The following is a 126,675-nucleotide window of genomic DNA, read 5'->3' on the forward strand; positions in this document are numbered from 1 at the left end:
GTGTATATATAGATATATACACACACATATATATTCACACACACAAGACACAAACATATATGCCCTCACATAAGACACTTTGCTCCATAATCTATACATAGGAATGAATAGGTGGTGCTCAATAAATATTTCGAATGAATGAATTCAGCAGATTTTACCCATGAATCATAAAGGAAGATTTGAGAGCAGGGCTGGGTCATTCCAATGATTCAACTGCATTCCAAATTGAAAGCAGAGAAACTTTTCAACTCACGGCTTATCCTGTTGTCTTACCACCCCTAGGAGACATCAATTGCGTTTTTGGAACAACAACACCCCAAACAGTGCTTGTACAGGTCATATTCCCAATCTGTATCTGCAAGGAATGAACAAGCAGTATATTGTGTAGCTCATCAAGAGGAAAGGCAGGCCATGCATGGTGGCTCATGCCTGTAATCCCAGCACTTTGGGTGGCTGAGGCAGGCAGATCACCTGAGGTCAGGAGTTCAAGACCAACCTGGCCAACATGGTGAAACCTCATCTCTACTAAAACTACAAAAATTAGCCCGGCGTGGCGGTGGGTCCCTATAATCCCAGCTACTTGGGATGCTGCAGCAGGAGAATCACTTGAACCCAGAAGGCAGAGGCTGCAGTGAGCCAAGATCGTGCCACTGTCCTCCAGCCTGGGTGACAGAGTGAGAATCTGTCTCAATAAATAAATAAATAAATAAGGAAAAGGCAGAGGGAAGTGGTAAGAACCCACCTATATCTCTGTGGTTCTCATCCTGTTTTGGTCAGAATATTAACTCACCTGGAAGCATAGTGCTCTTACTCCCCTACTAACAATTATCAGTTCCTAATTAGCAGACCAAATATCTCCTTGTCTCTGTCTCTGTGTCTCTGTGTTGTACTCTCTTTCACTAGCTCTCTTTCTTGGTTTCTCTCTTACTCTCCAGGACATTATAGGTAAAACAGCAATAAGAAGACTCTGAAAGTTGGAGAAAAGAAGTCATACCCAGTTGGAGACCTTGGGATCTGAGCAACAACATAGCAGTAAATTCCCAGGGTTTCCTTTCTGGCTTACGTATCCCAAACTGGGTGCTGGAGAAGCCAGTAACCTAGACACAACAACAGGTACAGACAAAAAAAACAAAAGCCCCAGCAAATGCCACTCTCTACACCCAAAGAACCAGGAAATGTGCAGTCTTCCAAGACAATACCACTTTATTGCAGCCAAAATGGCAGAAAAAACTGTGGCCCCACCCCAACTAGCAAAATCCAAAGGGGAGCCTAGACTTTTCTCTTTGCCAAGTTGTAAGGAAATAGCTCAAACCCCCTACCCAGACGATGTCAGAGAAGGATGAGTAGGGAGCTGGGACTTTCATCATCACTGAGCAGTAACTGGGGCTCTCCTCTCCCACCGTGTCAGTGGAGACCACATGGGGACATGGAAGCAGTGACAAGGCACCTCTACCCTCTCTCAGAAGTAACAGGAGCCCCTCCCCATCCCAGGTGTCAACAGAGGCTGAGTGGGAACCTGGACTTCTACCCCCACCTGGTAGTAACAAAGCGTGTTCCACCCCTTTCTTTGCTGGAGTGGTGTTGGAGGAAGTCAATAAAAACAAAAGGTGTAAATAAGACTAGCGTCTCATAACATAATATCCAAAATGTCTAGGTTTCCATCACTCATCATATCAAGAGCCAGGGAAATCTCAACTTGAATGGAAAAAGACAATCAATAGATGCCAACATCAAAATGACAGAGATGGCAGAATTATCTGACAAATATTTTAAAGACAGCCATTATATAAATGTTTGAAATAAACTGTTACAAACATACTTGAAACAAACAAAAAATAGTCTCAACAGAAGTATAGAAGATATAAAGAAGAACCAGATAAAATTTTTAGAACTGAAAAATACAAAAGCCAAAACAAAAGACAACAGCAGAATAAATGAGACAGGAAGAAAATCAATGAACTTGAAGATAGAGCAGCAGAGATTAAGCAGTATGAATAACAGAGAGAAAATAGACTAAAAAAATGAAAAGGACCTCAGGGACTTATGAAACTATAACAAAAGATCTAACATTCCTGTCACTGGAGTCTTGCAAGGAGAGAAGAAAACGGGCAGGGCTAAGAAAAGGACACAGAAATCACAGCTAAAAACTTCCCAGGAAAAAGTGATGTAACCTTATTGGTAATTAAGAACGCAAATTGAATAATAAAATGACATTTTTATCCTTTGCTCCTCTAATCGGCAAAACATATTTATGATTGACAACATTGCATATTGGTAGGTATATAAGAAATGAGGATTCTTACAGTTAGTGGCAGTTTCAATTGATGATATGTTTTTCATTAAGTTTTTCTGAGTTGTCTATTGTTATCAAAATTGTAAATGCGCACATTCCCCGATGCTGAAATTACACTTCCAGAAATAAATCCATCCCATGAAATAGCCACATATGTTCAGGAATCCTAAAGAATATGTATTGCAATAGCATGTGTGTGTAATCATGGAAAATTACAAATAAAAACATCCATTAAAACAGAAATAGTTAATGAATTGTGACTTATTTGTACTATAGATGTGACAGAGTTGTTTAATAAATCTATGAGATTGACTTGCACACTTTGATATGGAAATAACTCCAAGTTTTAAAATGCTAGTAAAGGAACACTATGTATAATATGGTCCCAAATACAAGCACACCAAGAAAGGTGTATGTTTGTGAATACAATGCATAGAAAGTGGATGTAGAGATTAGACATTTTAAGAATATCCTCAGTTCCAAGCTGTGTTTGCTTGAGCCTTTGAATAAACTGAAAAACAAAACAAAACAAAACAAAAACAGAAAATGTCATTGTTAAAGAATGGTGTGGAAGGACTGATTATGAGGTGACCAAAAACTCCCTAAAGCAAAGGTTGACAGTTAATTGGGTTTAACAGAGGTGGGTGACAAAGGGAAATGTTCACACTTCATTCTCCACTCTTGTATGTCTTTGGCTCATGTCCAATGTATTGACATATTAATTGTATGAAAAAAGAAAAGTTATGAAGATATAACCATATGATTAAAAATGAACAATGGATAAAATAATAATAGCTCACATTTATTGGGTGTCTACAAATGTCATGTGTCAAGCGTTGGGCCAAACGCTTTCCGTATATTATTCTATTCACAAAAACTCTGTGAGATGGGTGGTAGGTGCCATTCTGAGTGCTTTAAATGTATCATCTCATTTAGTATTCACAGCCACTCTATAATATCAGTACCATTATTAGTTCTCATTTCACAGGAAAAAAAATGAGCATTTAGGCCAATTACCCCTGTTAGTAGCAGAATTGAGTACTCAATTGTGTTCTTTAACCCCAGGATCTACATTCTTAGCCCCAATTTCACAGAGAAAAAAAAAATCCACATATCTGCTAAGCCTAAGCAAACCTGTTTCTTCATCAATACTGGAAGAATACTGACTGATAAGCTTTAAATATGATTCAGGAAGAAGAAAAAGAAAATTATTCTATAAACTAAAAGAGAGACATTGGTTAATTGTATGTGTGTGTGCCTCTGAAATATAGGACAACATGATGTCTTCAGACAAATCCACTGTTACATTCTCTTTGGTGCCATTTTATATGTAGCAATTATACTAAAAATAATGGATATTAAACTAATCTTGACAAAACAAGCTAATTAATATTAGTGTGCAGTTATCTAATTTTCTCTGGATTGAGATAGGTAATTCTAAATGATAAACTATGATTAGTTAGTGAAACACTTTAACTCATTTAAAAAAAATACTACACATTGCAAAAAAGAGAGAGGAAAGCTATAAATATCTTTACAACTCAAGTGTGGTCATTTGAAGCCAACATTTTTAGTACAGGTAGAAGCTTCAACTCTGAAGCATTGAGTGAAGTTAATGAGTCAATTTCTTTCTAAGATTAAAGAAGACATTTGACACTGTGTAGACCTCTTAAACTTCAGCCTCTGCCCTCATTTTTCTAGGTTATACAGCACAAACCATCATAACCACAAGGTCACAGTATACAAAGGAAAAAGGTTTTGGAAAAGTTTAAGACAGAGAAAATAAGCAGGACCAAATTTTCCCACAGTAGGTACCACAAACCTTTCACATATGTGACATCTAGCTAGTCAAATGAGATTTAGATCTGTTGTGTCAGCCTATTTTTTCTGATAGTATCTTGATAGAAACCAGGCTGCAATAAAATCTACCTACTTCTTAAAAACAAGAAAAAGATCACTCCCAGAGTAAGGCAAGAATCTCTGTAGGAACACACACTCCACAAACATGGAACTTGTCCAGCTTTGCTCATCATTATGCCCAGTGCCCACGGTCTCCACCAACACCTCTGGAGAGACCATAGTCTCAGTTTTGCACAGTCCATAGTTCCTTAACCTTTGTTTAAAGTCCTTCTCCTCAGGCTGCTGGGACCACACTTTGCTAAGCCTCCTATCTCTCTTGATGCTCCTTCTGTTTGCATCATTCCTCCTCTTCAGCCACCAATTTAACGTAAGAGTCCCCCCAGAAGCCTTTCCAGCCTGCATTTCAGATGACATCAGGGAAAGGGAGAGGAAAAGGGAGAAGGAAAGAATGGATGGGCTAAAGGTGGTTTACCTGTAGTATAAGTTCACTTTACCCATTCTAAAAACTAGAATATTTGGATGAAGAGCCAGCAAATCCAAAAGGGGTTCATAAATTGAACCCCTTTAGTCCGATCATTTAGGACCCAAGGACAAGCTCTTTTAGGCATGGTGATTTCCAAAAGGGACAATGGTTGTAGTCTGGACTCTAAAGATCTATTCAGATTTCTGCCCAGCCCATCTGCTTCCAGGAAAGCCTCCCTACCCGCAGGTGAGGGTCTCTGCAGTCATATCTAAGTCACTTTACCCTTCTATGCTGGCCATAGTCAACTGGACCAGGAATGGACAGCTGACCCATACTGGATCTATCAGATTCCCTTTCCCAAGATTTTGGAATTTGAAATCAGAAGCAATGAGTCTGTCTTTTTCTAAAACTATAACCTGTAACTCAGAAGTTATAAAGTCACCATATTCCATCATGTATATGGGTAAGTAAAAAATCCCATCTGCAGAGAAAAAAGAAGAGAAGAAAGTCACAGACAGTAGAATGAAACACATGTGCAGAGAAGGCATAGTAGAGGCAGAGAAAAAATTCTGAAATCTTCTCAGTTCCCAGGTCTCATTCCTTTTGAAGGCCACCATATCCCTGCTCTTGGATTCCGTTAGCCACATACAATAAAGCTCCCTTTAGTTTGCCAAGCAAACCCAAATTATACAGATGATACAAAAATAACAGTCAACAAAATAAATGTAGGAAATGGAAAATGAAGCTAAGACTGAACCAGTCTTTAATTATAAACCCTACTGAAATGAGGTAGACTGTCATATGTCAGCTCTCCCAAGGCCTACCCTAGTTCCCCATGTACAGGCAAGCCACAAGCGTAATTGCTCTGTGTCTAGGCTGATGGTTAGAATTAGTGCTCCTTTCAATGTTGTTTACAACAAAGATAAAATGGAGACAAAAATAAAGCTCAAAGAGAAAATGAACCCAACCATTGTTCCCCTTCCCATATTAGGATATTTTTCTAAAAGTGAATTCTCCAGCAAAGAGGACATCACAAAGGAAACAGATGGTTACTTTAAGGAAAGTAGGAGACTTTCCATATTGCCTTTCCCTTGTTCCTTTTTTTAACAGGAAGGACTTAAGCAGTTATGGGTATTCCTCACATACATTTGAGCCATTCTGTTTATGCAATGCAAAAGATGGATAATTGCACTACTGCACTACAAAACAAGCAGCTGAATGTGGAATGGTACTCAGAAATGGAAACCTTGTCAGTTAGTATTAGCAAATCATCACATGAAACAAATTGTTCACTTTTGCTCAGCCCATTAGCTGCAAGGATGAAAGGAATTGCTCTCTCAACACATAATATTCCAATTTCCTGTTTTTACTTAGCATTTCTCTTTCCTGCTCTGCAAATAACATACATTTATATTCTGGACCTAATTTGTTCCCTCTGACCAGGAGTTTATTTTAGTCAGAGACAACTTAAGCAATTGCTTTGTGAAATGAAGCCTTGGGAACGCAGTACCTCTCATATAGAGGGGATTGATTTGGCCTTCCTTTTAGTAGATGGTCTGGTGACTAGAACATAACACCCACCAACCACTATGCCCTGTATTTCAGTTTTTCCAAGAAAGACAATTGTGGAATGGCTCAGAGCCCACTTACCACAGTTTAATTATATGTATAATAATCATGATAAGTCTATAAATGAGGTATTTTCATTCCTACTTTTCAGACAACTAAAATGAAACCCCAAAAGTGTCAATAATTCTGTAGTGATCACCTAGTAAGTAGAGATACCAGAATTCGTACTTTTGTTTACATGATATCAATGCCCATGTTCTCTCTCCTATGCTCTGGGAAACAAGTTTTATTTAAAGGTGCCCTAATGAAAACCAGATCATCCTGATGAAAACCAGATCATCCTAAGAGTTACAGTGAAAAACTGAGACAGCAAAAGTCTTATCCAGTTATCTAAGCTGCCTCTCATCGTAAGTTGAATTCACTTTGGTTTTCTTTTTCCATAGAACAAACCAGTGAGTGACCTACAGAATGAATCTCAAGTTGTCACCTGAAATATAATTAAATACTTCCGTTGAGCAATTTTGCTGGCCACATCTCACTGGAATCAAGTCCCACCACTTCCAACATTAGAGGAGTATAAACAAGTCAGATAACCCATATTTCTGTAGCATAGGAAGGACGAAAAGACACAAATAGTACAGACACACCATATTTCATTGCACTTCACTGTATTACACTTCACAAATAGTACATTTTTTACAAATTGAAGGTTTGTGGCAACCCTACATCGAGCAAGCCTATCATCAGCACCATTTTTCCAACAATATGTCTTCACTTCCTGTCTCTGTGGCACATCTTGGTGATTCTTGCAATCTTTCAAACCTTTTTATTATTATTATATGTTATGGTAATCTCTGATCAGTGATCTTTGGTGTTAACATTGTGATTGTTTGGGGACACCATGAATCAAACCCACATAAGACAAATTAAATCAATAAATGTTATATGTGCTCTGACTGCCCTACCAATCAGCCATTCTCCCATCTCTCTCCCTACTCTCAAACCTACTATTTGCTGAGACAAAACAATATTGAAATTAGGTCAATTAATATCCCTACAATAACCTCTAAGTGTTCAAGTGAAAGGAAGAGTCATACATCTCTCACTTTCAATCCAAAGCTAGAAATGATTATGCTTAGTGAGGAAGGCATATCAAAAACCAAGATAACCCAAAAGCTGAACTTCTTGTACCAATTAACCAAGTACTGAATGCAAAGAAAATATTCTTGAAGGAAATTAAAAGTTCTACTCTAGTGAACACACAAATGATAGGAAAGTTAAACAGCATTATTGCTGGTATGCAGAAAGTTTGAGTGGTCTGGATAGAAGATCAAACCAGCCACAACATTCCCTTAAGCCAGAGCCTAATCCAGAGCAAGGTCCTAACTCTGCTCAATTCTTTTGAGGCTGAATGAAGTAAGGAAGGTGCAAAAGAAAAGTATGAAGCTAGAAGTTGGTTCATGAGATATAAGGAAAGGAGCCATCACCATCATATTAAAGTGCAAAGTGAAGCAACAAGTGCTGAGGGGGAAGCTGCAGCAAAGTTATACAGATCTAGCCAGGATTGTGGATGAAGGTAGCTACACCAACCACAGGTTTTTCATGTAGACAAAATAGCCTTCTATCAGAAGACAATTCCATGTAGGACTTTCACAGCTAGAGAGGAGAAGTCAAAGCTTCAAAAGACAAGCTGACTCTTTTGTTATACAGCTGGTGACAGTTAAGGTGAAGCTAATGCTCATTAACCACTGCAAAAAATCCTAGGGCCCTTAAGACTTATGCTAATTCTACTCCACCTGTGCTCTAGAAATGTAACAAAACCTAGATGAAAGAGCATTTATTTATAGCATCATTTACTGACTATTTTAAGCCTATTGTTGAGACCTACTGCTCAGAAGAAGAGACTCCTTTCAAAATACTACTGCTCATTGACAATGTACCTGGTTACCCAAGAGCTCTGATGAAAATATACAAGGGAATAATATTGCCTTCAGGCTGGCTAATACAATGTTCATTCTGCAGCCCATGTATCAAGTAGTAATTTTGACTTTTAAGTCTTATTATTTAAGGCACATGTTTCATAAGACTATTGCTGCCATAGATTGTGATTTATCAGATAGATCTGGGCAAAGTAAATGAAAACTTTCTGGAAAGGATTTAGTATTCTAGATGTCATTAAGTATATTTGTGATTTATGGGAGGAGGTCAAAATATCAACATTAAGAGAAGTATTGAAGAAGTTGATTCCAGCCCTCATGGATGACTTTTTAGGGGTTCAAGACTCCAGTGGAGGAAGCAACTTCAGATGTGGTGGAAATAACAAGAGAATTAGAATTAGAAGTGGAGTCTTAGGATGTAACTACATTGCTGCAAAGTCATGATAAAATTTGAACAGATGAGGAACTGCATTTTATGGATGAGCAAAGCAAGTGTTTTCTTGAGATGTAACTGACTCTTGGTGAATATGCTATGAGCTCTTGAAATGACAACAAAGGATTTAGAATATTTCATAAACATAATTCTTAAATCACGAGCAAGGTTTAAGAGGATTGACTCCAATTCTAAAAGAAGTTCTACCGTGGGTAAAATGCTATAAACAGCATAGTATGCTACAGAGAAATATTTCATAACAGGAAAAGTCAATCAATATGGCAAACTTTACAGTTGTCTTATTTTAAGAACATGCTACAACCACCCCAGCCTTCAGCAACCACCACCCTGATCAGTCAGTAGCCATCAACATCAAGGCAAGACCTTCCACCAGCAAAAAGATTATGATTCACTGAAGGCTTAGATGACTGTTAGCATCTGTTAGCAATAAAGCATTTTTAATTATTATATCTACATTTTTAGACATAATGCTATTGCATACTTACTAGACTACAGTGTAGTATAAATATAACTTTTACGTACATTGAAAAAACAAAAACAAAATAATTTGTGTGACTCACTTTATTGCTGTATTTGTTTGATTGCAGTGGTCTAGAAGCAAACACACAATATATCTGAGGTTTGCCTGTACTTCTTCAGGAAGTTATGATTCCCAGAACCAACAGGAAAAGTGTGAAGAAAGCAAATCTAAAATCCTCTACCCCTTCTCTCTTGCTTTCATCATGGATGTTAGCACTTTTTTGATGCCAGTGATAGCATGCAGGAAAATGAGAGCAGAGAGGAGGGGTCATTTATTAGCTCATGGACCTAGAAAGTCTAAAGGTACATCTAGCTACATGCACAGCTAAATCTGTGAGCTTGACAATGTCACTAAGACATCATTTCTATCTTTTACTCTTGGCCTTCCATTCTCTATTTGGTGATCCATGGAAGTTCCAGACTCACTTTCTACCACCTTAAATTACAGGAGAAAGCAGCACACCTCTTTCTCAACGGTTTCAGAGAAGTCCAGGGTTTGGCTTTAGTTGGCCCAACCCAGGTCCGGCCTACCTATGAACCAGTCATTGTGACCAGAAGAATATAATAGCTCACTGATTAAACATTGGTCATAAGCCCACCCCTAGAACTGAGAAGTGGAATCAGCCCCACCCAAGGTAAGGAATAAGAGCAAGGGACAGGATTCACAAAAGGAAAACTATGGTGCAGTCATAGGACAACAAAGGTATGGATACTGGGCTAACAACAGCTGGTTGGTGTGATCAGAGAGACAATCATCCTAAAAGACATATTTCCAATATGGAAAAATAGCTTCTGTCCAGGTTAGGAGTTTGTAGGAGCTATGGGGCTTTCTCCCTCTGTTCTCAGGCAGAAGCTCAAGAGGCAGACTCAGTCTGGCAATTAGCTGTCAGCTCATCACCAATTCAAATGTCCTGGAGTGGGCCATGCTGATGATCTGTACTTGCAGTAATCATTTGGCTGGGTGAATCAAATTATACTTTCCAATGCCACTTCAAATCAGAATTGCTATGTCTGCACTCATTTTCAGCAGTAATACCGTGCAAGTTATTTTCTTGGATATTGACTCTACGTGGGCAAGGGAGAAATTTAGGCTTCTTTTAAGTTCTGCTCAACAGGAAAGACCAAAAAGTTTTAGAGATTTGCAAGGAGACTAATTAGGATCCATTCCAATTTAATGGCTAGGCTTTCACACTGAAATGGATAGGAAAACATGTTCTGCCCTTGCAAGGTAGAGATTTTTCCTACAAGTAGCTATCTAACTTGGAAACTTCATTCTTTCATAATGCCATGTGCAGTGATCAATCAGATGTAATGATCAAAAGAAAGTGTGCCTCAATCAATCCTGATAAACAAATAACTGCTATAGTGGCAAATCTAATGTGTTCTTCACTTCAAATTCACTTGCCAATAATTGGCCTCATTAGCGTCTGTGAAGTTAGCTGTTCGCTAAAATTGGGCAAGCTGTACATTAGATGTGTTCAGTGGTTTGCAAACCTTTGGGAATAATAGACCTACTGAATCAGCAATCTTGCTAGTTCCATGGAAATGAACAAGCTAAAAAGCAAGGAGACTGCAAGAGATCTAGGAGTGAAGGAGGGACCAGGAACTTCCTCCCACCTACCTATAATTAATATTGCCTTTCGCAACCTGTAAACTAAGGACTAGTTCTGTACCGTTTTTTTAAAGATTTGATTTTGACAGAAAATGAACTTGATTTCTTTGTGCCATCGAGCTTTCAAATTACCCTGCCCACATCTGTCAGATGTTTTTGTTGTTCAACTATAAAAAACTGTATCGACTGGATTATGAGAATGCTGTTTGCAGGCACCATAACCACAGATGCCCCTGGGTTGAACATCAGGCTCACTGCAATCTTCCCAAAGAAGGAAATATACTTCCAGCTGCTGCACCAGACCCATCCTTCTTGGAAAGAGGACAAAATCACAGCAGGTGAACCTTTTCTGGAATACTGAACTATGCATTTGGGGAGATGGGAGGCAGAGAGAAGAGTGGAAATAGACTTAACTAATCCACTAACATTTATATGGCTTATTCCTACAGAAATAGCAGAGTGAACAGTGAACACAACTATTCAGTTTGCCTAGAGGTAAGAGAGGTTTTTTTTTCCCCCGAATTACCCTATATGTCAGCACCACCAACATTCAGCAATAATACCTCATTTTCTGTGTCATTTTTGCTTCTGTTGTCAATATCTGTGAGTCACAAGAAAACAAAAATGCATTTGCTTTTCATTCTAGCTTTTTCTCCCTTAAAAACTGGCCAGAAAAAGTTTCACATGATGTTTGTCAAAGGAAGGTTTAAGTATTTGTGAAAGACACAGGGTATGTTTGGATGCCTTCTTTTCCAGCCAAATGCGAATCAACCCAGATACAGTTCATTCCAGTTTCTGTTTTTCATCTGATGACACCCACCCTCTTAACTTTGTAACTTATTTAATTACCACTATTTTTAACAACATCCAACATGATCAAGTAAGATATTGATTTTGCAGACCCCAATATTGCAATGGCCTCCTAATTGGTTTCACTACTTCTACTCTTATTCCCACACTCACCCTTTAACCCCACTATACTCCCTTTCCACAGAGCAGCCTAAGCAAGCTCTTAAAAATGTAAATCAACTAATGGCTAGCCAATTTTCCCAGCACCATTTATTAAGTAAGGAATCCTTTCCCCATTTCTTGTTTTTGTCAAGTTAATGGATGCAGCACACCAACATGGCACATGTATACATGTGTAACAAACCTGCACGTTGTGCACATGTAACCTAGAACTTAAAGTATAATAAAAAAAGAAAAAAAATGTAAATCAGATCTTGTTACTGTCTTCCTCACATTCCTCTAGTGACCTTCCGCTGCACGGAGAGTGCACCTGAGCTCTTGTGGAACCCTGTATTATTACCTCATCCTTGTCTTTCATGCTGCCCTTATATAATTCCATTCCACCCACTGACAATCTGTCTCTTCCTCAAACACATAAACCCAATTTCTGCTTTGGAGCCTTCAGTCCTTCCTGTTTCCTCTTCCGATAGCACTCTAACCATGGCCCTCTTCAGGCCTGACTCCATCTCATCCCTGGTTCTTGGTCAAATGCCACCTGCTCAGAAAGGCCTTTCCAGACCCCCTGACACCATCTCCCCATTTCTCTTTATCAAATAATCCTGATTATTTTCTTCATAGAACTTGCTGTGATTTCAACTAATCTGTTTTGTTTTGTTTTATTTTGCCTGTATCTCCCTCTAAAAGGTAGATTCAAAGTGAGTATAAACTTTCCTCTACTTTATTCATCACTACATCCTCAGTGTCTAAAACAATGCTGATATTGTTGTGCCTGACATGTTCCAAGAAACTGGATGAATGATTTGAAACTCCAAGTCGCATTATAAAGAATCACCGTTTTATGTTCTAGAACTGGTTTTATTTCAAACATTTGCAAATCTAATATTACAAGAAGCAGTCTCCCATTGTTAATTCCCTTGACTCTCCCCAGAACATGACAATTTGCATAACAATCATTTTCCAAAAAGAAAAAAAAAAAAAAAACTCAGACACACCAGAAAACTCTGGACTGCTTTCTTCTTCATTGTAAGTAATACAAGTTTGTGAGAATAAACATCAGGGCTTGATTCTTTAGAAGTTGAAAATTAGATCAAATGAATTGGAGGACAACTACATCTTGTGTTAATGTTTTCCTTCTCGAATGAAGAAAATGAGGTGATGCCAGCCATGACTCCATTTGAAAATGAAACTCTGTATTTCTATTCGATTTCACGTTAAAGCACACTGTTTTACATTGCAGACTTTTCATGTTGGTAAATGTTGCAATACTTCACAATCATTAGGCTCAGGCCCATTTACTATAAGCAAGCAAGACAAGCACAGATATATCATGCCCATAAAGCATCGTTTGTAAATTACACAGTAAATAAATGAGACTAAGTCAGAAACCCGAGTCTCACAACTTTCACCACTAATGTGGAAAAAAAAAAAAAAGAAGAAGAAATTTCAGGTCAAATTTTCCCACTCTTACAAGGTATAATTTATAAATAGTCTATTATACTTTTATTATGCCAAATAAAATGAACATTCAAGAATATACCATATGCCTTATTCTAACTCATAATAGACTAAAATGCTTCAAGAATAAAACTGGACTAATCAGATTTTGGCTATCTTTTGCAAAGTGTGACGCATAAGCACCCTGGTCCTGCCAGGAATTTTGTGTTGATTTCTGATTAGTTGATTACAGAAGTCAGCAGCAAAGCCATAATAAAGTAACAACTCACCGTGAGATGACAGTGAGCAAGTGTCTTTAAATTTATAATTGCCCTTGGATCTATTTAATTTAGCTTTAGGTTATGAAGCGTAATTGAGATAAATGGTTACACTGAGCAGGTATCAAATATGACAAGAAGCTGGCTGTGATTATTTTGTTACACTATTTCCTTACAGGGAATTTTTCTGCCAACACTTTTCCTATGACGGCTTTTAAATTTTATAGGATTTTTCCCACCATTAGCTGTAATGGCATTTGCATGTTAAATGCTCACAACAAATGAAAACCGTGATTCCATTGTTTCACAGGGGGAAAACCACGGTTACTGCTATTCCAAATGGAGAACAAATCTACAAAGAATCAAGTAATTCCACTTCCTTGTATGATATCTATATAAGCTCTGTGGGAAAGCCCATTTACTTTATAATGCTTCTATTTTTGAAACAAGATAGATTTTGCACATATTAGAAAACTGGATTCCACTACAAGCCAAGCAGAAGACACCTCAAATGCTATTTTTGTTGAGGGAATTTGTTTACAATTAAATATAATTCTCTCTCAAGTATATTTAATTAAGAAGCTCTAATCTCATGCGACTAGAGGGGGAAGCTTCATGGCTACTTGTAGGGGTTTCTTAATGAATATATATATATGACAGGACTCTAGGACTTGTGTCTAAAGCAATACCAAATTATGAAAATAACACCAAAGGCAGACATTGAGCATTTCTTAGGCAATTTTCTTCTCTGAGAAAATTCAGCAACCAGTTCTGAAAATTTGTGGATATGCTATTCTGGATTATGATTCTGGATTCTAATTTATAAGTCATTTATTCAGGGTCATCTAAAGTTAGCAAAGCAAGATATAAGAAGCTATATATTTACGGATCTATGAAACTATCAAAATTTATGACTGCTTGATCAATCTAGATCTTTTAAATTTGGTTTAGCTTGTTCCTCATTTCTCCACCACCAATTTTTCAAGGCACTATTCCCTTCACCCCGAATAGCGTCTATATTTTGTGACTCTCACATTCTATCCACCAAATTATTTCTCAAAATTCAGTTGTTCTGAGAATGCTTCAGAGATAAAAGATCCTCAATCGTTAAGACAACCAACACTCAAACATCTGGCTTTTCATTTTAGTTTGATCTCTCCCTGATGTGTCTTTTAGCTCTTTCTCATGTTCTTCCTGAATATATTTAGTTCAAAGATTTCTGACCCTTAGTGGGCTCCATATAAGAGTATGAATTAGTTTAAAATTGTATGTAACTTCTTACTAAAAGAACATCTTTGGAAATTGCTCAAGTAAATATTTTAAATTGCTAAAAGTTATTTTGTCATTTTTTTTTCTCTAGTTTTTCTTGCCCCCTCCTTCCCCAGTCCAGTGTTCGTTACTACCAAATGCAGAATCAGAAGAACAGTAGTTATGTTCGGTGAGGAAATCCAAAGAAATTCGTTCACTCTCAGCAGTTTTCTATTTGTTCACTTAACCACTTAATGTCATCTTTTACTGCAAAGACCACCAAAAATTTGTGCTGCGTCACTACTGTTTACCCAAAGTTGCCCAAACTTTGGGAAAGTGGAAAACCTTCCATAGATCTGGACTGATGTGCAGCTGCGAGGGGAAACCACAAATATACTGTTGGCAACCCTTGACCACAAACCAAGTTCTATTTACTGATAAACATTAGTTTGGATAGGCATTATTTCCCATCTCCAATAACATATTCACACATGCACACACCAGGACGAATTTATCAGGAAAACGAAAGGAAAGTGCAATGGACTATGAATGCTAGTGCACAACTAACTGTGCTGCTTCAGGCAAATCACAACTTCTCTGTGACTCAATTTCCATATCTCTGAAATCAGAGATGATCTTTATAGCTCTGTGATTTTATTCTCCTCTGACCAGAAAAAAAATTGTTTAAACTCCTAAGCATGATAATTTACTTTATTTCAGCAAAAAATTCATAGTCCCAAGACTGGTTGCCCACTGTTTGGTCTTTCCTAATGTCCTTTCTGGAAGTACTATCTTCCAAAATGCTTCAGGAAGCTTTTCCTAACTCAGGTTCTACAAGGTCAATGCAACCTACATATTCCATTTGTAAAAAGGTCTTTTCTTGCATTGTGTAAATACTCAACCTAAAAATCATTCCAATGCTGTATTACCTCAACAATTTTTGAAACAGAATATTGAATCTTTTGTTATTGTGATAAGAAGTTTCCTACAATTCTGGGTTTATATCAAATAACACTGTGAAAACACTGATACTGTTGAAAATGGAAATAGCTTCACTGCTTTTTTCATTTTAGCTAATGAACACAGAGGAAAAGCTTAGATCTAAAAAAGAAAAGGGCTTAAGTTAGACTCGTAAGAGGGCTATTTGTTTACAAATTTTAAGCAGATGCAGTTTGGTTAAGGACACTAAGCAGGAATGTCAAATCTTTTTAAGACATTTAAACATATTACATTCTTTCATACAATGAGTGGTTATCTGCCATTGGGTTTCTTATGGTGTTTTAGATATTAACACAAGTGAGTTACAAGATGGTATAGATGTACAGAATTGCATGCTTATTAGCCAAGCCATGACACAGAAGGTTATTTGTGCTATATGACACTGACGGAATTGCTGCTAAGCCGCAAAAAGATCATGCTGGCAACAACATTGGTTCCAGGCATCAAATCCCCAGATATTGGTTCATTTTGTTTAAGGCATCACACACTGTGTTCAAGTCGCTGCGAAGGTCCTGCACCACATTTTCAATACTTCTAGTGTCTTTCAGAATTTCAATACTCTGTGTGTAGGGATTGAAGTATACTGAGAAGGGACGGGTAATTGACTTTGCAAAGTCCCTGCAGAATAAACAGAAATAGAAAGAGATGTGATCAACCCTCACTGGTACAAGAGATAGACAAAAGGAAGGAATAGAGACAGAAAAATAAAGAGTTATTTTCTCTAGGTAGGAGAAAAAAAAAGTTTACCTCATCTTTTCTTTGGCTTCTTCAAAACTTTCTGAAACAAAGTAGGCTTCCTGGAAGGTGGTGATAAGGCATTCCTGTAAGCAAGTTGTCTTTGGGTCAAAGGCTTTCACACATGCCTTGTCAGAAAGGGCATGCTGCAAAATATACCACAAAACCCGTTAAACTCTGTAATGAGACTTCCAAAGTGCCATGACATCACATTTTTACAACACATTTGATAGCTCGGTAATCCTACAGAGCTGCTCAGTTACTAGTCTGTCATGAAATATAGAACTCTCCTGTGTGCAGGGTAAATGGGACACTAGGATTTTGTTTGTTTGTTTGCTTTGTTTTTTTAAGTGTACTAGGTACTATGGGAGAAAATGAGATTATGGTATTATTTAATTTATTACCAGCCAAATTCATACTTAAGGACAGTTCAGAGTTATACCCCCACAGAAATGGGATTTTTAAATCTATGCTATGAATAGAAGCCGGGACAGCATAAATATGCTCCTAAATTTATTGCTATAAGCAATGTACTAAAATTTCACTTAAATGGCAGAAGTAATAATTATCTGCGTGGAGAGGTAATTGGGGCTCTGACTAAACTATTTGTTGACTCATTGCAGGATATTTTGAGGCCAGGTACTGTGTATCTACAGAGTCTGGAGTGGGCCTGTATATTTGAGGATACTTACAAAGCATTCATTCACCTTCCACCAACTACAGCAGAGCAATATACAGCAGATACATATTGCCAGCTGAGGAGAAAAGGAGCTCATACTAATAGTTAGAGTTATGCCAAGAGCAGGTATTAGAAAAACAGGAAAGCTGGTGTAATTACTCTTTGAACCATCATTAGCTCCGTTCAGCTCACTACATGACTGGCACTAAGAACAGCAGGGAACAATGAATGACTATATTCTCAAGATAAATTCAGTGATGTTAAAAGTTAGTGGTCATTTCCTGCCATGTGCCGCCTGGCTATTTATAGACCCTAGATTGATGGTTCTAAAATGCAATGTGCATAAGAATCACTGAGGAGCTTATGAAAATGCAGATATCCAGGGTCTCAATTTCATTTGGCAGGTCTGGATGAAACCCAGAAATCTTCATTTTAAAGGAATCCAAGGTGACTCTGACATAAGTGGTTGTGAACTATATTTTGAGAAATACTCCTTTTGATTCTTTTTCTTAATTTAAGGGGGAAATTAGTTGGGAGAGAGAGGCAGAGAGAAAAAAAATGGAGTAGCAGAAACTGCCGTGAACTGAGAGTTGGAAAACTGGGGCTTTAGTCCAGCTCTGAGTAACTTTAGTCCAGGTCTGGAAGATTTTGAAGACAATCTCTATCCCAGCCTCTGGATTCTACCCATTGTGCTTTTCTACCTTCTTAGTGTCTAACAATTAAAGTTCCCTGGAGAAGTTCTGAAAACCCTTTCCTGTTCAATATTCTTTGTGCATTCCTCCAACAATTTCAAAATGCATGGAATGATTTATAGCCCTCCATGAAGAAGTCTGTGGTTCCCTAAGTTTGAAAATGCAATTGAGAACCAAAAGACTGACATGTAAGAGAAAGGGCACCCTGCATGTGATTTGCTTTCCTGCAAAGTTCCGTTGTCCAGATAAATGCACATATGAATCACAGAATGCAGAGGGCCTCTCAGCGTGAACTCATTTTTTTTGGCCCACAGAACAACTTCATTATAAGCAGAAGGTCACTACACTTGCAAATGCATTTGTGCTAGATTCAACGCAGGGCAGTGAACATCAAGGGATTTTGGTTCCACATGATCAATAATTCTGTCCACAATTTTAGAAACAAATTCGCAGTTTCAAGAAACAAAATGTCCCTTTATGAAAGCTGTTGCTTCTCTGCAAAAATTGGCTTCCTATTGGCTTGCCGTGATTTTCAGAATTCAAATTAGCTTTCTTTGCATCCATACACTCTAGTTACAATTAATGTACTATGTTGTTCTAATAGTCCATTCATCCATCAGTACATATGGAAAGAAGGACAGTGGCTGGCTCAATGTGTTCATCTTTCTACTCTCTCATCCCTGCATTCAGGGGCATGGTCAGAATGGTAGCAGAACAGGCTGTAAGAACATTAAAGCCATGGCTCCCTTGGGACATCTTTGCTAAGCTAAAGACATTTCACTGGGTCAAGGACAAGCACAAGAAAGAAGTGAAACTCATCTGTTTGTGTCTCCATTGCTTCTATAAGACATTAGCAACCTTAGCAGTCACTATATATAGAGGATGCCTCCAGAGGTGTGTATACAACGACAGAGACTGAAATCAGTGTGGTTTTGGAAAAAAAAATCATTTTGTGACAATTCCACTGGATATCCAGATACTTATTTAGTCATTTTAACAGCTAAAAAGGATTAAAGTAGATCAAGAAAAGGCCCAGAGCACAGGACACACTGCCCCCGATTTCAAGAAAAAACAGTGGGTTCACACACGTGTAATTTGAGACAGACCATTAGGCAATATAGATCACACTTGGCCAATGTAATATTTAAAGGAAAAACTGGAAGTTAATTGTCTTAAGTTCTCAAAAATGCAGACTATCCTCAGGAGCCTGCTATGCATGTGATATGCTGGTTACCTGCTGGAGACCTTTCCACCCAGGGAGTATGGGACCAGTGCTGCTGTTTGGCTGTTAATGAATACGGGGGTAATAATGGTACCCGTGGGTTAGCCTGGAGATGACAAGAACCTGGAGTTGCGGGAGCAGCCAGTGAATGAAGCCAACAAATGAAGTGATGATCACCCATATAAATGGCCTCATTTACCTGACCATGAGCTGACTGTGTGCTGAGTTCCAGGAACATCCATGCAGCCCATGAAGTCTCCTATCTCTGAATACTACAGTGTGTCCCAACAGGTATAAAATAGCATCCATGTCTTTGATTCCACCTTCTATTGCCCAATGGAGAAGTCCAACTGAGTTTGCTTCTCAGTTTCTATCCAGGTCTCACTCTAAGCCCCTCATTTTGGGGAGCAGCTATTGTACCCTCTTCTCTATGTCCAGAGTGGATTCTCTGTAAACATTGAACCAAACTACTTGATGTCCCCAGGGAACTCTGCAGTGATTCCATCTTGTAATGTTAGCAGTCTGATATCCTGAAGTTTGTAAGAATTAATCCAACTTCCTGCAGAGAGAAGCTTTATAATGCTGACAGAATCTGGTTGACAATCTTTTACTTTGAAGCCATTTTTAAAGTACAGGAATGCTTGAGAGTCACCTTCTCTCCTCAGAACACTCTCTAAAAGAACTATTTTGGATTTCTCCATCGTGCTAGAGACAAGGGCACAGGGCTGGGAACCAGGGGACCTGGGTTCTAAATGTAGCTGTCTCCAGAGGCTAGACGTATAATATCAAATGAGTGAAACTACCCCATGTTGGGCAGCAGCTTTATCTTTGATAAACTGAAAAGATTGACCTAGATGAATTCTAAGACTCTTCTTGAAATATAATTTTAACAGACTGTAAGTATACAGCACTCATACCACCTTTACCTCCCTCCACACCAGCCACAATAAATTGACCATAGCAGCCCTTCCCACTGGGCCTGGGGATGGACTTCCCACCCTTCACCACAGTGGCGGTTACTACCAATTAATTGACTTTGGTGCACAAGTTAAGACTTATTTGCCATTCCAGTTTTTTTAATATTCCCAGAATCCAACTATTAGTAGACAATACTATAAGGTAGTTAAAAATACAGGTCTTTATGGTTAAGAATACAGGTCTTTATGGTTAAGAATTGAGGTGTAAATCTGACTCCATCTCTACCTAACTACGTGTCCTTGGGCAAATTACTTTACCTCTGTAAGCCTATTTGAGTATTCATCTGGAAAATGGAAATACTAATAATCATATCTATAACCTGGGGTTGTGGTCAAAATTAAAAGAGGTAATGGATGCAAAGTGCCTGGCATGGGAAGTGCTCAGTATATTTAGTTATCATCACTAATTCAGTCCAGCGATGATGCTTTATGTACAAATGTGTTCAGCCAAACCTTCCACCATTTGTGCAGCCCTCCTCCCTCAGGGGTCTGAAACCCATAGAGAATGAAATGGCCCCAGATCTGAGGCTTTCAGGTCCTAAACTATGATAGTGCCTGCCCTGGGTTCATCAGTTTAAAATCTTCCTTCTTCCCAGACACCTGCTTTTGCAATGACAGTTATTATCTCAACTATTCTAGATGCAAACCCTGTGATCCTCACTATCTATATTAGGACTGGTTAAAGTTGAAAAAAAAAAAAAAAAACCTCAAGTGTGAAGTCAGGTTTGTGAATAGTTTGGGCCCTAGATTCTGAATAAGAATTTGCAAACACCCTACACTCACACCACAATCATCTTTTCCCACATCAAAAGAACAACAAATACATACATATATGTATAAATGCATTATGTGTCTATATAATATTTTCGAGCCTCCCTCAAAGCCTTATCCTGCTAAACAAGCACAATGTGACATCTATATCCCCATTACCAAATTAGACAATGATGCATTACACTTTATTAAATTGGCAATTAGGCTACACCAATTTGAATAAGCTGCAGGGCCAAGGGAACAACCTCCATCTTCAAGCAATCGTTCCACAAAAACCAAAGACACGATTTCCAGCTCCCAACATCCAGCATTTACTCTGTCATTACCAACAGCACTACCAACTTCATGAGAAGAAAGAGCAGGAGGAAGGGACTCGAAAGCCATCTGAACAAGGTAAATGTGTGAGAACTCAGGAGCAGCGAGTCCTTACTCTAGTCACACCACTGACCAAACAGATGACACCAGAGAACCTGCAAAGCCCTTGGGCCTCTTCTATACAGACTAGCAGTAATTCTGACCACCTCCCAGAGTTGCTGCAAGTGGTAATAAATACAAATTGCTTGTATTAAATATAAAGCTATTCTGAGAATGCTGATTAATAGCTATATCAAGGCAACACAATAAATTTGCCATGCAAGATATCCTAAAACTAAAGCCAAAAAATCGTAAGTAACTCTGTTTAAACCATCAGCTTTTTCAAAACCCAAAGAGCAAAATAGATGTATTTATATGTAATATGTCAGCAACTACTATGGGGTGGATGTTAAGGCTACTTGCAAAAAAAAAAAAAAAAATCTAATCTCTGGCCTGAAAGATATAAATATCTAGACCTTACCCTTACTCATGAAAAAGTAGAAATTGCCTTTTGCTTTTGAGATGGGTTAACTTTTTGATATAAGACTCAGCCAATTCATTGACTAGCAATCATTTCCTCACCACCTAAAGTGAAAAAACTTTACTGTCACTTCTCTAAGAGAATTGGACTCAACAAAGATCCATATCATCACTTTCTTAGAATTTCCCTACTACATTCCAAGTTCTTGAAATCTTGGACCACCAATTTTGTGTTTGTTGAACAAAATAAATGAATAAGCAAGCAAATAATAAATCAAAAATGATAGACATATAGTTAGATCAACTCAGGATAAAGAGAAAAAGTGTGAAAGACACAAGTTAGACTGTGGGTAAAGCAATTATCCTACTTTCAAACTTTTCTTTAAAGTCAGTGTTCCAGGTGACTCAGCTCATTGTTAATTGTTCTCCACAGTGATGAAAGGTATGGAAAAGCCCCCACCCAAATGCACTTTTTGGTATTCCTGTAAGTACACCACAGAACAGATCATTAGAATAAAAGAGGGGCAACCATTGCTGTGGGGGAAAAGGTGGTGTTTATGGTTATAAGATTTATGCTACCTTTTACAAGCTTTTCCATATTTATTTTGTTTCTATCTTCAAAAAGAATAAGTTTCCATTGTCAAAAAAAAAGAGGAAAAAAGGAAAGTTATCTGAACTATACATATACCACTTGGAAGTACTTGGCCAGCTCTAAAGAGCAACATCTATGCCTCAGGAAAATTTAGCCCCTTATAGCACAAAGTGTAGAATATGTTCTGTTTAAGAAGAGAAGGTGATTGTGGATACTTATGTAAAAGTTATAAAGATGACACCAAAACCTCCGGCAACTCCATCTAAAAAGTTATAAAGATGACACCAAAACCCTCCAGTAGCTGGGACTTACATTTGGGCTGCAGTTGGAACAGCATAAAATATTTTACTGCAAAAGGTAACTGTACTCAAAACTGTACGCTTGTTTACACAGGAATAATGATAATGTTATTAATAAAGTTATCCCTACATGGGTCCAGGACTATCATTTTTTCATTCAAATAAAGATTAAAAGTTCTCAGAAGTGCTTTGAGAGGGCTCTGGGTACCTTCACAAGCAGGGCAAGGAGAATGTGGGGGAAGAGGTGCTAGGGAAAGCATCTTGTGTTACATATTCTCTGTGAAAAATCAGAAGATATTTCACATAGAAAGTATTTCTGAACTGTAAAAATGGTCCAATCATAGCAATCATAGGGATGTTGAGGTATTGAAATTTGAGAATGGAAGAACGATAATGACTGGAAGTAATGGACCAGAGCAAGAAGGTACTCTATGAACAATGCCCTTCTTGGTACGTATTTCTGGCTGATTTCCATTTCCAGATGATTCTGTCCACACTGGTAGGAACAAAAACAACAGATTCATCCTAATGCTGCCCACACATGCCTCATTAACCAGACCAGAAGGCCCTGTGGAAAGTCAGGGCCATGAGAGAGATCTGTTTCCTTCGTTTCTGGTGCAACTTATAAACCGTCTGAGGAGGATGTAAATAGACACAGCTCAAGAGCTACATCATTTTCTGACTCTATTATTCAGGGAAATCAAGAAACACTCTATAGAGTGCATGGTCTTATGGGGATATGACATCACGCTGTTGCTGTGGGCTTTGCCCACTGCACTAAGATTAACACCAAATAGATTCTTTGTTGAGAATTTAGTTTTTAAAAAAATTACCACATTACATCAGGTCATCAAGTTTTTGTTAGGTTGAATGTTACTATCCTGTATTCCAGTGAACCCCAGACAGTTCTTCCAATGGACCAGATTTCAACTAGAATCTTGAGGGTCCACACGTGGCCCTCCAGTGACACATCTGTGTACCCCATCCTTTCCTTGTTTACCCTTTCCATCCCTCAAGAATCACCATGGACAGCAGGGCCCTTGACAGGAAGGCTTCTCAGGAATGGCCTAATATGAGCCAGGCACATTTCTTTCATTGTCACACTTTTTGTATTATGTGGTTGGTTGCTTATCTCTTGCACTAAAGTGTACTGTAAACTCTCCGATGGCAGGGATCCTAGGGAGTGCAGCCTAGTGGTTAGGAGCTCAGATCCTAGAGCCTAGACGGCTGGGATTTGAGCCCAGCTCAACACTTATTAACTGTGTGATCTTAGGCAAGTTCTCTAATGTCTTTATGCCTCCGTTTTCTCATCTGTGATAAAAATATCCCTTATCTCACTGGGTTCTTATGAGCATTACATGGGTTAATATGTCTAAAGCACCAGAAATATTGTATATTTAAATGCTTGTTCTGGCTGTTATCATTATTTTCTTTTTTTTTTTTTTTTTGAGACAGAGTCTCCCCTGTTCCCAGGCTGGAGTGCAGTGGCATGATCTCGGCTCACTGCAACCTCCGCCTCCTGGGTTCAAGTGATTCTCTTGCCTCAGCCTCCTGAGTAGCTGGGATTACAGGTACCCGCCATCATGCCTGGCTAATTGTTGCATTTTTGTAGAGGTGTAGTTTTACCGTGTTGGCCAGGGTAATCTTGACCTCCTGACCTCAGGTAATCGGCCCACCTCAGCCTCCCAAAGTGCTGAGATTACAAGCATGAGCCAATGCACCTGGCCTTTCTTCTCATTCTTCATCATTATTACTTGTCTTTTTATCCCCAGTGACTGCCATAGCACATGCACTAGGTGTTCAACCAAATGTTTGAGGAATGAATGAAGTCATCAAATAACCAGACTCAATAAAACTATAATTACTTTGCATCTCTCAACAATGCAAATGGCCAAAAAGTATCAATAACTATATACTTCCCATTTATATTACATAAGGATAATCATGCTCAAAATAAAAACTCAAGAATGATCCATAATCCTGACCTTAGTCTGAATAGTCAAAGGAAGGTTCAATTGTTTTCAGTACTATTCTAGATTGTATATCACACTGCATTTAAAACTCACCAAAACTTGCTATCCCCCCATGGTATAAATGGCAATTCTTAAATGGCAAGAATATTTAAATTATCAGAATATTCCAGGTCTCAACATTTCTGAAAAAAATGACCATTTTATTGTATTTTAAAACCAAAAAAAATCACATTCTTTAGGCATCATTACACATAATAGATACCTCTCTGATAATATACTTATTTGGTTTATTTTTCCAAATTGTTTATGTCCACACATGTTTTAATGCACATTAACTTTGAAGAAGCTGAAATAACATCAAACTCCCCTTTAGGAAGTAGATGCTGGGGAGTCCAAAGGAGCCAGGGAGGTATTGGAAATCAGAGGAGCCAAGCCACGCTCACGAGTGAACTTCAATCGGTAGGATCACTGCTAGCTCACGGCCCACTTTTCAGCACTAAATTTAGGCCAGCCATTTGTTACCCAAGATTTGGGCATACATTTGTCATGGCTGTTGATTTGTATACATGGCTGCTCATCCATTTGAGTCACACCACAAACCCAGAAAGGCATGACCCATTTTCAGAAGTGCAAAAAGTGAGGTCGGCACCCACATCCGAGGTGCCAAATCCTCTATGTTAAATATTTATGGAGTATCTGTGAGTAGGAATGCTCAGACAAACAAATCAATATTTCCTCTGACTTTGAACCAGTTTGCATGGGAAGGGTATTTTCTTTCACAGCTTCATACCTTTAATTCTCCAATGGAGGAAAGGAGTCCTGCTCCATATGCCCGCAGTTGCCCTTCTTGCTTGCAAAGACCAAACTCAATTGTGAAGAAATAGCACTGAAAAAAAATGAACACATATCCAGTGAACTGGTCAATGAGTTATTTGATAGGATAAAATGGCACCCAAAACTAAATGCTGTGCTGTGCATAATTTCTTCAATATTATCAATTTAGATACATTTAAATTGAGAACACTTATTGAAATCTATTCTCTTGCTTAATATTCTCTCCCTAGGTTGAATGTATATGAAAAAAGTATTAACTACTAAGAGTCTTATGCTCCCTGAATTCAGAAGTCCTGAGTCAAATTATATCCCCTGCAATCATTTTAAAAACAAAAAACACAGATACAGAAATGAATAAATATATCACAATGATACCTCCATAACAATATGCTATATATTTACCAATATTTACCAAATTGTGTTTCAGTGACATAAATCAGTTTATGCAAATGTGGAAAAATAAGTTGGAATCCAGTAATCGCTAACTGCTTTTGGCAGTTTGTTTATCAATTCAACAAACATTTGTTGGTGCCAGTGCTTGGTAAAGAAACAAGAGAGCAACCAAGAAAGCAAGTACCTCTATATGACACCAAATTACCACAACCACAATTTTAGTATAATCTTTTAGTAAAATCTTAAATGTATATGTATGTTTGCATGTGTATATGCATGTGTAGCTTTATATATGTATTTGTGTAGGTACATGCTCCTCGACTTACAATAGGTTTATATTTCAATAAACCCAGTAAGTTGAAAATAATATCCTAAGTTGAAAATGCATTTAATACATCTAACCTGCTGAACAGACTAGCTTAGCCTAGCCTACCTTAACAGTGCTCAGAACACTTACATTAGTCTACAGTTGAGCAAAATCATCCAACACAAAGCCTATTTCATAATAAAGTGTTGAAAACATCAAAATTCCAAATTTGAAGTATGGTTTCTACTGAATGCATGTCACTCTCACATCATCATGAAGTCAGAAAAAACTGTAAGTTGATCTAATATAAATTGGAAAGCAGTGGGTCGGTTGTTACACACACTTTCTTAGCCCAAGTTTTATCAGCATCAACTACTACAACTTCCCCAGGACATTAATATCTTAAATTGTTTCTGTTGGGTTTAGGAAATCAACCTAAACAGACAGAGGAATCTCTACACAAAGAGAAAAAAAAAATCTCGCAGTGCTGTTGAGAGAGGCTGAACTCACACTATTTTTGCTCTGAAAGAAAAGTGCGATGCTGACAACAAGCAATAAAAATTCCATCAAATTAACACTGTCCTGCATTAGTGATGATAGAGCACTGAAGGTGTTAAGAAAGAGAATTTAAACACTCCTGAAAAGGGGCAGAAAATAATTATTATTTCCAGCACATGGCAGTTTTCTCTATTTTTATTTGGAGGCTAAGAGGTCCCTTGGTTCAGGAAGGTTATATATTTTTTTGATGTGAGGGTGATCTCTGAAGTTGAATTATCCAAAGCTCTGCAGCACTGGGCTGAACCCAAAGGACTAATCATTTCCAGGTCATGGAGCTTAACCTCCAGAAGTAAATTTTTTTTTCCTGATTTACCTTCCAAAGAGGCTAAAATTACAGCCCTAGGCCGGGCGTGGTAGCTCACTCCTGTAATCCCAGCACTTTGAGAGGCCGAAGCAATCAGATCACCTGAGGTCAGGAGTTCAAGACCAGCCTGGCCAATATGGTGAAACCCCGTCTCTACTAAAAATACAAAAATTAGCTGGGCATGGTGGTGTGCCTGTAAAAAGCCTTCAAGCATATCCTCCAAAATTTTTGCATAATTCTGGATGCAATTAAGGGAAGTAATCATACAGTCATAGCTTCTCAGGAGACTGAGGCAGGAGAATCACTTGAACCCGAGAGGCAGAAGTTGCAGTGAGCTGAGTTCGTGCCATTGCACTCCAGCCTGGGCAACAAGAGCAAAACTGCATCTCAAAAATAAGATAAAATAACAGCCCTTCCTACCCTCTATCACAACCTATAGCACCTACCAGCACTCCTCCTTACTCTGTTCCACCTTTTCATTCTTTCTATGAACCACTTTTTGACACAGACTGCAATTTCTGTATGCATGATATGTGCTGCTTATCATCTATCCCCCCACACTAGACTACAGACTCCACAAAAGCAGGTATCTCTGTTCATTTAGGACCAGGTTTTCCAAAGTCAGCACTATTGACATTTTAGGCTACCTAATTGTTGTGGGAGTCTGTCCGTCCGGAGCCGTGAGGCCCGGAAATTGCCGCGGCCTCTGTTGCTTAAGCTCCGCATTGCGGAGACAAGATGGCGCACTTCGTGGTTCTTCATCATCAACTTTTCCCGTGCGCGCGAACTTTTCCCGCGCGCGCGTAGATAACTTCCCGCACCTGGGAAAGACTAAGTCTACCAAGCATGCGCCTGGTGACATCTCTCATTATTCTCCCCGCCTGCTCTGCCTCACTTCCTCTTCCCTGCCAGCCTATATAAGGCATTGCACCGCCGCCATTAAACGAGACTTGATCAGGATACTGTCTTGTCTCCATTTCTTGTGTCTCTTGTCTCTCTAAATTCCCACCCCCTCCTCCAAGGTCTGTGTTAACAATCCCGCTGGAGGGGACATCTGTCCTGTACATTGTAGGATGTTTAGCAGCATCTCTGGCCTCTACTAACTAGGTGTCAGTATCATCCCCACCCCCTTTGTAATAACCAAAAATGTCTGCAGACATTGGCAAATGTTCCCAGGAGAGCAACATCATCCTTGGTTGAGAACAACTGATCTAGACTAGTGTGTGAAAGATAACAAGAGCTCAATAAGCACTGGGTTAATAAATAAATGGTGAATGAATTAATGATCTCTAAGTTAAACTGGCATGTGGCAGAATGACCTGGAAGAAAGAAACACAAAGGGATCCAAGTTCTAGTCTGAGTTCTGCTTCTAATTAGCTATGTGACTCTGATCCCAGGGTTGTAGTTTTCCTGCCTGTGACATCAATCCATCCATTCGTTCATCTATTCTGTGACATCCATCCCCCCATTCATTCACCTACCCTACAAATACTTCTTGAGCAACTATTACATGCCAGACTCTGCCCTAGATGCTAAGGATATGCAATGAACAAGGCAACAAATTCTGTGATCCCATGAAGCATATATGCTACTGGGATGAGACAGGCAATAACAAAAACAAAAATCAATAGCCAGATAATGTGAGGTGGAATACATCTTATATATATAACAAAACCATATAATATGTCAAATATTAAGCAGGGAATGTGACTATTTTAGAAAAAGGGTCAGAGATAGTTTCTGTGAAGGGGTAATGTTTAAGCTGCAAACAGCTTTAAAAGCAGCTTTTCATTAAGAAATTAAAAAGGCAGTTGTGCAAGGATATAGAGAAAATGATGTTCCTAGAAGAGAGGACAGCAAGTGTAAAGACCCTGAGGCAGGAATAGGTTTTTATTTCCAAGAGCAATGGGAAGTTGCTGGAGGGTTCTAGGCAGGTGAAAGATATGTACTAACTTAGCTTTCAAAAGGTCATGGAGGTACTGCATGGAAAATAGATTGTAGGGGAGCAACAGTGAGTGGAAACAGACCAGCTAGAAGGCAGTGGCACACAAGAGTGGTGAGTGAACAGGAGTATGACTTGGGCTAAGTATGGCAGGGAGTTGGGAGAAGTAAATATCACAGAGCCCTTAGGAGACGAACCAAGATAAAAAATGTAAATACATGTTGAAAAGCTAAAATGCAGTCTTCAAGTATATCCTCCAAAAAATTTGCATAATTCTGGATGCAATTAAGGGAAGTAATCATACAGTCATAGAATACAGAACAAAGGCTTGGAAGTATCCTGGACGTTCAGCTCTCCTATTTTACCAAAAGGAAAATTCAAGTTGAGGAAGATGAAGTGATTTACCCAGGAGCAGTCTAGACGGTGACATTTAAGAGATCTAGAGCTCAGGATTTTAAGGAGCTTGACATCAACATCTGTCACATTTTAAAGTTTCTAGATAAACAAATTAATAGATGCATAATTTTCCTTCACAACCAAATAATGGAGAAATGAAAGTCTAAAATGGAGGAAATCTAGAATGTCACAGTATCTTCGACATGAAATCCTTGGAGCCTTAACATTGAATATAGAAGAGCTTGTGGAAAAAATGTGCTGTCAAATTCAAAAGCATCCAAAATACACATTCAGAGCCAGCTACAGGAGCATTTGGGTCAGTCTATTAAGCACATGTTTAATTTTTTTATGCTAAATCAATGCATACATAATTCATGGTCACATTCATGATCTAAACCAAAACACACTAAGAGAGCCTCTGAAAAAATCTGGTGTGTCATAGACACCGTCTTCACATAGATTTAGCAAACCATTCTAGTTTAAGGTAGGAATTAAAAGGTAGGTCTGCACCAATTCAACTAAAGATTCAAAGCTAAATCTCTCACCCAGTGTATCTTTGGTTAATGTGCTTCTAGAATCAGAGCAATCTCAGAGGAAAGAGCCCCTGTGCTCTTCCTTCCCATCGCTCAGAATGCTCTCTGGCCCCAGACCTCATCTGGGAGTCCTTCCAGAAACTCTGGCCTTACATACTGCCATCTGCTCATTCCCTATTTACCTTTCCCTTTGGTTTCCTGCTGTCCTCAACCAAGGAAGGCCCCTAAATGCTGTTTCTGCAGCCCATTCTGTTTAGAGAATTAATCCTTTTGGTTTGAGACAGTTTTCTATTTGCAGCTCCATGTGTGGCTAACAGATAAAGAGAAATGGTAAGTTGCATCTGAAATTAGGTTATTAGCAAAATTTGAATCACAAACTTGCTTAGGATAATTTTTCTCTTTCTTTTTCTCTTTCTGTTTTCAATACTGGTGAAGACCTCAGAATGCATAGGGCATGATCACTAATCAGGAGGAGGGGACAACCACACATTGCTACAGTTTTAAATGCAAAGCCTACTTAGAGTTGCACTCAAAGACCCCTGAAGACCCTTCGGAAGTTGAGGATAACGAATTGCTTCATGAAAGTTTAAGAAAATATAATTTGGTTTCCTCAGAGAATTCTCCAGATGTGGCTCTATAATATCATTCCTTAGATTTATCAAATGAATAATCCTACCTATTATCAAGAAAAAAAATAAAAATACACTGAGACTTGTAAGAATATCTGTAAAAGAAAATTGCAGATTCTTGGCGACTAATGTCTTTTAAACAGAAACAAATAATAACACTAAGACTAACACCTCCCAAATGGAAAGGTACCTTTCATCAAAGCTGGTGCTCATGAATTCCAAATTTTACATGCCATTAATGACATGTAATTATTTATAAATATTTTATTTGGATATAATTACATATAATCATTAACTAAAAAACAAAACAGAAATGATAGCTCAGACCTCTTTTACGGAATAATGGCAGAGGCATTTACATACATACAGTCATTAAGCAGAAGAAAGTCTGAGTGACAATCTGAAATCCAAACACGCTGTGGACCCGAGCTGCAGTGAGTGTGCTTAGGAAAATGAGATAGGTCGCCCAATGCTGCCATCTTCAGATCACTACTGGTAGTATACCATTCTCGCAGCACTTCCGGCCTAGCCAAACGGGCAGTGGCAAAAGCTTGAAGGGACCAAGTCCGCAGACACAGAATCACACCAATAAAATATGTAATGGTGTCACCTGGTGATTTATAGAAGCACTCTATGCAAAACCCTTGTTATGTTTGGCATTAGGCACCTGAAGTTCTTGCTAAGGTCACAATTAAAGAGATGTATGACTTTGTCAAGGAACACTTGATGGGAAAGAAATTTACTGTTCCCATTTCCCTACTGAAGGGCCCTTTTGCCTCCCTCCTCTCACTCCCTCTGCATCCCTCCTTGAAATAATTACACAGCCTCTTCCTAAGGGTCTTTGAATATTCACATATTAGATTAAAATGATACATATAAACTTCTAGGAGGAAGCCCGAGTTGCCTACTTCTTTCACTTTCTCCAGGAAATTGGCTTACACACGTCATTTAAGAAATAAATTCCTGAGTAAGCAAGGAAGTGACTGAGTGATATATTTTCTCTATCGCCTTCCCTAAAAATTTGATCTTGCGTATTGGTAGCATATATTTTAAAATAATCACATACATCATTCCACATCTAGAATTCCATTATCTATATATCTAGCACATAGGCAGGAAGCAAGAAGTTATCAAAGAGAACTTAAAAGGACCCTTTTAAGATGGATTTGAGATTGGTTTGAGATATACCAAACATAACAAAAAGTTATACGCTAAATTTGGTGCACTTCACTTATAAGATAATCCCTCAGGTCCTCAGACCCTAGTTATCCTTATCTTGTACACAGTTCTAACAAAGCTTAGTTACGTAGCTTCCAAACCCACACCATCACTTAGGAGGGGAACAAGAAAAATATGTGTAAAAAGCAGCCAAACCCAAAAAGATCAGCAATACAATATTTGCTGTTTGAGTAAATAAATGCTCCATATTGATATTATCACTAAAGAACAGAATTCATCAATTATACAGAAATAACAAAATAATAGGAAAACTTAGCCAGAAGAAGACTTCCTCATTTAATAAAGTGTTCTCACATATGTTACCTTACTGCCCATTGTGAAGTAGATAGAGCACTTATTATTTCCATTTTACAGGTGGGAATACTGAGACTCAAAGTTCAAGTGGTTTGCCCAGTTCCAAAACTAGTGGTTGCCAAAGCTAGGAATCACACACAAGTTTCCCAACTACAAATCCAGCATTCTTTTCTTATCAGTAACTGCACTTATGGATACAGGGCCACTGTCAGCCAGTCACACTGGCACAGCCATTCCTGTTGTTGAAATACTGAAATATTTCCAGGATGAGTGTAAATAGCTACCACCTTATGCTCCCCATGACCCCAGCCACTGACACTGCCCCATCCCTTTCTAGATTTCATCCCCCGCACCCTCCCCACCACTGTCACTTCTTCATGATCTAGCAAATAAAGGCTCAATGTCTATAAAGCTGGGAATTCCAGGATCCTGATCGGATGCTAGTCTAGCAAGCATCTGTGCTATTAGGGGCCCACGTCATAACAAAAAGATAAATCTCAGAAAAGAAGAATATCACTCAAAGATGTTCTAACATCAGCAGCTGTAGCTTTGGTAAGTGCAGATAAAAACACATAAAAGGGCTCTGTGGCTGACAGCCTTCCTTTCACAGTGTTTTTGCTAACATTTTTCCATCTAGTTTTTGAGACAACTAGCATGTCAATGTATACACTTACAAAGTTGTTGAAACGTAAAGGCCCCTCAAGGTCCGCTCGCACTTACCCCTTTACCACCTACCCCAGCTACTAGAGTTGGAATTTTGCTATATCAAAATGTCAGTTTACAAGCAGCAAGTGTTTTCCCACCTTTAACCAAGATTCCTTCATCTTGATTAAATTGCAAATGACAATAGTACTGAAATAAGAATGAGGCTTGATAGCTAAACAGGAAGCTTTGGAATAGAAGTTTTAAGGTGACAAAAATCAACATCGGAAATCAGAAGTGAAAACAGAGTCTGCATTGCTTAAACTATGGAGGTCCCACTGCCTCTGAAATATCTATCCCAACATCATTCATTCAAACCTCCCACCAGACATCAATTTTTGTTGTTTCTTCAATCATTTAAACTCCAAATACTCCTAAGAGTCACACATAAAGCCAAATCACACTAAGGCATCAACGACTACACCAATGCTTTGTTTTGCAGAGCAAGGATTCTTGAGTTAAAAATTTTTCTGTGCTGGGCATGGTGGCTCACGCCTATAATCCCAGCACTTTGGGAGGCCAAGGCTGGTGGATCGCCTGAGGTCAGGAGTTTGAAACCAACATGGCGAAACCCCATCTCTACTGAAAATACAAAAATTAGCTAGACATGGGGATGGGTGCCTGTAATCCCAGATACTCGGGAGGCTGAGGCAGGAGAATCACTTGAAACAGGGAGGCGGAGGTTGCAGTGAGCCGAGATCACTCCACTGCACTCCAGCCTGGGTGAGGGAGTGGGACTCCTCAAAAAAAAAAAAAAAAAAAAAAATTCTGGGACTAGGCTTCAAGAGATAGCAGAAAACAGGTTTTTGCATGCTTTATTATTTTGCCCTTGGCTAGTCCTATGTAAATTAAGACTGTAAAATGCTAGAAACTTCGAGATGGAAGATGTTAGGGCTGGTCCAGAGTTCTAGTCCTCACTAACATGGTTCTGTGCAATCCTGGGGCTGCAGCTGCTCTGTAATCACAAGCCACCCATGTCACATCTTGAAGTCTCCCTTTGGCAATAGGAAGCCCCTAATCAAGCATTCACAGATTTGGGATGTGGTCATTATATAGATTCCAAGTACCACTGGTCCAAATGTCTTTTGTGACTACAGCTACACCTAGATTTCTATTCTCATATTTTACCATATACTCTGTTTGAGCCTCTCAATGAAACCCACCATTTCACTGCTGTTGAAAAGGTGAAGACCCCTCAGGGTCCCCTCCCACTCTCACCCCTTTACCACCTACCCCAGCTAGAGTGTAAAAAATGTTCGAAACTTAGAGCTGGAAGACATTAGGGCTGGTCCATAGCAATCAGTAGGTCACAACTTCATCAAACCACATTTTTTAAATTAAATGTACTAAATTCCGCTGTGCTACGCTCTAGTTGAGACGACAAAAGTAGCTAAAGAGATGGTCTCTCTGCTCAAGAAAGCACGGTATGGATACAGAGGGACTAATGATAATAATAAATCTCTCCTGTTTTTACTCCTACCACAAACATTTCATTCTATCTTGAAATCATCATTGCTTATCTGTCTCAGGATGTGAAGAATATGAAGCTTGTGCCGAATTTTGAAGGAGAAATGGGATCTTAGAAGGATTGCAAGTAGAGAAGTTATTGGAAAAAGTAAATGGTCTAGGACACTGGCCTGAGGTATTGGGAGGGGTGGGGGTGATTTCAGGGAACCCAAAAGGCACGTCATAGGAAGGTGGAGGTCAGTCAAATTACAGAATGTACCAGATCACAGGCTCCCCTGAGACCAGCAGAGATGGCCTCTTTTACCAGTGATTCTCCTCAAAGCAAGAGAGGGAAAAACAAATGGAAAAAAGAGAAGAGTTGGAATTTGAGAAACATCTTGCCAGCTAGAAAAAGATGACCCTGAATTGTGAAAACAGCATACTTTGTCTTAGGTTAAGAACAGTCATCGAATGAATTAAAATGTAAAAACCTAAGCTCTGAGGAAACATTATGGCAAACCTTGTGGAAAATTGATCATCAAATGTAAGAGGGACATCCGTAGGAAGAAAAAAAAAAGCGTCAGCAGAAAACAACTTTTATTGAAGAATACGTTGACATAGGCAATTTTCAGCAGCGCTGTTTTAGTCTGAATTTTTCTGTGTGTTTCTTAACTATTACTTCCTATATCTTTTGGGTTGCTTTCAAGAATAAATGGATGATTGTGTTTAAGTGTTCTCTGGCCATTTCAGTTTTACTGCCCCTTCCTCAGCTTATCCGGGAGCATTTTCAACTGCAAAGAAGGCCACCTGACTTATTATTTAACACTAGTTCCTATACCAGCCTTTAATGGTATTTTCTAAAATAAAAAAAAAAGAAGAAAGAAATATACCCCAATCTCTTCCTTTCACTTAAGGACTAACAGGAATGTCATGCATTCATTTGACATTGGTGCCACCCAAGCAGTTGGCCCACACTTAAAACTCTGGCAAGACCCATCTAAGATACTCCCATCTCCAAGACTCAATGGTAGGTCATGACAACCATCTGGTAGCCCAATGACAACCTTTCATTGTCTCACTGCTCTAGAGTGAAAGTCCAAACTTCTTTAGGTGGCAGAAAAGGCCCTCCATGGTCTAGCCACCACTTTCTCTCAACCTTCATTGCTCAACCCTCTTCCTCCCGATTGTCCACCCCATGGGGAACTAGTGGCAATTGCACAGACTGATCCTGCTCTCTGCAGATTCCACCTGGGCACACTGTGTTCTCTCTGCTTGGAATGCTCTTGTCATTGCCCAGCCCCTTTGTCTTATTCGTGTCCATCTGGCTGGTTAGGTGGCCCTCTTCCTATTCCCAAGGTAGCCCATATGAATCCACAAAGAAACTGCCAGTCTTCCTGCCTGTCCTCTCCACCAGACCCTGAGCTTCCTGGAATCAGGAACAGGGTCTGACTTTTGTTGTTGTTGTTGTTATTGTTGTTGTTCTTGTTCTTGTTGTTGAATTCCTGCTCTCTATCATCCTGCCTGACATGCAGAAGGTACTCAGCAAATAGCCAAGGTAGGAAGAGAGAAAGAGAGGGAGGGAGGAAATAGATAAGCAAGAAGAGTTGCCCTGCAGGGCATGCCAACAGAGCCAATGCCAGCCTTCTAAGTGAGTCATTACTAACCTCAGTCAATTTTCCAGTATTACAGACTGTAAAAGTCTACAGTAGCCATCAAAGTGGTTTTCACTTATAGGTTTAGAAATATATCTGCTCTTTGACCTCTCTCTCTACTCCCTTTAAACAATAGCCAGTGGTCCCCAAGTCAGTGAGGAAGGGTGGAACCAGCCTCCTTGCCACAGTCAGGCCCTAAGACACCACAGGCCTTTTGGAGCATGGATGAATGTTGGTTGGCAGGTAGCTCCTACAGAAGATAGGCAGCAGTTTTGTGGTTAAGCGGTTTCTGGTCTCCTTCATTACAAGCAGCAACTCTGAAGACCCATTGATTCTGACATCTGGATTCTCATCCAAAAATGTCAGGGGGAAAGTTTTTCAGTTTGCTGCTTTTGAACGTTGTAGCCAACTGGAGACTAGCCAGGGAAAATGCTAGGGAATGGAGGAGTTTGTAATAGATCCAAGCTCCAAAGTGCCTCACAGCCCAACCTGCTTAGAATTAGCAGCTATGAGGAATTTCTATCAGCATCACTGCCCAGACCTTCATTTAGCAGATGATGAAACACAAGATCAGACAGATGCTATTTTTTCTTGGAGATGAATCTGTGAGATGTCCATCCATCCAATTCTGTTTTTTACAAAATTCAATGTCTCTTTAAAAATGGGTTTTACGAATACAAACAGGCTTCTTTTATTCCTTCTGGACCTGCAGGTATTTTGAGTTTCACGAATCAAAAGCTAGTTTTATATTCAGCAGTCTCACTCATCGAACCTTAGAAATAGTACATGAGCCTCAGTGTAACATCTCCATAACAAAGCAATTGACAGAATTTGGCTCTTCTTTTAAAGCAAATCCATCTTTTCCCAAATGACCCTTTGTTGAACTTACATAACAGCTACCTTGAAATAGCTAAACTTCACTGTGAGGACACGGACACACACACACACACAGGTACATATCATTTTCATATCAGGTTCATGGATCAGCATTCCATTTATATATGTGCTTCATCTACTTTGCACAGAAGACCTGCTTAAGCAAATTCTATAGCTTTGGCAGTGCCCAGGAACTGACTTTTATAATCTAAGCAATTCTGAGCTCCTTGAAAAAGAAAACTGATGAGCGCATTCTCAGCCACTCATCCTTTGGCATGTCCTAAAATGTTCTGCATCAAATCACACATTCTCCCCAGATGTGGTGATTTTAAAGGTCAGCTCTCGAATGCTACTATGAAAAATGAGGTTTTTACTGACTCCCACGTGAGCTGTGGGTAGTCACCACTGCCTTTTAGAGGGTCATTTTATTTTTATTCCTGCATTACTAAAAGCAACACCCTCCTAGACATTAGGTCTAAGGAGCTTGCACTTTCTCCCCTATTTCTTTCCACGCAAGACAGAGAATCCTGGAAGATGATTTTATGTCTGAAAACTGACGAGAAAGGTATGTTTGGCAGGGAGAGTCATTCTTGCCACTCCATTGCACTGAGCAGTCTTCTATTTTAAGTTTTTATTAATGAAGTCATGTTTCTTTTCTAGTCACTAACCATCACCACTAGCATCATCATCTCTCATACTCAGAGCTGACACCAAGCATCTATATGTGTAAATGGGACTGAAAAGATACACCTGTGAACTGGGGTCCCTGTCACACTGAGGGTCTTTTGGTAATTGAACCTCTAGAAGGCATTTAAGCTCAGTTGAGCTCACCTCTCTCTAATAATAATCACTGCCAGTTACTGAAGCCTGCACTCCACCAGACACAGTGTTAAGCACTTTACATCATATTCACAACAACCCTGAGAGGCAGACACTATGAAAGTAATGTAATGTGGTAGTTTGAGCATTGACTTTGGATTGAGAGACCAAGGTTCAAGGGCTGAGTTTTAGGTTCCCTGTGTGTAAAATGGATAAAATAAAATAACTACTACTTATTGAAGTTATATTATTTGCCAGTGCTAAATCCTCCATTTCACAGATGGGGAAACTGAGATGTAACTTGAGTAACTTCTGCAAATTTAAGGGCAATAGAAGTAGATTGGAATTAAGTGTGCCTAACCCCCGAAGACTATGCTGTTTTTTACCATACCACACTATCCTCCTTCTGTCCCCAGAGTGACTGAACATTACAGACCCCCAGAATTGATGTTTACATCATGTTCTTGATAGCTGAGCTTGGTGTATGCCAGAAAAGACAGGGGTCTGTCTAGCTTTCCTGCAGCCATTCTGCCATGTCCTGCCCTGGGGTAGGTGCCTTCATTTCCTTTGTGACTCCTAGATCTCCTAAGAAACACAACACAGGCCTATTGAAAGTCAATGAGGAACACACACTATAAATAAGTCAGTCACAAAAGGAAGACTAGTCCTCTTAGTCTCACCATTGGAAATGGCACTCCAGTTAGCACTGTTCATGAGAGCTGAGATTACAATCAATGAGGCTAGTTTAGAAATATAATAAGTTGTGTCTCTATTAAAAAGCCATATTACAAAGCACAAAACAAAATACTCTGTAATATTACTTTACAGCATTCTACTTATGTTTGCATTATTTGATGGACACAAAATTAGTTTGGTAAAGGATAGTGAAAATTCATGAGACAATAAAGGATGATGACTTGAAATATTTCTGGTGTCTTATGACAAGTTATTTTGCCAACTTACTTTCTGGCTCTGGCTACCAAGAGAGCTGGTAGCCAGAATGACAATCCCAAGCTTAGAATGACAATCCCTCCCTTCTCTTTCCCTTCCCCTAATCAATCAGTAGAGGCAGGACAGGCAGGTGATTGAAGATGAAGTTCCACTTCCCAGTGGAGGATCATGAACCCAATTTAAGGGGACAACAGCAACTCAACTCTGACCAATTAGTCACTGGTATAAAGCAATCTGACTGCCAGAGAAGCTGGTTTTCTTTTGTTTTTGTTTTTGAGAGAAGCTAAGAATCTGGATGTCATGTGATATCCTCTGATGTGTAAATATAAGCAATTTTTAAGCAAGATGCAGGCATACACATACACACACACACACACACACACACACTCCTCAGATATTAACCAGACCAGAAGATGCTGCTTTGTAATCTCTTTTTTAGAGGATTGCATGATTTAAATCCACTTTGTAGCAATAAATTGCCTCTCCAGGACAATGAACAAGGGCCTCTGCTGCCTCGTCTGGTCACAACTTACCCTAACACCCTAAACTCCTGAGAAGTGGTTTGCTAGACTGTACCACGACACAGAAAACATGTCTCAGCCCCTGCCATTATTCTGTATTACGGTCTTACACACAACATTTAACTTGTCTGAACTTCCCTTTATTCACCTATAAAGTGGGGATTCCTTTCCTCACCAAAATTGTATTAAGCACCAATTGTGTGTGCAGCATCATGTGAATGAATACCAGGACTGTGTTAAGGGATAATATGAGTCCTGCCTCCCTTGAAGTGCCATTGTGAGACTCACATGAATGAACACATGTCAGATGCTAAATAAATGTAAGAACTATAACCCAGTTGAAGATTCCCTGCTCTGGGACAATAAGGAACAACGTTATCTGTGTGGCTAACTCATCCCATCTCAGGGTTCTGATTCTGCAAAGAAATTACATTCTGATTAGGCAAGCATGGGCTTAATTATAGGTCAACAGTTTCTGAATCTCAATCTAAGGAGTTTTCCAATGTAGAGATAACCCATTAGATGCAAACGTTTCCTGAAGTATTAAGATCTATTCTATCAGTAAGTATACGTAACAGCAAATTAAACTTTACCAGTTGGACTGCTGAGAGAAGCCTCCCCTCAGGAAGCCACCTTTGATCAGCCATCTTGCTCCCTGAACCTGATGTGAGTGCCCTTCTTCTTCTATCTTTGCCTTCACAAGCTATAAAGTCCCTGTTCACTTATCTATATCCCTCGGTAGACTGTAAGCTCCCAAAAAGTAGGACTAGCTGTTTAACAGTTGAATTCCTCAGTCCTGGCACATAGTAGTTGCTCAGTAAATATTACTTAATGAATAAATGAATGGGCCATAACTGATTCTATCAGTGCTGTGGAAAATATATTTAATAGGAATACAATAAGAGTATGCCTTTGCTAGAACACCTTTGCAAAGAAGCAAAATCCAATGCCCTTACCTTGCCTATTATAGCCTTGGCTTTTTTCTTGGAAGAACTAAGACTCCTTAATTAGATTTGAAAGAGGAAAAAGTGAACAGCCAAAAAAAAGTTTTTGTGAGAGCTAAACAATTATATGTTTCTAAAGCATGTCATTTTAAGGTACATCCCCTTGTTTTATTACAGAGAACTTTTAAACCTTGCTAGTTAGACACCAACATAGGACCCCTGTGTACAAACATGAAGACATATCCAAAACGCATCAAAACTAGAGCAAACAACATCTTTTGGAACTCTTCCAATGGCTTCTTTGCATACTTGTATGTTAATGAAGCCATCTTACAGCCAAACTGCAAACACCAGGCTGGAGTTCTCAGCAGCTTGAACTCATAAGAAGGAGCAGGCAAGATTTGAAACCCCAAATTTATTGCTTTATTTAGTTATTCAGGGAGGGCTGCATGTATTTATGAACAGCATCACTCCTAATCTGCTTAAGAAGTTTAGTCAGGAATTCATCTTTCACAGGCCCTCACTGGCACAAACAATATTTTCTCATTTGTTTTCCCCAAGCTGCTTCCTGTGACTTGCCTTTCTCTATGCTTGGGGGAGATGTGCTATTAACTCAGGGGAAGCCTCCTCCATCTCCAAGGAGAAGCTCGACATCTCTTAGGGGAGGCCTTACCTCTACTATTTATGGTTAAAACACTTTTCATTGCAAAGTAGCATGCTATCTCCATCTAAAACCATTCTGTAATATAAACTGCATAGTCTGCACTTCAGAAGGGAAAATGTGAGTTGCTGAATGTTAGAGGATTACCCAAGGTCACAGGAGAAAGTAAGAAACTCTCCAGGGGCCTTTCCTGGACATGAGTGCTTTCTGATATGGCCACCTAGAAGTCTGAGAGTACACTCATGTGAAACATGCTAGCTGGCATTTTTTGAACACTTAGCACTGTGCTAAGCAGCTTCGCAATGCATGATCTCGTCAATTTTCACAACAAGATTGGATAGTATCATTAGCCTCATTTTAAAGATGACAAAACTGGGGCACAGAGAGGTTAAGTAACTTGTCCAAGGTTACGGACAAAGATCTTCATCTTAACTAAACTCTAATCAGGTTCCTCTGAGCCATTTTTCCAGTGACACCTTGACTTTGGTGCTTCTGTGCTCATGTCTACATTGTCCAATGTTAGCAAGAATCCTGCTAAATTGTTTAATTTAGCCAGAATCCCTCACCCTTGACATCTGATCGCCCTCAATATCTGCTTGGAATCACCCTTGATATTTGATCATCCTCAGAATCTGATCAGATTCCTCATCCCCTACCTTTCCCCAGATGATGTCTGAATCATCCTGGCCTGTCTTCCACAAGAGTCGTTAGGTCGGTTTAGCCAGAATTCTCCCTTGCCCCTGAGGTTTCCTCTTAGTAACTCTCCATGCACTGACCACCACCTCCACAACCCTGTTCCTTGGCTATAAAGTCTCACTTTTCTTGGTTGTATCAGGATTTGAGCCTTATCTCCCTCCCTTACTGCAAAACTCGATTGCAATGGTTTCTGCACCTATCCTAATAGTCCTGCATAAAGTCTTCCTTACCATTCTTTAACAAGTGTTATGAATAATCTTCTCTTTAACCTCATCCAGCCAGTAAGTGACAGAACCTGGGTATAAACCCGGGTAAGTTAACCCCAAAACTTGCACTATGAATTATCCACTATACTATACTGCCTCACTAGCAGGTCCCTATAGTGCACAGCTCTGGAAAACTGCATAGTGTCATATACAGTAGAGTTCACTCTATTTTGTGGATTCCAGTTTCCCTTTTACACCCTACTAGTTTGAGTGTCTGGGACCAAGTGCAGTGGGAGAGCTGTAGAATACTTTTGCTACTGGCAAGTGTATATTTATGATCTAAACTCAAAATTAGAACAATGAAAGGGGCAAGTATTGATTAGACTGGATGAAAATGGCTCTCACTAATGGGGACAGAACTAAAGGAAAATTTGAAGATTGAGGAAATATGTGTGGAAAACAATTATTTAATTAAAAAGTGGTATCTGCTCAACTTTTTCTGAAAACAAAGAAGGAAAAGCAAACAAAACTCATTAGTCACAGATAATGTTCACTAAAACACTTCGCAACTTAGTTGAGTGGAAGTCACAAACCCCATATTTCTAGAATATACCCAATTTATTCTTTCCTCTGTAGATATAAAAGATAAAGACTCTCCTGACAGCACAAGTGTTTGATAAATGGATGCACACCTCCATGCTCCTTTTTCCAATGACAGAACTTCCATTTACTAAGTTCTTATTTGACTTGGCAAAATGACTTTTCAGAAAAACTAGAAGACTATATGCCAAAATGTTAAGAGTGTTTATTGCTGCTGTGATAGTGTAAGTGATCTTTATTTTCCCTCCTTATCTATGTTTTTAAATGTTCTACAATAAATATATATTACCTTTTTAATAAGAAAGAGGAAAAAAGGTTTTTGTAAAGACTTTAAAGCCCCCTCTGTAAAGAAGTCCCTGAGTCACCCTGCATCAGCCTCCTCTTCGTTGCTGAAGAGATGATTTTTTATGGACAGTCTAAAGGACAGACTTTCAGATCCTGAAAAAAATGATGAGCACCCCCCTCACAAGGTGATTCATTCCTCCCAAACTTAACAGCATTTCTTACTTACCCCTAGTCTGGATTTAAGCCCTCAAATGACAGCATTTCCTTTTTCTAGGAGACATTTCCCCAGTGTGAAATTCACCCATCAGAAATAGTCCAGAAATGCCCATCCTTACTAAAGTGACAAGCCTATAAAACTCTAAGCAAATTGCAATATTTCTAAGAAGAGAGCAAAGAGATTTCTAATCACTGTGTGTTCAATCTCATGTCGTGTTTCTTATTGTGATACCATTCATTGTGGTGGCTCATAATGTACAGTAATACATTTTACATCTACTAAATGTATTCTGGGTTTTTATATCACAGTTCAGAAGAATAGCTTTAGAAATCCTTTTGACTCCTTTATTTGAAAACTACATTTGTGGAATGGGGTAATTAAATCCCTATAGTTTGATATAACATTACCTCTGCTATTCTAGCTCATAAAAAAATCCCAACCATCTTCTTTCTGGTTTTGCTAGAAATGGAATTTTACACCACAGATATTTCTGTTAATACAAGTCTAAGATTTTGAGAGCCTACTCCATTGTAGTTAAACTAGAAAACTCTTTCTTTTGTACATCTTTATGGAAACTGAAATGACTGCAGAAATCTTCTGTGCTTGATGAATGTATTCTAGCTTACTTTGAGAAGAAAAAGAAAGAAGGCCTCAATCAGGACTTTCGAATTATGGGAAGAACTAGAGAATTGGAGGACTTAAAATGACTTTAAAATTATATATCCAATAACACACCTCCTTTGATGCAGTTAGAATTTTTTAGGTAATGGTGAGAAGAAGTATTTCCAGACCTGGGTATGATGTAGATAATGTCATATGTACATCACTAAAGTATGCCATCTTCTTTACTCCTTATTCAACACTGGGCAGTAGAAGAATATCTTCATTTGAAAGATGACATATAATTTGTTGCTTTGTGCCTAAGCTGAGCACAAGGTTAGGAAGTAACAAATCTAACACTTAAACCCAGCTGGGCTAACTTCAAGTTCAGATTCTTTTCACCACATTGCACCACACGACATACTGCACATCAAACATCCCGAATAGCATCTTCATCGAGCTCAGATGAGTGCTGAGAGATCCCAGCTGTTGACCATGGTGTTTCTACACAGGCAAAATGAAGTGTGTGCAGAGAATGGTGGGTTCAGCACCCAACTCAGCACATGAACAGAGAATAAAGAGTTACCAAGGTAGTCCTATCTTTATGAGTTTCCAAATATCTAAAATAGGATTGTGTTGCTTTGTTTCTCATCTGCAGTTATATGATGGCTCTCTGAGAGCCCTAGCATACAGTTCTAAATAACAAAGAAAGACTTGAGTTGCAAAAATATATAACTATTCCAGATTGCAAATGCATTTGTTTCTGAACATAGTGGGCAATGCAGAGCTCCTGTTTGTTTTTCCAATTCCAGATGACTGTGGTGTTCTCATCACAATATAAATAGATTGCAAACACCTCCTAATGGCAACAACAAATATAATAAGGGAAACATGCACATATGAGTAGAACAAAACAGCCTGGGCTACAATATCAAAGTTCTCAGGAGAGAATTAGTCAGCAGGAAGTGTGGTAGAGCACCCAGGTAGAAAAAGACCAAGAAAAGGTAGTGGTGAAAATACTGAAAAAGGACAGAAGTCAAAGTCTATGTGACTAGTTAAAGAATTTGAGTGCTTCTTGCAAGATGCTACTACCCTTCTATATGCACAGCAGACATAAAAGTGAAAGTAATGACTTGGAATAGATATTATTAACTTTTAATTAAGTTACTCTTAGAAATAACACACAAACTGATCATCCACACAAACATCTCAATTAAGAATGTATAAAAGTGCATTCCTCCCAGCCCTTTGTCAGCTTTGTATCAAATGATCCAAACAGCTGAACTAGTTCAAAGCCTGAGGCTTATTTCAAGCTTTCTGTAGAGATACTAAAGTGGTCATTTTTAATGTCATCCATGTTCAGAAAGAACTACAGCTGTGCATAAGTCTTTTAGCATCCAAAGATTCCCCATCCCCAGCCAGGTAGGCAAAGACAAGAGGGACCAGGAAACAAGTTAATATCCTCAGCAGGCAGGAAAATATTAATTAGCAATTTATAAACTAAGGTTACCTTTATAATTACACTCCTAATATAAATTATAGTTGATTATCAGTTTAAGACTGACGGTACATTTCATTACAACTCTCAGCATGAGAAAGTACTGGTTATCCTGAAAATTCAAATACATGTGATTCATGACGACCAAAAGCCCCAATCAATGCAAATTCTTTTACTTGGAACAAACAATTTATTTGTTTTAATCAAGGAAAGTAGAAACAGAACCCTGTATTATTAATTTCCTGACACTTCCTTCCTGCAAAAAATAAAATAAAATAAATTAAAATAGCTGACGGTCTGGTCAGGTTCACAATGAATTTCACCCTTTCAAAATACATTCTAGATTCATACCTCCTAAAATGTGTTTATTGGAATACTAAAAGCTTGGGATGCTAATATGCATTTCATAAAAAGAGACCACCGTGACTATATAATGTATTTTCTTTCTTGTTTGTTTTGTTTTGTTTCTAAGATTTGTATTACTTGTCAAGTGCACTCCATAGCAATCAGTATCTAAATGTTTAGGGTTCTACCCTTGCCATTATCAGAGCTCAATGTACCACGGTTCTTCCACCCTTTTCCTGGTCAGATAAAGAACCAAATTCTAATTTACAATTACAGTGTATTCTCATTTTCTCTGTCTGTCTCTCACTGTCTCTTTCTCTTCCCCTTCTCTCTTTCTCTGTCTCTCTCTCCCCGTCGCTCATCTAGTGACATCTGTGGTTCCGCTTATAACTGTAAGCACTGGCCACCCTTTCTTTGTCAGCTGGGAGTAAAAACAGCCAGACCCTCTTTGCATGGCATTTATCTTTTTCTAATATTATTTTTGACTGACAAATCATGGTTGTATATATTTATGGGATGCAATGTGATGTTTTGATATTTGTATGTGACGTGGCATGATTAAATCAAGTTAATTAACATGTCCATTTATCTCACTTACCTACCTATTATTTTTATGGTGAAACATTTGAAAGTTACTCTCTTAGTTATTTTGAAATATACATTATTATTGACTATAGTCACCCTTCTGTGCAATAGACCTCAAAACCTATTCCTTCTATCTATCTAAAACTTTGTACCCTTTGACCAATGATTCTCAAGTTTACTTTTTTTATACTTTAACATTTCCAAAATGGAGCTTCATCTTACAATATCAAAAATTTTGCTAGCTGAATCTTTTTCCTTCTAAAAAAAAAGCCACTATTAAATTAACACTATGTTTTACAACCAATGGCACCTTCGAATGGAGGAGATATGGTAAGTTTAGAAAAATAAGTTTTTATCACTTTGGGAGATTCACTCCACATATTATGTTATTAAAGGTTCTAAGAAGTTTGTAATCCCAGCACTTTGGGAGGCCAAGGTGGATGGATCACCTGAGGTTAGGAGTTCGAGACCAGCCTGGCCAACATGGCGAAACTCCATCTCTACTACAAATATCAAAATTAGCCGGGCGCGGTGGCACATGCCTGCAATCCCATCTACTTGGGGGGTTGAGGCAGGAAAATCACTTGAACCCGGGGGTGGAGGTTACAGTGAGCTGAGGTCGCGCCATTGCACTTTGGCCTGGGCAAGAAGAGAGAACTCTGTCACAAAAAAAAAAAAAAAAAACACAAAGCTGTTTATTTAAGCTAGTGCTGTCCAAATACATTTGCCCATGGGTCTCTCCTTTTACAGAACTCATAATACCATTTCATAAGGCCATAAGGCTAACATTCCAGGAACTGGTTCTGGGAAAGACTCCTTATTCCCTCATTACCCTTAGCCAAGACTCCTCTCATCAGCATTACCAAGACCCAGTAACAGAAATCCTTCAATCAGAAAGTGAAGGTAAACATGTTTCAGGGTTGACAGAACTGAATGGATCACCTAAAACTTTTGTGGAGGAAAACTTCCAACTGGGCCAGAGGCCGATTTATTCTGCTTTGGAAACATCTGTGGTGTATTCATACTGATTGCTTTCCCCTACAGATGATTCACAGCTTTGTCTGTTTCAAATGCCTTTATGATATGAGAAATGAATAGACTGAATTGAAGCCATCTGCATCATAGGATGGGTTGTACTGTTTGACAAAAGATGCCCCTTTACATTTTCTAACATTTGGGGGAAGGGAAATCAATATATTTCAGGGACTAGTTCCTAAATTCATCTGATCAGTAAATTTCTGTTTGTGTATTTGTATAAAAACAAATAATGTAAGTCATATGGAAAAACAGCAGACAGAAGAGGATGAGAGCAGAGACACAAAACAGAAGCAATGACGTGGCTCTCATAGATGAAAAGGTCTGTTTACAGGGCTTGAATAAGTCATAAATACATTCATTTCATACTTCATGATATTTATCTGGTGATATCCTGTTCATCCAGTTGTTAGAAAATCAGGCAAAATATGGAAATAAGGATGAAAGATTACTATGTGCCTTTTGAAAGACATACTCTCCTATTGTCTAATGGATCCACATGTCTAAAATGTCACTCACATTTCCTGCTACCAAAGTGTGGTCCTTGAACCTGCAGCATCAGCATCATGTGAGATCTGTCAGGTGCCAAGTCTCAGGCCTCACTCCAGACCCACTCTATCAGAATCTGCATTTTAACACGATCCTCAGGTTACTCTGTGTACACCACAGTTTGAGAAGCACTGATCCAAGGGATATAATCTTTGTCTGATTTCCTATTTATTAGGGTCCACAAACTGTAAAGTTCAATGTTAATTTGTGAAGATCGATAAATTGCAAATTATTTTATCCACTAGACATGCAAATAATTTCTGCCCAGTAGAAAAGATAACCTCAAGGTTACAGTTTTATTGCCCTGCAGAACATTAACCATTTTGCATCTTATTTCAAGATTCTTTCCTTCAGTGACTATATATTCTTAGTTCCTCAAATTCTTCTTTGAACTAGATTTACCGTCCTGCTTTTCCCTCATTAATGGGTTTTAAATAAATATTTGACACATGTTCAGTGCATATGTATGAGAGTCATTGTTTGTAACAGGTTTAAAGTTATAACTCAAAAGCAGTTACCTCTCAACTGCAATAAGATACTTACCTCTACTGAACACTGTAATAGCTGTCTTAGGAAAAATATTGTGCTGTCCAGAAAACAGTAATTGAGAATGTACAATGTGATATAAAGAAGAATCTAGCATGGGCTTGTCCCTCAAGGATAGTATAGTCTAAGGTAGAATTTAACTGTAGATACAAGGACAGAGAATTGACAGCCTGTAGTTCTGTTTCAGCTTTTTGCAGACACCACTTGCCGCCAAAGAACATTTTGTCTTGTTTCAGTTTTTGAATTTGAAGCCCTTTAGCATAATATATATTCTCCAGTTGTCCACATGCTCTAATACTCCTTATTTTCTTATATCAGGCTATTTCACACGTGTGTGCTACCTAGCTGGCCACTGAAGTAACATTGAAGTTTACCGCTCCTAACATACACACTAATCTATTAAATTCACTTCCACTAGTGCTACAGTGGTAAATAGCTGGTCTCAAAAGTATCACACACTCTAAGCAGCCTTTATTGGGAATATCTTTGCATTTTTGCATATCTATCACACACAGACCTTGGACAGCTATGATGAGTATGAAAAGAGTAATGCCGCCACAACCAGTGGTCTTATTTATTATCCATCAGAGGGCAATTTATTTACATGTATGACAATGCACTTGAAATATATTTTCTAAGTATTGTCATCAATTTCTTCAGATACAAAAGAGTTAATTTAAATGGTTCTCGGGGCATAGAAACCATTGCCCCTATTAAACAGCAGAGATAGCTTTATTCTCAAAACTGAGCACTATTAAAATGTCAAAATAAATATTCTATAGAAATATAGCAAGGAGATAGAGTACCTATAGGCAATATAGTCTAGTACCTTGGAAAACCAGACCAAGAAGTTCAAAACCTGCTTTGGACAAAGAGTTTGGCGTTGCCGATTAATCCTAGTGGAGGTTGTTTTCCTCTTTAGACGGATTTGTTGATAGTACATCACAGAAAGTTATTATGTGTCTGCTTTCACTAGGCATGACTCTCTTTTTCCTAAGTGCTTAAATTCACTAAACAAAGAAAAACAAGCACTATAGAAACAGAGCCATTAATAATATAAATCTCACCTAGAGTCAAAGAGTAATATGGCCTGTCTCATTGTTCTGCATAAATAGTGATTTCCATGGCTTTCCATTTGTCCTCTCTATAGATTTTTCTCCTTTGGTACATATCATTGCTCATTTTCCTCTACTTCTTCAGAAGACTTAATGTCAACAACTTTGAGAAAATCAGCTAATAATACCTCTATTTCTCCTCTGGCCTTGCTAGCTACCACTATCCCCCTGCCATGGACTTTTTATCCCTGCCAGTAAGACCTGAGCTCTTAAACTTTTTGTTTCTGTAAATGGGTCATTAAATTTGCCTTCTAGTTTCAGTATATGGCTTGAGGTTCATTAATATGCATGGTATCCAACAGGTTATTTATGCCAGGGCTTACTTACTTTGAAATTGCCTGGTTAGAATCTGTGTGTGTGTGTGTGTGTGTGTGTGTGTGTGTGTGTGTGTGATTCCCCAAGACTATCTTCTGGCAATTTTCTATTCACTTTGTTTTTAACTGATGGATGGTATGCGACTCTTGAAGTCAATAGCAGTTTTAGTATCATCTCAGGAACAATCTCCCTTAGCCTCCTCCATACTCTCCACATAATACAGAAAAAGCCTTCCAAATTTCTCTTTGGTCTCCAAAACACTATTTGAAGTAAATGGGCAGTCTATAGAACTGGGAAAATTTGGAACTGAAAGGTTCATGAGAGAGAGAAAGTCAGAGTGAGTTGGGGTGGGAGCTCAAGCAATATCAAGAAAAGAGAAATGAGTGAATCAGGCAAAACCATGGTGAGGCAAATACCCAACCCTATTCCATCCCAAATTCTTCACTGCATTTAAAGTGTTTATGTTAAGTCCTTTGCAAGTTTACACTTTTTTTTAAGCTTTCGAAATCATCATAAGACTGCAGGTAGGTTGGCCTCCTTGGTGGACACTTGATCCTTCCTACCCATGACCTATACAGAGAAGACCATCTCTTCCATCTCCTGCCCCCTATCCTGAAGCCCAGCCTCCAACACTGAACTCAGAACCCACTCACACACGATGAATATTCAGCTAAATCCATTTCTTCTACATAACTACTCATGTATTTAAATAAAAAAGAATACTGACTCTGGGCTTTTTGTATTTTGGAGTACTAGACTGTGAGTTTCTTGAAGAAACTACCAGCTCTTTTTTTTTCCCTGTCCCTACCTCATGGTACCTAGGATCCTTTAGCCATTTAAAGAATACCTGGTAGCTTAAATTGGCTTTTGTAAAAAAGCAGGTACATTTCAGGGAAAGGACAACAAAAGAGAGAGGGAGAGAAAGAGAGATGGTGAAACATGATTAATGGCCTAATGTTCTCTACCAGATGGAAGTGTTTTTAGCTGTTAGAGCTCAAGCAACCCAAGGCCAAGAGTATTGGAATTATCCTAAGGAATGTAAGCTCCTAAAGAAAACTTACTCATCCTACAAATTTGCTGGCCTACTAAAATAGATTTCAAGGTATAAGTATTCGTTTTTTCCAGAAAGTGTAAAAGTAGAAACAAAGAATAATGATCCTATAAAGATTTTGATGCCCTAATCCCCAGAACCTGTGAATTTGTTACCTTTGCAGATGTTGATGATGGCCACACATAGAGAGATGGGAAGATTATCATAAATTATCCAGGTAGGCCCAATCTAATCATAGAAGCCCTTAGAAGCACAGGACCTTTCTCAGTCTTGGTCAGTGAGAGAGAGAGACGACAGAAACAAGATCGAAGAGATGCAGTGTTGCTGGCTTTAAAGAGGAATGAAGAAAGCCATGAGCCAAAGAATGAAGACCACCTCAAGAAGGTGGAAAAAGCAACAAAACAGATCATCCCCCAGAGCCCCCATAAAGGAACATAGCCCTGCCAAACCAGAGAGATTATTCTGACTGAAACTATTCCTCTATTCCCTCTTTCACTCTTCTCCACTTGACTATCTTTTCTCATCTTTAAAGATTCAGTACAGGCCGGGCGCGGTGGCTCAAGCCTGTAATCCCAGCACTTTGGGAGGCCGAGACGGGCGGATCACGAGGTCAGGAGATCGAGACCATCCTGGCTAACACGGTGAAACCCCGTCTCTACTAAAAAAATACAAAAAATTAGCCGGGCGAGATGGCGGGCGCCTGTAGTCCCAGCTACTCGGGAGGCTGAGGCGAGAGAATGGCGTAAACTCGGGAGGCGGAGCTTGCAGTGAGCTGAGATCCGGCCACTGCACTCCAGCCCGGGCGACAGAGCGAGACTCCGTCTCAAAAAAAAAAAAAAAAAAAAGATTCAGTACAAACTTCCTCTTAAAAAATCTGTTTTGTCAATATAAGCTATAATTTTCCAAAAAGTGGGGAGGACAATGTCATATTCCTTATAAATATAATTTGAATGATGGAATTAATTAATCATAATTTGATGGACTGTAAAAATAAAGGACAATAAAACAGTATTCATGTTTCTGCTTTTTAAAAAAAAAAAAGATTAACAGGCTGGGCGCAGTGGCTCACGCCTGTAATCCCAGCACTTTGGGAGGCCGAGGCAGGTCGATCACGAGGTCAGGAGATCGAGACCATCCTGGCTAACATGGTGAAACCCTATCTCTACTAAAAATACAAAAAAAATATTAGGCATGGTAGCGGGCACCTGTAGTCCCAGCTACTCAGTAGGCTGAGACAGGAGAGTGGCATGAACCTGGAGGGTGGAGCTTGCAGTGAGTCGAGATTACACCACTGCACTCCAGCCTGGGCAAAAGAGGGAGACTCTGTCTCAAAAAAAATAATAATAATAAAAATAAAACAATAAAAAGGATTAACAGCACTCACGAGGATCCACCTACATTTACATCCATAAACTCCCGCCTTTCTTCTTCTCCTCTATTTGGATGCACATGTTCACATGCACACATGCACACACACACACACACGCACACAAGTCAGCTCCACACAGCCTGGCCATCGAGTATCAGTTTATGGCTATTCAAAGTCAGACAAGTGAGCAATATATCTTGCTCCGTGATCAAGGGTATAGGTGCAAGGGAGTCAAAGAATGAAACCAGAAAATTCAAGGCAAGTCTGAAAGGCACAGAAAAGGTTCCAAAACAAGGCATTTAAAACCAGAACCAAGGTTTCAGAACTAAACAACTCACGATATGGTGGTTTTAAAATATATCCACAAATACTTTGCCAATCCTTTTTCCAAATGGTGAAAACTAATTCCACTCCAGTTGAGTGTGGGCTGAAATGAGTCCCTTCTAATGAACAGAATATGGTCAATGTGAACAGCATCTGATCAAGCCACAAAAGACATCACAGTTTTCTCCTTGCTCTCACTCTCTCTCATCACTTGTGGAGGATGCCAGTGGCCATGTCATAAGTAGCCTAAGGAGAGGCCCACACAGTGAGGAACTGAGGCCTCCTGCCAATAGCCACATGAGTGAGCCATTTTGGAAGCCAATTCCCAAACCTTCAGACAATTACAGGCCCAGCCAGCATCTTGACTACAACCTCCTAAGAGTCCCTGAGTCAGAACCACTCAGCTAAGCTGCTTTCAAATTTCCAACCATAGAAATTATGATATAACAGATGTTTGTTGTTTTAAGCCACTAAGCTTTGAGATAATTTATTATATCATGATGGATAGCCAATATGCATGAGATACAATCCTTATACCAGAAATTACACATTGGAAGTCAAGATCTAGATTCAGTCTACAAATATATTTTCTTCAACTCATAATAGTGGGATTTTTTTTAATAATCCAACATTTAAAAATCATTACATTTCATTTAGAAATCTAGATTGCCAGTCTCTAAAAAAATGTAGGAGATTTCTAGCAACACAAAGTCCTGCATCCCACCTCTGGCAACAAGCGGTGGAAGCTGAGAACCTACTATACAAGAGACACGCTGTCCCTCGTCCACCACAGCCACCACCAGGGCTTATTCATCTCCATACTGACCCCAGAGGTCCTTGCCATGGCTTTTGCATTGCTATTTAACTTTTAGTTGAGAAATATTTCCCAGTTCCTATATCTTTATCAAAAGTAGGAAACAAAAGATGTACTGAAAGGTCTGTGTGTTTTTAAGAAATCTAGGAGAAAACTTATTTCTGAGCGGAAATGAAGAATATTCCTGCATATCAAATATGCCACTGTTGTGTACCTGTGCTGACTACATACAATTTAAGAATGCATTTTTCATCCTCTGGTGGTTTTGCTCACTAAGCTAATTGACTGGTCCCTGTAGGTAATGGGTTGGCTAAAACTGCTTTTTCTCTTCCTGGGCCCTTAGAAATGGAGCTGGGGTAAGGCATATGAGCATGCTAGATCTGGTCCTTCAGCATCTTAAAGGTAGCAGCCAACATTAGACCTTTCCTCTCATATTGCTTGTTTTCAGAAGAACTTCAGTTTTAGAAAGATACTATAACATCCATTAAATCTTTTTCTGGCTTTGTACTTAGAATAATTGTTGAGCCTGGGTGTCTTACTGGTTGTTGACTCAAATTATGTCTGACTACAACCATCTAGAATAATCAGAGACAGTTTCAGGTGCAACCCCTACTTTATTATAAATGTATGCCTTTTACTGTTACTAATATTTCTGTGAGGGTCAGCAAACCACAGCACACAGGATAAATCTGGCCCACCACCAGCTTTTATAAATAAAGTTTTATTGGGACACAGTCACACTCATTTATTTACTTTTTTGTTGTCTGTGGCTGCTTTCATACCACAGTGGCTGAGCTGAGTAATTCTGACAGAGACTTTACGACTCACAAACCTAATATGTTTACTATCTAGCCCTTTATCTCTAGCTGACTCCTGAACAAGAATGATAAAATACAAATGTTTTGGTGGTCAATAAGCTGAGAACTCATTGTGCTTCAAAAGAATACAACACAGGAAAAGGTAAGTTCACCATGCTTTCTCCAGAAAATTTACCTAAAATTCACAGTCAATAACCCTGAAGCTTTATCTTACAAATGGACATAAATAGAACTGGTTTTAAGTTGAAAATGAACTCACCGTGGCTAGTTTCTGAACATCTTCATCTGATGCTCCCAGAGACGCCAGACCTATTTCTTGTGAAAACTGAGCAAACTTAGGATCCGCAAGCAGTGGAACATGTCCCAAGAGTTCATGGCATGTGTCTCTGACAAAAAAAGACATCACAAAGATATGCTGTATAAGAAGCTTTAAATTACCACTGGTAGAACAAGACTTAAAATCCTAAATAAGACTTTGTCACTATAATTAATTAGTTACTATAGTTTATCAATGCTTGGACTTTTTAATCATTTTAATATGTCTGAAATCCCAGTGCATCTCATAATCAACAGCACTTAAAACATATGATATACAATATTTTAATAACATAAAAGCAACTACCATTTTCAAGCTCTTACTATATGCCAAGTACATGGTAAGTGTTTTGTTGTATGCATTATATCTTTTATTCTCAAAATAACCTTAGAGAATTGAAGTAACTTGTTAGCACAGGATCCTGTAGATCAGGGATAGGAAAACAACAGCCATGGTCCAAATCTGTTCCATTGCCTGTTTTTGTAAAAAAAGTTTTACTTGAATATAGCCATGCCCATTCACTTGTGTATTACCTGTGGCTGCTTTTGACCACACTGCAGAGTTGAGTAGTTGTGACTGAGATCATAGGGCCAAAATAATTAACTAGCTGACCCTTTACAGAAAAAAAAAAAAATTGCTGTTTCTTGCTATAGATAGTGAGGAAGGCAAAATTGGAATCCAATTTGTCATGATTTTTAAACTGTTGCTGTTAACCCTTAAGTTGCACTGCAACTCTGTAACACTTTGCCAGGCAATGGGTAATGGCAGAGGATTCTATTGTCATCATCATCAAAGTAGCTTTTCCAGTAGATGATTTATACCTCTAATATAAGCAACTTTCTTGTGATAACACACTATAAGAATCTCCCAGTTCTCTGCTTTGGTTAGCCTGAACTAGGTAATAATAGAAGCCTGGAACCCCTCTCATTTGTCTGAGCTTTCATTTGGAGCCAGATAAGTGGGCAAAAGACAGGTATCTTTCACAACAATACAAGGCAGATGCCTTCCTGAGTCATTGCCAGGAATAATGAACTGTTCCATGATACCAAGCTGTAATGGGATGAATTCCCCTGTGGTTGTCTGGGAATGGATTGAGATGCAGGAACATTTTAAATTACTGACCGAAAAAAAACACCAATTACCTAGGTAGTAATTAAAAGATATTTTTGATTTCACTTGTACCCCTCTGAAATCTATCACTTCAAATAGGTGCTAGAATACAAATACTAGGTGCTACCATTATTACAATTATAAAGTATGTTGGATGGTCACACAGTTGAAGCAAATGAATAATGGTCAAGGGCCAAGATTGATGCCCACATAAAATAGATAGCATCACTCAATCACTCAATCAAAAAATCTTATTCCCACAACCCAAACCATATCCCCAACCTTGGCCAGTTACTTCATAGAGAGCAGGTTGAAAGGGCAGCCAATTGAGAATAGTGGACAGGATATTGAAACAAACTCCAAATTCATCCCTTGTCAACTGTGTCAATAACTTCCTTTTTTGTACATGAACTGAACTGAATTTGGTTTTTTAAAAAAAAGGAATATGAGGTGGTTATTCTTCAATCGCATTGCTTATGGCAAAGAAGCAGATGCACTGGATTTCAGGGTATAGGGGCATTTAAATGTAATCCAAGCCCTTCGTTTTACATATGAAGAAATGAAAAACAAAGAAGAGAGAGAGAATATACTGAGCTCCTACCATGTACTAGGTAATGTGCTAAATGTTTTCAAGTCACATTGGTAACTGAATCTTTCCTTACATGTTTTATAAAGGAATAACAAATACAAATAAGAGAAGCTTTATTATTTCAATTTAACAAATGAGGAAGCTAAAATTTAGTAAATCTAAGAATCTTTTCCTAAGCTTCCACACTTTTAGCAAAGACAGAGACAATTCTTTTTTTTTTTAATCAGGGTCTCCCTTTGTTGCCCAGGCTAGAGTGCAGTAGTGCAATCACAGCTCATCGCAGCCTGGACCTCATGGGCTCAAGCGATCCTCCCACCTCAGCCCCTCAAGTAGTTGGGACTACAGGCACATGCCACCACATCTGGTTAATTTTTTGTAGAAATGTCAGGGGTGGAGGTGGGGGGTTCCTCACGATGTTGCCCAGGCTGGTCTTGGACTTCTGACCTCAAGCGATCCTCCCACCTTGGCCTCCCAAAGTGCTGGAATTATAGGCATGAGCCACTGCACCCAGCCCAGAGACAAGGTTTGAAATCAAATTTTTTGAACTCCAAACCTACACTCTTTCTGCTCTCTGTTGTTTCAATTTGTAGATATGGTGTAAGCAAGAAAAGGGCTGGGGCATACATAGCTTAGGCCGTAGGAAGAGAGTTTAGCCAAGCTAGCTAGCACAAGTAAGAAATGTAGTCAGTATTTCCTAAGTCTCTTTTCCTCCAACTCAGTGCTTCTCAACTTTCCAAATCACTTGAGGAGCGTTTTAAAGCTACCGAATGACTAGGCCCTGCCTTAGACTAATTCAGTCAGGCCCCCTGAGATAAACCTGAGCATTTTTTTAAAACTCTCACCAGGTGATAATAACACACAGCCAGGGCTGAGATTCACTGTCATAACTGATGACTCTAGGAGCTCTCCTAGCAAGCTTCAAGCAACCAGTACTTAAAACTACAACTGAATGTGATTATGTAATTGAGAGCTGCTCAAGTTTAATCCCACTAAAATTACATCATGATACTGAAGAATAATGGAAGGTGGTGACTGAGAGGTAGATGGGTAACTAATTCCTTCTCCATGTGCATTTGATTCAGTTAGAAGTCCAATACTTCTAAGCCGGGAGTGGACCCTATGGACTCATTCTTCTGATCAATTTTTTTAAAAGGTCATGCCGCCTGCGTCAATATTGGAATTAAGATCAAGTAACCCACCATGGAAAAATCTGAAAACCTCCATTGTGGCTCATGATGTAAATGCTAAAGAGCCCCCACTGATCCAGGCAGAAGATGTGGCAACAATTATTTTAAATTAGTCACTATGTCAACTCCAAGAAAATACTGAAGATGATGAGTATTCTCTCATTGCATAAACAAGGTGAGCAGAAACTAAATTAACAATTATAGTGAATGCTTACTATGAGCCAGGCACTGTGCTAAATGCTTCATAACGTAAAAAGAGAATAGGGTAGGTCAAAGCTACAGTGGTGTTAGATGCTTGGTGCAATATGGAATTTACCTTTGAACTTGTTAAATACTTCAAGAAGGCCAATCCAAAAGACAGTCTTCTGTCTACTTAGATACTAATAGAGTCCGAAAGCTTACTGGTAGAAGGTAAGGTGAAAAGTTAGCAGTTAGGAAAATACTAGAGATCCAAAGACATTCAGGAGTCAGTTCTCCATGGTAGAAAAAGGAGCTATCACCTGAGTGTTAAGATGTCATTATCAGGCCGGGCGCGGTGGCTCAAGCCTGTAATCCCAGCACTTTGGGAGGCCAAGACGGGCGGATCACGAGGTCAGGAAATCGAGATCATCCTGGCTAACACGGTGAAACCCCGTCTCTACTAAAAAAAAAATACAAAAAACTAGCCGGGCGAGGTGGCAGGCGCCTGTAGTCCCAGCTACTCGGGAGGCTGAAGCAGGAGAATGGCGTGAACCTGGGAGGCAGAGCTTGCAGTGAGCTGAGATCCGGCCACTGCACTCCAGCCTGGGCGACAGAGCGAGACTCCATCTCAAAAAAAAAAAAAAGATGTCATTATCAGAAACCTATAACTCACTAGCCGACTTAAGAACCTTTAATACCATCACAATGACAAAGTAATCTAACTACACAAAGAAGAGGATAAAAGAAGTTATAAATTTGGAAGAAAAGAATCATACAATACAGCAGAGTAAGTTATATTGTTTCATTAAGAATGAAAGCCTGAAGCGAGATGTCTAGCAGAATTATTAATGGAACCTCAGAGATACCCTTTGCTCTATTACAAGTAGAAATGATCATGCTGTATTTTGCTAGCTTGTGCCCTCTTCTCAGCTCCATTTCCATGCAGAGACCCTGAGAAAGACCTTCCCTTCAGATTCCTGAACAAAGTGTGGACACAGCATGTCATGGGTCCAAGGCTTTAAGCACCTGGATTTCAAGACCAGGAACAAGGTTATTATATTTTATGTCTTTGGTGAAACATTCTCAGAAATAAACACCATATTGTTCTCTATCCCACTGTCTTTGGCTAAGGTACCTGTAGACAAAGGAAATTGAAGTGCCTGGAAATTCTTCAACCAGAGAGGAAAGATTTTTAACATTACTAATAAAAGTAATTCATTAACTTTGAAAAGTTTACATTTTTTAGATTCTCTGAGACCAGAGGACTTAGAAGCTGAAGTGACCTCCACTCTTTGGGGCAGAAAGGGGTTCCAGGCTATGGGGAGTCTGAAGGAGACTGCAGACCACAAAACCTTCTCTCTAACCTCTGTACCAATTAAGGTCCGCTGGGCTGAAATTATGCTATTAAACTCTATTTTACAAAGTGCAAATGCCACTGCGCTGGGTCCTGCATGTAAAGTAGTTTGAGATCCCTACTTTGGTTGTATCATCCACAGCCGAACCCCTGAGTATCTAATTATGAACAGGTTTCTGATGTGAGTTCACAACTATTGCCTTATCTCACCAGATCTCTCCAAAAAGATTCAATTATTTGGCCATAATTGCACCTGTCAGCACATGCTGCCTCCAATCTCTACATCAGCAAACTTTTCTCTTTTTAACTCCCATCCCTTTGATACATTTTTGCCTGAATAATGCTTTTTAGAGTCCTTTTCACAAACGTGCTCTGTTCACTGGAAATGCAAGACCTTTCAAAGGTGTTAACACTGTAAAACATCATGTCTCCTTTTTATTAAAAAAAAAAAAAGCAAGAGCTGATATCAGACACTAAACTTTTGCTGCTCTAAATTGGAATCTTCTCTGATAAGCCCTGCTAGGGGGATTCTAAAGCCTGCAGAAATAGGTCCACAAAGGAGCCTCGGTGAAATGTCTCTGGGAAATTCTTAACTCAGTCCAAGAAAGTAGCCATCATTTTGCTATGAAGAAACAAGGGTTCTGGTTGTTAAGTTCAAATTCAAAATGAGTCTGGCATTTTTCTCCTCTCATCAGTTTTCAAAGCTGACTCCTTGCACTACGTGTTGAACAACTCCTTTTTATTTTTGCTGTAAATTAAAGCCTTTACGAGGCATTGAGTGAGCGTCCAATGTTTGCTTCCCATCCCAAATCTGCACATCTGTCTTTTAAAACGTATTTCTATAGGTTTTGTTTGCTCTACACGACACAGAAGCCAACACTTTAGCTAAATCATGAAGAGAAGGAAAGGCAGATGAGTGGGAGAAGTGGAAACTTTGCATTAATAAAAGGAAGCAGGAGGATGAGCTGGGAAGCAAAATAGGGTGCGTTTTTCGGCTTTCACACAACATTTGGTGGGTAAATGCAAATAATGTGGGATAACACACTGGGCTGCATTGCAGACAGGTGACTTAGTTTGCTTTCATTGCATAAGATGATAAGGGGAATTAACTTGGTAGTGAGGCAACTTTCTCTCAGGGCTTGTTTTGGAGCCATATACAGAGTTTCTTTTTTTTTTTTTTTTTTTTTGAGGCGGAGTCTTGCTCTGTCGCCTGGATCTCAGCTCACTGCAAGTTCCGCCTCCCGGGTTTACGCCATTCTCCTGCCTCAGCCTCCCGAGTAGCTGGGACTACAGGCGCCCGCCACCTCGCCCGGCTAGTTTTTTTTGTATTTTTAGTAGAGACGGGGTTTCACCGTGTTAGCCAGGATGGTCTCGATCTCCTGACCTCGTGATCCGCCCGTCTCGGCCTCCCAAAGTGCTGGGATTACAGGCTTGAGCCACCGCGCCCGGCCAAGTTTCTTTAGTTTAGATTTAAAAGAGCATACTGTAAAATCTGACCCAGATAAGATTTTAGGCAATTCTTATGATCACTCCTTCTTATATTCCTATCGTAGTATAGCTACAAAGTCACCTTTTTTTTTTTTTTTTTTTTAGTCGGGCACCTGGATGTTGCCCTGGAGAAAATCTTCTTTGCTTTTTCCCTTAGGAATCACATGGACGTGCACTGATGTTTCTCTTCTTTACTACAATTCTTTTAAGACTGACAGATATTCTAGTTGTCTTTCTTAAAACTTAGTTCATTGTGTGCCTATTTATACCAGGTGCTATATTAGGAACTGAGGCTTAAAAGTAAACAAGGCATAATCTTAGAATAATTCCTAGCAAAAGTCACCATCTGGTTTCAGAAAAAGGCAATCAAATAGCAAGTACAAACTTTCCTGATACATCAAAAGAAACAATTTCCAGTTCTTAGAGGGACCACAGAAAGACTGCAATGGAAACTCTGTTTGGTATGTCACTAGCTCCCTACTGATATAGCTTAGATATTTGTACCCAACCAAAATCTCATGTTAAAATGTAATCCCCAATGTTGAAAGTGGGGCCTGGTGGGAGGTGACTGGATCACGGGAGTGGATTTCTCATTAATGATTTAGCACCATCCTCTTGGTGCTGTCCTCAGGATAGTGAGTGAGTTCTCCCGAGATCTGGTCATTTAAAAGTGTGTGGCACACCCCCTCTAACTCTCTCTCATTCCTGCTTTCGCCATGTGAAGTGCCTGTTCCCTTTCTGCCTTCCGTCATGACTGGAAGCTTCCTGAGGTCTCCCCAGAAACAGATGCCACTATGCTTCCTGTGCAGCCTGCAGAACCATGAGCCAATTCAACCTCTTTTCTTTATAAATTACCTAGTCTCGAGTATTTTTTATAGCAATGCAAGCATGACCTAATAAACCCACCATTTCTGAAGTATTTCTTATTTCTTGAAGAAATAAGAGATATTTAACTTTCTCTCCACCTCTCCAAGTTCAGTGTAATTAAGAAAGCAATATAACACAATAGTCAAAATCATATACCCTAGTGTCAGACTTAAGTTCATCTCTCATATTCTTTTGTAGGCAAATTACTTAGAGCAGCACTGTCCAATGGGACTGTCTGCAACAATAAAAATGTTCTGTAGCTGTACCATCCAATATAATAGCCACTTGACACAGGTGTCTACTGAACACTTGAAATGTTGCTAGTGCTACTGAAGAACTAAATGTGTACTTTAATTTTAATTAATAAATGTAGGTACCCACATCTTACCATATTGGACAGCACAGACATAGTGTTTTCTCATCTATAAAATGGAGATTGTAAGATTTCTTCTCTCTTACATTATTTTTTCTCTTATTGAGATGGAGTTTCCCTCATATCACCCAGGTTGGAGTGCAGTAGCCCCATCTCGGCTCACTGCAAGCTCCGCCTCCCGGGTTCAAGTGATTCTCCTGCCTCAGCCTGCCAAGTAACTGGGATTACAGGCACCCGCCACCACACCCAGCTAATTTTTTTGTATTTTTAGTAGAGACGGGGTTTTACCAAGTTGGCCAGGCTGGTCTCAAACTCCTGACCTCAGGTGATCTGCCCGTCTCGGCCTCCCAAAGTGCTGGGATTACAGGCGTGAACCACCGCACCCAGCCATCTCTTACATTATTAAACGATGTAGTAAGAGAATGCATGGAAAATCTTAGTTCCCATCAGTTAGGTATTATTATTCACTACATTAAATTGTATTTATATCTAAGCCTATCATACTTGAATAAGTTTTGCCCTTTGAGAAGGTACTTTATCACTTAAGAAGGAGTAAGTTTCTCTAGGACAGAGATTAGGCCATGCTCATACTTGGGTCTGCAGTGCTTAGAAAAGCCTAGCACATAAGATATGCTCAATAACTGCTTTTTTAACTCACCTGAATAGACCAGGTGATGATGGGGCTCTGTTGCTCCAAATAGAAGTGAATCCAAGTGAAACTCTAGTATGGTTTTCCTAATTTCCAGTGTCACATAAAGGCTTTGGACCAGAACTTGGTTTTGCTATTTTCTAGTTGTGTAACCTTAGGGAAATTACCTGACTTCTTTGAACCTTGGAATTGCCATCTGTAAAATGGTGAAAATCCTGTTGACCTAATAGAGATGAGTAGGATGATGCCAGACAAACAGAATGTGTTTGGGAAATGTCTGTTCCCTCTTTCCTTCTCTCTTGTGGTGGCTTCTGTGCCCATCCATAGATGTAATTCTCTACACGGTAGTAAAGAGGTATGAACAGTGATTACTTCTTTCTTGCATAAAATTCAATCATTTTGGATTTTTTCTTCTGAACTTGCAATTTAAAAATGCAAATACTCCTGGAAAAATTTCTCCCTGGTCATCTCAGTCTTCAATACCTGAAAATATATAATGAACTTCTCCCTGACTACAGAGTGCTGAAGGAATATGAATTTTGATTTGGGCCAGGTACTTCTGAGTGCTAATTTTGGATTATGGGCTCCACACAAGGAAAACAGAACTGGGTGCAGGGGTAGGGGAGAGTGACATAAGGAATCCTGCTTTGAATTGGCAAAAAAAAAAAAAAAAAAAAAAAAAAAAAAAAAAAAAAAAAAAAGGGTGGCTGAAGCATTGAAGCCTTATCCCAAGTCACTACAGAAAACAGCCTAAAAGAACAAAAACAGGGTTCCAGCAGACACTTAGATGCAATTTTGGTTTCACACTGCACATTTTAAATAATGTATAGGATTTCTAAAAAGTAGAATGTATATTGTTAGAATGCTTAAGCTCTTGAGACAAAAGACTCTATAAGAAGCCTCAGGGGTTATTTTTGCTTTTAGGCACTTCACAAAACTAGACACAATATTATGACTGAAAACTTGGGAGTCCAGGTCTAGGAATGTGGCCTTGTAACTAAGGACACACTGGAATTTTATGATGCACATTAGCCCTCCACATGAATTTAAGAGGTGCCGAGTAAGGGTGGACTTATTTGGTATTTTTATAAAGCTTTTTTCTCTCCAAAGATCAAAGTGTTATTTCATCATCGCTCACACAGGGAGGTTAAATGGCTTACTGACAGTCACACTGGGAGCTGAGAGTGGGGCCTACATTTCTGGGCAAGCAGGTCCTTCTGCCTGAGGACACAGCAGTCTCCTATCTGCCCTTTCAGAAGGTACTTTAGCACTTAAGAAGGAGTAAATTTCTCCAGGACAGAGGTGAGGCCATGTTCATATTTGGGTCTGCAGTGCTTAGAAAAGCCTAGCATATAAGATATGCTCAATACTGTAGAGAGGTGCTGTCCCCTTCTTTTTCCCAGTGAGACAGCAGATGCCTTTTCCTCTTGATAAATGGGGCAGACCAACTGTGACCTTGTGAAGATCAAAAGAGAGGGTGGGCCTCCAAGGAGCCGGGAAGTTGGGCTAAGGACTGGATGGAGCAGCACAGAACTAAACTATATAATAGCCATAAACAGTCTTATGGTTCTGGCAAATCAGGGTCACCAAATAAAAGTAAGGAAGTATCCCTTTCAAGGCCAGGCACAGTGGCTCACGCCTGTAATCCCAGCACTTTGAGAGGCCAAGGTGGGTGGATCACAAGGTCAGGAGTTCGAGACAAGCCTGACCAACATGATAAAACCTCATTTATACTAAGAATACAAAAATTAGCCAGTCGTAGTGGCGGCCCCCTATAATCCCAGCTACTCAGGGGGCTGAGGCAGGAGAATCACTTGAATCCAGCAGATGGAGGTTACAGTGAGCCAAGGTCACACCGCTGCGCTCCAGTCCAGGCAACAGAGTGAGACTCTGTCTGGAAAAAAAAAAAAAAAAAAAAAAGGAGTCTTTTCAAATCCCTTCTATAAAATGTGCCATTGGAAAACAACAACAACAACAAAAATGCTATTCACCTTCAGCATAGAAATAAGTTGTGAGTATTTCCGTTTAGTGTTACTGATTAACAAAATAGTGGCTAAGCCCACAGGCGCTGACGTTACTCCAAAATTTCAAACCCTGACTCACGTGCTTACCAGCTATGTTACCTTGGGCAATGTATTTAACCTTTCTGTGCCTCATTCCCTCATCTATAAGCTTAGAATAATAATAATAACAACTAAAAGTGTTGTAGTATTAGGTGAGTTCATCCATACATAACACTTAAAATAGTGTCTAGTGCTATTAACAGGAAACCTGTGTCCGGTTGATATATAGTAGACATGTTTGTTTGCTATTCATAGTAAAAGTATTGTTGCTACTGCTGTTGTGGTTGCTGTCAAGATTATCTATGCTGGAGGATGGAAGGAATTCAAGTATTTTCAGGTCTTGAGGCCACTAACATCTTAACTGGCCCTCGGTATAGCCCAAACCAGACTTAAGTTAGAGGATGGCTACCAAACTGAGGGTATGGGCACCAGTTACAAAGCAGGAAAGGGAGGCCAGATGGGACCGGCTTTCTGGGAACATGCCATTTTCCAAGAATCACCAGTAATAATGCTGCTCTGCAATCCTGAGCAGCAAAAATGGTAATAGTGCTATGGAAGAAGCCAGGTGGATGAGCGGGAAGCTTGGCACCAGGCTCGCATGTCCTATGGGAAAGAACAAGTTTAAGCTAAACACAGCTCGTGGGCATGCAGGTTAAACTCCGTAAAGCTCTGGTTTATCCTCCCAGCTCTGCAGGAAGACCATGCTGAGATGACTTCAGCAAGGCCCGATATTAAAAACACCAACAACAGCCAGGGCCCAAGTCCCAGAACCTCTCAGGTGGGAACAAGGAGGAAAAGTTGGGAAAGAAAACTTCGTATTTTTCCTCTCATTATGGACCTAGTGAGAGGCGTCTGTTCAATCAAGAGAGGAGCAACCAAGCTTTCCTAATAAGCAAGGGTTAAGCAAAACATTCATTTACTTTACTTAGAAACGGATGAAAAATAGTGTCAGAAATAATGCACTTTTATTTTTCTTATAAAATTAAACAGCAGCAATTATAAGAAAAATCACCTGACTACAAAGCCTTTAAACAGTTATATTTAAAAATAACATTAATTGCCTCTAAACTGGTCGACTGCAACAAAAAAGATGTTCCTTAACACAAATGTATTTCATTGTATTATGGCAATATAAGTTGCAGTATTAGTCACTGGTGCCCTGAATTATTCCTCAATGCTGAAAGTTTGCTCTTTGATTTGAAAAGTGATGCCAGCAGAAAAGAAGAGATGTGTGGAATAGGAACAACACAGCAAAGGGTGCTGCCTTGGCATTAGAAATAGAACACCGCACCCATATATGCTAAGCTGGCAGCCAGTGAAAAGAACTGTGAGTTATCATTCCTACCTAGCAGACTGCACCCCCACTTTGCCTTTTAAACAGGCCACTGAGGCATCTGACCATAAACCTTAGGGGCTCACACTCTGCTAGTTGCCAGGGTTTGTGCCATCTCTTTCGCTCTCTCTCTCTCGCTCTCTCTCTCTCTTTCCTCTCTCTGCCTGATTCTCCATTCCTGATCCACAGGACCCAGGGTTGAAGGAGGACTGCTTTCCTGATACACTGCACCCTCTCTGCCTCAGATCTGCAAGTAACCCTGTTCTAAAAGAAGATGAGGTGGCAGGAGGGCATAGCATGAGAGAGCACACAGTGGACTTCCCAGAGAGACAAAAATGAGATCAGGGAGATTTAGAACTTCTCAAGATTTTGTTCTGCCACTGTACACATGCCGGGCGATGCTCACATACCTACATAACTTGAAACTCTGCATCTTTCCCTCTCATTCCAGTGAGTGAGAGGGAAGGTATTAGGTATTATTGGAACAACTTTGAATTTGGCCCAATTGATTTTTTTTAAAGGAAATTATTTGCAAACTTCCTTACCCGATTAGTGAGAACATTGCAATCACAGCTGATCAAAGCATGCAGCCAGGCAATACTGAAATGCAGAATCATTGCCTCAGGCACTGCTCCAAGGGAGAAAAGGCAAGAGTCCATTTCCTCTTCTAGCAGATCTGTGACCTTTCAAACCAGGCATTAATGCATAGAAAACAGCTCCTCCCACCAGGAAAACCAGAAGTCACTAATTCACCAGGGGTTCTCTATTGTTCTTCAGGCCAGAAAACGTTCCCTCAGGAAACCAGTCTAATCTGCCATCACTGTTTTTTTCTTTTGATAGATTCAGGGGGTCCATGTGAAGATTTGTTACAGGAATATATTGTGTAATGGTGAGGTTTGGTTTCCAGTGTACCAGGTTTAGAGAAGTCAGAGCCTTTAAAATTGTAAAATGTAAAAAGAAGTTGAAGATACGTTTAAAATCCAATGTGTGTTGAAAACTGTGATGGCAAAATCCATTCTACCAGACTGAAAGCGAAAATAAAATTCTCTTTTCAGATAATGTCTTTTTTGTTGCTTCATGCTCCTTTCTACCTGGGTCTTCAGGGCTCACCTTTGTCTCATTAGTGCAGCCTCCACTACAACAGTTCAGCAATTGAAAGCAGCTATTTGGAAGCACAGTACAAGCACCAAACACAGTAGCCAAGCTGAACTTCATAAATTGGAGAATCTGCCCTCTAGTTGGTTTTCAATTGAGGAAATGGGATTTCATTACAAAGACAATGCCTGTGAAAGTGCTTGGGCAGGAAATATCCCTCCCAGTATAGTACCCATAGATTCAAACTATGTGGCTGAGAAGGGACTTAGGACTTTGCAATAGACAAGGATTAAAAAGATCTTTACAGAGAATTTTGTCTGCATAGTATATTTCTGGAAGGATGAAATGGAAACTAGTAGCAGTGGTTGCCTCTGGAGAGGATGCAGTGGGTATCAAGGGGACAGAGGATGGAAAGAAACTCACTGTTCACAGTATATACCTTTTAGTGCACTTTAAATTCTGAATTATGCATATGTATTACCTATTCATAAAGTAATAATTTAAAAAACCAAATGAATGGCCTGTAATCCCAGCACTTTGGGAGATCGAGGCAGGTGGATCACCCGAGGTCAGGAGTTCAAGACCAGCATGGCCAACATAGCAAAACCCCATCTCTACTAAAAATACAAAAAATTAGCTGGGTGTGGTGGTGCATGCCTGTAATCCCAGCTATTAAGGAGGCTAAGGCAGGAGAATTGCTTGAACCCGGGAGGCACAGGTTGCAGTGAGCCAAGATTGTATCACTGCACGTGCCAGAGTGAGATTCTGTCAAAAAAAAAATACAAATGATATGAAACCCACAAAAAATAAAGGGCTTATAAAAACAACCCCAAGTTAGTGAATCCCAAGTTTCCACCCTCTGACTTAGTCTCCTCTTATCTGTGTAGTCATAGGAGACTTGGGAGAAAAATGATTACTCAAATCTATTGTGGGTGCTTTGTATTCACTTCTGAGCTTATAATCTTTATTTGTAACTATGAGAAACTTCTCCATCTGGAGGTTCCAGCCATAGGCACCTCACAGACACCATACCCTAAACCCATCCTCCTCTTCCCTCCCTCTTTCCTTTTCTCTTCCCTCCAAGCTTGATCCTCCTCCAGTATTCTCAGTTATTATTAGAAATGACTTTCCACTCAGCGTCCCAAACAAAAACCTTAGCCTTACCTTAGGCTCCCCTCATCTCAACCCTATTGTAGTCACTGGATATTGTTACTTCCATCTCTATGGTGCTAAGAGGGCATCAAATAGGTGCCCTCTTGTACTATACCTCTGACCTCATCTAGCTCCACACCTTATGAACTATATTCCTTCATAGAATGTGAGCTCCCCAGCTGGTTTTCCACGTTGTTCATTCTCAACAATTCCCCAGTCCTTATCCCCAGTCATTTTTCTCCAATACACATACCTGATTATGCCTAAGAACCTTGGATAGCTCCTTATTGCCTACAGAATAAAGTCCAAATGTCCTAGTTTGACAAATGGTCATTTATAACATGGCCTGAAGATACATTTCATCCCCAATACACAAACTGTACCCTGGCTATTCTGGTCTAACAAGCCTTGCACATGTATGCCTCTTGCGTGTCTCCACAACTTTGCACTTGCTGTTTCTTCTGACTTGGAAAGCTTCCCCTTCCCCCCGCCACCCAGCCTTGTACAAAAATGAAATTTCTGCTCATCCTTCCAGACCCCCACACAGGTTATACGTTCTCTGAAAAGTCTTTCAGGACTGTGCCTTCCTCTGTGCTCTCCAGCACTTTGTACACACACTAATTATAACCCTAACCACACTATTTTCTAGTTATTTATGTTTCTATCTCTGCTGCCAGAATGTGAGCTGCTTTAAAAAAAAAAAAAAGAAAAGCTACTATATTTTATTTATCTCTGAATCCACTGCACCGCCCTGCTAGCATTGCACATAAATGTTTGCTGAATGAATTGGCCGAAAGTACTTTGGTAAAAATGCAACACATTATCCTCTGTGGCTAACATCTCATTTCTTTGCCTCTCTCTCTCTCTGCATACCTTTTGGCACGCTATCACAGGTCTCAGGAGGGCCAGTTATTCAATGGGAACTAACAAAGTGCCTTCTATTTGTAAACAGGGCCATTTGTAAACCCTCTGGGCTAGATTTAGAGATTGCCTTTCTAACTCTGACAATGTTTCTTTGAGCACTCACTCCACTGAAAGAAGCATTTCTTTTCCAAATGTCTAGGGTCCTATAAGTAACCTTTGTTTACCCTGAAAACACTTTCAGGGAAGCTGAAAAAAGCTTTAAAAAAAAAAAAAAAAAAGGAGTGACCCGACAGGGACCTACCTGGACAGTGAGCCTTATGCCAGCCTAGGAAGAGGAGGGGTGCTTCAGAGACTTGACTTATCCTTGCTCACTTCCACTACCATCAGCTACTTAACTGCTGGAACCTCAAAAGCTTCTCTGCTCCGCAGTGAAGACCATGGCAACCCATTAACCACAAGTGCATTCAAGCAAAGCAGCATCATAAGCAAAGTGATACCCTGAGTGGCCTGAAGAACAGTGGGGTAAGATTAAAGCAAGGCACTCCTTTTAATGGAGCCCAGGAAGGCAAAAGAACCCCAGAGCTCCCAGCCTCAGGGTCTCTGCTTTTGCTGTTCTCTCAGCCTGAAATTCTCCACCCCATCATATACACATTCAAGTCTTTGCTCAGATGTTGTTTACCAAGAAGCTGTACTGACCCAATCCAAAAAAACAGCACCCAGGACTCTCTGTCTCCTCCCCATGCTCTCTTTGTCTTCACAGCACTTATTAGTGTTTGGACGAACGGAGGCAAGATGGTGCACTTCCGGGTTCTTCCTCACCAACTTTTCCCGCGCGCGCGAAAATGCAGCCAGCGCCCAGGGAAGGTGCAGACCAACCGGGCATGCGCCAGGTGACGTCAATCCGAAGAGACCAAGATTTACCTGGTCGCACCTGCGGAACGCCCCCCCACATGCCCGTGCCCCGCCTATTGCCCTCCCACTCCTAGAAAAGCCGCTCCGGAGGGACGCCACGCGTGGCGTTCCTCAGTCCTCCACTCCTGTCGGGATGTCAGGACTGCAGGAACTCGGTCCGAGAGCCCCATCAGGGGACTCTGTCGGCCTTCTTTGCCGGAGGCCAACAGACCTCTTCCCCACACCTTAGGTGACCAAAATAAACTTGCAGTTTTGCTCCTACACTTGCCTACTCGCTGGTTCTTTTGTGCCCGCTCTGGTGGTCTTAGAAAAACAAATCAATTAGCACTTTATGGAAGCACTTACACCTGACACCATATTACCTATCTGTCTGTCTGTACGCTAACCATTGTCTTCACCATTCACCTGGAAGGGCAGGAATGCTGTCTCATTCCCAGACAATCCAAGCATGTACTTGTCTCCCAGTAAATACTTGTTACATATTTTAAAGCACTCAAAGAAATACGATATAGGGCATTTCACACTTGGAGACTGTGCAATCCCATGTGTGATTAGGCCAAATGATTAACATGTGGGTGTTCCCAGCTTACTCCTGCTTCCTACCCATGTCAGAGCAGTATAGCACCACCTCTTAGCTTCCCCACTTCCAGCTTACCCATTGTCCAGGAGAGAATGGATAAAAAGCCCCAAAGGAAAACTGACAGAACCAGAGAAAAATCACAAACCTCATCTATATCTGGAGGTGATGGGCAGGACTAGAGAAGTGTTCAAGAAACTAAAATGGCAGGCAGAGCAAAGCACAGAGTTCTGAGTTTGGAGGTGATGAAAGAGATGAGACGGGATTAGTAATGAGTTGCTATGGTGTGTGGACATGAACCTCCTTCACATGAAAGAGGCCTCCTAATGAGAGAGCCTCACATGTTCTGACCATGTGTTAGTGTCTACTTTACACTTCTGTGCCTTCTCTTCCCCATCAGAAATGGAGATCTGGCCAAGCAGATGGCTCAGTGTTGGGGTAAAGCTAGAGCAGCGAGCCAGAGCTGGAATATCAGGAGCCCCACGGACCCAGCTGAGGAGTCTGAACCTTCAGTGAGCCCTTTTTTCTTTAGGTGAGTGATGTGACTTTCACTGACTTAAAGAAATTAGTTTGGAAGTAAAACAGGGCCTAAGTCATTTTCAAGTAAAGTGATCATTGACCACTTTGTGGTGTGGTGGTCTCTGTCCGGCCTGGGCTTTAATGTAGGTACTCACGGTTCCGGGGTGTAGAGGGGATCTGAGCCATGCCGGATGTACTGGGTACAGTGGAACACTCTGTAGGCCAGTCCCGCCAGAAAGTCTCGTGGGCTCAGGTATCCAGCCACCGGCCTCACGGTGAAGCCAGACCTTTCTAAAAAGGCAACAGAAAGAGCCTACTAAATATTAACCCAGCAAGACTTGAGGGCCCAAGCAGAAGCTTCTACGATTTATAAGGAAGATCCAGAAACAAAGTAATCAAGGTCATAAACCTCTTGACAACTGAATGACATATACTGTTAACAGCTATCATGTTTGGTGCTTCTGATGACTAAAATCACTCTCAAATGATGGTTTCTAGGAGAACAAGACATTCAAAAAAACGAAAAGAAGGGTGAAAAAAGTATTTAGAGATTTAAATTCAGAAGCCCAATTAGGATAAGAAATCTCAGATAAATTGATTACAATCTAATTGTAATTGTGTGGTAATTGCTTACCACACATTACCTGGTATCTTTCTAAGAGACCTTCCTAGGGATCTCTTCTGTGTGCATGTGTTCAGTGACACACAGCTAAGCACCCCCTTCACTAGCATCTTCAAGTCAGTTCACACTGAGGCTTTCTATTGCCAATACTCACTAACTCCTTCATTCTATATTGTTTTCTGTGATGTTATATTTAATTATCATGATTTAAAGAGGTACACCAAAGCCCTACATGCTCTATTGGTTTATGGTAAGAGGAAACAAAGTAAGAATACAATAAAGTCTATAAAACTGCCCTATATCATTAATTCAATTAGTTGTGAGTGTTCTCAGTCTAAGGGCTACATAATGTTTTCTTCTCAGGAAGGCCCAGAAAACTTACAATAGAAGGGCTATTCTTTTTTTTTTTTTTTCCAAATACACATTTTATTAAGTTGTTGTATAAAGTCGTGCATTGCTTAACAATGGGGATACATTCTAGGAAATGCATTGTTAGGTGATTTTGTTGTTGTGTAAATCTCATAGAGTGTACTTACAGAAACCTAGATGGTACAGCCTACTTCTAGGCTACAAATCTGTTCAACACATTGCTATACTGAATACTGTAGGCAATTGTAACACATTAGTAAGTATTTGTGTCTCTAAACATATCTAAACATAGAAAAGTTACAGTGAAAATACAGTATTATAATCTGATAAGATCACCACTATGCATATGGTCTATTGTTGACTGAAAAGTCTATATGTGGCACATGACTATTTTTAAATAGCTGCTTTATGCTCTGTTCTCTTCTCACAAGAGCAGTTCTATTTTTTTTTTTTTTTTTTGAGGCGGAGTCTTGCTCTGTCGCCCAGGCTGGAGTGCAGTGGCCAGATCTCAGCTCACTGCAAGCTCCGCCTCCTGGGTTCACGCCATTCTCCTGCCTCAGCCTCCCAAGTAGCTGGGACTACAGGCGCCCGCCACCTCGCCCGGCTAGTTTTTTGGATTTTTAGTAGAGACGGGGTTTCACTGTGTTCGCCAGGATGGTCTCGATCTCCTGACCTTGTGATCCGCCCGTCTCGGCAGTTCTATTTTTTAATATAAATTGTATATATTTAAGATGTATAACTTTATGTTTTGATACACACATACAGTAAGTCCTCAACGTCATCGAAAGGTTCTTGGAAATTGCGTCTTTAAGTGAAATGACATAAAGCAGTGCCCAGAATAACATCATTCCTTCAACGTTGTACTGTCATAATGTTGATGAGGGGAAAAATTGGTTTTGTTATACATCGTTTCACTTTAAGCCACAGTTTTCAAGAACCTATCAATGACGTCAAGTGAGGACTTACTGCAATAACGAAATGATTACCACATTCAAGTTCATTAATATATCTTTCTTCTCATATAGTTATATGTGCACGTGTGTGTATGTGTGTCTGTGTCTATGTGTGTGTGTGTGGTAAGAGCACATAAAATTTAGTAACAAATTTCCCTTACGTAATATGGTATTATTAACTATAGTCCTCATGCTGTTCATTAAATCTCTGGATTACTGGGCACTGTGGCTCACACCTGTAATCCCAGCACTTTAGGAGGCCAAGGTGGGTGGATGGTATGGTTTGAAGCCAGGAGTTCAAGACTAACCTGGGCAACATGGCAAAACTTCATCTCTACTAAAAATAAAAAAATTAGCTGGCATAAGCAGCACGCACCTGTAGTCCCAGCTACTCAGGGAACACAGGTGAAACACAAGAATTGCTTGAGCATAGGAGGTGGAGGTTGCAGTGAGGCAAGCTTGCGCAACTGCACCCCAGCCTGGGCAGCAGAACAAGACTCTGTCTAAAAAATAATAATTATAAAAAAAAGATCTCTAGACTTATTCATCCTATCTAACTGCAACTTTGTACTCTTTGACCAGTATCTCCCCACTTACCCCATCTCCTGCCCCTTGTAACCACTGTTCTATTCTTTGCTTCTGTGTATTTAACATTTCCAAATTCCACATATGAGATAATGCAGTATTTTTCTTTCTGTGTCTGGCTTGTTTCACTTAGCATAATGTTCTGGAAGGCTATTCTTATCCCTGATTCTAGCATTGTAAAGGTTCCCATTCTGAAAACTTGAACTCATTAGGAGAGTACCACACAATGGTTGAAAATGATCTTAAGAGGCAAGAACCAACTAAGCTTATAAAACAGGCCCATCCTGGGATTTCTGGTACCTGCTGGAAATAACCTGTTCTCAGGCATCCTCAGACCTATAATTTGAACAGCACTATGCTCATTCCAAAAGCCTTCACTTTGGATTATTCCCTGGTGAATATCAAAAAGATAAGTGTATTTTCTTCTTTTTCCATATTACATCAATTAAGCCAGTATATCCCACATGTGGGACATATATAACAGTACGCAGAGGAACATTTTTTATTTTAATAGTTACGTATTATATTTTTATGTGAATTAAAAAATACATAAAACCATGACATCAAGAACTTTGAATCTGTAGATACCATTGCTTTAAAAGTTTCTGTTTTAAATAAATTAGGTATTTTAAAAGTGAGTCAATGAAATTATATAAGGACACTTATACTTAAATCATACTATCTACATGCTAGTGTGTGATACAAACTAGGCGATATATCCAGTTCACCAAGGGTTGTGGAAAACAATAATGAAAGAAACAGCTAAGACTCTGCTATGCTTAATGTGTGTTAGGCACATTAGGCCTTTAAGGTATATCAATTAATTTCTCCTCCCAACTACCTTGTGAGGTAGATAAAATTACTATCTCCATTGACAGAGACACAGAAAGGTTAGGGTGACTCTTCTAAGGTAACATAGCTAGGAAGGGGCAGAGTGGGGACTCAAGCCCTGACATTCTACATCCAGGGTCTATGGTCCAAGCCACTAGACCATACTGCCTCTCATAAGAATATTAATTTGGGGAGCAAATATGACAATATTTATGAGGTGATATTCTAACTATTGGGGTTTGGGGAATAATGCAGTAAAAAACCATCTCTATATAAGGAGCTCTTGGTAAAGAGGTAACATGCATATTGCTCTGTGGGAAACAAAGAAGAACGAGACAGGAGAATACAGTCTAGTTAAACAACAACGTAAGGCATGATGTAATTAGGTGCTAATTAAGTGATTCTGATCCGTAGTCCTCAATCTCTTTTCCTCAATAACAAACATAGTAGATGATATTCACACATAACACAGAATGAAATCAGAGTGGGAGAAATCATGGTGGCTGCTATGATCAAGATTCATGAAGGAGGCAGGATTTGCTGTGAGTCCTGAAGAACAGGTAAAATTTGAGTAGGTGGAGAAGAGATGAAATTTTCTAGCAAGGAACAGAGTTTCAGCAAAGGTAAAGAGAGCCCACAGCAAGGGCAGAAGGTTTGTACAGGGCAGTTGCAGCAGGAAACTAACTTGGAAACCTGGGTCAGGGCCTCGGATTGAGGCTGAGCTGTTCAAACTTGAGCGTGTAAAACAGAGATCAGGCCGGGCGCGGTGGCTCAAGCCTGTAATCCCAGCACTTTGGGAGGCCGAGGCGGGTGGATCACGAGGTCAGGAGATCGAGACCCTCCTGGCTAACACGGTGAAACCCCGTCTCTACTAAAAATACAAAAAACTAGCCGGGCGCGGTGGCGGGCGCCTGTAGTCCCAGCTACTCGGAGGCTGAGGCGGGAGAATGGCGGGAACCCGGGAGGCGGAGCTTGCAGTGAGCCAAGATCGCGCCACTGCACTCCAGCCTGGGCGACACAGCGAGACTCCGCTCTCAAAAAAAAAAAAAAAAAAACAGAGATCAGCAAACTATCACATGCAGGCCAAATCCAGCCCCCTGCCTGTTTTTGCACACCCCGTAAGTGAGAATAGTTTTGTTTGTTAGTTTTGAGACAGAGTCTCACTCTGTCACCCAGACTGGAGTGCAGTGGCACGATCTTGGCTCACTACAACTTCTGCCTCCCAAGTTCAAGCGATTCTCGTGCCTCAGCCCCACAAGTAGCTGGGACTGCAGGCGTCCTGCAGTCCCAGTAGCTGCGACTGCAGAAAATACAAAAATTTTTATATTTTCAGCAGAGACAGGGTTTCACCATGTTGGCCAGGCTGGTCTCGAACTCCTGACCTCAAGTGATCCACCTGCCTTGGCCTCCCAAAGTGCTGGGATTACAGGCGTGAGCCACCACACCCAGCCAGTTTTTATATTTTTTAATAGACACATTTAAATGGCTATAAAAGTACCTATATAATAGCCTTGATTTTGCCTCTTGGCCCAAAAAGCCTAAAATATTTACCATCTGGCCTTTTACAAAACAAGTTTGCCAGTCCCAGTGAAAACAAGAGGGAGCCGATGATAGTTTCTGAGCAGAGATGTCAGAAAAAAAGTAATGTTTTGGAAAGTAATGTTTATGGGCAGTGGAGAGTTAAGGGTAGAAAATATACGCATCAAGGTTATAAAATGATGAGGACCTCAATTTGGGCGGTAGCAGTAGAATGGAAAGAAAAGGACAGATTTACCACATGTCATGAAGCCGTAAGTGGCAACAGGGGGAGATTGTGGTAGGCTAAATAATGGCCCCCCAAGGATGCCTACATCTTAATCCCCTGAATCTGTGAGTATGTGACCTTACATGGCAAAAGAGACTTTGCAGATGTTATTAACTTAAGGATCTTGAGATGGACAGACTGTCCTAGATTATTTGAGTGGGGCCCATATAATCATAAGAGTCCTTATAAGAGGGAGGCAGGAGGGTCAGAGTCAGAGAAGGAGATGTGACAATGGAAGCAAGAGGTTGGAGTGATGGAAAGGTGAGTCCATGAGCCAAGGAATGCAGGAGGACTCTAGAAGCTGGGAAAGGCCAGGGCACGGAAGCCACCAGAAGGAATGAGCCCTGTCAGCACCCTGATTTTAGACTTCCGAGCTCCAGAACTGCAAGATAACTTGTGTTGTTTTAAGTCACGAAGTTTGTGGTAATGTGTTACAGCTATAATTGGACACTAACACAAGGAAGGACTGAGTATGGGATTGGGGGATCAGGTGGGTAGAAATTCAGAGGAGTCCTTATAGGCAAGCCTGAAGAGTGCAGAGAAAACAGTACTGATAGAAACTGGGAAGACAAGCAAGAAAGCAAGTTCCAGGAAAGAGAGCAGGCAATGAAGTTTTTGCTTTTGGAACTGTAGCACTTGAAAGAAGAGAGAGAAAAGGGCAGAGAATCCAAGGACTTAAGCACAAGGAAAAACAGAGGAGGAAGCGGGACCACCATGAAACTTTGCCTCTCCCCCCAACCCCTCACAAGCCTATTTCCTAGCTGTTGTTCCAAGGAGGTGTTGTCAGTGAAGGGATCCACGTAGAGTGTGAAATGATGTCACTGTATGACTCACTGGGTTCACTAGTGTAACATCCGCAACAAGTACAATCCCTGACACACAAATTATAACGTAAAGTATTGATCAATTGGTTAATTGATTGACTAGTTTTGTTACCAGAAAGGGGTCCCATTCCAGACCCCAAGAGAGGATTCTTGGATCTCATGCAAAGAATTCAAAGTGAGTCCATAGAGTCAAGTGAAAGCAAGTTTATTAAGAAAGTAAAGGAATAAAAGAATGACTACTCCATAGGCAGAGCTGTGGAATGGATCACTGGTTGCCCATTTTTATGGTTATTTCTTGATTATATGCTAAACAAGGAGTGGATTATTCATGAGTTTTCCGGGAAAGGGGTGGGCAATTCCTAGAAAGGAGGGTTCCTCCCCTTTTTAGGTTATATAGGGTAATTTCTCGACATTGCCATGGCATCTGTAAACTGTCATGGCACTGGTGGGAGTGTCTTTTAGCACGCCAATGCCTTGTGATTAGTGTTTAACGAGTAGTGAGAATCACCACAGGTCTCTCTCATCGTCATCTTGGTTTTGGTGGGTTTTGGCTGGCTTCTTCACTGCAACCTGTTTTATCAGCAAGGTCTTTATGACCTGTATCTTGTGCTGACCTCCTGTCTCATCCTGTGACTTAGAATGCCTTAACCTCCTGAGAATGCAGCCCAGTAGGTCTCAGCCTTATTTTACCCAGCCCGTATTCAAGATGGAGTTGCTCTGGTCCAAATGCCTCTGACAGTTGCCTGATTTCCCCCAGAGGAAAGTCACTAATATTCAACATTATCCATAAGATTTCATCATTCAGTACATAATTTTTAACAATGCAAAAAAAAGGCACCTTTGGAGGTCATTTCATACTCATATAGCCCAGCATATCAGCTCCTGGATCAGAACAAGCTCAGAGCTGAACTTGCAAATATCCTTTGGGCCTTAACATTTACAGCAGCCAGCCACAAAGAGGCTTCAGCAAGCCCCCTGAGCTGCAAAAGCAGCTGAGTCCCTGCTCTGCTTCCCACAGGTGGCCACAGCTAATTGTTGGCTCAAAGCCAACTATTTTTTTAAATCACTATTTTTCCTTTTTTGGAAAAAGAGCCATTGCTGCAACCTGTGTCCTTGGAAGGCAATTGAGGATATTGACTAATAAGAGACAGCCTGTGTGAAATCTTACCTTTCAGAAACATGGAGACATCTTCGAGTTGAGGCACATTGTCCTCTCTGTAGCCACAGTATTTAGTCAGCAGAGGGAAGTTTTTCAAATACTCTCGGCAGGCATGAGTGGGATAGAGTTTGGAGAGCTCCCGGAATACAACGCCCCAAGTTTTAGTTTCTTCTTCAGTATACTCCACCCTGGGAATGGGCTGACCACTAGGCAGGAGAGAAGAAAACTAAATTAATCTAGCTTTGAATCACTGAGTTGAGTATTTTCTCACCTCAGTACCTATCGCAAGTCAGACCCTGAAAAGTGGAGCACGTGAGCGTCTGAAAGGATCCCATTAGCTATTATTTTTTAAAGCAAATGCTAACCTTCTAATGTTGTGCATGTGTATTTGAATTTCCATATAAATTATTTTTTAATTAAGTTGTATCTTCACACATCCTTAGAAAAATGTGATAAGATTTACATTCTTAAACTGAGGTCAGTAACAAGTAATAGTTCTGGGTTGGAAGGAACTGGTTTAGGTACAAAACTATTCTCTGAGAGCATTTTCTGCAAACACCTGACAATAGTAATAAATAAATGTTTTGTCTCTTCAAAATAAAATTGCTTTATGGGTTCTCTTTGTCTCTTGCCCAGACTCACCCCAATCTTCAAGTGTAATTTTGAGATAATTTGTTCAATGTCCAAAATGTCTGGGAGATACTGAAAGACTATGCTGAATTTAAAAATGAAAGTTTTGCAAACCAAAAAATAAGGAGCATTCACTGCAGGTCATGCTGAAGGATACATACATTAAGCCCCTCGATTTAGAATGAGGTCAGCAAACTTTTTCTATAAAGAGCCAAAAAGTAAATATTTTAGGCTTGTGAGTCATATGGTCTCTGTCACAACTGTTCGATTCTGCCACTATGTCTCAAAAGCAACCATGCACAATAACAAATGGACGTAGGTGTATTTTAACAAAACTTTTCTTTATTTGGCCCATAAACTGTAGTGTGCTGATGACTGGTTTAGAATATCAAGACATTGTGCTGGACTGAAGTGGTCAGAGAGAGCTTCCTGGAGGAGGCACAACTTGAGCTGACACTTTTTGGCCAGGTAGGACCTGCAGGTTCTGGTAAAAAGAAAGTCAGGAGAAACTGGTGCTCTAATATAATAGCAGCCAGCAGCCACAGGCAAGGAACATACCTTGTGATGCAAGCAGGGATGAGGAGAATACAAACGTGTGCTTTTGTAAGCTATTGCTTGAGGGACTTGAATCTGAATTTAGCCTCTGATTAAGATGCCTATTCTGAAACTCAGTTAGGATTTGAGAAAACCTCTCTTGACATACTCAACAGCCACCTGCAGCACGCCCTCACTTCCCACCCTGGCCATGCATCAGAAATTCTGCCTCCGCAATTAGCAAATATACACGTACAACATATGGAAGCCCAAACATATACACATAAAACTAGGATTTGTGCCCCTGCAATCTACAAATCCAGCCTATAGCAGGCGGTCACCACAGGAACCCATGCACAGACAGCAACTGTCACTCAGGGTTGCTGCAGTGAGGGGGGCATCTTCAATGAGCTGGAATCGTTCAGGAGCACCCCTGAGGTAGAGAAAAATGAGATAGAGGATGATAACAGGAATAGGCTATCAAACAGATCCCTAGCTGCCTTTCTCCTCCCCAACCCTCTACCTATTTCACTGTTCTCAGCAAAATACTTTCTGTTTAAAGTTCAGGTCCAAATGGAGTTTCTCCTGCCCCCAAATTATTTTTGTTTAAAAAAAATTAATTGTAGTACATGAGGGATGAGTGAATAACACATACTGAAGAAAAAAACAGAAATTCACATTTGCTTTCTCTAAATACCAAGACTAGGTCTTCCACAAACCAAATTAGAACAAGATTATCCTTATTTAAATTTGGCTGTTGATAACAAATAAAAAATTACAACCTGGCAAATATTTGCTGGGAAGATCAAGGCTTCTAAGACCTCGCACCTGTGACAAATATAGAATGAAAGCTTGAAATGAAAAGACAAAAATAGAAAAGATGTAAGGAAATAAGTAATAAATGGTCTGCCTCTGGTTCCAGAAAATTCAACTAACTCTATTTGAGTTGGGTAAGCCAGTAAACCTAAAAAGGGCTGTGTATGTATGATCAGAAGGTAGGAAAGCAATGAGGCTGGGATAATAAAGGAAATACCGAAAAGCCATTTGAGAAGAATCGTTAGGTCAAACTTTTCCCTTCAGTATCAATCTGCAAACATGCAGCATTTCAGAGGGGAGCTGTATATTCAAGAGGCAGAAAGAGGTCACGTGTAAATTAGGATAGGAAGAAAGAGTTACACAGGTCTGTTACTTAATAATGAACTTCCAGCCTCGCAGTCTTGGAAATATGAGTGGTCGTGTGTGTGGTCAACTGTTCTGTCTGTCCTGGATAACTTGTCCTGCTCTTTGAGTTAAAAGTCGGTGCAATGTACTGCTGCTACCCTAAACCCAAGTATGAAGTAAGTCTGCCTCTGGTCATATCAACAGATTTCTCGTACTACTCTAACCCCACACCCCAGGTAACTCTTTAAGGTAAATATTTAAAAATCACAAAGTAAATACTAGTTTTATCTACTTCATTTCTATTGAAAATATCCAAAATACAGAAAAAATAAGAAATTTTCCATTTTTCTGTGTAGTTAATATAAGCATATAGTAACCGCTGATATTTGAGAGCTTACTATGTGCCAGGCATATGTTTAAGGAGTTAAGTGTTTTTATATGAATTAACCCATTTGATTCTCACAATTCCCTGAGGTAGATACTGTTATTATCTCCATTTTATGGATGAGGAAAGTGAGGCTCAGAGAAATTAAGCTGCTTGTCTAAAATGGATTCAGGCTTAAAACCTAGTCAGTCTAGCTGAAGACTGGCTGTAATCTTAATGGATTAGTACACACAAATTGAATGAAAAATTGTACTCCAGACTGATGGAGTAAAATTGATTTTTTCACATCCCAACTTATTTTTCACATACCAAACTAAAATAAGGCTTTTGGTGTATATATTCCTATGTAGAAAATTTCATATACAATCATATGTCATCATGGTACTAGGATATATTTGTGGATCACAAAGAGTACTTTCATCTTTATTCACTCATTTAAACTTCTCAGTAAGACTGTGAGGTTTTATCTGGCTCCTCAACAAAATAAACATGTGTTTGGGGCACCAGGAATGCAGGGCACCCACATTTTTTTAGGACTTTGAAATTTGACATTTGGGAAAAACATCAAGGTCGTGGGGAAAATGAGAATGTGTTGTATTTCTTTGAATTTGTTATGGGTAAGTGGGTTTTTTGTAAATCATGTATGAGAGGGGTACCCTGGTCTTTTCAGGGCCTTCGATATATACTTATATATCATCATGCATCTTTCTATGGGCACATGTTGTAATGTGTATATAACAGAAGTCATATTCCAGCATCCTACAACTCTGCTCTGGTCGAAAACTAAAGTTACGTAAGGACTCCACATCCTACAGAAATTCCCCAGCAGCTGAAGCCAACCATCTCCTTACAGGGCTTGGTGAGAGGCAGCACAAATTGTCCTACCACCAACAAACTCCTCCTGTACCACCTGTGCCACACGCTCCCCAGACCTCATCCACCAGTGTACTAGGGAATCAGAAATGCTCAGCATTGTGAGGAGGTCAGAGTTTGAGGGAAAGGGCAGTTTCTTTCCTCCTCCCAAAGTCAAGACAGCAGGCTGCTCCCTGAGAGCGCACCTGCGAGAAGTGGAGTAGGGCACTTTCTTTCCCAACTGGACCCTTACTGGGCAGCAGGATCCAGGCCCCCCAGGTACTGCCACCACTGCAGAGCAGGGGACTGACAGTCCCTAGGAGAGTGTCCAGAAGCCTGGGAGGATGGTATACCATGGGGAGCCTAAACATATGTCCTCTGAAATTTAAGGTTCACGTGAACGTTAAGTCTAATGCCCAGCAAAATCTAGACATTCATGTGAGACCCAATGCGGTGTGCCTGCGAGAAAGACGGTAAAGTCCCACACCATCCAGTTCTGCTCAGTTCTCAGGAGGCAGAAGATACCACAGTGGTCCCATCACCGTCATGAAGAAGCTCTGAGGGCTGCCCCAGCTATGGTATGTCACTGGCAAGGCCAAGGGAGGCAGAGCACACTTCTGCAGCTGTGGAGGTGGGGGAATGGTCTCACCCAAGAAAACTATGAATAACACCATTTCAGCAGAGAACACTCTATCAAAAAGGATTTGTCAGAACCAGGGTGAGTGTGGCCTGAGACCTACTCACCACTGACATTCCAGCAAGCATGTAAAAGGGCCGCAGCCTCCTCCCTCCCTCCTCGTAGCCCCCAACTCTAGAAGAAATAGGTCCTAGAGAAGGGAAGAAAAAGTGTCTCAGAACCAGAGAATCCCCAAAACACACATGCACATCCACACATTCACTCCAAATAACTGCGGGAGAGGGAGGATACACTTTGAATCAAGTTTGAGATTAATATGTTTTAAATGAACAAGACCAGGTCTTAAATACCCAAACGAGACTATACTAATAATTGAAAATGACAGGAAATTAGATGTTGCTAAGGAACTTGCTTCCCAGCAGGAAAACAGAATTCAACCCAATACAGTTGAAAGTAAAGAGTGGGAAAAATACAACCATTTTGTGTTGCTACAAGATGATACTCCTCAACAGACTAATTATATGTAAATATTATAATTAGATATCTAGAGAGTCTCCTGCATTTATATGGAGTTAGTTGGGATTACAGCATTCTCAACAACCACCAAAATTATAATTTACAGGTTCTTAATTTACTGCAGAAAAACAAATGGGACTTTCAATAGTTTCCATTCACTGCAGATTGTGCCCTATTGTCAAAGAATGGCAAACAAAGATTGTACAAGCATTGATGGGGAACCAGTGCTCAGTAACAACAGTACTAGAAAGAAGCTAAAATGGTCACCATGGGGATGTCAACTGGAAAATAGGGAAAACTCCCTGGTGGATGATGTTACTCAGAGATGACTAAGAACTTTCTTTGAAAATATTGAAGGCTGTGGGAGGCATCTGTCTCCCTGTATGGTTAAACCCCACTCTTCCTAGAGACAGGGAGGTGATTCTGAAAAACCAGCTTTGTGCCTACAGAGAAGAGGGAGTGGAAAATGCATAGACAAATCTAGTTGAGGGCAGGTATAGATGTAGTTATTCTGTGTGAGTCCTGAGCTTGTTAGACCAAAGTTGTTTAACAAACACTTAGAAATCCAGGGACATATACCCCACTGAGACTGAAATTGTGGAAGTTCTTTCTACAGCCAGATGAATAAGCAACAATGCTTTCATTTTATTTAACTATTGTTTGATCTTCTCCTCCATCAGGTCCAACAGCAAGCTATGTTTCTTACACATTTTTTTAAATTAGGGGAATTGGAAAATACTCAATTGTGATGCTATATCATGGCTGCCTCCTAGAGTCCTTGCTCCTAGAATTCCTAATATGAGATGCAGTTTCTCAGCTTGTGTTATCTTTAGAGGAACTTCATTGTGAGGAAGCAATTCACTTATTCACTGGAGGAAGATGTGACAGGCTGCAATTGATAGTATTTACATCAAGATGGCAAGACTGTCTGAAACACAGCACCAATTGTGTTATTTGAAAACAGCCGGATTTTCTCAGTGGCAAGGACCAAACAGAGCAGAAGATAACAGAGAATTGAGTACGGGAATGGGAAAATCTGATAGAAACAGTTAAGAATGAACTCATTTACTATTTTATTTCATTACATGTTCCTTAGGGCAGGAAATGTCTCACTTATTCAAGAGATGTTTATCTGCCTGGAATAGACTGTTGCTCTCATCTTTTCTTTCTTTCCCCACCTTTGGTGTTTCTGTCTTGATTGACATTTCTACCTGAGGGTTGCAGAAAACAAATAAGAAGAGATTAAATGCATCAACTTTGGAACTCATTAGCAATTAGCAGCTCCTCGGCACGTTCTGCACATGTATCCCAGAACTTAAAGTATAATAAAATATATATATAATTTTACTGTGTGTAAACTATACCTTAATTTCTAAAATGTAATTTATAGTGTTGAATCAATACAACCACAGAATCCTTTAAAAAAAAAAAAAAAGATTTAGACAGGGCCTTTGAAGAAAGATATGGGAACATCAAGGCTAGTGGTCTCTTGTTCCTTCTTGATTTATGAGATGCCTTTGTTGCACTCCTCAGTAAATATACCCTGAATTTGGCATAATTTCCAGAGAGTTATTTGTAATTTATCCCCTTTCCTTCCTATTCAAGAAAGCACCTAAGAATATAGAAGACTGAGGTTGATATTATTCTAATATTATTATAAGAATAACCTTATTTTTAATCTAATGTAACTTTTTAAAGGAATTCATCACACAAGATGCATTAAAGACCTAAATGTAAAACCCAACACTATAAAAACCCTAGAAGAAAACCAAAGCAGTACCATCTTGGATATAGGAACAGGCAAAGATTTCATGACAAAGACACCAAAAGTAATTGCAACAAAAGCAAAAATTGGCAAGTGGGATCTAATTAAACTTAAGTGCTTCTGTGCAGCAAAAGGAACTACCAACAGAGTAAATGGACAACCTACAGAATAGGAGAAAATATTTGCAAACTATGCATCTGACAAAGGTCTAATATCCAGCATCTATAAGGAAATTGAATCAATTTATTAAATTGGTGCAAAAGTAATTGCAGTTTCTAACACAAGAGAAAAACAACCTTATTAAAAAGTGAGCAAAGGACATGAACATTTCTCAAAAGAAGGCATACATGTGGCCAATAATCATTTGAAAAAAAACTCAACACCACTGATCATTAGAAAAATGCAAATTAAAACCACACTGAGATACCATCTCACACCAGTCAGAATGTTTATTATTTAAAAGTCAAAAAAATAACAGATGCTGGCAAGGTTGCAGAGAAAAGGAAACACTTATATACTGTTGGTGGGAGTGTAAATTAGTTCAACCACTGTGGAAAGCAATATGGCCATTCCTCAAAGAGCTAAAAGCAGAATTACCATTCAACCTAGCAATCCCATTACTGAGTATATACCCAGAGGAATATAAATCATTCTACCATCAAGACCCATGCATGGGAAAGTTCATTGCAGCACTATTTACAGTAGCAAAGACACAGAATCAACCTACACGTCCATCAGTGACAGATTGGATGAGGAAGATGTGGCACATATACATGATGGAATACTATGCAGCCATAAAAAATGAGATAATGTCTTTTGCAGGAACATGGATGGAGCTGGAGGCTATTATCCTTAGCAAACTAATGCAGGAACAGAAAACAAAATACTGCATGTTCTCACTTGTAAGTGGGAGCTAAATGATAAGAACTTATGAACACAAAGAAGGAAACCACAGACACTGGGGTCTCCTGGAGGGTGGAGGGTGAGAGGAGGGCGAGGAGCAGAAAAGGAAACTATTGGGTACTAGGCTTCACACCTGGGTGATGAAATAATATGTACAACAAAACCCCATGACACGTGTTTACCTATGTAACAAACATGTACCCCAAACCTAAACTAAAAGTAAAAAAAAAAAAAGAATTCATCATCACAAAATTTATAATTAATTGTTATCAAGCATTTGTTGCACATCTCACAACTGAGATGTCACACCAGGTGTGTAGAAATTTCATTCAGTAATTGATGACTCTCATTTTTAGCCAGTGACCATAGTGTTACCTAGTACTACATTAGTTGGTACCACCTTCATGAAATAGTATCACCTGCATCCAGGTGTCTACAGAGTACAGCCAAACACTGAATGAGTATTCAAGAAGATCGCTTATGCCTCTGAGACTGGAAAAATGTTGCCAGAATATATATATATTCTGCATCAACTAAAAATACAAAAATACTAAAAATACTAAAATTAACCAGGCATGGTGGCGTGTGCCTGTAATTCCAGCTACTAGAGAGGCCGAGGCAGGAGAATCACTTGAACCCAGGAGGTGGAGGTTGTAGTGAGCTGAGATCACACTGCTGCACCTCAGCCTGGACGACAGAGACTCCGTCTCAAAGCAAAACAACTACATACACACACACACACACACACACACACACACACACATATATATTCTGAATATTGCCAGAATACTATGTATACTAATATATAATATATAATAAGCATATATACTAATATATGTGTATATATATGCCCAGAATATTGCCAGTATGTATGTGCATGTATGTGTGTGTGTGTATATATACACACACACATATATATATACACATACACACATATATATACACACACATATATATATACACACACACATATATATATACAACACATATATATACACACACACACATATATATATACACACACCACATATATATATACACACACATATATATATCACACACACACATATATATATACACACACACACATATATATATACACACACATATATATACACAACACACATATATATACACACCACACATATATATATATACACACACATATATATATACACACACACACATATATAACACACACACACATATATATATACCACACACACACATATATATACACACACACATATATATATATACACACACACACATATATATATATACACACACACACACACACATATATATATACACACACACACATATATATATATATATAAAATCCCATTCCATTATCTTCCATTGATTTGCTTTCCCAGGTTTTGAATGAAACTAAGATATATGTGGCTGTTTGGGTACTTTGTGACTCCTGCATAAACACCAGTTGTTGATGCTTTAATTTCTCCGAAATGGTTTCTCCTTTTTGCTTTTTGGGCTTGGTGGGTTTCAAAAAGAAGTCTCAACATTTCAAATATGCTGAGATTTCTGTAAACAGAAGAATAATTTTTTAAAAATCCAAGTCACTTAATTCGATTGGTCTTGTTTTCAACCTGTGTATGGTACCACCTATGTCAAATGCAAGTTGCTAAGCAGAATTTTTTTTTCTTTTCTTTTCTTTTTTGTTGAGACAGAGTCTCATTCTGTCACCCAGTGGCATGATCTCGGCTCACTGCAACTTCCGACTCTCAGGTTCAAGCAATTCCTCTGCCTCAGCCTCCCGAGTAGCTGGGACTATAGGCACATGCCACCATTCCTGGCTAATTTTTGTATTTTTAGTAGAGACAGGGTTTCACCATATCAGCCAGTCTGGTCTTGAACTCCTGACCTCATGATCCACCCACCTCAGCTTCCCAAAGAGCTGGGATTACAGGTGTGAGCCATCGTACCTGGCCACTAAGCAGATTTTTTAAAAAAGAAAACATGTCGCCTCTTGGGCAGTACATATATATACACATACACTAATATACAGTATTAGTATATATATAATATATATGGTTATATATATTATATGTATAATATATAACATATATGGTTATATATTATATATAATATATAAAATAATCATATATATTTTATACACACACACACACACTAAATGGAGTTAATGATGAATTCTAATTAAGGTTTAACCAGAAAGCAAATGTAATTTTTATTTACTGACTTCCAAGAATTCATAAGAAAAGTCTGGGAGTCCTGCATTTGATAAAATTAGACTTCAGAATTCAGACCATAAAGGACACTCAATAAATTTATGATAAAATATTATCAGTAATGCCCAGAGGTAAAAAAGCAAAAAGTAAAATATTCATAAAATTATTCTGCTAAATGTGTCTCCCTATTAGGATACACACTTTTTGAAGGCAGAGATTTTTGTTGCTTTGTTCATTTTTGTATCCCTGCTACCCAGGGTGGAGCCTGGAATGCAGAGCTGTTCAGGCCAGGCACGGTGGCTCACATCTGTAATCCCGACACTCTAGGAGGCCAAGGCAGGTGGATCACTTGAGGTCGGGGGTTCAAGACCAGCCTGGCCAACATGGTGAAACCCCATCTCTACTAAAAATACAAAAATTAACTGGGCATGATGGCGTGTGCCTGTAATTCCAGTTACTAGAGAAGCTGAGGCAGGAGAAGCGCTTGAACCCAGGAGGCAGAAGTTGCAGTGAGCTGAGATCATGCCACTGCAGCTCAGCCTGGATGACAGAGACTCTATCTCAAAACAAAACAAAACAAAAAAATAATATTTGTTGAGTGAGAAAATCAATCAATCAGCCTAAAGCAAAACACAAATTTAAATGTTGGGGAAAAAGTAATTATGCATTGGAGTCTGGCAGATATGTATTTGTCTTGCCTCATATATTTCAATTACTATTAAAAAAGTAAAGATTCAGGATTTTAACAAACTTTCTGGTAACTTCCAATTATTCCTATGCACAATTTACATACAAGAGTTTCTTTTTTCTAATTTTCTCAATTCAGTTTTCCTGACCCTTGTCTAGACATCATTACTCAGTCACACTTGTAACCAAAATTTTCACCAGGAAAGAAAGCAGCATATGTAAACCCAAAGGGAGAGAAAAGTCCAAACTCAACTAAATACAGAGATGTTTCCTTGGCTGGACATTGTAATGAATGAACTTCAAAAGCATTTTCAAGGCTACAGGGCACAATGATTTAATATTTTTTTACAAACAAAAACTCACAAATCAGTACAGCAACTTAACAACCATCTAAATTATGCCTAAATTTCAAAACACATTCAAGTCAGCTGACATACATGGCTTGACGGGGACTCATCTGTAGAGGAGGTTAGGAGCCCCATGACTGCTAAGCCATGCCATAGAGTAAATATAAAGGCATAAACGCATTTTCAGCTAGTCCCCTAGGCCAGTCAGGTAAAGAGCATTTGCGATCACATATTTTATTTGCTTTTGCAAATGAGTTTTGCGCACATGAATTTTCGTAAATGAGTCTATGGGCCCTAAGGAACTTTCAGATGGGAGCAAACAAAAACGTTAGTTTGTTTTGTTCACATTGTTAATATTGGTGCTGCCTTTACAAGAGACATAATGAAAATAAACTACTGCACCTAGGGAGCCTCAGGGAGAACAAAGATTTAACTCCTAGAAATTATTTGTTTTTATTTGTCCTGAGCACCACAGGATAGGGCTTCCCACCATTTTCTCACCTGGCAGAAAGCCCTCTTCATATTCTAGAGAAGTGATTTTCATCTGCAAAAACTATCATGACATTAAATATCAACAGCCACAACAATGTATCTAACATCCATCAATATGTGCATGCTCAACATACACAAGGAGCTTGAGCTCAAAGAACTTGATACAGAAAAGAGCTAAAATTCCCAGTTGCCAATAGCAGCTAACAGTCTTGGGCCACTAGCATGAAGAGTCACAGAGGTAGAGTCTCTAAGAGCCACAGATTGAATCAGATACATCTTGCACCTCGTTTGAAAGGGACAGAACACAGTTAACTACTAGGCCCTGATCTTTTTCAGAGTGATAGATGAAGAAGCGTGATTATCCTACAGCTCATGGCCCTGTGCAAATTAATAATGGCATTCATTTATTCACCCACCCATTTCACTGTAACAATAACAACACTGTAATAGTTCATCAGGGATTATGTCATATAATGCTTATCTTACAGAGTCACTAAATGACTATTCATCTCCTCACTTAACTGTTGAAGAAACTGAGGCTTACAAATGTAATAATCTGTCCAAGATCAAACAGCTAGTAAGTAGAATAGTGGGGACTCAGATGTAGGAAGGCTAGCTCTAGAGACCCTACTCTTGACCAATACATATCAGTACAATGTACTGAGTACCCAATATGGACCCAGCATCAAGGTTTGGCCTCCATTTCCTCATTCAAAACTAAGGGAAGTAAGGCTTCTCACATCGTGAGGATCAAATGAGAGGTCATCTGTGAAACATCCTGGCCAGTGCCTAGGGCCTAACAGGTACTCCATATGGTTGGTTCTCTTCCTCCAGGTGTATAAAAATGAATAAAATTTCATCACTTCCCTGCAGGGTTGGGAACAGTTCTGGAGATGACAAAACAGCACTGTTCCATGTAAATCCATTCACTTCTCAAGAAGGACTTGTAGAAGTAATTCTAATCCTTCATGTTCATGAAAATCATTTTAAAGTAAAAATACTCATACCTCTTTCCCTGTGAAACACATTAGAATTTGGTGCAACTGTTGTCCTTGTCAGTAAGTGATACAGGACCATACTGCGTTAACGTTTTCCACAGCTGTGGGAGTCACACTATAATCAGACAGCATCCTACTGAGGCATTCACACACATCTAAAAAACGCACCAAGCCCAAAAAGCAAAAAGGAGAAACCTTTTCCAAATCAATTTTCCCTTTTGTCTTTCTTTGCAACTCTCAGGCTCCCTTCCTTTCAGCCATTGAGCTGCGCTTCAGGTAGAGAGAAACATTTGGCATGAAAATGATTATCCCGTAAAGCTTGAAGTCTTTTAAATCCTTATAAGAACAGTGCATTTCAAATCTGCTAAGACTTCTGTAAAGAGAAGGATAACTTTATAAAAATCCAAGTCACTTAATTCGATTGGTCTTGTTTTTGACCTGTGTGTGATATCACCTATGTCAAATGGAAGTTGCTAAGCAGATTTTTTTTAAAAAGAAAAGACGTGGCATCTTGGGCAGAGAAAGATATTTGAATTCTACAAGAGAAGCACTCTAAAAGTCCCTAATATGACCTTCCTCAGAAACTATCCTACTCATCTGGGAAATGACCCCAGTACTACAAATATTTGGTTTTGTTCTACTTTTCAATTTACCGCTTCATTTCAGAGAAATTAAAGCATCAACAACTGGTGTTTATGCAGGAGTCACAAAGTACCCAAACAGCCACATATATCTCAGTTTCATTCAAAATCTGGGAAAGCAAATCAATGGAAGATAATGGAATGGGATAAAATTAGCTCAGTCAGGGAGAAAACATATTTGCCTTCTAAGGTGCCTCTTCTCAAAAGGGCAGAGAAAGGAAAAAAATTAAAGTTTGGTTTCACATCACAGTAGAGCCTACAATTCATCAAGGTGACTATCTGCCAATGAAATTGATGAGGAAAACATCATGAAAAAGAAAAACTTGCAACCCCCCCAGTTAAGTTTTTCCCTGTTAAGAAAGCATTACCTTCACTTCCATTCTTCCTCTACCTTCTACTTGTTATGTTTCCAATTAAGATTCGCCTATCTAAAAATAGGTAATGTGGCACTCACAACTCCTGTTAGTAATGTATTCCTTTAAGCTACATTCTGAAACCAAGCAGGATCCATAAATCATGCCTCTTCTCTCATGAAATGAGAAATGCTAAGGTCAACTGAAATTTCTGGAAAGGTGGAGAGGTAGAGCCACCCCAGTTATTTTTCTGCAAGTTGCAATAATTGCAAATGCCTCTTAGGAAAAACTCAGCGTCAGTAATCCCCTAGCTCAGACACAAAGCTTAACTGTCACAGCTCCCTGCAAGCGGAAGAAACCCCAGTACGCTCAGTACTGAGCACTAGGGTGTGAGAGGCAGGGCAGCAAAACAGCTCTACTCCAAGTCTGCAGTCTACTCTTATTGGTCTCTGATCATCCATCTCTTTCTTTTTCTTTGCAGGCCTATGGCTGAGTCATCTAGTGAAAGAGGAAACTGAGAAGACCTCCTAAGAAGTGAGATACTGGCTTGGAAATCCAGTATGTTCATTCCAAGGCACATCCATTCCATATTTATGTATCTACTCAAATACCTTAAAATGCACTGCATGTTACCGAATCTCAGTCCCAAAGGGTTTTGTTTTGACATCATGTAGTACTTGGCGGTATAAGCAGGAAGAGGAGGGGTAAAAAAAGAAAATGCCCTTCTGTGCTTTGATGAGAATAGGTTAGCATAACCACCACTGCATGTAAAAGGAGAAAATTCTCTGTCTCTCTGATGGAGCTGAGAGAATATTCACAAGCTCACCCAAATTGAAGGCGCCTGCTGAGCTGGTGATTGCACTTTTCAAATATGCTAGTTCTCTTTTGGAGCTGTTTTGTTTTAGGGTCTCTGTTTAGCTGTGTACTTACACTCAGAGCAAATGAATCACAAAGGGTGCAATTTTATAAATTAAAAAAAATCAAGAAATCAATAGGCTAGCAACTAGTGAAAACCAGAGTGACACATTCCTGGCAATTAATTTTCAAGCCCAGCCCAGCTGTGTTTATTTCCATTCATTCCATGTCTCACGAGGGTCAGGCTTTGGGTAGGAGGAGAAGAGCATGGGGCCTGGGAGAGAGGGAAAAATCACCACACAGAATGGAAACGTGCTTCTGCCATGCCAGACCCTGGCAGATGTCCCCAGCAACCTGCGAGAAACAGCATGGCTTTGCAGTGTCACAGGGCTGGTTTGAGTTCTGAGTCCATAAAGTTCTAAGTGTACTGAATACTTACAAGGATTGTGCATTTCAAATACGCTGAGAATTCTGTAAGGAGAATAACTTTTACAAATGGCAAGTCACTTAGTTATGTCACTGTTATTTCCAGCTTGTGTATGAAACCACCTGTGTCAAGTGGAAGTCACTGAAGCCACTTTTTTTCTTGTTGTTCAGAAAACAAAAAAGAAAAGGGTGTGGAATTTTGAGCAGACGTTTAGATTCTACCAGCGGCATTCTTGAAACCTCTAAAAGTGACCTTACTCAGAAACTATTCTGGCCATCCAGGAAATGACCCTAGTACTATAAATATTTGCTTCAGTTCTACTCTTCAATTTACTGCTCTATTTCCGAGGAATTTGAAGCATCTATACCTGATGTTTTATGCAAGTGGCACGATCAGCTGTGTAACCTTTAGTAGGTTTCTTAACATCTCCGAAGCTCAGTTTCCTCATCTTCAGAGTGTCTACAATGATGGCACCTACCTTAAGGGCTCGTTGTGAGGTTAAATGACAGAAAATCAAGTGACACATTTAACACAGTGCAGGATCTAAGAAAAGGAACCTAATACAATCTGAAAATGTTAGCTGAGAGGTCAACATAATGAACATTTTTACCACCATGAGCCATTCAGGGATGAGTCCAACATAGCCCTGTTGCGAGCTTATCCTCCAACCTTATTCTGGCTGAGACACATTGACCTGAGAAGGCCTTTGAGGGGGCAATTTTTCAGATTAAAGAAGCAAACTATATGCATGATTTATGTGAAGCTGGAAGGTCCCCTCTCACACAAACACAACTATTTTTTTTTTTTTTTTTTTTTTTTTTTTTTTTTTTTTTTTTTGAGACGGAGTCTCGCTCTGTCGCCCAGGCTGGAGTGCAGTGGCCGGATCTCAGCTCACTGCAAGCTCCGCCTCCCGGGTTTACGCCATTCTCCTGCCTCAACCTCCCGAGTAGCTGGGACTACAGGCGCCCGCCACCACGCCCGGCTAGTTTTTTGTATTTTTTAGTAGAGACGGGGTTTCACTGTGTTAGCCAGGATGGTCTCGATCTCCTGACCTCGTGATCCGCCCGTCTCGGCCTCCCAGAGTGCTGGGATTACAGGCTTGAGCCACCGCGCCCGGCCAACTATTTTTTTAAAAGTTCCTTTAACCCAGCCCATCGTGGAGCCTGAAATTCCTTAATTCAATTACTCCTTAAGATCCTTTAGAGTCTGGTGCGGTGGCTTACAACTATAATCCCAGCACTTTGGGAGGCTGAGGCAGGAGGATTGCTTGAGGCCAGAGTTCAAGACCAGCCTGGACAACATAGTGAGACCATTGTCTCTACAAAATATGAAAAATTAGCCAGATATGGTAGAACACACCTGTAGTCCCAGCAACTCAAGAGGCTGAGGTGGGAGGATCACTTGAGCCTGGGAGGTGGAGGCTGCAGTGACCCATGATCATGACACTGTGCTCCAGCCTGGGTGACCAGAGCGAGACCCTGTCTCACACACACACACACACACACAATCCTTTACTCATTTTAAATGAGCCTAACAATTGATTATATGAAATTGAGGAACAATTAGCTATTAACCACATGATACTAATAATCATATCTGTCATAGATTTAACATCTACTTGTGCCAGTCAGCATTCTGGGTCCTGTAATCATTGCTAACCCTCCCAATCATGCAAAGTAGAGGTTGTGCCCATTTTAAGATGAGGGCATGAGAATTAGAGCAACTAGGTCACCGCCCATGACCATAGAGCTTTTAAGTGGTAGAGTGGGAATTCAAACCTAATTCTGTCTAGCTCCAAAGCCTATACATTATGCCACATCTTGTGCTATACCGTGCTACCTCCTCTTTCATAGGGATTAGTTGTGCAGAGAGCACATTAGCACCCACTGTGGGAGAGCAGTTAAAAATATCATAAAGAAATGAAATGGGGCCAGCCACAGTGGTTCACACCTGTAATCCTAGCACTTTGGGAGGCCAAGGCAGACAGATTGCTTGAGCCCAAGAGTCTGAGACCAGCCTGGGCAACATGGGGAAACCCCATATCTACAAAAGATACAAAAATTAGCCAGGCATGCACGTTGTGCACCTGTGGTGCCAGCTACTCAGGAGGTTGAGGCAGGAGGATCAGCTAAGCCCGGTAGGTCAAGGTTGCAGTGAGCTAAAATCACACCACCGCACTCCAGCTCAAGCAACAGAGTGCAGAGTGAGACCTTGTTTCAGATAAAGGAAGGAAGGAGGGAATGAAGGAAAGAAGGAAGGGAGGGAGAAAGGGAGGGAAATGGAGCCAGTTAAATGAATGTGGTACCCATCCTCCAAGATGGTCTTCAGTGAACCCCGACTCCTGATATTCATGCCCATGTGTAATCCCTTCCCACAATGTGGCACAGTTGATCTATGAAATTAACAGATACAGCAAGAGTGATGGTGTGTCACTTCCAATGCTAGGTTATAAAAGGCATTATAGATTTTGCCTTGCTCTCTCTCTTGGATCATGTGATTTGGGAGAAGCCAGCTACAATATCTTGAAGATATTCAGACTGCCTGGTAGAGAGGCCATGTTGCTAAAAACTGAGGCCTCCTGCAAACAGCCCTGTGAGTAACCATATTGGAAGCAGGTCCTCTGGCCCCAGTCAAGCCTTCGGATGATTGCTTCCCTGGTCAACAGTTTGCTTTATGAGAGACCCTAATCTAGAACCCTCCAGCTAGGCTGTTCACAAATTCTTGACACTCAGAAATTATGTGAGATAATAAATGTTTGTTGTTTTACGGTGCTAAATTTGGGGATTATTTTTTATGTAGCAATAACTAATATAGTGTAAAAATCAGACAGAAGTCAGGATTGTACAAAAGACTTGGCCAAGGGGAGTGGAGACGGCTGGCAACCAAAGGGTAATAACATGATTTGGAGCATGAGGACAGACAAAAAGAAGAGATCATTTGAAGTGAGAAAATAACAATAGTATCAAATACTTATATAGCACGTGTAGTGTTCTAAGTTTTGTTACTATATTCACTCATGTAATCCACGTAACAATCCTGTAAAGTAGTACTAGAGTTATCCCCATTTTACAGATAAGGAAACTGAGGTACAGAAGATTTAAACAATTTGCCCAGGTCACTCAGTTAGTAAATGGTCAAGCTGGGATTCACCCCAGCAGTGCAGCTCCAACTTCTGACACATAACAACTTCACACACTGCCTCTCAGATCTAAAAAAAATTAGGAAATGCAGCCAAGACCTTTATGTTGTCAGGGGTCTGAGTAAACCCCATGCCTTTGGTCTATAGTGTTTGATTCTTGTTTTAATAAGGATAATAAAGTACATTGTATAGCAATGCCTCACTTACTTCACTTAATCCTTTAAAAAAAACTCCCAGGAGAGGCAGAAGAGATATTTTAATCTCCACTTTACAGAGGAGAAAAACTGAGGCTGAGTAATGTTAAGGGATGATTTGAATCCCTGAATTTGAAATCAAATGAGTTTTCTTGGCAAATTAAGGAATTTTCCAGCTGTAATTTAGGTTAGAGTTGGAAATTCTGACATGCTGAAACTCTCTTGTTTACCGTACCTATTGACAGTTGTAGTTGCCTGTTTACATTTCAGATTCCATGGATAAAAATAAATAAATCAAAGAGGAAGTAGCCCCGTGAGAAGAACATGAGGTTCATGTGCTACCTTACTTTCAACCAGGAGTAAGTACATTCATAATAAAACACAATCACAATAATATTCAAAATCAATTTAAGCAAACAAGAGTGGCATAATTAAAGTTAGAGCTCAGGGCCTCTTTCCAAAAGAATAAGATGGATTGAAATAACTACCACCATCCCCACGAAAAATATAATTAAATTAAATATGCATGTGTATCGTTGAGGAATAATCATTGTAACAGCCCCCAAAAGAAAAATGTGTTTATTTCCAGTCAATTGAAAAAAATGTATCACTGATTGTTCCCCCAACAATATAGTAATTGTGAAGTCCACAGAAATGCAGCAAAGTTAATGCTGAGGTTCAAATATGAAGGCACCAAAGACAGAAAACTGGACAGTTTCAGACAAACCTAACAGCTACAACATCGCACTCACAATTTCCTCTTCCTTCACATGCCATCTGCCCCCCACGCACTTCCATATCCTCTGAACTGCAAGTCTATATGCACATCACATTATCTAATCATGGAGTACTTTTTTCCTGTTTATACTAGAATTTATTTTATTTGGGCGGGGGAGGAGAGGCGTGATCTGCGTGTTAGACATTCTCTCACAGATGATTTTAGAAACAGTGTCCTCTTGATCCAGGGCGTTCATTCTCAGATCTATGAAGAATGATATTTGCACTAATGAATGTTTCCTGTGCTATTATTGGTGAGGCAATTAGGCCTTCCCACACTCATGTCTGCAGGCGGCTGTGGGCCTCTGGGTAATCAATCATGTTTCTCGAGAGCACTGTCAATCAGAAGCTCGCCTGAGTGGCATCTATTGACAGTTCTCAGCATGCTGGTGCTTTCCCGTTCCCTCTCCTCTTTCGGGCTCATGGTAATACAGACTTTGAGCCTGCTGTTTCTTCATCATAGAGTGGAATTTTTTCATTTTTCTCTGCTTGTGTTTATTCTTCCCCCCTGCTTTATCCTTTCAAGAATATCACAGAAAATATAGTATTCAGCACGAATCCCCCAGAGGGCTTCTTGGCTGTGGTTTCAATATATATTATTCTGTATTTCATTTCTTTCCCTTCTCCTTACCTTTAGACACCTCAAACTACAGCCTGTCAACCCCTATTACAACCCCAAAATATCCATACTCCATCTTTCTCTGCATTTCTGACCACATGTTCGACTTCTTCTCATTGTCCAGAAAGTCTTAACTAATTATCAGCAGGGAAGGGAATCAAATTGTTCTCCCTGTCAGCATGGTCCCTAATTTTATCACCAAACTATATTTGTGAGGACCACATATGCCGGATTTTTCAAAACGACCCCAACCTCAAATGATCTATTTCTTGGACAAAGTGGTTCTAAATGTCAGTTTGGAAAATCAGGTTGTTGCACACTTAAATGAGATTATTTGAAGTAATTATGGTATTCACATCATTCTCCTTCATGTACTCAGAAAACCATCAGCACTAGAAAAAGACCTATTTCAATTAGAAACTGCATCCCTGTTTCCTGTAAACTGAAGGGAAATCTTACCTGCTACACGGCAGGCTGGAGACAACTGCGAAGGCCCACTTGGAATTTGTTAGTGTCTGTGCCCCACCCCTGCCAGCACCACAGCAGGCACATGAGCCCACAAGTGACACACAGGACTGTCTCTCTCTTATCCATCCTCAAACTCATACTCAGAGAAACCTTAGCAATGACGGCATACAGGGCATTAAGGAATGATCCTTGGCTCTACTTCCCACAAGTCCTGGGTTCGTGCTTTCCTGATTTAACTACCTTTGGTAGGCACCTTCCTTGGTCCATCCACTCGCAAGAAGTACTGGCAATCTGTTATCAGTATTTTGGCAGCTTCCCATGTGCAGGAAAAAAAAAAAAAAAAAAAGCAGGGAAAAGGGGGTGGGGAGGAATATGACTGCTTTTTATGAAATCTCTCTGTAAAGAGGAATGTAGGTCAACACAAAATGCTTCTGTATATGCAACAGCCCTTCAATGGGAAACTAAACAGTTTCTTCCAAGAATGTTTTGAGCTACGTTATTTGATAAAATGGCACATAAACAATGGTATCAACATCACTAAAGAAGAAAACAGTAGGTCCACTGGAAATGGAAGACAGCCTGTGGAAAAGGTTGGGGGAGGTGTGTTAAACTTAATAATGTAAGTGACATTTATAATCATTGGTCATGTGTTGGGCTCTGTGTGAGGCACAGCACATGCATTCTCTGTTTTAGTGCTTACTACAACCCTTTGAAATGGGTCCTATTGTTGGGCACACTTCCCAGATGAAGCAGCCATGGCACAATGCGGTTGCACACCCAGCTCGGAGCAGTGGAGTGCATACAAGCCCAGACTGTCGGAGGCCAATGCCCCAGTTTTTAAGCCTGCTGTTATCCTGTCTAGTCAGTCTGGGCTCAGCACCATCCAGGGGAGAGGGCTATAATGTCCTGGATTCTAAACTCTCTTAGGTAAATATCCTTTGCTTTGACTCTGCATCCACCAAGTAGCCTAAGGTTATAATCTGCCCTCCTCTGCTATCATGACTATAAGGATGGTTTTGTGAGTCCTTTGAGGGTTGTTTCTCACTATAAAATGATGAATTGGCCATTTCCTGGCTCTCTTGGCCTCCTGAACATTCAGTTACCAAGAGTCAAGCCCCTTGAACCTTAGTACTCCCCAGCCCTCCAAACTGGGTCCAGATCCTGGAATGCCCCAGCTCCATCCAGCCCTCTTTTATATAAATGTCCATCAATTTCTCCAACTTCTATTTTTTTCCTACAGATATCACACCTTCATTTTGCTCTTTAGCTATGCAAAGGTGGCAAATGCAAAATCTTGTTAACCCTTTGAGGACCTCGCTCTACATCATTTTGACCATATGCTCATTTTCTGTCCTCTCCATATAAATATGTTTTCTTTAAAACCAAATCACTCCTCATTATCAAAGTTCCATGAAACTAGTTGACTCATATATTCTACTTGTATCACCACAACATCAGCTTGCCTTTGTTTAGCTTTTGAATTCTATCAAGAAGAAATAAGTAACACTTGAGCTAGTCCCTTAGTCTTGGCTCACTGCAACCTCCGCCTCCCAGGTTCAAGCGATTCTCCTGCCTCAGCCTCCCGAGTAGCTGGGATTACATGCAATTGCCACCACGCCTGGTTAATTTTGTATTTTCAGTAGAGACAGGTTTTCTCCATGTTGGTCAGGCTGGTGTGGAACTCCTGACCTCAGGTGATCTGCCTGCCTCAGCCTCCCAAAGTACTGGGATTACAGGCATAAGTCACCGCACCCAGCTGAAATCATGTCATTTTATACACACACACACATATACACACACATATATAAAACATATAGCATCCACATATGAAATACATTTTCTGGCCAAGCACAGTGACTCACACCTATAATCCCAATAGTTTGGGAGGCCAAGGCAGGAGGATCACTTGAGCCCAGGAGTTTGAGAACAGTCAGGGCAACACAGCAAAACCCTGTCAAAAATACAAAAAGTAAATTTAAAAAATTAGTTGGGCATGGTGGCACACACCTGTAGTCCCAGCTACTCAGGAGGCAGACTGAGTGACAAAGCGATCTACTTTATCTAAGGGAAAAGGCTCTGCCAGGCATTGAGCTTCTACCATGTTCTGGCAGGTCATGCTAGAAAGAAACTGCCCTGCCCACACCCCCTCTAAGGATCCACCTATACAGTCATGACCTGATTCCCCAGAAGAAGCCTGTGGACCAGGGGGAGCCAATCATAAGGCTCACAGCCATTATCAGGGCCTGAGGTGAAAACGTGAGCTCAGCTGGTCAGAGTCCTCTCTTGGCAATTTAATCAGGAAACACTGGGAGATGGGGCTAGAGGGGTGGTGGTACTGAGGGTAAGAAGGGAGCCTGAGTTTGGGCTTGGGCTAGGGCAAGTGCATGATGATATTGCAAGGTATGGAAAGTCACAGTAGAGAGGGGAAGGAAGGTGCTTAGAACAGAGGAGATAAGAATAGGCACATGTGAAATGGCATGTGCCATGTGGTCCTGGTTTTTAAGAATATGGTTTTCCTAAATGTGGTGGAGAAAGGATGAAGGATGCCTGGGACTTGGGAGGATGAAGGGAAGAGCACCTAAGCATTAAAGGAAGCTAGGGATGCCCAGTGAGAGGTGGGATGAAGAATCTTCTCATCTGTCTTAAGCACCTGTGTGTCAAATTCCTTTTTATAAATAAAGCCCATACTGAGACCCTCTATAATGTACATAATGTCCTAAACTTTCACCAATGACAAATTTTCCTCTCAGGACAGTAAGTTTCACACCTATTCTCAATTGGGGTAGGATGAATCTTTCCCTTACGAGGTATGGATTTACATTTTGTTCTGATGACAAGTTTCCTGTAGCTGATCACATACCAGACAGAGGAAAGAGAGCATTGTGATGATCTACGAGTTATACTAGCGTGAGTAGAACAAACACAGGCCTAACCACCACTGCATTTTTCTAAACGTGGCCTACAGTCAACATACAACATCACAAACACATCCTGTCACTGCCACATAGCATCATGTACTATGCACAGTTCTCACCCTGAAAAGTGAGGTCCTCCTCTTCCATCCCAACCCTGGTCTGGGAATGAGTGTGAAACTCCTTCATAACCCCTGCATTTTACAGGAAATTTTCCTCTCCATGTAAAGCAAACACATGTCTTTTCTATTACGACTCCTTAAATGAGCCCTTTCACCATTCTTGCTGAATCCTCTACTTTCATTGGGGAAGCAGGAGATTGAAGGGGGTTACTGAAAAGTCAAGGCTAAAGTAAAATTAAAATGAAAACACAGTTTCTGAGACCTGCAGAGTGCACAGAAATGGTCTTTGTCTTGGTGGAGCTGGGAACACAATGGTGTAAATGTAGCTCTTGGCATGTGGCCCGCAGGTCTCATTATTTTACAATTATACCCAGATGTCAAACATCAATGTTGGCATTTAGAGCCTACAGAGTTGGTGAGTGTTTAAAATGGTTCACGCCTGCCTTCTGCAAAAGTTAAAGTGAAGAGATGACAGGTTTGTTTAACCCAGCATGTGTTTTTCCTAACTAGCCAGTGACAAGCAAGAGTTATACAGGTACTTACTATTTATAACCCATGGCCACATCCACAAAATACTTTCTTCTCTGTCGATAGACATTGTCCTTAAATCCCTTAAACACAAAAGAGATTAAGTTATTTAACAAAGTGCTGAAAATTAGCTGCAGAAGACCTAAAAGAAAATCACTGTGGTGTTTATTCAGTGTTCAATTCATATGTAAATCTTATCCTAGGATGGCCATCTTGATGACACACTCAGAAACAAATTGGGCTTACAGTAAAACCTCATTAAATTGGGGCTGTACTAATTTAGGATGTGTGGCAATTCAGGCTAAAGTTTACCTTTCCACTAAGTAAGCAGAATGACTTAGTTGAGCAAGTTGATATTGTGAACAATACCTTTAGGTTTTCAAATATCATTTGCATGTAATTGATCTTAATCACAAATTAATCCTATCCTATTCCTTAAAACAGATCCCTTTAACATGATTATTCAGTAACTTAACCTAATTTTAATTGCTTTGTATAAATAACTAATAAATGTGACATTTATTATAAATTCTATCATTTAGAATAATCAACACATTCCCAAATCAGTATGAATTAAAGAAGTTTTGCTGTATTTTATGACTACGGCCACATAATGCAAAATCGATTTTAGGGAATTCATGCACAGGATAGCAGCCTAGCACCATTCCACTCTGACTTCTTACAATTCTAGTTAGCCTTAGCCAACTTCAAGATTTTTATCCATCATCATCCACTTGGGAAATTAAACATTATGTCTGTCATTTTTCAGTCAAGTGAAATCCTTCAGAGAGGACTTCCTGGTTTACTCAAAAATCTCTCCTCTTGTCAACAGACTTTCCATTTTCCTTTCCTTGAAGCACTTTCAGACAATCAATTCTTTCCAGGGTTTTTTCTTCCAGCTGTTGGAAGCTCAGAAGGAATTGTTGCAATTTGACTCCTACCTCTACAGCCCTGCAAACTGGAAGGATAAACAGGAAGCAAGGGCTTACTAAGAATGGAGGCCAGGCAAGGAGACAAGCCACTGGGATCATGGCATTCGAGAGTGAAAGAACAGGGTGAGGCCCACAAAGGCCTAGACTACCTCTGCTGAACCTAAGACAGTTCTGCAAGATGGGCTGCCCAAGGGGAGCCTCAAACTCATTAGCAAATTGCCCCTTGCTTGCCTGGCTGAAGAGAACTGGCCTCGAGGCTAGAAATCTTCACAGGACTATCTGCTGGACAGAAATGAAGAACTTCCATTGTCAACAACCTTTCTTTCAGGAATGACAAGAGAATTACTAAGAGGAGGAGACAGAAGATGCCCTGAGACGGCCTTAACATCATGTAGAAATGAAGTATCCTCTGTCCAAGAAACTAGCACTTTCTTTTACTGTGAATTGGGAGTTTTTAAACTGGGGTTCATAGACAGGCTTGTGAAGTCCTAAAATGTCTATATAAAAAATTTTACAAAATAGTTACCACTGTCCTTGAAGTTTGGGTATTTGGTAAAAATAATAATAATAATAAAATAAATAGTTACCACGTTCACAAATAGATCTGTGCCCTTTAAAAAAGGAGTCTCCGGCTGTAGAGGGTAGATGCAGTCATGCTAGAAAGTACTTGTTTCAACACTCACTAGTAAAACTACTTGAGATGGTAAAACCAAAGAATTCCAAGCACCTTTATTATTCAAAAAGAAAACAGGCCATGACAGAAGGAAAAGAGTCCTGTGAAAAGCATAGCATCTGTTCCCCGGTTCCTGCCAGACTGGACACCATGGTAACAACATCATAATCTGCTGGGCCTCCTGAAGAATCTCAACTGCCTCTCTTCTGCAAACACCTGCACCTTTTCCAAGCATGCAAGAGAGTGATTTACTCATCATGCCTCATTAGCTTAGTGTGGCAGTGATTACGCAAATGTTGTGGGCGATCCAGAACTTCCTGGATTGAACCATGTACTGGCAAAGTAAAACAGGGACGCTAGCTGCACTAGTAGTGACAGAGAAACAGCATTCCTTGGCCATCCATTCTGAACTGAAGCCAGGGATAAGGTTACTGGATAAAATACAGGGCACTCAGTTAAATTTGAATTTCAGATAAACAACAAATAATCTTTTTAGTATAAATATGTTCCAAGTATTGCATGGGACATACTTATACCCCAAAACTATTCCTTATTTATCTGAAACTCAAATTTAACTGGGCATCCTAGATATTTATTTGCTCAATCTGGCAACCCTAGAACCTAGAGAGAACCCACCCTCCCTCTCTCAATTTAAATCAAAGGAAATTGAAGACCCAGCCTGAACTCCAAAGTGCTCAGCTAAATTTCTGTTGACACTCAAGTAGCTATCCCAAATAGGTCAACCGCATTAGAATATTAGAATCACCTGGGAGCTTTAAAAAATACATCAAACCTGGCCACATTCCCAGAGGCCCTGACATCAGTACTTTTTAATTCTCCACACGTGATTTGAATGGAAAGCTAAGGATGAGACTCACCGAGCTAGAACATTAATTAAGACGTTAGTTCTCAAACTTTAGATCTCATCAGGGTCTCCTGCAGATACTTTTAAATGCAGATCCCTGGGCCATCCCTGAAAGTTCTGACTCAGTAGGCTTCAGATGAGCATCAAGATATTGTACTTTTAACACCTTATGAGTGAACCTTGAACCCCACTTCAAAAGACCTTCCCAGTCTAGATGCTGGCTCCTCAAAATGTGGTCCCCAGGCTCTCTGGTGCAAGCCTTATCTGGGAGATCACCAGAAATACAGAATCCCAGGCCCTACAGAATCATTGTCTGATTTAAAAATGATCTCGGGAAAAAATTTTTGCAATCTACTCATCTGACAAAGGGCTAATATCCAGAACCTATAAAGAACTCAAACAAATTTACAAGAAAAAAACAAACAACCCCATCAAAAAGTGGGCAAAGGATATGAACAGACATTTCTCAAAAGAAGACATGCATACAGCCAACAGACACATGAAAAAATGCTCATCATCACTGGCCATCAGAGAAATGCAAATCAAAACCACAATGAGATACCATCTCACACCAGTTAGAATGGCAATCATTAAGAAGTCAGGAAACAACAGGTGCTGGACAGGATGTGGAGAAATAGGAACACTTTTACACTGTTGGTGGGATTGTAAACTAGTTCAACCATTATGGAAAACAGTATAGCGATTCCTCAAGGATCTAGAACTAGAAATTCCATATGACCCAGCCATCCCACTACTGGGGATATACCCAAAGGATTATAAATTATGCTGCTATAAAGACACATGCACACAGATGTTTATTACAGCACTATTCACAATAGCAAAGATTTGGAATCAACCCAAATGTCCATCAGTGACAGACTGGATTAAGAAAATGTGTCAGGCCGGGCGCGGTGGCTCAAGCCTGTAATCCCAGCACTTTGGGAGGCCGAGACGGGCGGATCACGAGGTCAGGAGATCGAGACCATCCTGGCTAATATGGTGAAACCCCGTCTCTACTAAAAAATACAAAAAACTAGCCGGGTGAGGTTGCGGGCGCCTGTAGTCCCAGCTACTGGGGAGGCTGAGGCAGGAGAATGGCGTAAACCCGGGAGGCGGAGCTTGCAGTGAGCTGAGATCCGGCCACTGCACTCCAGCCTGGGCGACAGAGCCAGACTCCGTCTCAAAAAAAAAAAAAAAAAAAAAAAAAGAAAATGTGGCACATATACACCATGGAATACTATGCAGCCATAAAAAAGGATGAGTTTGTGTCCTTTGTAGGGACATGGATGCAGCTGGAAACCATCATTCTCAGCAAACTATCACAAGAACAGAAAACCAAACACCGCATGTTCTCACTCATAGGTGGGAATTGAACAATGAGATCACTTGGACTCGGGAAGGGGAACATCACACACCAGGGTCTATTATGGGGAGGGGGGAGGGGAGAGGGATGGTATTGGGAGTTGTACCTGATGTAAATGACAAGTTGATGGGTGCTGACGAGTTGATGGGTGCAGCACACCAACATGACACAGGTATACATATGTAACAAACCTGCATGTTGTGCACATGTACCCTAGAACTTAAAGTATAATAATAATAATTTAAAAAAATGATCTCAGGCCGGGCGCGGTGGCTCAAGCCTGTAATCCCAGCACTTTGGGAGGCCGAGACGGGTGGATCACGAGGTCAGGAGATCGAGACCATCCTGGCTAACACGGTGAAACCCCGTGTCTACTAAAAAATACAAAAAATTAGCCGGGCGAGATGGCGGGCGCCTGTAGTCCCAGCTACTCGGGAGGCTGAGGCAGGAGAATGGCGTAAACCCGGGAGGCGGAGCTTGCAGTGAGCCGAGATCGCGCCATTGCACTCCAGCCTGGGTGACAGAGCGAGACTCCGTCTCAAAAAAAAAAAAAAAAAAATGATCTCAAAGGTGCTTTGGTTGCCCCTTGAAGTTTGAAAGACACTGACCTAGATATTTAACCCTTTCTAGGGAGCCTCAGCAACCTTACTCTTATATTCCAAGCCTCTGCTGAAGTGCCCTATCACAAGGGTCCCTGTGTTTGTCTCAGGACTGGGATTATTCCCAGGCATAAAAAGTGCTTAGACAATTTTTCCATCCTCATCAAACAACTTACGAAAACACCAATTTGCCAATATTACATTCTGTATAATGAACATTTGGTGTGCTTATAAAAGAAATATATGTGGTTTAAAAAATGACAAGAGAGGGGATTGCTAAGTACTTGCAATTAGTTCTAGTGGCTGCACAGAAAATAAGAGAAGGTATCATAAGGTGGGTATAATTAGGAGTAATGGAATAAAATTAAGCACAGGAAAATTTATGCTGGGTATTGAAATAAATTTTTTTCTCAGCAAGGTCAGTGGTTCCTATGGTTGTTCCATTAAAATGGCTGAACTCCTTTCTCCAGGTTGAGTAATTTTCAAACTAGACTAAGGGGAGTATTTGGAAATAGGAGGTTATCAAAAAATCCTTTACCGTCCAGGCATTGATCTGGATGATTTAATACAGCATTTCTATTTCTGGAATTAAGCATTTACTCTTGCCAAATGCTTTCCAGTTGTTTTATTAACTAGGCTTTTCAAACACCCCTTCGAGGTCAATAACAATTTTATTTCCACTTTTTACATAAAGAACTTGAGGTGCAGAGGTAAAGGGACTTGGCCAAGGTCATTCTGCAAGTTAACAGCTGGTGTCTGTGCAGCCTGGGTACTGCTTAACTGCTAAGTCAGGTTCCTGTGCTAATTCTGATGCCTTCTGGAAGTTGAGAGAGGGGGAAGATAACAATGGGTGATTATTAAAGCCATTTTTAATGTTTTTCTAATGTTCAGAGGCCTTACGTGTGAATTACTAGAAAATATTCTGAAATTTTAGGCTATGTTAGCAAATATAACACATTGTTTCTTTGAGAGAATTTTTGAAAATAATGCAGTTGAATTAGGTCTGTTTGACCATTTGTTTGAATGGTATATTTGAATTGGTCTGAGTGGGTATATTATGTCAAATGACTGGTTTAATTGAAAACTTCTCTAGTGTTAAAGCTGTCATAGTTTCCTTTAAAACAGAGGTTCTCAAACTTAAGGGTGGACTTATTAAAACAAATTCCCACATGATACTGACACTGCTGATGTTGGGGTCACACTTAGAGAGCCACTGTGCAGAGTAGAGCCACACTGTCAAATCCCCGTATTTCCTCTGTTTAAACAGCAAGGAATGTCTGTAAACTATTACCTGCAGACCACAGAGACGTCCCGTAAGCATTAGTGATCTGCTTGGGTTTTACTCTTTTGTCTGCCCATGTTTAGACAAGGGGCACCGAGGGAGGGAAAAATGCCTGTAATGAATAGGTGCATTGCTTACTTCTCGCAGACTATTAACTGTACTTCACTCTGGCCATAAAGAAGTTCCAGGTCTCTTGTGTTAAATAAAAACTGATGTAAAGGGGGGAAGGGGAGAATAATGGGAAATGCTTACCCAAGTATCATATTTCTTTAAAGACGGTCATTTTTATTGGAGTAGAGGAAAGAATGATGGTAGATAGATTCAGGGTAGATGTGGGAAGAGATATGTCTTCCATCATAGCCTTTATTCTAAAACGCTCTGCCTTTCCATTGAGACTGAAGTCAACTACATTACTCTACTCCTAACTACCTCCAGTCAAGGAAAATAGCAGGAAGAATTTTATTCTCTCACTGAGCCCCTTAATACCTAGTCCTCCCTAGTTTCCCAGAGGCATGATCAATTTCAGCTCATCGTTTTTCCAAGGGTCACCATCTGCAAGTATATTTCAGGCTGTCTAATTCCACAGAAATATTCTCCAAGTTTTAGAGTCTCCTCCTCTATCCAACCCTTTTAAAAATAAATGCTATGTGAAAATACCATCCTTCTAACCTGCTTCCAGTCAACACGCGTACAGGGAAGCTTTATCATTTGGAAGTCTGCTCTCAGTTATGGGGAATAAATAATAAATTGTTCTATAATAAAGTATCAGCACAGAACATGGCACACTGCCTGTCACGTGGGTGGAGCTGAGAGAGCATGTGAGAAATAGATTTTACTGGACACTTACTGGGTGGTCGGCATCAAGCTCAGAACCATACATGAGAACTCTGTGAGAACATTTGTCTAATTCAGAGATCTTCCGAGGGAACCAGGGCACATCCTCTAGCTCTGTTGAAAACAGTGCAGGTTCAAAAATATTAGTTCACAGATTGTGTTTTCCCATTTGCAATATTTGTCAGATTTCAAAATTACCCAACAAGCTAAGACCACCCTTGCCTTCTTCCTCTGTCCAGATATTCTCTGGAGGATTCAGCGTCACAATAGTGGTTTGAAATTTCAGCAACTGAATGAGCTCATTGAATTCTGTTTTCCCACACTCACAGTCCACAAAGATTTCAACCTCAGAACTTCTTCGCCGAGATTTCCTGGATTCAATATGAACCATGTGGACACGTTTTTCCTGTGGAAACATGACCATCTCAAAATCACCTTCAGGGGACAATAAAAGGAATGCCATCAGCTTTTCTTGTTCACATCTTAAGCAAGGTGCCAAGTACCCATGCAAGAGGAAGAGACAATCTCTTTGTTCTTTGAATAAAACTTGGAAATGTTTCCAACCGTTATTTCTGTTAATAAAAAAATTTATATATTCATACTTCTGTGTATAGATTGTCCTGCCTCATAAAAAACAGAAGGGTCATTTAAAATATAAACTGGCCCTATAAAATGAACATCATCATTTCCCAGAGAGTGGTACACATCCCATAGGTGGCACGTGATTATTTGGGGAAAAAATTATTTATTGCATTATCATGTAATAATCCATATTTATATGTTTCTGAAAAACATAACTAAAACTGAAACCCCTAATATAAAGTTTTCTTTTAAAATAAACAGAGTTTTAAAATAGCCTTTTAGAAATAACCGTTTATAATCTTTTTATAAGTAAACAGTACAAATGGCAAGCAGAAATTTGGGAGGTGGCATGAAAATGACTGAGGCTTGGGAAACACTAGCCAAACTGTAATCCATGTGGTAGAAAAAGAAATAGGAGCAAGATAAGTAGTCAAGAGAGGATCTCTGAAGGCAAAAGGAAAACAAACAACTTAGGCAATTGTGAGGAGGGTGAAGAAAAGGTAAAAAATAATGATAATAACCCCTAAATGGGATCACTTAATAATTGTTCTCTTTTGGCAATCTTCAAACTAGCTTCAACCAAGGATGTGTTGCTGCAACTATCAATCTATGATGGATCTCAGAGATAAGGGCAGTGATTTAATATTTAAAAATCAGGTTAGAATTTCCCCCAGTGATGTGTTCTTCATTTCCTCTAAGTTAATTGAAGACTCTGTTCTCTCCATCGCAACCCACCTCCAAATAAGCAGACATTTTCTCACTCCAGATGATACACTGTGATTACCCGCACAATTCCTGATACGATCCTAGATGATCTCAGAATTGTCAGCATAAGAGCAGGATAGGTAGTTTCCAGTGCCAGAATAGTATCAAATCAAACAGCACCCTCTCCTCTATAAAGAAACTAGTCTTGTGACTATGAAACTAAACGTTCTATTTCTGTTTTTATTAACCTTTACAATAATGTCATATTTTCTCAACTGGCTGATAATAACATTAAGATTAAGTTCAAGGTCCAAGAGACTTCACATACATTGTGTCACATTGGGCTTTTAATGACCTTTGGTTGAAGCAGAGTAGATATTTTTAGGGGAACTGAGGTCCAGATGGGTTAAATGGTTTAGCTAAGGTCCAGTGACTAGCTGATGGCAGAGTGAAAACTCAGGGCTGCTAACTCCTTCTCCAGGAATTTATCCACTGCACCCAGCTATCTAATTGAATTGGCCTGCCTTTGGCACTGTATGGACACAGCCTTGGATGACATAATTATCTGTAAAATATTTCCTCAGATTTCCATTACCACTGTTTATGGTGCCTGATCCTTTCTTCAAGGTCAAAAGAGAACAAGAAATGATTTGCCAAATCAGGCTGCTAATTCCCCTGCTATGATCATCATAGAGGCATCATCATAATGCCTCATAGTTATACTCTTTACAAAGCACTTTCGCTCATATTATGTCGTCCCAGCAATCCTGTTAGGTAGGAATTATTATTGCAATTTTACAAATAAAGAAATTGAACCTAGGAAGCAGCTAGTGTTTAGCCAAACCAGGAGAACACAGGTCTGAATCCCCTGACTGCAATTCCAGCTATCTTTCCACTGCACTAGCAGCCCAAGGCATCATGCAGAGCCAGGCTCCTTATCTTACAGCTCTCATCAACAGCCACTGCCCCCAAACAAAATGCATTTTGTAAGGGAGGGTGCTTGCTGAAGGGTAGAGAAACCGTTAGGTACATGCTGGCAAGAACACAACAGCTTTTCTGGGCTCTTCCAGCCTCACCCCTAACCAGGATCTTTCTTGAGGGTTCAAACTACAGATTTGGGCCTGAGAAGATGCTACAACATTTCTACAAGATAAAGGAAGAGCTAGCCCCACAATGTAAAATATAAGGAGAGTGACTCATCTTCACAAAAAGATACATTAAAACACATAAACAATGAGGCTTAGGGGAATACCGAGTGCCTATACTCATGTATCTCACTTTTTTCGTAATAAACGTGCTCCTAGGTCATGTGTAAGTTCAAATGTGAACAAATCAAATTAAGCTGCAGGCTCTTGCTACTTAAGATACCCTGTTTGGCTCCTCTTGTGTTTTCATTTTCAGGTGGGAAGCTCACATTTCTGAAGTACTGACCTCCTAACCTGGCAATAGTCTTCAGAGTTCCTAACAAGCTAACTGCGTTAATAAGCCACAGCTTATACAATTCTGCTTATTTCATTGCTTGACAGACAAACCTCCCTTTTAAAGCCTCTTGCAGTTTGGTTCCTTCGAAACTTTCACCACATTATGCAGAAATTGATTCAGAAACGTTTCAGAGCAGATAACAGGTTTGTAACCAGGCACACAGTCCCTTTTAAAATGATGTAATGATATTTTACATTCACCTGAAAGAGCCTCAGTGCTTTTACCAATCCACCGACTTCATTTTTCAAGGAGAAAACAACTGCTGTCTTGCCACTTTCGGTAGCAGTTTCACTTTTGCTGCTTCCCTTGTTGCCTTTGTCGTCATTTTTGCCAGAGTTAGCTTTATTTAGCTTCAGGAATGTCGAAGCATAATAAAACGAAATGTTAGTTAGGGTTCCAGAATCCTGTGTAATTAGATTTTTCCCACACATTTCATTCATAAGCTGGAAGCTCCACCAATCATACAAACTTAAGGTGAAGTTGCCATGTCACTCATCACTTTCAATCATAAATATTGGTCTAATTTACGCTGAGAGACTATTTTCCAGTGGTCTAAGACATCATCTAGTGGTTGAAATTAAAAGGGGATCAGATTTGCTTTGCTTTAATAGCAACAAAAACCTGACTGTCATAAAGCCTGAAGTATCATATATGAACAATTCCTGCCTTTCTAGAATTATTTTACAGCACAAAGTTTGATCTCTTAGCCTCGTTGAATCATAGGGAAACTATATTAATTACTAACCATAATAAAAATAAGATCAAACATATTTTTGACAATAATTTTAGTTTTAATTAAATTTTAAAAACAAAATATTTATTTCATTCTGAAATATGTCAGCGCATGCCCAGAAATTAATGAGTAATATTGCTTTCTTCAGTTAGATCCACAGTGTCAATGTGAATCTGCCTGCAAAAGTTTAGCACAGACAAGTGTATAACTCTAAGGCCATCTGTGTCAGAAGACAATGCTTGAAAAGTGACTATTAAAATTCAGCCACAAATAAAATGAAAAAAGAAGAAAGGAAAGAAGAAAACTGGCAAGCTAATTATTAGGAGCAAACAGTAAAATCTGAGAAACTGAAAAAGATTAACACTTCATTAGTCACTTAAGATTTTATATTGCCTGAGGAAGTAATGTCTATTAATCCTGCTGGCTAAAGAAAAAAATGACAGATTCCAGTAACTCAGGTCACATTGCCAGAAATGCAGAATAAAAATCTGGAAACTTTATTTAGGAATAGAATGGGAGGACACAAAACCAAAACAACAAGCTGTGAACTTTCATTTGACAGACAATGCAAAATTAGGATGGTCTGTTTTATATTCTTTATATGCAAATACAGCATTGGGCAGACATAGAAGTAACTCCTGGCAAATGGTGATTTAATACAATCATACCAATCTGCTACATCCTCATGAAACTGAGAAATGTAGGTTTGCTTTGGGACCCAGTGAATAGTTATCTGCCATTGTCTTCTTCTGATTTCTCTACTGGCTTTATTTTCACACATCAATATTGCCTTACTCACTAGATTATATATAATAGAGATGGAGATTTTATTATGTATGACTTGAGGGAGGGAAGAAGTTTATGCAGACATTGACATTTGACAGTATGTTTAGTCATTAAAAGCTCAAATGTCTCAGTGTTCTTAACATCTGCCTCCTCCTCACCACATAACACACAGATCTCGCATATATAAGTAGCATTTTTTATATAAAAGGGTCATACATTAGCATTACCCTGAGCTTTCTTTGTTTTCCTTCTAGCAGTTAATTATGACTTCAAAATTCTTCATTGTAATATCTCATCCAAATATTCATTATATTTAAATGTTAGAAAATCTATTTACATTTTAGCCTTATTTTTGCAAATTGATTTAAATAATTCTACAGAAGTTGCCACGTTTACTTTTCAACATATTTATCAGTAATAATATGTCAGTACAATGCAGCCCTCTGGCACATATTTGGAACTACGATATTAAAACAGATTATTCTATGATACAGACTGAATTGGATTTGGTTGATAAACTCTGGTAGTACAGTAATAAAATACCATTTAATATTTTTAATGACTAGGACCTGGACACATTTTTATTTCATGGTTTTTATTAAAGCCCACGACTATTACCTCAAAGCAGGATCTAAAATCCTGCAAATACTGCTTTTTTTATTCTGTAGATATTATAAACATAAAACTCCCTTAAATACTATAGCAAGTGATGTATTGCTTGTATTATTCCATCAAGTAAACTGAAAAGATTGAGCAATGTGGAACACAGAAAAACTTTTGAAAGGAATCCAATCTTTCTTTTATTCCAATAACCTGCACCCATAACTAAGAACAGAAAATAATAGTTCTGTTTAAAGACCAGGCTTTGTAAACTGAAGGGGGTGTAGGAGACACAATGATCTTCTGAAAACCGTGGAAATTTATTTAATCTGTTCTCCTTACTCCTCCTCCTAATAATAAATGGCTTTTCAAAATTCTTCACTCTTTTTTTTTTGGTTGTAGATTTAACACATTGATTCATACAATCTCTCATTCTTCATGTTCAGGAACTTCTTAACTCTGTACTTATAAACTTTGCGGGAAAAAGTTTAGCACGCAGTGATTGGCACACTCGCTTTACTTATGGAGAGAAGAGGAAGACTGAAGGCAGACAGGAGGAAAGCAGGGTAGAGAGTTTATAAAGAAGGAGAAAGTTGAGGTGTGCGTGCTTACTTACACTACAAGAGGGATTCATATGATGAGGAGAAGATGGTCACTACCCTAGAAAATACTTCTCCATAGTGCCAGGTACGTAGTACTCACTGTTAAGTTGCCGAGTAGCTGATGCTCTTCGGGCACTGCTGAATCCAGGGAAAACCCTCTCCTTGCCCAGTATTTACTGGAAAACATCATCATTGCTGGCTGCATCGATCCCAGTGTAATATTCTTTCTCTGCAGCAGGGGGGACTAGAGGGGCAGTAGCAGCGCTGGCGGAGATTGAGAGGAAGGGGCGTGCGATCAGCTGCCTGCTTGGGGCGCTGTCCAGAACCCTGGTGCTGAAGAGCAATGAGAATCCTCCCATCTCCGAGCTCCTTTATATGAATGACTGGAGACTGATGGAAGGCTGATTAGAAAGAAACTCATTTCTGGTTGCCGATGGCCACAGTCAGATTACAGACCTGAAGCCTGGGGTTATCTGTGCTCATGGTGTGATTCGTTTCATAGGTCGAGTAGCTTTTTGGGCGGGGATGGTGGAGAACAATACATAAGGGGGTGTTATTTGTACAAGAAACCATCTATCCCCTGACGTTAGCTCTCTCATCTCTCAAGCCTGCCGCTGGCAAGTTAACCTCAGTCTTTAAGCAACTGTGAATTCAAAGATTTTGTGTTTCTTTCCAAAATTAGAAAAATAATTTACGAAGGATCAGCACTGCTGAATCCTTAAACCATTTTATGGATTTTTAAATTTTTAATTTTTATGGATAACGAATAGTTGTGCATACTTATAAGATACATGTGATATTTTGACACAAGTGTGCAATATGTAATGATCAAATAAGGTAATCAAGATATCCATTGCCTCATTTATCATTTCTTTGTGATAGAAACATTCCAATTCCACTCTTCCAGTTATTTTAACATACACAAGAAAATAAATTATTGTGCTCCAGAATACTAGATCTTATTCCTTCTATCAGCCTATTTTTTACTCATTGATCAACTCCATTTTATGTTAATAAGCTTTTTCTGACCTGACATATTGTAATTTTGTGCATGCAAACATGCGAGTGTACATATGTGTAATGGCTTTCATAGAAGGACTTCTTCTTAATCCTGTGATGCCTCTATGTAGAGTTATATGGAGGAAAATGTATTGTAAAGGACATGTAAGGGTTTGATTTAGCCACAGGGAGTTTACGTATAGCTCAGATATTAACCCTGGAATCTTCCTTACTAAATGAGAAATAAAAGGAAACTAGATTCCCATATATCAGCCATTCATTTTAACACTCTTGTGGTTACTGAATTTTTTCTCTCCACTGAAAATCATGGAAATTTAATCATTGACATAACCCTTTCATATAAAAACTGCTACTTAAATATATGAGATCTGTGTGTTATGTGGTGAGGAGAGGCAGAGGTTAAGAGTACTAAGACATTTAAACTTTTAATGACTACATATACTGTCAAACATCAGTGTCAACTAGATCAAATCCGGCAACTTGACATGCATAGATTAATCAATATTCTTACTATTCAAACCTTAGAAAGTCATAAAATTCACAAGGCCACAGGAAAATGTTACCAATCTCCTGAAGAATGAAAAACTCTTGGCCAAATGTGCTTGTTTCACTAAAAATCTAAACAAAATCTGGTGCTGGCACTGCTTGCCTACATAAAAAAAAAGTTTTTCAAAACAAGTTGGAATGAACTAATATTGACTGAAGTTTAATTGTTTCTGGAGTCTTGAAGGGACATAATTATTAATTGATCTAATTCTGAAAATATTATTTGGTTTACATATTCTGTAAAGGTCAGCTCTAATCAGCTAATAAGAGAAGCAAGTTTAAATAAGATGAATGAAGTAATGACAATAATAGCTAATGTTACTGAGATGTAATGAAAGAACCAGAGATGTGAAGGGATAAAATCCACTAGACAGTGTTCCTGCTTGGATGTGAAAGCAAGGGGAAAAAAAGATATTAAAAGTAATTTATTTAAAATATGTATTTAGAATATTAAATATTTAACTACTTTTTCTCACCCTAGAAACCCTATTAAAACAACATAAAAATTCCTTTTCAAGGTACACAAGAAATGCATAAATTGGAAAACAACAGCAAAAAAAAATTAGCAGCTTGAAAGAAGAAAAAATGATCAAAGGTTTTGCAGTCATGGGAAAGCTGAACTTTAAGCTATCAATGAAGAAGACTGAGAAGCAATGCAATTTACATAACAGAATATCCTAAAGGCTCAAATATCTCTGGAATTGAAGGTAGATGAAACTGAGGAAGAGTGGTTCGAAGTGTGAGAAGCAGTTAGACAAATCAAAACTTATAACAAAGTTACAATAATCAAGACAGTGTGGTACTAAGGACAGCTATATAGGTAAATGAAATAGAATTGAGTATCCAGAAATAAACCCTTACATGTAGAGGGAACTGATTTTCAACAAAAGTGCCAAGACAATTCAATGGGGAAAGAATGATCTTTTGAAAAAACTGTCCCCGAACAACTTTGGATATCCACATGCAAAACAATGAAGTTGGATTTCTATTTCACATTGCACACAAAAATTAACTCAAAATGAATCATAAACACACACGTAAGATCTAAAATTAAAACTCTTAGAAGAAAGGATAGGAGTAAATGTTTTTGGCTTTGGATTAGGCCATTGTTTCTTAGATACGATACCAAAAGCATAAGTACCCAAAGAAAAAAATAAGATTTCATCAAAATTAAAAACTTCTGTGCTTCAGAGGACACCCTCAGAAAAGTGAAAAGACAACCCACAATATGGGAGGAAATATTGGTAAACCATTTATCTCATAGGAGACAGTATCCAGAATAAAAAATTCTTACAACTCAGCAATGAAAAAAACAAATAGACCAATTTTTAATTGGGAAACAAAGTTTATTTGAGACAGCTTGCTCTGTTACCCAGACTGGAGTGCAGTGGCACAATCATAGTTCTTGGCAGCCTCCACCTCCTGGGCTCAAGTGATCCTCCTGCCTCGGCCTCCCAAGCATCTGGGACTACAAGAACAGGCCACCACACCCAGCTAATTTTTTGTTGCTGTTGTAAAGGCAGGGTCTTCCTATTATGCTGAGGCTGGGCAAAAAACGTTAATAGTCATTTCTCCAAAGAAGATATGGCCAATGCAAACAGGAAAACGTGCTCCACATCATTAGTTGTCAGGGAAATGCAAATCGAAAAACACAGTATGACTTCTGACCCACAAGGATGGCTAAAATAAAAAAGACAGACAATAACAAATATTGGTAAGGAAGCGGGAAATGTGAAACACTCACACCTGGTGGTATTATAAAATGGTACAGTCACTTTGGGAAACCGTTTGGTGGTTTCTCAAAATGCAAAACATAAAGTTACTGTATGACTCAACAATTTCACTGCTAGGTATGTGTAAAATGGTGTAGTTACTTTGAAAAAACGTTTGGTGGGTCCTTACAAAGGTAAAACTAGACTTACTACATGATTCAGCAATTCCACTCTTAGGTGTACACCCAAGAAAAATGAAAACATATATCCACACAAAAACTGTACATGAATGTTCAAAGCAGTATTATTCATAGTAGCCAAAAGTAGAAACAACTCAAATACTATCACGTAATGAAAAAAAAAAAGATATATCATAAATAAAATATTATTTCGCAATATAAAGAAATGAGGTACTGATACATGTTACAATATGGGTGAACCTTGAAAACATTATGCTAAGTGAAAGAAGCCAGTCACAAAAGACCATGCATGTATTGTAAGATTTTGTTTATATGAAATGTCTAGAAGATGTTAAAAGAGATCATTTTAAAAAGAGAGAGAGAGACACAAACAGAAAGTAGATTAGTGGCTGCCAGGGGCTGGAAAAAAAGAGGAGGTGGGGAATAACTGCTAAAAGGTACAAGGTTTTTGTATGAAAATGTCGTAAAATTAAATATTAGTGATATTTACACAACTTTGTGAATATACTAAAAACCACAAAATTGTACACTTTAAGGGAGGGAAACTTTTGGCATATACATCATATCTCAATAAAGCTGTTATCTTGTTTTTAAAAAGCAGTTAAAATTCCATATTCCCCTTGACTATTCTAAATAGCCATGCCACCTCCTCTTGGGAAGGTTACTCTCTGGAAAGGGTAAAACAAAAGGCCTCTGTGCTTAGGAGCATCAAGCGTAGTTGAGAATAGGGGGTACCATTCTGATTAAATGAATATATTGAGGTATTGAGACTCATATCATGACATGGAGACTCCCAAACCTCAGAAGGCTGACAGCCAGGCATTTAGTCTCCAGCCAAATAAAGACAAAAAAAATTCCTTGGAGAATCTGGCAAAGGCAAGATCTTAAAACACAGTGAGAGCTAAGATAATATTGAATGCTCTGGACAAAATAACGCAATCAGATTACCCTGTAAGTAAGCTCACATTTGACAAGCCCCAATTTAAATATTTGTTGGAGAGTGTGGGGTTAGATTAGTGACAACTATATATAAAATCAGCAAGTAAAAAACCTTGATAAAAATTAACTCCCCAAGAAAAATGAAAATTAGGGCTGAAGGGGAGCATGTCTCGTTGGAGGATTACATTTACAAAGTCATAACATAAGCACTAAATATTGACCTAACCAATATTATATGAATTATATTGGAAGACAGACAGATAAGAAAGTGTGCATGTGAATAATAGGGGCTGTGAGGAGAGAGTAAACAACTAAATTCTCGTCTTCCAAGATGAAAAATCAATGGTTAATGCCTAGAGCTGAAAATCAAAGTAGTTGCAACATACACATACTACAGCATTGAGACGTATGGAAGCAAATACCACAAGCATGACCTGACAGTTGAAAGTCTTGCCACTGGTAGGGGATGAGGAGGGTAGGAGGATATGGATAGTGGGGAGAAGGGAAGGAACAGTTTCTCATAATAACAAATCTTGTGGAAACCATGTACATGTGTGACATTGATTACAAAAATATAAACTTTGAAAATAAATTATGCTGGGCATAATGGCTCAGGCCTATAATATCAGCACTTTGGGAGGCCAAGGCAGGATGACTGCTGAGTCCAGGAGTTTGAGACCAGCCTGGGAAATATAATGAGACCCCATCTCTACAAAAGACAAAAATAAAAATAAAAATAAAAATTACTAGTGTAATGGTATGTTGTAGTATTCCCAGCTACTCAGGAGGCTGAAGCAGAAGGCTCGCTTGAGCCAAGGAGTTCAAGGCTGCAGTGAGCTATGGTCATGACACTGCACCCTAGCCTGAGTGACAGAGCAAAACTCCATCTCTAAAGTAAATATATAAATGAATAAATGCTGCATGGAAATAAGGCATTTTTTTTAAGTAAAATGAAATTTAAATCTTCGCTTTGCTATTTCCTACTTGTGCTTAAGCAGGACACATTACTTCACATTTCTCAGCCTCCATTTCTGTAATAGAAGGGCAATAATATCTAAACCTTATAGGGCTGTTATGCTGATTGTATTGGATATGTATAAAGTGATTAACATGGTGGCTGGCAGATATTCGACACTCAAAGTGTTAATTATCTTCCTATACCTCATTGATTCTGAAGCCAGAGTAATATAAAATTGAGCATTGGTTTGCAATATTTGACAGAAATTTAAGAGACATGGATACCTAGGTTTTAATGAGGTGGTTGCCCTCATAATTCGTGTTAAGTAAGAAGTCAATAGTCATAAGGTGAGCCAACAGAATTGGTTTGGATCAAGCAGCTACGGGGCTAGAAGTCAGGAAGTGGAAAATTGAGTAGAAAATACAAAGAGAGATATTGTCAGATAAGGAGACCTCCAATATAATATCTTACAGGAGGAAGAAGGCCATGTGACCATGAATGGCCATGATGACAAACAGCTGAGATATGAAGTAGGGGTCCACAAAATTAGGGAAGTTTTATGTTAAGAATATCAATGAGTCCTCAACATAGGTATTTGTTGTCATTGAGGAAAGTAGCGAAATGAGAGAAATACTATAAACCAGTCCTTAAAACACCTGGATAAATGGAAATGGCTTCTGAGAGGCTGTAGCCCCTATGAACAAAGAAATGAAAAAGGCAATATAAATAAACTAAAACAACCAAGGGGATGCTGAAGCGTCCATGGCTCACAATTGGAAGAGACCAACCTATCCATGCCTACCAATTTCCATGTTGTAGACAGAAGGTGAGAAGCCTGAGGACTCCTTATTTCTTCTCCTTCCCTTACCACTCACACCCATCATGCTGTCCAAGTTAGAAGCCAGCTGGAAAGGCAATGTCATGAAGAGAAAGCTAGGCTTCAGTAGTGCAAAGAAATGTGTGTAGGAGAAAGAATGAAAGGACACGAGTATACTTAAAATAAGGGAGAATTTGCCTGGCAACACCCCAGTGTGAATGGAGAAAGCAGGTGTAAAGTTATTAATGGATAGATATTGAATGTGAGCGTTTGGAGATACTCAAAGCAACAGTGGGAGTTTCAAGATTGGAATTCAACAAAAAGTCTGATTCCTTTTCCTTTAATAACTTGTCCTTTAGGTTTTAAGCCATCATTCCAGTCTATCAAGTATGTGTCACAAGCAAATTTGACGCATGTGCTTACTGTGCTTAAATTCATATTGAACAAGACAAGAGAAAGGGCTGACTTCTATATTTATAGCACACAACCAAGCTAACAATCAGTTTGGCTGGATTTTCTTTCCCATTGACGTTTGTCTTCTAGAGATTATAGGGTATACTTTAGTCTTCTTGGAAGGAATTGTTCTCTATTACTACCGACCACTCCTAATTTTGTCAAATTAACTGCATGAATATCATACCAAAATAAGTTTGTTGCCCATCTAACATGCTTCCTTGGTTTACCAGTATTGTAACTTATCAATAAAAGGAAACGAAATAAGCCTACAATGATTTACTTTTAGGAAACTCAAGCAGACTCCTACATAACACCATTTTATTTTCAAGATATTCACAAACCAACATCTCTCCTGACTTTGAGTGAAGTCTTGATTATTAGTCTCAATAGTCAATATGAGTGATGCACTGTGCTCAGATGAAAATTTCCAAAAATTAATTTCAAAAAATTAGCACTTCAACTCATACTGTAACAGATGAAGGTGTTTATAACACAAAAGTATTTGTTCCTGCTGATTACTCTCAAATACTACATAAACTATCATTTGAGAGGGAAAAAGGATAAACAAAGAAAAATTGCACTGAAACTTTGCATGAAGGTTTTGTCAACCATCTAGACATGCAGACAATACAACCTGACCTGAAATCAAGCAGGACAATTTGATATCAGAGTCTGACCGAATTGACCTGATGTTGAAGCATAACCAAAAACAGCTGTCCACAATATTAAGCATTGTTTCCTAATAAAATGTTCACTGTCAAACAGACACTGTAATTTCCCATACTACTTAAAATGTTTAACGCAGACATGTCATTTTTAATTTTGTGATTATTTATTGATTGAGGGTGATCAGACCTCATAAATAAGCAAAACATGACCTATATCTTACACTCTTTTATCATCATTTTAAATAATTTTTATAAAGGGAGAATGGACAAAAGGCAAGCATATCTAAGCCAAATAAGAAGAAAACTGAAGCACAAAAAGAATAGTGATTTATGGTGGGGTCAGTAAGGCTGTGGCTCGGAAGACACCGGAATACACAGTTCAGATTTGAAGTCAAAATGACCTCAGTCAATAGAAAACAAACCGATGGGTGCCTCAAGGCTCTATCTGCAGGGTAGTATGTATGGGGAGGAAAAGCGAACCACATAGCTGTAAGATTCAAAAAGATGGTTTGTGGCAGTATTTGGTTGCCATGAAATAATAATGATATCATTTATAAGTGCTGTATCACGCCCAGTACCATATTAGACATTTTTTTGTTGTTGTTGTTGTTGAGACGGAGTCTCGCTCTGTCTCCCAGGCTGGAGTGCAGTGGCCAGATCTCAGCTCAGTGCAAGCTCCGCCTCCCGGGTTTATGCCATTCTCCTGCCTCAGCCTCCAGAGTAGCTGGGATACAGGCGCCCGCCACTTCACCGGGCTAGTTTTTTGTATTTTTAGTAGAGACAGGGTTTCACCGTTAGCCAGGATGGTCTCGATCTCCTAACCTAGTGATCCGCCCGTCTCGGCCTCCCAAAGTGCTGGGATTACAGGCTTGAGCCACGGCGCCCGGCCCATATTAGACATTTTATATGTACTTCATTTACTCCTCACAACTGAGGTAGGTAATATCCTCATCTACAGATGAGAAACTGAGGGCTGAGAGGCCTGGTCACAAAACTAAGAAGCAACTGAACCAGGTCTCAAATCCATGACTGACTCAAATCTGTGCTCTTAAAATTTTTGTTTTACTTCATAAGTAGACATTTTCTAATATGAACAATTCAGTTTGACTAAATTATTTTCTGACATTTGACTTCCAAAGCTTATAGAATAAACTTTATATCCTTTGCAAGAATAAAGCACCTTATAAAAGTGACCCAGGCATCCAGACTCCACCCTGATTTCACCTTGAATTTGAGAAAACAAGCCCCTAAAGCAAGTTGTACTATTTGATAAGAAGACCTATCAACAGGGTTCACATTATTTGTGTTTACATGGGTATAAAATTCTAAATTGTGGCCAAGAAACTATGGGTCAGCGATAGCATATAAATTATAAGAGAACAAGAATAAAAATAAGGCATATAAAACTTTTAAGTTTTTTTTCTCCTCCTTTTTTTGAGATAGAGACTTGCTATTGCCCAGGCTGGAGTGCAGTGGCATGATCTCGGCTCATTGCAACCTCCACCTCCTGGGTTCAAGTGATTCTTGAGCTTCAGTCTCCCTAGAAGCCTGGATTACAGGTGTCCACCACCACACCCAGCTAATTTTTGTATTTTTAGTAGAGACAGGGTTTCGCCATGTTGGCCAGGCTGGTCTTGAACTTCTGTCCTCAGGTGATCCACCCACCTCAGCCTCCCAAAATGTTGGGATTACAGGCATGAGCCACCGTGCCCGGCCAGAGCTTTTTAAAGCAAGCTTAACAACAAAGACTGTATTTTTTGAAATCTGTGGTGATGCTCTTAGACAATGTGAGTCTTTAAGGAAAACTTAGGAAACTTAGGAGATTAAAATATGAGTGAACCCTGGACCAAAGGTAGGCCTCTTATGGATCTACTCCATATTGTGAAGCTATCAAATACAATATTTAAAATTCAAACCTTCTTACAGAATAAACTCTCTTCTAAACTTATTTATGTCTAATTCTGAGGGGTAGAGCTGAAGAAGGATGTGGAAACCTCAGCAACCCAGACATGGGAAAAAGTGTCACAAAATCAAATTCAGTGACCCATAAAAATGAGAATTTCTGTGGTAAAGAATCTCCTTTTCCACAAGTGTTGTGTGTGTGTGTTGTTTTTAAAGGAAGGTGTATTCTCATGTTCAGAATGATTCAGTTATCCTGTTAGGATCAAGGGGAATATATTTGGAGAAAGGATGTTTTTTTGGTGGGAGGGCAGATAGTTATCACCTCAAGCACTTATCATTTCTTTGCATTAGCAACATTCCAATTCTACTCTTTATTTTGAAATACACAATAAATTATTATTAACTACCGTCACCCTATTGTGCTATCAAACACTAGATCTTATTCCTTCTAATTGTATTTTTATGCCCATTAACCACCCCTTCTTTGTCCCACCTCCCCACTGCCCTTCCCAGGCAATCTGGTAATCATCATTCTACTATCTACATAAATGCAATTTTTCTCTTAGTCTCCACATATGAATGAGAACATGAAATATTTATCTTTCAGTGCCAGCTTATTTCAATTAACATGTCCTCCAGTTCCATCTGTGTTGTCACAAGTCAGAATTTTATTTTTATGGCTGAATAATATTCCATTGTGTATATGTACCACATTTTCTTTATTCATCTGTTGATGGATGCTTAGGTTGAGTCCGTATCTTGGCTCTTATAAATCATGCTGCAATAAACATGGGAGTACACATATCTCTTGGATAAGCTTATTCCCTTTCTTTTGGATATACACTCAGGAGTGGGATTGCTGGATCATAAGGTAGTTCTTAGTTTTTTTTTTTTTTTTTACTAACTTCCATATTGTTCTTTATAGTGGTTGTACTAACTTAAATTCCCACCAAATTTATGAGTTCCCCTTTTTCCACATCCTCACCAGTATCAGTTATTGCCTGTCTTTTGATAAAAGCAATTTTAATCGGGGAAGGATTCTACTGTGTCTGACTGATGGCTTCAGGATTCTGTCATCTGAACTGACCACATTCTTATTCCTTAAATTCCATCCCTAAGATGTGCCTTTGCCAAGACAACCCATCCATTATGTAAGCTGTAGCTTATGAAGCGCTTTTCAGGTATGAAATATCAATGAAAAGGATTCTTTTCTCCTCCGTCTTCACTTGTCAATAAAACTTTGGCAAAAGTCATCCTCCACAGAAAGTCCAAAGGTTAGTTTAGAAAAACATTATTAGTTAGTAGAATGTGGAGGAAGCTAGTGAGAACCATGATAGTTTCTCCTCCTTTAAGAAGTCTTTAGCTTTTATACAGAATGCTTAAAAGCTCTGTTAATCAAAGAATATTTGCCCCAAAGTTACTCAACTTTTGAATAGCTTTGGGACAAATATTTGAGCAAGTCAAAAAAATTCAGCTTTTAGACTTCACTTTACACCTTGATGTGCAAAAGAAGAGTGGATGTTGTCCATTTGGGGGAAGAAGTGTCTAAAAGGGGCATCGATGTGTTTATAATAGCATTACTTGTAAAAGTACAAAAACTAAAAGAACTTAAATTTCACTCCAAAAACCTAACAATTTAATTTCTATATAATCTATTAGGGTTAGATGCTAACTTTTTTTTTTTTTCTTTTTAAGAGATAGGGTCTTGCTCTGTCTCCCAGATTGGAGTGCAGCGGCACCATCATAGCTCAATGTAACATTGAACTTCTGGGTTCAAGCAATACTCCCATCTCAGCCTCCCAAAGTACTAGAACCACAGGCATGAGCCACGATGCACAGCCTAAATACTGTTAATTTCCAATGACTTACTTCCTAGTCAGCAAACACTACATTTGGCTCATTTAAGACTTGACTTAGTTAACAAAAAAAGCATGTGGCCAAAATCGTTGGGTACATACTCCATATCCATGCCCGTGACAGTGACTGTAGCATGCAGTGTTAATGCTGACATTCAGAAGAACCATGATGGCTGTCCTACTGGAGAGCAACTTGCTTTGCAAAGTGAGTCAGTGACGACACCAAATGGAAGAGATTCCAGTACCTACACAATCAGGGAAAACACTCAAAGCCATAGAAAAACAGCCCTATTTGTATTTTTAAAGCAGTCCACCAACCCACTGGGTTCTGTGCTTCCAATAAGACTAGTGTGATGTTGGAAACATTATTGACTGTCACAGCAAAAGTCCCTCTCAGAAGTTAATAGGTCTTTTTAATTAAAAAAGCTAAACTAAACTAGACTGCTGCTCACTGATCGCAGCAAAGCTTACTGGAATTTCTTTTCATTCTGTCACCTTTTGCAGAGACAGAGGTATGTGAGGAGCAATACACTATCCAGATCACTTGAGAGTGAGAGGCATATTTAATAGCTCACTTCCCATTATTCTAACATCCTGATTTCATTAATAGGGATTGAATCACATTAGGCAAAAATGATATTCCTGATTCCTGAAGACTTTTGTTTATAATCACTTCTTTTAAACATTGATTTCATAAACAGTGTAATTTCCCAGGTGGCTGAAAGAAGTGCTGTGAATATCAAAAAAGAGTGTGGATGTCCAGTACAACTGTAAACACTCCCCCAACCTTTCTATCTAAGGGTAACACACCGTTTTTCCCTGTGTCAAGATGGATGGCCTGAAAAATAGAAGCCTGCTTACAACAATGGGGAAAGCATTTGTAATTAGAAAACTGCTCAAAAATACACAACTTAAATTCCTCATAAGATCCCAAGGGAAGAACAGGCCAAATATGGTTGCATCATTCAAATGGCAGTGTATATACATATGTCCAAGTACAGATACTTAGTATCAGGTAATGACATTAGGTACTGATGGAAGCCTTTCAGATTCCAATAATTTAATCTTGCTTCGTGCTCAGAAGTGACACAAAAAGCTTAACTTTCTTCAGAAAGTAAGAAATGAGGAGAAATCTACATATAACAGGCTGAGCTGTCATCACTTTTTACTAAAAATGGCGACCAGAATTAGAGCAAATCCATTTTAGAAAATCAAGGAACAAGCTTTTTAAAAACTAAGGGAATTGTCCACTTGGCCATAAATCAAAAGATTACCATATGAAATACAATATATAATGGTAGTGCTCTAGCTTCAGAGGGGCTCAGGAAATCACCTAGATGCTTGTTAAAAATGCAGATTCCTGATCTGACTTCCAAAGACTCTGACTCTGTAAGCCTGAAGTAGCACCTGGACATATATCTTAGTAATACAGACCAAGGATCTGGAAAAAAACACTCTGAAGATATTTTAATTAATAGGAGCTCAGCACACAAAATCATTAGCGTAAGTTATACATTGTTACTATTCTGCTAAATAACTTGTAACAATGGTTACCAACATTTGAGGAAAATGAGAGAACACTTTCAGAAACTATGTGACCTGCCTCCAAAAACATGGAGGTACGCCCACAAGACTTTGCATACAATGAGGTTCCTGGATCTTCTGAAAACCTCAAGTAAAGACGCCCAAGCTAAAATGATGTTCTCCTGGCACATATCTGCACGTAAGTCAGTTGAAGCTGTAGGTTCTTCCATAAATATTTAGGGTTACTTTGTACAAACTGTCTTTAATAATGGGCATGCTTATATGTGAATTTCACATAAGAATTCATCGGCCTCCCTCTATAAAATTTCTTGGCAATGCCAAGTTCATAACAATCACTCATTATCTGTCCCAAAAGACTTTTTTACTGCTCAAAAAAAAATTTAGTATCTAATCACTAAGACTAAAGTTCCTTATAAACAGATGAAGAATCTTAAGACCCATGAAATTATTAAAATGGGGAGGTTCTTAAATGCAAAAGGTTCCCATAGATTCATGCCAGAATTGAAAATACATATGCATTTCAACTTCTATTGAAGTTATGTTCCGATAAACACATCATAAATTGAAGACATCATTAATCAAAAATGCTTTTAATACATCTAACCTACCAAACATAGCTTAGCCTACCCTACCTTAAACATGCTCAGAACACTACATTAGTTTACATTTGGGCAAAATCATCTAACACATAAAACCTATTTTATAACAAAGTGTTAAATATCTCATGTACTTTATAGAATATTGTAGTAAAAGTGAAAAACGGCTGTATGAGTACTCAAAGTATGGTTTCTATTCAATGCACTGCTTTAAAACCATCATAAATTTAGGTGAATGTTTGTAAGTCGAATCATCATAAGTTAGATTGTCTGTACTTTTAGCAGTTAATGTTAGAAACTGAATTTTAACAACTTTACCACATAAGACAGCACATATTTTACATGTTATAAGGGTGGGGACAGAGCATCTTGTGAAAACAAAACAAACCTTTAAAAAAAACTAGTAAATTTACCTGAACTATATATTTTAGCAATATTAATAGCACATAGTATTTGCTAACTGGACTCTGTGGACTGATGAAGACTTTTTCTGGAACTATACTATACTATCACTTCCATATAAAAAATACGCTAGATAGAAATGCAGTTTAGTAAAAATTGTTTTAACAAGTAGTTTTGTAATGAAACTTGACAGAAGTTCAACTTACTAAATGTATTAAGATTTAAAAAAAAATCTGAAGTGGGTATCACATTACGCAGTAGGAAAACTCCCAAAAAGTCACTGTCCAGGAAGAACAAGGAGGACATCAAGATGTTCTAAGCAATTTCCTGAATAGCAGGAAATGAAAGGCTGGAGATGCTGGGTTTTTGATCAGTTTATGTTCTTTTTCTGAATAGGCTTACTCATTATTAACTGATGAAAGATAATACACATAATATTAAAAACTAAAATCTAACGGTTCTACTGTTGTGTCAGTTAATGCTCAACCAGGAAAAAAGTTCATTTTGTTCCCTAACTTTCTTGGGGGAAAAAAGTCTATCTCTAGGACCATTTTAGAACTGCACAACTTTTTTCTTTACACTATTAGCATCACTTGTAGTAAGCTGCTTTACAGAGTCAAATAACTATATCCTTCAAGGCAACACTGTGCCCATTTCCACGCTAATGAAAATTTTTTTTTCAGTTTAAAAGGGATTTTTTCATTTCCATAACTTA

General features: G+C 39.4%; 1 protein-coding gene across 1 annotated transcript; it reads right to left on the reverse strand.

Annotated features, from left to right (window-relative positions):
• Positions 1–15,333: 15,333 nt before the first annotated feature.
• TPH2 (tryptophan hydroxylase 2) lies at positions 15,334–112,689 on the reverse strand. Its single transcript, XM_033221252.1, has 11 exons — positions 112,444–112,689; positions 109,823–109,972; positions 107,076–107,259; positions 106,867–106,967; positions 100,321–100,388; positions 77,163–77,359; positions 70,162–70,297; positions 53,638–53,764; positions 25,200–25,295; positions 16,383–16,516; positions 15,334–16,253 (listed from the first exon to the last, which is right to left on the reverse strand). The coding sequence occupies exons 1-11, from the start codon at positions 112,546–112,548 to the stop codon at positions 16,079–16,081; spliced, it is 1,473 nt and encodes a 490-aa protein (XP_033077143.1). The 5' UTR covers positions 112,549–112,689; the 3' UTR covers positions 15,334–16,078.
• Between the last annotated feature and the right edge of the window lie 13,986 nt (positions 112,690–126,675).

This window comes from Trachypithecus francoisi, unplaced genomic scaffold, assembly GCF_009764315.1.
Source record: "Trachypithecus francoisi isolate TF-2019V2 unplaced genomic scaffold, Tfra_2.0 Lachesis_group11, whole genome shotgun sequence".
Taxonomy (NCBI): Eukaryota; Metazoa; Chordata; class Mammalia; order Primates; family Cercopithecidae; genus Trachypithecus; species Trachypithecus francoisi.

Excerpts from the sequence above, each read along its gene's own strand:
- TPH2 (XM_033221252.1), bottom strand. The coding sequence starts at position 112,548 with ATGCAGCCAGCAATGATGATGTTTTCCAGTAAATACTGGGCAAGGAGA. Across the intron at positions 100,389-106,866 it reads AGCTTGATGCCGACCACCCA|GGATTTAAGGACAATGTCTA; the intron begins GTAAGTGTCCAG and ends TTTGTGTTTAAG. Across the intron at positions 16,517-25,199 it reads CCTCCATTGGAGAATTAAAG|CATGCCCTTTCTGACAAGGC; the intron begins GTATGAAGCTGT and ends TATATTTTGCAG.